The sequence below is a fragment of the Rhopalosiphum maidis genome, chromosome 1 (genome assembly GCF_003676215.2).
Source record: "Rhopalosiphum maidis isolate BTI-1 chromosome 1, ASM367621v3, whole genome shotgun sequence".
Lineage (NCBI taxonomy): Eukaryota > Metazoa > Arthropoda > Insecta > Hemiptera > Aphididae > Rhopalosiphum > Rhopalosiphum maidis.
Genome location: NC_040877.1, coordinates 41,591,005 through 41,712,900, shown reverse-complemented (window position 1 = coordinate 41,712,900; position 121,896 = coordinate 41,591,005). Strand labels below are relative to the sequence as shown.

At 23.7% G+C, this 121,896-nt stretch overlaps 1 protein-coding gene across 1 annotated transcript; it reads right to left on the bottom strand.

Moving 5' to 3' along the window:
• Positions 1-827: 827 nt before the first annotated feature.
• Positions 828-95,581, bottom strand: LOC113560964 (probable G-protein coupled receptor CG31760). Its single transcript, XM_026967108.1, has 13 exons — positions 94,782-95,581; positions 66,350-66,704; positions 51,007-51,190; positions 40,247-40,370; positions 28,503-28,658; positions 26,748-26,948; positions 22,922-22,990; positions 22,656-22,765; positions 13,207-13,421; positions 10,213-10,351; positions 8,273-8,378; positions 6,918-7,103; positions 828-2,106 (listed from the first exon to the last, which is right to left on the bottom strand). The coding sequence occupies exons 1-13, from the start codon at positions 95,283-95,285 to the stop codon at positions 1,825-1,827; spliced, it is 2,631 nt and encodes an 876-aa protein (XP_026822909.1). The 5' UTR covers positions 95,286-95,581; the 3' UTR covers positions 828-1,824.
• Between the last annotated feature and the right edge of the window lie 26,315 nt (positions 95,582-121,896).

Genomic DNA, 121,896 nt, shown 5'->3' with positions numbered 1-121,896 from the left:
AAGGAATATAAATATAATATACATATAATGGACTGTGTCTCGGAATCCGCTCAACCAAACTAAATTGTATGTAGACTAACTGATATTATTTTATACAATTTTTGAAATCTTAAATAAATTGTATATACTATTAAGTACCCACTTGTGAAATTAAATTGGGTATTCACATTTTCTTGTAGTCTAATATGTATATAAATTATGTATAGGCGTACCGGAAAAGCTATTATTTTGCACATATAATATAAACTTTAAAGCAACTTTTGACATTTGAAGGAAACTACGAAAACGTGTATAGTGTTATACAATCTGTAATTAATATACATACGTCTCAATGTACATAGTATCCGGTTTTAAATTTTACACATAACTACAGCAAGTTTGTATAATCGAGTTCCAACAATATGTAGTACAAATAATTATCCAGATAATAAGGAAGCTGAAACAATTCCACCATTTTACTTATGAAGTTATTTGATATAATTTATTTTAACCTAAACAACAATAAATTGGTGTCTTATAAAATTTTTATGAATTATTAGAACAATACATTATTACAAAACGTAAAAATATTCACAAAATGATTAAATATTTTTTTCAGTATAATATATTTACATTGAATCATAATTTAAAGTAAAATCTACAATATTTGCGCCTAAGAATGAATTGAGATTTATTTGTTTATTTATACTTTAGTTATTGAACACCCTTTTTTATTTTATTTATGTAACCTATATCAAAACATTTTTTTTTAATTTAATTTTTCATAAATAAAACAAGACTATAGTTGTTATGCTGTTAAAATATTATTTAAACACATTATTCTATACACTATATACCACAGTACATTTTTCTAAAATACAATTCGAAAAAATTAAATTATGCAGATAGAGACTTAAAAATCGTATTGTTAGGTATACACAATGTCTGTTATAGTGTTATTAGTTAAGTAACTTAACTTAAGTTAGATAACTGACGCCATCGTTGATAATATACTTATAGTCCAATAAGGGTATGCGTCTAGATAAACTTTTTACAGTTTTAAATTCAGTGCATTTCAATATAATTAACTTAAAGAACTAACTTATCTTAATCTAAATTAGATAGACAGAGGTTTTGAAAAAGGGTGTCCGGTATCCATATTTGTTCTATTTATATAACCTAAACTGAAGATTTTATATTTAAATTGAGCCATGTATTTGTTTTATATTAAATAAAATAATAAGATAAATCACCTTTTGTCAACATTTTTAATTTTTAATTAAGTTTTTACAACGAAAAAATAACTAGTTGCATTTTTGATAATGAAGTGATGTGAGCGTTCTACGATTTCATTTTGCGTATAAAAGGTATACTATGTATAACAGTGAACAACTTTATCTATAATTAAAACCGAATTAAATCAAATACAAAAATGTTTATGTATACATAAATGCACATACAAATGGTGAAAATAGTATTTTATTCTGATCAAAGATCGAAAATAATAAATATTGCCATATTGTTTTGACATACTTAAAGATTCATTGATTTGAAAACTATAATTTCTGATAATAATTTTAGGCACACTGACATTAAAAAATACATACAATAACATTATAACATTTTAACAATAAATTAGTATTTTTATACATTGTATTAAAAATAGGCTTTAAATCGACGACAGCTCATGTGCAACGCGAACGGTTATATTTAATTATTTTCTTGAATGCTTAACCATACATATTAAGGTTATCGAAATGTTCTGCTGAAGTCGAAGTCACGAACAACTGATTGGTAGAATAATTATTGCAGATGTAGCCTCTGGACGTAAAATTATAATGCACATCACACCGTCACTTCCTTCATAAACGGTTTCTTGCCATTTTGATTGACGACCAATGATTTTTGGCTACCACTAACTGGGTGACTACAACCAAGGTGGTGGTTGGTGAACGCGTAACCACTGACAACTGCAGCCGATGGTTTTTTTTCAATATTGGTCGACCAGACAACGCGTTTGCTCACCTCTTGCATAGCCGATATCTTTTCGGCCAAATGCCGATTACCAAGCCTCAAGTTTTTGTCCTTGAGCGCATCCAGCTGCCTGAAGAGTTGAGCAAATTCTTCCTGCAACACGAACCAAAAGTGTTAAAAAATAAGTTATTTATAAATTGTTTATTAATATTAATTAACATAAAGTACTTATAATGGCCGTCTAACATGTTGGCGAGTTTGATTTATTTTTCTGACGAAAACAATTATTAATGTAAAATAAGTATAATATACAAGAGTTATATATGATGTACATATTATTTGACAGTATATTATACCAAATTTGGATACCGAGTTTAATATTATGCACAGGTATGGATAAATATTAATAGAAACACTATGGTCACACTTATCATTATTTATTAAATCCAAAATTATGATACAGTTGCTATTTAACACTCATTTATAAAATTATTTATTTATTTTAACACTTAATTTATCAATAATTTTTAATAATTAATTAATAACCATTTTATAATTGTTAATAATTACTAATTATATCTTGTTTTATTCTATTATTATTATTATTATTATTATCATTCATTACAACAATGAAATTGAAATAAACTTTATTATTAATTTTTTCTTTTCATTTTCACCGACAATGGTTATAATCATTTATTTTTGATAGATTTTAAAATGCCTTCATTATGTTTCAATGTAGATGATATATATGAAATCTAGAAATTGTATATTTTAATTTTTAAAACTATTTTTATAATATAATTTATGAGTATATATAAGTTAAGTTATAATAAAACTATATTATGTATAGTTATCCATAAATTGTATTTCAGAAAATAAGTGTATTATTATTGATTTCCCTTGGGATTGCAACATAATTAAAATAAACTGTAGCTAAGCAACTATATCTCTATATTATTATATAATAAATATGAGACATTTAATTTAATCATGATAATTTCCATTAAAGAACGATCATGAGAAATTATGTAATGTCTTAAAATAGACAGAAATATTGCGGCTACTCCAAGAATTAATATTTTTTTTTTAGTATTGTTAAACAGGTATACGTTATTCAAATTTAAGAGATATAATAATACATTAATTTACTTCATAGTACTTAACTAGTCATAATAATAATAATAATAATAATAATAATAATAATAATAATAAAAATTCAAATTCAAAAACGTGCATTTAAAATAACTGAATGCTTACTATAGAGAAAACATTGATGAAGAAATGTTCCTTTTTACATGATATTATAATATACTTTATACATTTTTCAAATATATACACTTTTGGGGCTTTGCATAACATATAGATATCCATTATTTATGGACACAAAATGCATCTAGAGACAACCCGAAAAATAAATCGAAATTGCAAATATATCAAGATTTCCAACTTTTCGATTACATTGTAATACTAAATGATAAATATTTTTCTCGGCGTATCGAAGGCTTATAAATATGAATATCAAAGAAAATACTTCAGAAAAGCGTCTATTTTTCTATATTAGGTGTGTTGTTTAAATAAAATTCAATGTCACGTCACTGAACAAAACACATTGTTTACAACGTAGTTTTTATATTATATTAAACCTTTCTTTTTTTATTTCTTTTTTTTTTTTAAATATTTTGAGTAAGTGCTTATTACATTTTATTTGTTTTGTTATTTAACTGAACTATTAATATAGTTAAAATATAAATTAAAATTATATTTACAGTTATAAATATATTATAAACCTATAAAATGTTTAAAACATAATTATTTTGTTAGTACTTACAAGAAAAAATAATAATACTTTTACATTTATAAACTCTTAGCGCCGTACAGTTGGCGTAGAAATGTGGTAGTATATTGCTATCCAGTTGATTACAATCTGGGGAATTAACTCTTGCCGAACAAAGACTCTGCTCTAAATGATCATTAGAACTGAAAGACGTGTAACTTGGTATTCAAATTGCATAACTTTCATAATATTATAAGAAAATGACACTTCTCAACTTCACACAAACAGAAGGTCGAGTCCAAAACATATATGCAACTGTATCCTGTATCTACTAATAGCCTAATTATACGATTTAACAAAGTGGGATTAATTTCAAAGTTGTCTGAGTTCGATCGTTGGGTGCCCCTATTCTTATAATATTATATGCATCGTATATGTGTGAATGTATTATGTTCGTATAGTATGTTTAAATGTTATTAATTAAAAAATGCATAGACATTCTTCATGACATGCTGGGTACATTTTACATATTATTATAGAGCTTAGGCTTGTTAAACAGTTTATACCATGAGTTTTTTATTAGGAAAGTAGTTCGTAAAATAGAGAAGAGTACTGATTTCGTACATAATGATATATACAATACAAATTATATAATTGTATTATTATTATCATATAACAGAAATAGTCTTCTGAATAAAAATATGCATTGTATAACAAAATTTAGGTAACATAATTTTCTTAATAATAAAAAAGAATAATTTATGACATTCATAAACGATACGAAAGATTAAGTTTTATATAAAATATTTTACTATCGTATTATTTGTACGGTTAGACTTTAATATGTTGGTTACCACTGTATAATTTTAAAAAAGATTCTAACTACTCGACCACTGTAATACAATATTTTTGTAGAAATATAGCAAACGTCAACTTACTAAAACTTTTTAATACTTTAGATAACATCTAACCTGTCATTTGTAAAGATTTGATGTACCTATCGTGTTTTGTTTTACACGTAAAATTGTGTTAGCGTTTTTTGTTGAAAATGACGGCCGCTGTCCACCAATTAATGTCAAAAAAAAAAAATTGTTTGGAATTGACTTGGATTTTAAGAATTATATTTATACGAATGGGTTGTCTCGATTAATATCATACTATATACGATTATTGTATAAAATCTATGTGTGTTTTGATAAAGCACACGAGTTAAAATATCTATGGTATACACTTATTTATACACACACACACATATATATATAAACCAAATTCATCCCCTGAAGGAGTTAAAAAGTATAAGGAATTAAAATGAAAAACATTATTTCTCGGATGGATATATCTTTTTTTTAAACTTACCACACACACTCTGTAATAGTCATTAAAATGATATATAGTTTTAGACCTGTATCTTATATTCGGTCAAATCATTCAAATAACTGTTAAAAATATGTTAAGTTTACATTTAACGGAGGTTAAGACAGAGTAAATCTTCAGGCATTATATAATTTGTCACAGGCAACGGCGTGCGGTATCAGCCAGTCTTTATATATATATTTCTTTTGTCCGTGTTTATTTCACTAGAGTATTACTAAACGGCTAGACTAAATTTAATGAATTTTTTGTATATATTTGAGTGGATCCTCGGTTAGTTAAGATTTAAGATTGGATCCTTAGGATAGCATTGTAGTCGGACCCTAGTAAATTTTGACATGGGTATGTCTTGAATAACATAATTTATATGAATCTTAGATGCCAATGATCTTAGAATATATTTATCTGATCGTCATAAAATTTTTTTAAAATTAAAAAACATATTACAGAGCGGTGTTTAAGCATAGTGTTTTTAACTCAACTCTCGTCCACAGAATATTGAACGATGAAATATTTAAATATCATTGGTGTTATCTGTCCAGGGAAATTAAATTTAAATTTATACAAACAATTTTAAAAATTTATATTAACGAAGTCGGTCTTAGTAGATCTAAAATAATTGTTTATATTTTTAACATTTTTTAGTTAATTTTGAAATAATGATTATAAAAATGTATTAAAAAAATTAACCATTTTCAGTACACTGATAGATACACTAAAACAAATACACTAAGTGGTGTAAAATGTTGCACCCATTATATGCTCATTTCGGATTCTATAAGCTAATTAACAATCAAATTATTAATTTTTAAGATAATGGACAACTACGCACATAAAGGTATAAAAATAACACCGTGTATTCTAAAAAGGATGAGTATAAATAACGAATTAAACACAGTTTAAATCGCACAATATGCGTAATTTTAATGGGCAATGAAGTGCACGAAAAATGTGAATCACAAAACTAAAAACAATTATTTATTATCCATAATAATATGCATTACACTTAATATTAGCATTATAGGCAACTAAATTTAACACAGTTGTATTATTTTATACTGGCAAAATACACGAGAAAGCTAATATATATGTATACATTATGACATTGATTTCCGACCTTTTTAATCCAACGCCCCCTCCCCCCTGTACATTTTCAAAAATATCGCCCATCCCCTTTAAATCAGAGTTTAGGCAATTTTTTTTATTTTGTTAAAAATATACATAATAATTATACAGTTATTAACTTATATTATTTTCATCAATTTAAAAATGTATTATAAATTAACTTACGAAGTTATAATATTAAGTATAAGAAAAAAATATTGAATATAAAAACAAAAATATTAATATTCCCACCTCAGCCAACTGTAAATTCCTCCCAGTTGGGAACCACTACATTATGACAACAATTTAAATAATACATTTTTTAGATTTTGTGGTTGAAATTCTTTTTGTTTTATTATTTTTTTAAATATTAAAATATTTTTATTTTTGTTCTAAAATTTAAATTTCGTTACACGTCGTAATATGATTTAAATGATTTGTAGTAGTTTTAATTGCTAGAATTATTTATGATTTATTAATAAAATATTTTTTTATATTATAAAAATAGGTATTGTTGGGTATATTATATAATATTATATTTTTAAAAAATTAATCATCAAAAAATGTATTGTTTTGGGTACTTTAATAATCCAATTATTTTTGTTTACTTCAGATATGTTCCTTTGTAAGTCATATTTAAACCATTAAAAGTTCACACTATAATACAAATATTGTTGTTTATATTTCTTAGAAATATAGATAGAAAACTCACTTGCGCGTCTGTTTCCGTTAACACAAAGTCGGTACTAGACTCTTCTAAACCACAAAATGTCGAGTTATTAGCTTTGTTTGAATTTCTAGTCTGTTTACTAAACATTCTACTACCACCAGTCACTTTAATGCTCTTTATATGTCCGTCGTCATCATTTGCTTCTTCGCCTCTCATCACTAAGTACGCCTGTAATATAATATATAAATTAATTTCAAATAATTTTACTAACACAAAACATGATAAATTTTATTTATGACACTAATAAGCTTACAAACACATGCAAATATTAATATTACAATTTTAATCAAATTACATTATTTTATATATATATATACTAGAAGAAACAAAATACGAATCAGTTATGTTTATCTGACACAATCAACTAGATATTTTAAACATAACGTTAAATTCTGGTATGAACTAATTCATTGTATAGATATACGTTTTCTTATGTATAAATCAAATACTTCAAATTATTGATAAGCGAATTAAATTTTAAAAATAAAATAAATTATGAATTTTTTGAAAACGAGTTTTTATACAATCATACTAAATAAATGTCCAATTTTATATTCTTAACGTAGCGACGACTTTAATTATTTTACATTTTTTTTGTATACACGATAAAAAGTAAAAAAAATGATATGATTTTCAACATTGAGTTTAGATAAATAGTATATACTCAATCAAAAACAACCTAAACTATATGAAATCTTTTAAAGATTTAAATTATTTTGTAAATATTTTAAGTTCAACTTTGGATGAAATTTATTATTTAAACAAAGAATAACGATTTTTGTAATTTTTGTGTTATCCATAAGTTTTATTCATAGTGATTTCAAACTTTTATGCATATAACTATATATATATATATATATATATATATATATAAATAAGACACAGCATGACATTTTAAAATATTTATTATTATGATATAATCTACTTATAATTTATACCATTTAACTTAATATAGTAAAATAAATTACTATAATAATTAATAGCGATTTTATTTTTCGTATATGATATTAATTGAAATATATCATTTATATTATGTTAATAAGAATACAAACCGTCTCCCCACATAATCAATTTTAGTATTCTATGATTTAATATATGCATTACTGTAACCTATTCAATATTGAGATATACTTGACTCCCACTGATTGTTGTACCTACTTAAGTAGAGTGGTTACTTACTTTACCCCTTTTTTAAATTTTTTTATATTCTGTAGAACTATTCAATTTTAACTAGTTATGGCCTATTATTTCTTTCATTAATTAAAATTTTTTCGTGATGTTTATGCTCTTGGTTTTACCTTCTACAGTATGTTTTGATTTCAGTTGAAATTACTCACCTTACTAGCGAATATAAATCCTAGTAGAGTTGTGACTGTGAGTTGAGTGTGACAGAAGAAAATGATATACTGCAAGTCAGGGTTAGCCGGTGACTGTAGAAAAAACCTATATTAAACAAGAATAAAATTGATAAAATGTACTAAGAGAAAAATTCTTCTCCAGATTAGCAAGTCTCTATATATTGAAATGTTTATAGTATATTGTTTAACATTTTTCTATATTTATTTCAAACATTAACCCTTTTTAAACGCTGAAATTTCTTATTGGTATGATTTTTACTTTATATTCGTATTAAAAAAAAAAAAAATTCAATAATTTAATTACTGATTGGTGTGTTGTAAATATGCTTGTACGTTGATAGACTTCTATCTAAATTATAAAATTGATAAATATTTTATTCAATAGGTAGATATTTAAAGTAAATAAAAAAGGTGAAAAAAAGAAAATGTAAGTAATTTAATTTAAAGACACGTGAAAACTAATATATCTATTTATGATAAAAAAAAAGACGAAAAAGAATTGTTTTTTACAATGGACGCCGGATGTTTTAGTGCAACCCTGCAAATATGGTTTATTCGTCATTCGTGTGAAGTAATATGCTAATATCTGATTATCATGATGTATTCCTGTAACCATGTTAGGTTCATTTGGTATTATATGATGTATAGTACACCATACATTCATTACTCATGTGACATTTAAATTGAGATTTATCAATATGAATGCATCTCTCATATTATAATTCTTAATTCAGACATACAAACCATAATATTTCGTAAAATATTATAGTTGCATTTTTAATAGTTTGTTTAATATAATCTTGTTTTTACTGAAGCTTTAGTAGCTTAACTAATTGGTAATCCAAATCCCCAAAATAACACTGTAGTTGTTACATGTAAATTTCACAAAGGCCGTCACAGATGAGTCGGTATGTCAATAATTATTTATAACGTATCGCAATTTTACAAAATAGTATGTGTAGTCACATAACAAAATTAATATATAATGATTGGAAAATGTATATACTTAATTTATATGTGGAATTAATGGTATCAGTGGTATAATAAATAATTGTTACTTAATTTCTGTTTTCCAAAAAAGTCTGTTTTTTTTCAAAGTACACAGAACTACTCTTTGACCGCTATTTGGACTTCCGATTAAAGAGACCGTTTGCTCTTTTCTAATATTAAACGTTTTATTTCGTTTCATATTGTAATATATAGGTAATATATTGTACTATATCAGCCAAATATTAAAAGAAGCATTATTATATGAACCGTTATCTTCACTTCGTATGTCTGTATTTTATGGTCTATTATAATATCTCATTTAATATTTCTATTACCATATAAGATCCACTTTTCTCTCCGTGTTCTGATTTACTTATAACTATTTTGTATAATATAATATATACCATTACTAAAGCTCAAAATCTTTCTGTCATCTTATATTGAATTATATTTAATATGCTTATTTATTTATCCCATAATAAGATAACACGTCGCACTGCACCATATATATATAAAAAAAAATGAATACTATTCAACATTTATTGTTCACAAATAAATTTTAAGAAATCATATTTTAGAAAATGTTTGACTGTTTAGTTGACGTTAATCCATCAAGAATATTAAAATATTTATGGTTTAACATTATGTTCTTCTTTAGTTTTATTTCAACTTAATTAATAACATTTTATGATAACATTTTAATCACTAAAAATATTTTTACTTTAATTATCATAGTTTACATTTTAAATTAAATTTACGAATATATTTTTTTTCTTAAAAATACATATTGTGATTATACATAAATATATCCCGATTATAATAATTAAACTAAATCTTCATAGATTTATAATAATATATTTTTGATTCTCAACACATCTAAATCCTTGAATAAAATTTGAATTTATATGCAATACAATTATTTAACTTACATTGATACATTAAGGAAGACTGAGAGAATAAATTCATTGTAGATTGCCATTGACATGAATCGACTCTCGTTGAATTCTGATGGTGCTTTTCGTACAACAATACAAAGACGGATACCCCAAACTAGAAATAATACTTCCACTAAAAAAAAAGGGAAAAACATAATTATATTATCAGGTACTTAACTTGTATTTTTCTTTGTGTATTTCATATATTATGATATAGTTTTATAGGTTAGTGAACAATATTCAATTTTCAACATCGAAGAAGGATGATTTCTAGTTGAAAATTGTATCTAAGTGAGAATTTAGTATGTTTAAAAAATGACCAATAAATAATAAAACTCATTTGAAAATAACAGGAATATAAATGTAAAATCAGATTTTGGCAAAATCAATTGTATGTATTTTTGCCGTAATTCTTAAAAAAATTACGTTATAATTGAAATTATTGCCATATATTTAAAAAAAATATTTTCTTCGAACAATACATTTTATTTATTTATAAAACGGATATTTAAAATTCAACTGTTTTTATGTAAAAATTATTTATCATTGAAATTAGTATTAACACTCGATGAAAATATATATATTCATTAGAAACATACAAATTAATAATAATAATAATTCATTCCATCAAACAAAAATACATTATAATGCAATAAATAATAATATTTAACGAAACTTAAATAAGTGATGGATCTTCTCAAAATCCAATGACTGTGCAAGAGGAGTGAGCTCAACAAGATAGTATAATTAGGTACGTAATTTTACTTTACTAAGTTATGAACAAATAATTTGATTTAACAGATCAACTTGAGTAATATAATTATTAATAAACGTATTAAAATAAGGTATTAATATACTTTTTATATGTATATAGAAATAGTTTTGAAGTTATTAGCATTTAAATAATGGCTACAGCAATATTAAATAATAATGTACTTAGGGCATTGTTAGCCAAAAACTTTTCTCATATTAGGAACAATAACACCAGACTTAGATTTAATTCAGGTAGAATATTTATTACTTAGAATTACAGTGTCATCCTTGACATCATACATAAGTATACAAACATTTTTATAATACAAGGATTTTAAATTTAGAATATTTAAATCTTTATACAGTTTAGAATTTTGAAGCAACAAGCATATTAAAAATAAATTTAAGAAGTAAACTTAGAGTTACTTCAAGGTTGATGAGATGGGTTTGGTATATACCATTTATAAATACCATAAAAAATAATTGATTGTACAAATGATATATGTTACTTTTTCAAGCTTAGAATTTAATATATATTTGAGTGATTTGAAAATGTAGAATAATTTTTGAAGTGTATCATTTATATAAATAGTTAATATGAACATCCCATTTTAGGTTTTCATCGATTAAAACACCTAGATATTTCAGTGAAGTGACCTGATTCATTATAAAACAGTTGCATTTAATATTAGGACTGCTCTTACTAAGACAACTATGTGAATGAACCGTTTTGCTTGTGGGATAGTGATATATTTTTTATTCCAAAATCAATATATTTAGTACGATTTAACCATTTACTCAGTTTTTGTTTATCATTTATTAATCTATAAGTATTCATAATAATAATGTTAAATTATAATTTAATAACAGTTGGTTTATTTTAAAAATAACCTAATAATGTATATATATATTAAGTAAATTATTAAAGATAATTACATTTTTATAAAGCTATAATAAATACAGATATTTAGAAGATAGTACATACATTTTTTTTTTATTCTATTATACAATTCCAAAACAGTACATTGTAAATATTACAGATAATACTAATTTTATCATATTTTTTTTATGTTGTAAATAGGTTATATAATACTAAAATATAATTGTCATATTTGGTACCTATTAATTATGATCAAACTTTATATACCTACGTTATTTGTTTACTAGAACAAGGAAAGTTGTGGAAAAAACAAAACCAAAAACTAAGTGAAATTAAAAGAATGGTATACCTAGTCTATAAATATAAAAAATGAAACTTTATCAAATATATTGATCAGTTGATATATAAAACTATCACATGGCTACTTAATAGTCTTGGAAAAATAATCGTCTGCATCAGTGGCGCTAAATCACCCCTCTACCAAAAAAAAAAAAAAAAACCGATATGATATTTTACGTAATTACACTCACTTACCAAAAATTTAAGTATTACTGAATATCGATTGTATTTAATTTAAATCAACCGCAAATTTTCAATAAGTAATACCATGTACTCTAATGATATTCAACCATAACAAAATATTAAAAACCTAAAGTAGGTCATAGGTACCTCCTTTCCATTCTACTAAGCCGTTAAAAAGGTATGACCTGTGTCACACCTATATACTATTTTCAGTGCTTCTACCCTACATAATATTCAATATACATAATAATACAGCATAAATATATAATATATTGAATAAAAGTCGTCAATATGTAATATAAGTACAAAGAAAAAATAATTTAACAGACTATAACTATAGATATCTGGAATCTTAGAACCACAAAATAAAGCTATACACAAAATAATACTTTTGGAACAAAACTTAATTTATATAAATATTAAATTAAATCATTATTATTGACAATAAAAAAAAAAAAAAATGTAAATTTTAATGCGAATTGTCTTCGCATATTCATTGCAATTATTATTAACTACTATAGTTGAAGTTTTTAAAATCAAATAAAAAAATTGAATCTTTGTTTCATTGAAAATATTAAATTATTTTTAAAAACTGACCGTGCGTATGAAATACTAAAATATTGTTCAAAATAAACTATACAACAAAGTTTGTATTAATAATTTACATATAATTTATCTAATAACATTATTTATTTATTTTGCACGGGCAGTTTATATTATGAATTTATTATTAAAATAATTTAGGCGAAAATTGATTTTTTTATCTATGAAACGCATACTAGCTTATTATGTTTAATAAATATAAGATAAAATTATAAAATCTTAATACTTACATATTGAAAAGAATCTGTCCCACCATCCAGTTGGACACAGATCTGTCTTTAAATTATCTGCTGTTCTACCTACTATAACGTATGGTGGGTTGACCAGAGTTCTTATTAGCATTATTAAGCCAACTACCGCCATCATTAGTCCAAGTCTCTTTAGTAAGTCCTTGTCGGTGATTTTCACAACTTTTGCTGATCTCACCCTAAATATAACTGATATCCTGTAAATAGGGTTTAAAAACAAATAAATACAAATTGTTCACATAATATTATGATTTTATACGAATTAAGTGTAATAATTAATATCGAGGAAGTCAAAGAATATAAGTAAAAATATTAACCTTAAATTATAAAATTCTACTGAATAAATGCTCTTGCATTTAAATATATAAATGACAAAGGACACAAGTGTTTTAAAATATTAAGACGACGATCAATCATTGAATTTGGTAAATATTTATAAGTGAAATTATTTCTATTTATAGAAACTTGAGTGACCTATTTACAATGAATCTTATAGTATTATATTTTGAAAAATATAACTACGTTTACTATAGATTTATCACAATTATTGTATATGTACATAATTAAATCAGAGATAAGGGTATTTATGCGATTAATATAGTGTTGAAAAAATTAAAAAAAATACAACAAAATAAATAAAAATACATTTCAAAACATACAATCGAATAAATTATTTTATTGTATACTGTAAAAAAATATAAATGATGTATTAATTTGTTGAAAAATATAGTCAAACAATATATTTGAAATTGTTGTTGTTTTTTTTCTAATTCCCCCTGAGGCTTTATTATTTAAACGACTTAAAGCTCTTTATAAATATATAATGAATTTATAAATTTTGAGTACTAGATTATAAATTATATATACAATACATGTTGAAGAAGACGCACTTGCAATGAAGTGGTTCTTAAACTAAGTCATATGATTTGAAATGCTTAAGACATCTGAATTCCTTATAGTGTCTAATAATTGGGTGGTAAATGAATTGACATGATAATATAGCCTTTGTCTCGTGTTTCCGAGCAGATCTTTGGATTTCATCTGCCATTGCAGCCACTATAATAACATGAAGGATTGCGTTGTTTCTTTTGAAACGGTAGGTAGCAATGATGGTCAGCAGTACAATTTTTTAACAACGTTATATTTTTTTAGACTTGCTAGAAGATAGCTATCGTTGTATTGTCATAATTTGGTTCATCAGCTATATAGAGTATGGGATATATACTAAAACACTACTTTGTAGTGCTACCTCTGATAGGTATATGATTCGAAATTGACAATCAGTCAAGTATGGTTTAAAAAGTCCACGCTAAGTATGTGGAAATTTTTCACGCAGTTTGATGAAGAATCCCTTTTACTAGACTTTGTCAAACGTTTAGGTTACGTCTTGATAATATGTGATATCTTCAGATGATTATTCTGATTTGAGCAACATTATATATTGAGCTCGTTTCGATTGTGAACAAAATAAACTCAAAAATATACTAAATTTAACCAAAGTTGACAAAAATAATTTATGTCAATAAACCAACAAATTATAATCTGGAATTTTATATTAATAAATACAATGTTTATTTTTATTTTCAATAGAAATAATTTAAAAAAAAATTATATACCATTTTTATTAAAAAAAAATTTATGTACAATGTATACATTAAAAAAATTAGAATTTTAAAATGCTGAAAATTAAATTTAATATTTAAATATTAAAACCTACGTTGTACTAGATAATTTTCTTTACTTTAGATTTAATGGTTTCTTTACTTTAGGACAATTCACTCCAATATTAAAAATAATAAAGTAAAGTAGATTCTTCTGAATGTTAAATGTACAATCTTATGCTTTAAAATGATGAAGACTACACATGCTGGTAAAACGTAATTTCAAACTAATAGTTTACCTATACAATTATATACATAAAGTTATAATTTTCAGAACTAAGTAAAACAATTTCAAAGTAAAACCATTGCATAATACAATAAATGGAAAACGCACACAGTTTAAAGAATATTATTACTTATATTTAAATACATTTAATATAATTTATGTTTTAAACCACGACAATTTAAAATATAATTCAATATCACTTTGTAATTCTATAATAATTATAAATATTAAATTTAATCACATCTCTATCGAGGTAAAATTCAAAAAATACAGTGAAATGATATATTTTGAATAAAGTCAATTTTAAAATTTCGACAATACAACAGTTTATATAATATTATAAATTAAATTTATGACAATTATGAATATGAAATTAAATAATAAACTACCTATTTAAAATATTTTATTTTATTTTTCTCCAATCGTTTTAAGCGAAACACGAAAATAGTCCATAATAATAAATCAAAATATATAATATAATAAAGTATAGTTGTATCATTGTGAAATTAAGTCTGGCCAACTTAAATAATATAACAGTTTAGTTAAGTGAAAAATCAATGACATTTTTTGATTAAGTTTCAAGAACATTTTATTATTAGAGCGAAATTATTTGTACATAATATATTGTGTATGCATGTAGGACAATTGAGTAATATTAAAAAAATATATATGTTATAATAATTATGATTGTTACTACCTAAAGCGTATCAATAATCAATGCGGCCCTAATGAAGAAAGTTGTATCTCAAATAAGTACCTATATAATATATGTATTATAGACTTAACGTTGTTAGAATGCGACTGATACAATAATAATTTAGGTATATAGTATAACAAAGGGGGAATGTATAATGATATTTAATCATGCATAATTAGTGAGTACAACGTTTTTCCAAAAGAATAAAGTACATCAAATAAATTCAAAGCATATATTTAATTATTTATGCAACTGAGCTGTATAAAATCTGTTTCATAGGCTAACAATATTTTACAAAAGTTAATTAATTTTTATGTTTTTAATTAAAAATTATGAATACAAAATACATATTGTAATTTTATTGCAAGTGAGATTAATATACAAACTAATTTTAGCTGACCAATTACTATTTGTAATTGCATATAATTAAAGAAAGAAAAAAATATATTCCAATACTATTTGACAGTGCTAGTTGACAGTTGACGTTGTAAAAGAGGAAGTTTTCATAATTATCACAGGATTTAATTCGAAATCAGGTCTATCAGCATATATCAAAGAGTGATATGTTTATTTGATTTACTTATATAATTATAGTAGGATGATATAATTTTATCCGGAAATATTCCTTTTACTTTATTATATTATAAGTATTTAATTATTGAAATAATATAATACCATATTATATTATTTTATGTACCTAAATCAAAATAAAAGAAATATAGAAAGATAGAATCATAGTACTTATAAATAGATAATATTTTAAAATAAACCAAAAATATTATTGTTTATAATAAGAACGATAATAATATAAAATATATAAAAGAGTAAGTTTCCATAGTTAATGTTTTTAAATTAAAATAAAGTAATTAATATATCGTTATTTATTGTTTAAATAAGTAATTTTGTCCAAATTAAAACTTAGAATGTCTATAAAAATAATTTTCTTTATTACATTTTTTAGATTTTATGGTTTCAATTTAATCGACTCATGAAGAATCTTATATTAAATTGTCAAAAAAAGTTTTTATACATTTTTAATTACAAAATAGTTTAAAACTTTTTACGATTTGAAGAAGTTCGTCAATTTCTTAACTATGTATTTTTAATATTTTTATACAGATAATATAATAACTTTTGTGGGATACTGTATTAAATTTTCAAGAATTTTGATCCAGCGAATAATATTTATCGATAATTATAGAAAAAATAAATAATACAATTATCATTACAATAAATAACTGGAAAAATTAAACATTTTTAAAATTTTTATTTAATAATGAAAATAGTAATAAAAACGTTTAGTGAAACATTCAAGTATTTATTAGTATTTAATTTTTGTTTTTAAGTATAATAAAACATAAAAAGTTGTTTGAGAAGATAATTATTTTACAGGTATCTAACAAATGTCGTAAGTATTTGAACTTGAAATGCTCTAAAAAGAATTTTGGGAGTATCACATTTTTAAATACAAGGTGTAAAAACAAAAATTATTATCAATTTTTAACAACAAAATAATATACTAATTTTCTAAAGTTTTATGAATTTTGTCAAAATTCAAAATTTAAATGGTTAAAAAAAGTATTGTGACTATAGATTTTCAATAAAGAGGATCATCGTATTAAATTTCCAAGAACCTAGAAAATAATTTTAAATCAATATTGATAAAAAAAAAAATAAAAATGTTTTATGCTTATAAAAAGCTTAAAATTCGTTGAAATATAACCAAAATCACACCATTTTTCAATAATCAATTTATTTTATCTAAAACTTATTGTGTAATCATACACACACACACACTCACACACACACACACACACACACACACACAAAACAAAATACATCATAGTAAAATCTTTACATCCATTGCTCCGCTCAAAATCTTAAATATATAAAAATTAGTTTCAATATTTTTTAAATTTAATGATAATTTAAGTGATGGTGATTTAAATTTTTATGGTAAGTATTTTTTGAATACCAACAAAATAACATAATTTGTTTGAGATAAATAACATTATTGTTTTAATAATAGTTAAACATTTTATAATGGGTGATTATTTTAATTTAAACACAATTTTGTAAGTAGATATTTGAATAATAAATTAATATAAATTGATATTTTTGCAAATTGCATTAAAGCATATTTTTTTATTTATTTTTCAAATAATAAAAATATCATTTGTGTCGTTTCTAAAATAATATAACAGGTACTAATATAAATTAAATTATATCGCTATGATACTTATATGACTACAAACATTTTAGCGCTCAAGTTTTAAAAAATATTATGAATTAGGTACAAATATAGTTTGAAATTGGTGTATTGTATTAATCTTTATAAATTAAAATGTAATGCGGTTTCATATTAAAAATAGTTAGAGGGCGTATTTTCTTATTAGAACGAATATCCGATATTTTGGCAACGGTCCAGATGGCCAATTTCAATTAACATTGAAGATTTGGCAAGGATGGACATTGGCCATTGAACACAGTTATAGTTATTAATTTATTGACAAAAAAAAACATCTATGTAGATGTATATAATATACATTGTTTTGTTAGTATTATATTAGTATTATGTTCGATTTTATATAGAAATTGTATACAATAAATTTGTTTAGAGGATAAAAATGTAATATTAAGTTTTTATATTTAACCCGTCAGTAGTCGCGTATGAGCGCTGCGCTCACTTGATTTCTATATTCGCCATTATTGGTTTTAATTTAGTTATAATATTGTTGACATCTATTTATACCTTATGTTATCATACCTGGGAATTTATCTATAAATAATATAACCAAATACAAAGTTTTGTGTTGAAATTACAATGGATTAAAATGACCGGTCCCGACAAAAGTGAGTGCCGCGCCGTATGTACTATATGTAAATCCCGTCGATCGGGCTCGGAAGCATATTCAGATTTATAATAAATAACTGTAACGTATATGTGCTATGTACAGGAATTTCCTGACGATAAATAATCATAGTGATCCTAATTAATTATTCATATTAGAACTTTTACTTATACTTCGAATAACCACTTTTAATAGTAAAAATAGGAGAAATGAGCGCCGCGCTAATACGCGCCTAATCGTGTTACAAACACTAACGCGCCTTCTGACGGGTTAATTATATTATAAGTAGATATATGTTACACTATTATTAAAGTTTGATAGGTAGGACCTATTAATTTATTCAATTGAAAAAATTAATAATGACTTTTAATAATCTTTTATAAAATGTGGTTTTGATTATATGACACAAAGCTTAAACAATCTTATGTGATTAAATCAAATCAAATACCCAACACCTTTTTATGGGAATGTGAGACATTTTTTTTAAGTTAGACACTTAATGAAAGCTATTTTATTTAATTGTAAACATATTTATTTACTTTTTAATACACTTTACAATAATTGCCGTCCACTTAATAACCTAAACCTCTATTGTCATTACATTTCAAAAAATTTTTAAATTTTTAATCTGTGGTGTTAGTAATTCTTAATAATTATAAATCATAATATAATATAGTTTATCTACCTAACGTTTATATATATAGTATGAAATTTTTAATGTACTTTGTCATTCAGTAGATGAGTAGGTCAGTATTTTGTATTTAAATTGTTATTGGTAATTTATTTATTTTACTAGTTATAAAGTATGTTAAAAAAATGTTATGAAACTAAATCATATAATAGTAATTATTATTATTTTATTTCATAATATTGTATAATTACCTTCTGTTTTTAATTTATTAATTAATACCTACATAAAATAACTGATAGTAATATGTTTGAGGTAAAAACCATAAAAAATAAATCTAAATAAGACTTTGAAAATTCCTTCTTGTTAAATAGGTACATAATTTTATACATAATAGTGGAAAGTTTCAGTACCTACATTACATTACAACACTTTTATAATACAACAAAACAACTACAATAATTTTTTTCATTGAAATTTGAATTTGAAATGTCTGTAAGGAATGTTTTCTTCAAACTGTTGTGCGAATGTATTTTTAAAATTAAAAAATTGACAAACGAAAAACTTACGTATATAAAATGAAAATTAATGTGATGGTGGATTGTTTCAAGTTTTCATGAATTATGATTAATGTTTTTTGAATAACAACACAATACAAAAAACACGTTTAAAGAGAAAAATGTACTATTCAACGCCAAGGATGTTATTTCTTAAAACTTATATTTACTACTTTATCATACTTAAAAAACATTCATGAATGGTATTCCCCTCTGAACTCAAAATTGATTCTATAACTATTATACTGGGGATAGGTAACTCACAAAACGTCATAAGCGTAATATCATATTAGATTTGAGATTATATCTCACTTGTCTAAAATTGTTGATAACAACAATCGTCTACTTTATATATCTACCCCTCGACCACTTTTTTGACGAAGCACAATGTTTCTTCTATATGAGTCGTTCTACTTCTCAACAAAATCTTGTCCTAATTTTTTATATATACTTACTGTTTTCTCATGTAAAGAGTAATTTTACACAATCTATACGGCGTTTATCAAATAATTTAGTTGTACAGATAATTTTCATTAATAAAAACTATTGACATAACTATTTTTAATAGGTGATCTCTCCCTTTTATGGTTTCGATCTCATGTTTAACAAATTCCTCCCTACATATTTCTATCTATATTTCATAACCAACTATGTTGTCTGACATCGAATATTTCTCAAGATGCTTTACTATTACCTCTCCTGTTTGTCGTTCATAAATTTCACTCTCTCTGTTTTCCATCATACCAAGCACCTACTTTTTGCTGATGTTATAAGACGTAAACTACTTGTAAATTTTCGATAACTATCTTTTAAAAAATGATCCATGACATAAATTTGTTGGTTGCATGGGGTGAATCCTTTAAATTCTTCCCGAATTCTTTATGTTAATTTTCACCTGCCAAGTCACTATATTAATTTCATATTAAATGAAGATCATCCCTATACATTCACCCAGTATTTAACTTTAATCATGTATAGGTAGGATACGTTTATCAAAAAATAAAAAAGATTATTTTAAAATTTCGTATTACAAATATTTTTAAAAATCAGCTATAAAATAGCTGAGAAGTAGCTAGAAATAGAGGATGGAACAAAATTAAACGTTTTCGTTTATTAGCAAAGGATCATTTTGTAAGTAATGTTTCATCATAAATTACAATTTAGTACATTATTAATGACCTACTGACTTATTCAATTTCACTCTCCACTCAACAAAAAATTATAAATTAGGACGATTTACCTGGTTATATATATATATATATATGAAGGTTAAAATAATTATACTTGAATTAATGTACTACATTTGTGATAAAAATACTATTATCTCAATGAATTAGCTATCAATATATTAAACCTACGTTGAAATAATATATCAAAATAATTTATGTTATTATTGTTAATAATAATAATATATAAATTATAACTTAAATAAATAATAACAAATTATTTTAGTATTTTATTTTGAATAATATTTATTTATTGATTTGAGTATGGTAATATATATCTAGTTGTATGTTTTTAAACAACAGAATTATTAATATGAAGTTTAAAAAATTACTTAGTTGTAAGTCTTGGACATTTTATGAGAAACAACTTTTAGGAAAAACTTTACTATTTACAAAGTTCTCAAAAATGTATAAACGAATCCACCTGTGAACTTAAACTTTACATATGCAGATTGTTTCGTATTCGAACTTCGAAAATCAAATGCAATACTAAACTTTAATAAAAGGTCCTATAAAATATTGTAAATTTCTATAAAGTAATAAAATAGGTTTACAAAATTGTTCTCTTAGTGAAGTGGGTATTGTATGTGAAATTGAGCCACTAGAAAATAGGCGCATAATAGCTGATAAAAGATTTATATCATATACGCTTATAAATGAAATTTTTGACACGCTGGTAGCATTAGAAAAATATAAGTGGAAAGTACTGTCCTTTAAATCAAGTATCGCTGCTACTTTCCATCGAGTTTAACACTATAAATTATATACATATTAATAGTCTTATAAATCATAATAGATTGAATTCCTCAATTTATACAATAAAGTTTAAAACTTCAATTTTTGTAATTTATCAGTATGGCCATATTGAGGATTAGTAATAAATTAATATTATTTTAATATTATGAAATATATTAAATATCTAATTTACATAATTTAAATTTGAAATTATGTTATATATCTATTGTGTATAATTTGAAACTATAAGTCTATAATGTACTTGAAATTTTACTCTAAAGGATGTTTTTAATAATAGATAAATACCACATTCTTTCATACTTTTTAATAAAACTGCAAGCATGGAATAAAAAAATTCACAAGTTATATAGATTTATATGATTAAATAAACTGTATACCTAAATATAATATTAAATCAGTATTTAACTGATTTATCAAATAATTTTACCAACATTAGTAATCATATTCTTGAGTTATTAGTTTTGTTCAATCAATGTATATAATATATCATAATATGAACAATACTCTTAACTACTTTTACTATGTTATTTATAATATATATTAAGTAGATTAAAATATTATGATTGAATTTGATCAGTTAACTATAACTAATAAATAAATTTATTTCAATTATCTTAGTTATATGTGCTTTAAATTTTAACTTATAGGTAATCAAGGTATTAATAATAAAAAAGAAAAAACATCTGATGCTGTATTAAATTTATTTTAAGATTTCTATCTGTCACAAATTGAATGTGTTTATAAACTATTCTATTATAGGTATGTAATTACTAACGCTAGCTATCTATAACATTATTTAATTTGTTTCAAAAACACTATTAGACTTACCTCCATGTCTTGAGCATTAAAGCTCCATAGGTGAGTGAGAATCCGATTTCTCGAAGCCAAACACGAGCAATACAAGTAATCACATTTGGTTTTGGATACATTACAATCATCTATAAATGTATTTAGTAATTATCATTATAAAGTTAAAGTCTTAATGAATGATTCATTTAAACTTTAAGTTGATATACTTTATGTATCGTACAATGCAGTTCATTTAAGGTAAATCGATTATTGTGAGCGATATAATTAAACTTGATGTGACTTACCGTGGCATATATGAAGAACGCTCCAAGAGCAATAACTCTTAGCAATGCAGGACTAGCTGCTCGAACCACCTATAATATTAAATTAAAAGTATTATATTATAAGAAATAGTTTACTATCTATAAGTGTATAATAATTAAATCATACGGTTACTATTCCATTACCTAAGTATAGAAGAAAGATTTTAATGTTAATCGTTATTATTTACACAATGATTAATTTTTTTTTATATATACCACAAACGTACCTGAGTATTATTGAATAGTAAAACGCTATACCAGACAAAATGTTTATAAATAAATAATAAATAATTTTTATAATAATAAAACCTATGTGTATTGATTAATGTGGCTATTTTCATTTTACAATGTGATTTTGTTGCACTATATTCTAGTCATAATATAACTTATTATTAAATATTTATAATTGCGTTTTTATCATTCATGTATATTACGGGTGCTATTATTTTATTATTTTTTTTTATAAATAATTGTTCTAATACCAATAAATATACTGGACATTATTTGTATAAAATATTTGAATCATACAACTATTGAGCTATAATTTATTATACTTAAATTATATTATATTACATTTAAAATTATAAATTAGTAATAATATTTTATTTATAATTTATTTTAATAATAAGCCAAAATAATTTGGAATTTTTTACTTCCCGTGTGTAAGAGAATAATGAATTGTTTTAAAAGTTAAATGTAAAATAAACGATAACAAATATTCTGAAAATAAAAATTAAAAAGGCACCTTCCCATAAATGTTTTTTTTTTCATTTTTCTTTAACTAATGTATAATTGGCTGTTTTTTTAATACACAAATTTTTAGAGCTTTAATGTTTTAAATTCTAAACGGAGTGATGAATTTATTGATTTTACAATGATGTATGTTTTTGTGTGGGTATGTGTGTGTGTGTGTGTGTCTATTATCACGTTTTGGGGTAGTAATAATTAATAGTGCTTTGATTTTTGACTTCAGACTCTCTTTAAAAAATAAATTGTATCTAGTTTGTACTAAGAAGGAAATTTCCAGTAGTTTTCAAAAGCGTCTAAAAAAGTAACGGAAAAATGGAAATTTTATGCACAAACAGTTTTCGAAAAAATCGATTTTTTATTTTGCTATAACTCAAAAATGAATCATTATAAATACTTGACATTTTCATTTAAGCTATTTATAGACAATTGAGATTTATACAATTTTTATTATTGTTATTACTATTATATTATTCACAAACACAACTATTACAATGTTTATCAATTATATGTAATAATTATTAACTTAATATATGAAATATATTATATTTGTTTAAATACTTATAATAATTAATTTAAGTATTTTAATGTTATAAACGACATTAATAGTATGTACTATTTATGTAGTATTAATATATGTATAGTAGTGTGTGTGTTTACTACGTTAACTACTGTTAACTACGTATTACTACGTATGGTATTATTTGGTGATACGTACGTTATGTGATAATAAGGAGTATATTACGTTCTATGTATGATATTATGGTCAGATTTTTTAGTTGAAATCTTACAAAACTTACCTATTAGATATGTATAATAATAGTATTATTATGTTATTAACTTAAAAATATTTTATGCTAAAAAAAATTATAATTAATTTAATAAGTAATAAGATTATTTAATTATGGATATTTTATAATTTAAATAACTATAATAATTATTGAAAATACTATTTGATTTAAAGTATTATTTAACGATTTAATGTCAAAAAATGATGTATAATTAATTATTATCATAATGTGATTAGTAATAATAATTGACAGTTGCCCTTAACTTGGTATTGAGTTTTTTTAGATACAACATTTTAAAATAATAATTATACATATGGTAATTTTTGTTATATTATATTATTATGTTTTATATTTGATAGAAAAATCTCAATGTATTTAAATATAACTTTGAGAATATAGTTATTTATCAATAAACAAGAGAAACAACAACAGCAGCATTGTTATCAAAGCACTTATATCGTTGGTCTGTGTATATAATCTTCAGCTTTGATAGATAAAGTTAATTAAAGATAAATAAAATAAATTCAACTTAAAAATTAGGTATTTATAAATTTATATTTCTATTAATAAATTGATTGATGTTTTTCATAAACTAAATCGACAAGTATAATAATAGCAACTATAATAATAATTGTACATCTATTTATTTTTTTGTGAGTTACTCTGTGAGTATTTATTTATATACCGAACAACTAGAATTAATAACGAAAAAAACATAAAAAATGTCAGTTGTTAAATGTTAATTTAACTTCTATTTTATCTATCATCACACATTTCTCACATAGCTTATGAGAGACTAATCCGAGCTATTGATATATTTTCCATGATTACAAATAACATTGTTGTTTAACTTATAAAATAAACATGTTACACATATAATCCAATAAACTAATAATTTCGAGGCCGAGGTATACTCTATTTATGGAAATTTGAGATTAGGTTGAATTTGATTTTAGAATCACTAAATAAACACGAGTTTTACGTTAAGAATTATATTCATTACATCAACATACATCATAATCTCAATCTCAATATTTTATCTCTCGGTGAAATAAACTACAATATGTCACAATTTGAATATCAATGATAAACGAGGCATTCTAATATAATTTATAGTTCATAATGTGCGCTAAGACGAAGCGTTCGTTATCGTGACCTACACTTAATTAATTGTAAGAATCTCTCAAGTCTTTCTCGAAATTAATTTGAACAGTCAACATAAAGTCGTTTATTTGAAAAAAAACCTGTCATTGGAACAGTATCAGTGAATGAAATAGTCTTTATCATCAAACTTGATCCATGAAACATATTATTACTCAAGTTATAAATAATCATCTTAGTAAAAACATTGTTATTAAGTAAATCATTGTTGTGGATATGTTAAGCGTTAATTCAATGATAAATAATTTCATATTAAAATCGATTTTAAGTGGAAACGGTAAATCAGCCATACAACTACTAAAAGTACATTTTATTATATATTTTACTGTTAGTAACACAGTAGATGGAATTATTATTTTCTATTTGTAATATCTCATTTATTTATTAACTGTTATAATAATAGTATAAAATATGTATATTACATTTTATTATTGATATTAAGTCAATACCTACCTATTAATTTTAGAATAGTGTGGTGTGTAAACAGGTTAGTGATATTAATGAGAAATAGCTTAACACTTAACTAAATACTTTGAAAATATTGTGTATAGTAAAATGTAATAATATAAGTTTTACGTCCTCGAAACTCGAGAGTAATATTATTGAAAAAGGTACAACAACATGAGTTGTTTTATAGTTTTCGGATTTCAGTAATAAATACATATTTTAGCTAACCATTATCTTCCTTTAAAGTCTACTTTATTTATAAGTGTAGAGACTATAATAGATTATTATGATCATAGTAACAATAATACATTAAACATAATATGAAATACATTTTAATAGTCTAAATTATAAGTAAGTATTAGAAATAACATTATTATTATTATTATTTCAATTTTCCTTCTGTTTTCATTTTTAGAACCACGTGTATTTAATTTATAAACATTAAAATATATTACATTTATATTAATTTAAATATATTAATATTTTTTTCTATATTAAAGAATTAAGATAAACCAAATTAGTGAAAATATTCCAATAATTACTATAAGGTTTAAGCAGTCATAGTATATAGGCCAATTAATAAATAATAATAATAACAATATTATGTCATAATATTATAATAGATTATATATATTATTAAGTTAATCAATGCACAAGATTACTTTTAGATGTCCGTATTTCCACGTAAAGAACACGACCAGCGGAAGGCATCCTATAATCACCAGAGAGAGCACTAGTATAATTGAACGGAGTACCCAGTTTAAGGACGCTATACAAGGACTGGAGTCAATGCACTCGTCGCATCCTTCGGCACATCGCAAACACTCGAACATGCTATGTTGGCTGTAGTTATTTGGTTTCCCCTGTTGATAAATTAAAATGAAAAAAAAAGTACACTTTTAATCTAAGCACGTTTTGTTTACGAATGTGACTACAACTTCAGAACTATACCGTCGTCAAACAAATAATAATACTGCAAAGGTAGGAAAGTACCAAAAACAAAAACATAAAATATCACTCGTTTGGTATTGCAGTATAAAATTGTAAGAATATAATATTTCATTGAATATTTTGATATATAGTATTATTATCTTCCACCAGCTACAATTCGTATTCATTTTAAATACCTATAATATTATGTTTTAAATGTTGCGGAAATCACACCCAATGGACAATTTTGTTACTGTTTCGAAATACAAAATGTTTTGTTTTAAAATATAGTTTTGATGTCATCAGCCAAGACAAAGCGTTAAGATAAATATTTTTTTGTTAGGATGGTGAAAATATAAACAAAATATTAAAATATTCACGTGTAAATTAATTGCATTTGTAGAATATATTCGACATTTTAATGATCAAAAGCTATGAAAAATGTAAACTTGACGTATTATATTATAACGAATATCATATAACATTTGATGTTGAAGCAAAATATCAATAAAAAAATAAAACATAAAATATAGTTTTGTTTATTACGTCATATAACGTAATTACACAATATACACAACTTTCATGAAACGGACATTTTAGGTTGTAGTATGGAATTTGTTCTGTGATAATTGCCGAATCTATGATACCCAATAAGTAGGAAACCCACCTATTCAATTTTTAAATACAAACACTCGTTTAAAATTTTAATTCGGTTAAAACATTTAAAACTATTTAAATATAATTTTAAAGTATTTATTAAAGTAAATTATAAATTCTAGTAATAATAGGTAAAAATTGAAACATAAAAATAATAAGCGACACCCGAGTTTAGTTAGTTAATTTTTTGATTTTTTTACTTTTGTATATTTTAACTATTGTTTTTAATATGACGCGCACAGATCAAATTCTATGCTTAATGAAATAACATAGCCTATTAACGCCAGAAAATTCTACAGAAGAATATTGCAATTTTCTATTTTTAAATTTTAAATTTGATGAATAGAACTTTTTTTATTTTAATAATTTGCAGTGATCTATTACGTTTTAATGTTTTTTGCAAGAGTTATATTGTTTGTTCTGCATTTCTTATTCATTACATTTTTTTTTTTTTTTTTACTGAATAATAAACGAGCATTTATAATTGCTTTTTATAAATAGTTTTACTTTTTAGTTAATATATTTTATTGAAACTTATATTAAAATTGTTCTATTTTGTATTAAATGATGTGGACTGTGCAGATACATCTCTGTAAACATTATGGAACGAGTTCCGTATTGCTAAATGTCCGAGTCTGTTTCGTGAAATATTATCCATATTATGTAATTACGTGTAAAAGATAAATTCATTAATTTTATGAACAATTTCGGAATGAATTTAAAATTGGGATGACATATACATATTATGTTTTATGCTATATATATTATATAATTTCATTGTGTATTGTTATATATCGTGTATATACACGCAATATATATGGAACACTTACCTGCATCAATTTTTCATACTCCTCTTCAATAATGACTCCATTGAAATACCTGTTTCCGGGATGCCCAACGTATTTGGGAGCGGGGAAGTAATAACCTCGACGGCACATACATTTGTAACTCCCTCTTCGAAACCCCAAACCCGAAACAGGAACACACTAAAAAAAAAAAAAAAAAAAAAAAACAATTTAATTTAATATTATAACAATATACAATATTAGTATAACCGCATTAAGTATGGATGCTGTGAATAACAAATGATAACAAATACCAAAATATTTTTTAAACGTAATAACACAATTATATGCATACATTGATATAATAAACTAATAAGTGTTTATACATAATATAAATATTTTGAATAATAACAATAATTCATTAATAAAATAATATTAACCAATAATTATTGACAGCATGTGTTTTAAACTCCACGCAAAAATAAAACAAAAGAAAAAATGTATAGTAATTTCGTAATAATTTTAAAATCAGTTCTATGGTTTAATTTTTATTAAAATTGTATAAAATGAATTTTGAATAACAAAGTGTGCCCGTAAGTATAATGCATACAATATCAAATATATTTTATCATATGGTATTTAAACTTTTTGGTTCGAGTGAAATGTTCAGCAGGAGTTTAATATATCCTGTATATACTTTGACTCGTTGGTCAGCATTAATACATTTTTACTCTGAAAACTCAAAACTCAATACGTTTTTAAGTATTGAAAATTATTCTTGAAATTAAATATATTCAAATGTTGCATGTATTGTTTGAAGTTTAAAATATTTCATAAAAACTTGAAACATTACATTTTTACAACATATCGATGATACTTATGTCTAACATCATATTCGTTACTAATACCATGTTCGGCATACTACTTTATTAGGGTCTTGTTTTCAACTATTTATAGTTGTTGTATTATGCATTTGATAACTGTACGTATACAGCTAAATTAATAAAACAATTATGTAATTAGTAATAAAGTGACCGAGTATAGCAATAAGTCATAGTTAGTAAATATTTGTAGGCTAATAACAATTAAGTATATTAACATAGGAAACTAGGTTAAACTAGGACAATATTATTATGCATATAATAAATAAAAGAAATAAAAGAAGGAGAAAAGGGGTTCTTCAGTGGTGACCGCTCTATACGATCGATGTATAGATCGCCACGGTTTAATAAAGTTCTTATATTATTTTAAATTGTGTGTGATTAGTTTTTATTTGTGTACCGCGAAGGATCAGCTAAGTGATCGACAAAGTGGCACTCAACGTAGGGCTTAAACGGGGTTAAGAAAAAAAAGCAAAGGAAAAAAAAAAGTATAATGGAAAAGAAAGCGAAAACCAATTATTATAGGTATAAATTATTACAAATAGTTTGTTAAAAAAAAATCAAATCAAACTAATTCATTAATTAAATATATTATGTATATAATATTATAACAAGTCATAAGTGTATTACATTTTATTATTATGGAAAATCTAAACAAAAAAAAAAAGTTAAACATTTTATAGTGCATCGCCTCGTGTATAATAACAAAAATTACTATTATTGATTATAAGTTATAATTTGTTTAGCGCATATTCGGTTGGTTTTTGAAGTATACAAATCCGCGCTCTAATTATAACCTATTCTATAGCATATTATGTACGATGTATCTATAGATCAATGTTCTTGTTATTGCTGCAGCTCGGATAACGGCATACGGCAGCAATGTGTTTCCAAATCACACACCGATTATAGATTATAAAAATTACACAAATATAATATCTCCGACTTCAGTCTGTCCAAAGCTACGAGATTACAGCTCGGCTGCGTTCATTATACTCTCATATAACAATTCAACGTTTTCGCTACTCCAGACACGCATGAAGTTGAAGTCTATAAATGCTTAGCAGGAATAAAACATAAGGCAGCAACTACGTCAAAAAAATCCAATTGAGATTTACTGTGAAGAACTTGGATGTTTGGATAATGAAACTCGAGCTAAGATGGAACTCTTTAAAATCAATGATCAAAAAATAATTTAAAAGAGCCCAGATATTTAGATGACTGTATAATCGAAGGTAAGATGAAAATACTATATTAAAATCGTTATAATAGTTGAATAATATTTAATTGATTGCTACCTATACGATTTTTTAATATTTCTAAATATTAATAATATAATATATTATGTAATTACGACAAAACATTTTTATTAATTATTTTTAAATTTAAATTATATGTGACTGGGCACTCACAAATGATTGACTTAGGTTGTTACTAAAAGATAGTATTGAAGACAGAGTTATCGTATTCGCCACTGATGAAGGGTTAAAACATCTCACTGAGGCGGAAACATGGATGTTCGATGGTAACTTTGCAATGGCACCTTCTATTTTTCAACAATTATATGTAATAAGAGCCAAAATTCATGATTTGTATAAAACTACATTATATTGCTTATTAGAAAAAAAACGCAAACTACTTATGAATATATGTTACAATCATTACTTAATGCACGTCATAATCAAAACTTATATTCAGACCCTATTAATATTCATATTGACTTCGAAATGGCAGCTATAAATGCAGTCACATCTATGTTAGGTGAACATGTAAATATAAAAGGTTGTTTTTTTCATTTAACGCAAACTACCTATAGGAAAATACAATCTCTTGATTTAGTAAATTTATACACGGAGAATGAAAATTTTAGTTTATTTTGTAGAAAAATTGATGCTCTAGCTTTTTTACCTGTTGATGATGTTCTAGCTGGAATGGACTATATTACAAGTATGCAAGATGAAGCTAAAGAACTAGTGAACTATTTTGATCAAACTTATATTTCGGGAATAAATAGACCAATTTGAATTTTACGACCAGATAAAAAAACTACATTTCGAAATATTCCCACAATTTTCCCACCTGTTACGTGGAATGTACACGAAACAACTAAACAATTTAGACCGTACTAATAATAAAATCGAAGGATGTAATTATCGATTTTCTAAATTCATTAGCTATAATCATCTCTCTATAAGGACTCTGATTAATAAAATTAGATTAGAGATAGATTCAGATAACACTAAAATAGCACAATTTAATATAGGTAATTTATAACCAAAAAAAAATATATATGAAAATATGCAAGAAAAGTTATTTTTACTGTGTACAAAATACAATAATAATAATCATTATAATTATATTGAATATTTCTTAAACGCCGTAACCTATCACATACGTTTTAAATAAATACATTTGTTAGATTTTATTTTTTTTAAAACCATTTGTAATAATTATTTGTCAATTTTTAAAATAAAATGTAATACACTTATGACTTATTAAAATATTATATACATAAAATATTTAATTAATTAATTAGTTTGCTTTGATTTTTTTTTTTTTTTACAAACTATTTATGATAATTTATACCTATAATAATAATAATTAATTTTCACTTTCTTTTTCATACGCTTTTTTTTCATATGCTTGTTTTTTCACTTGCTTTTTTTCCTTTGCCCTTTATTCACTTGCTTTTTTTTTCCTAAACTCGGCTCAAACGCATGACCCGAGATTAAGAAACGTTATATTTTTATTTTTTTTTTAAGAAAAGGCTTATTGATGCACAACGCCTACCATTGTTGTTGGAACTCTAAGTCCATCAGTAAGTGATAACTGATAGTTTAGATTCACTGATTTAACTGATGTTTAGGTACCTATACCAATATGCATTGCACATCGGAACGATACAAGACATTAATATTTATGTTAATGTTATGATATTTTAAAATAAATTATTAAATAATAAACATGGTAAATTAATAATAAATATAAATTTATATTACATAAAATACACAAAAAAAAACTCGAATTCCACGAAAGTACATTATTGGATAATTGTGCATAAAATTATGTAAAAACTTTTACAGCATTCATTATTGATAGAAACCACTTAATGAATAAATTTTATCAAATAAACAAATACTACTATGTAAAAGGTCTTTTAAAAAATATATTTAAACATTTTAAATTAAAAATTAAAATAGTTATTTATGAAACATAAAATCCATGCAATTTAAAAAAAGTTTTCATTTCTTAATAATTTTGTAAATACACATAAACGTTATAATAGCTATTAAATATTGTAATATTAATAAATTCTTGTAAATTAAAACAAATGAAAAAGAAAAAACTAAATTAAATTTAAACATTTTATAAAAACTTGGGAATTCTTCCATGGATGTATTAACATTTAATTTATTGAAAAATCATTAAAGACAATGAAAAACAGTGCTGAGCGGAGATAGTAAAAAAATTAAATGTTTATAAATTTTGTCAAATTTTGAAATTCAAACACTCATATGAAAAAGAACACGGTTTTCCATCTTTTTTCCTAATCAATGTAAGGAAAATATATGAAAAAACTTGTATAATATTTTAAAACCTATTACTTATAACAATTAAAAGTAATCGTAACTTTTAATTTAAAACGCGTAACGAGATTTCAAGATATTAATGAATTATATATTTGATATATTTTTAAATTGTTGTTAAAAAAAAGTTAAGATGAACTTATATTACATTTTCAAATGTTTTTAATCATATTAAACATAAATTGTATCATAGTAAAATAAAAAAAAAAAAATGTAGAATATTTAAATGTCTATAAATAGGTATGATACATACTTTTAAAATGTTATTTTCTCTAGAAAATGATAATATAAACATTTTCAAGACTATATTAATTTGTTTTTGAATAAAACAAAAATTACCTAAATTCTCCCGTTTTATTTACATTATTTTTTTCCTTATTTTATCTTAAAAAGTAATAGGAAATTTCTAATTTTACAAAAATTTAATTTAGATTTTAATTTTCTACTACAAACTTCCCTCAAAGTAAAGTTATTTTTTTTGTTTATATAAATTGTATTCTGATATAAAACCGTAATATAAAAACAATCATCAAACTAGTACAGTTTCATTGCTTTGCTTATCTGAGAATATTTTAAAATACTTATTAGTTATTGGAACAAATCGAAATCATTATCTGTTTAAACACATACAATTTCTATAGTTCTAACATTCATCGAAAAATCCATTAATTTTGGAAATAACTAAATAAGGTATTCGACCATATTATCACTATAGTTTATAATACATGCAATGTGTACTTTTACAATCCGTTATATTTTTATTATAAACTGCTACCCAGTAGAGCTTTTTGTTTTATTTCACATCATAAGATTCAGGCAGCTCTATCTATTGATAACCATAAATCACGTTTCTCTTACAGTAGGTATGCGTACAGAGCATTCATTTCGTTTAAATACGTTCTTTCTTACTCGTAATACATAACATCTAATAGCTGCCGGTAACACGTATATAATAGGTATCGTATTGAACTTAATTGCACTCAATTATGTCACAATCCATCGATATATAGCCTATATTTTATCACGAGTCACTAATAATTCGATAAAATAACACATGCAATCCAGAAGTAATTAAAGGTCTAATGAACTAATTTATTTAATTTATGTTAACGGCGTTGACATTTTCGATAGTAAAGAATGGACAGAGGTCAAATCACCTAATCAACTTAAACAAATTAATTCCAATTCAACTTAGAGAAAATCTCCCTTAACTAGAAATGTAAAAACAAATATGTTTCCTCCAATTTTGTTACTAGATACTATTACAGAAAGCTATCTCGCAATGATTAAAAAAATAACTTAGAAACTAAAACAAATATTATAAGTAAAAACCACTATCTAATATAATTATAAAAATTATTATCAAATCAAAAATTCTAAAAAATATTGAATTCAATGTCGTTAAAAATTCATTCTAAATGTTGTAAAATTAAATACATCATAGAAATTATTTCAAACTGTTATAAAATTTCTAAAAGAAAAAAGTATATTTCTATACTTAGAAACTAAAAACAAGGAGAAATATTATAATATATTTTTAATTTATACATGAGTCTGACATTTAAGAAAAAATAAATTTATATTAATATTGTAGTATTGTTATAAAAAATATGTTGCAGTAAAATACCGAATTAATAATAAAACTATTGTAGTATAATATTATGATGTAATTGAGTTCTTATAAACATTATTAATTAATACTACCTAGTTTTACTAGAAATTTATTATATTTACTCAATTTAGGTTTTTTTATTACAGCTCATATTTATATGTATTAATTTGAAATAAGTAATATAATGTTCATAATAATCGCATACGATATTGATATTAATGTAAATAAATTCCAAGAAATTTATTGAAATGTTGTTCTTAATATTTTAATCCTTTTAAAATAATAATAAACATTAATTAACTATACTTATATTTAGTTATATATAATCAGTGTCATTGTCATGGCGATATATTGTGTGATACATTATTAGTAGGGTATATTGCATAAGAACATTTTTGGATTAAACATAAATTGCAAGATGAATAATTGAATACTCATTATTCAGTAATATTTTACTCAAGTACTGAATTTTGAGAGTATTGTTATTTTAACTTGATTAGTGGAGTGCATTACAGTTTATTGTCTACAAAAATATATATTTATCGAGTACATAAAAATCGCTAAATTTAAATTATAAAGTGAAAAAAATCGCCATATCGCTACCTAAACCAAATATATTCCTCTGAAGTATATTTTATTATGGTAAAATACTTTAATACTTCTACACCTAACTAAATATTTGGAAATTGTTTTATACGGTTCAGTACTTCTGTTAAGCTAAAAATTTGAATTTATTGACTTTTTTAAGTACTCCCAAGATAGAAGTTATTGTTTGGAATGTTGAGTATCGCTTTCCTAGTGTGTAAATTATTTCCAAATCACTGATGTTTTTATATAGCTTGTTGTTATATACATATATCATAGTATAATTTAAATCATTCTAGAGAGTTATTTTTGTAAGTATACTAATTTATATTAATGTCTAAAAATATTTATATATTAATGCAATTTCCCCTAAAATATTAGATTAAAAAAAAGTTTGTATGCCAAAATAATATCTGCAAGATTTTGTGTAACATTATTACGTTTTGGTCTATGTAAAATTAAATATATATAATTCCTATAATATATTATATTACAATAATTATTATTAAACTGTTATAAAAAGTAGTGGCTTTGCCCCCAGCTCACTTCAGTAACTGACCCTTTGGGGTCAAAACCTTCCAGAGGCTTATTCTAAACCCTTAGGGGCTTCACACTGACAACTAATGGTCACCACTTATGAATCTTTAATTTTTAATAAATGGAATTTAATATATTCAAAAAATTAAATATACAGAAGATAAAATACACAAAACTTTTTTTTAAATAATAGAGGTATATACAGTTGAATGTTAATAGTGTATATCAACTGAATCGAGTTAAATTAATTATTCTGTATAATATTTTAATGTCACGCATTATACATGTTTTGTATATGTTAGTTTTAAAACTCACGCCTTAGCTTTTTATACTATATTAAGCTATAACCAACTAACTAGTCGGTATTTTATTAGAATTACATCTTCAGTTAAATTTAAAATAAATTTAATAGTATTTGTAGTTCATAAAATGTTTATAATTGTATATAAAAATATTTTGTTAAGTAACTTCAATTTATGAAGAGGCAAATAAAAGATGAATTTAAGAAAAATATTATTTGGCATAAGGGTAAATAAAACATATTTAAAAGGTCTGTAACTAATGTCTTTTAACAACTGTCAAAAGAAATTCGAGAAACTTGACAGTTTTTATCACTATTGAATTCAGAACCTTTTTGGATAATAAAAGAAAAACATTGGCAAACAAATTGTCGGTTATCTATCATTTTTCAGCTAATAAGTGCAAACGCAAATGGTTAAATGATGAAGAACGACTATGAAACTGAGCCAATAAATACGTAGAAAAATAAGAAATTGTATACGTCTAAGAGCACACACACAACACACTTACGGCGAATACAACTATAATTTAGTGCTTCCGCTTTTCATTAAATCCGTGTATAGCGCAATACATAGTCATTCCTAACAATAGTAATATTTTAAGTGTACAATATTTAAGCCATAAACGTACTAAAAATTCACATTGATCAATTAAGTTAGTACACTATATTTTAGTAATAAGTTAATTATAACTTATATTTTAAATTAATTGTATATAATAAAATTAATTTTGTGTTTAATAATTAATAATAAAATATTATTTTAATTGAGTACAAATACTATTAATATTATACTCAATGGTATTAACCATAATGATCAATTGTTTTTAGTGGGTTATGTCGTATAAGTCTTATTATTTTCAAAAGCAGCTTAATATAAAGTAAAATAATATATTAATGATAATAATCTGAAAAGTTCGAAGACGATACAAAATAACAGAAGAACTTATAGGAATTATATAGAAGTTATATGATAGTGATTGTGATATGTGTTATTAAGTTTGAAAGGCACAATATAATATGTAGATTGTAAAAATTATTCTATTAAAAATAATTTTAAGTGTAATCTAATTAAAATGGAGCTTTTTAAAATGTCATCAAAAATATTTGATGATTTTCAGTGAGTGTTTACGCTTATAAAAAATTAATTTTGAAGATAAAATGTTTGACTTTTTTCTACCTGACGAGGTTATATATGTATAGTAAATATATTTTGGTGTCTCCTCGTACACTCAAAACAAAAATGGAATTAAATATTTATCACGGGGTGATGGATATTTATTTGTTGTTTATCTTAAAATCAGCGCAAAATTAAAAAATAACTATTTTTATGGTGTTACTTAAAATGTTAAATGATTTATATTAATCAACTATGATACATTTTACTTATTATTAATCAAAACAATTCTACAAATTATTAATATAAAATAAATAGCATTCATGTTTTTATAAGAAATTTCATCATAAACTTAAATTTAAAAAAAACTTGTATTATGGTTTAATTATGGTTTGTATATATTATAGTACATTAAACAAACAATAATAATTTAAAGTGATTATAAAACTTATAATAATTTATTTAATAAATTTGTTGAATAAAATAGTTTTTAAATATAATTTATGAAACAATAAAATAATATCGGTTTTAGAATAATACAATTGATTATGTTTAAATAGTTTATCTACTTTGTGTAATTATATATTTAAATTTAGTGTATTAATCCAATTGATAATTATTGTTACAAAAAAATATTTTATTCAAAGTAAGTGGAACCAATGGAAGGTACATATTAAATTGTGAGATTAATTGAGATTATATTAAATAAAAATAACAGGTACTTTATTAAGAGGACGTTATACCCACATATTATTACGTTGTCTCTGTCTTACTAACGTACATCATAGCAAATTTGCGTTTAGTAGAACAAATTTTTTAATGTTAGCTTTAATATTAGAGTAAATTTACCTATTATAAAATGTAAAGATAAGATTATTATCAAGACATTGTGATGTGTTTTTATTGATAGTATCGTTTTAAAGTGAGTTATAGCCATGGAAAATATTACAACTTTAAAATAATAACATCAATAAAAGCATAGGACATTGTCTCGATAATATTCTTACCTTTAAATTTGATAATAGATAAGTTTACTCTAATATTAAAGCTAACATTACAAAATTTATTCTACTGAACGCAAATTTGCTATGATGTACGTTAGTAAGACAGAATCAACACATGCGGGTATAACATCTTCTTAATTTTTAATGTTATTTTTAGGTCATTGGGAAACAAACAAGAAAAGACATTTTGTAAAAAAAAACGTACATTAGATAATTTTTTAAAATTAAAGATAAAACAAACAAATAAGTACCAACACAAGTTCCAACTTAAGTTAAAATGACAAGTTCAGAAATACTTTTTTAAGTGAAAAATTCAAAAGTTAAATAAAATTATACTCCGATGTAAGTTTAAAAATAAATTAAAAGTTGCTTAGATGTCATATTTTTATACGTATGTAATATTTGATACAATAACAATTTTAAAAGTTTTTTTTTATAATTTATTTTTATATTTTTCCATTTAAATTAAAAATTGTATATTACGTTAATATGATTGTTTGTTTTCAATTTAAACGGCTGTGGTCTAATCGGATAGCGTAGAATCATATTTACAACTTAATAAATAGATGATATATTAAGTAGATAAAAGAAAACAGGTGATATAAAGTTTTACTTAAAATGATAATTGTATAAATAAAAAAATACAAAGTTACTACTTGACAATTAAAAAAAAAAAAAAAAAATATAAAACTATATGAAAATTCTATGTAAGTATATATAATAATTTTTGTGGGATAACGAAATAAAAATAAACACTTACTCATCTATAACTCAAATGGAAATCTATAAAAGGAATTCTAGTGACATTGTGATAACTGATTAGTATAAGTGAAGTCTAATCAATATGGATATTTAATACGGGTTTTTTCTCAATCAAAAACTTATTTAAAATTTGTTTCTATGTATAGGTTATATAACAAGTAAATTCCATGTATAATATAAAATGCATAAAATTTACTGACATATTTTTTCACAATTAATTCATTTTAATGTGACAAGACCTAAATCGCTTGATTTTAGCCATCTGTAATGATAACCGAGATATTTTTAAACGATAAATATATTTTTTATCATTGTAAATTAGTGATAATTTCTGACAATATTAACTTTGTGGAGTTTAATACATCTTTTATAATTTCAGACGTAATATAGTGAAAAGACAAGTATTGAAGATTTCCTATTGACTATAACTACTTTTATAATATAATTAATCCCTTATATTTTGTAATATTGGAGTATGCAGTTTAGTATTTTTTTTCTTATAAACATTTTACTATTTGTCAATATTATGCATCAATTGAATAGTATGTGACTAATTTTATTCATTCTGGTAAGGTTAAAAATTCATATGATTTATAGATGATTTGACACTTTATTTCAAATATTATAGTAAACAGTGTAATTGAAGTGATAACTGAGTAGAAAAATAATTATATGGTTTGTTATTGAAAAAGTTAGTCTGTGTTTATTTTTTTTTATTCATTTCCATTGGAATAGAGTGTTAAAATATTTGTTTTTAGACAAAATGAGACGGTATATAATAAAGGCTGTTTGAGTTTAAGTATTTTGTTTTATGCGAATTATATGCAAGAGAGATAGTTATTTTAATAACTTGCTTATTTAAACGAGGTATAACACATACAGATTCTTTCCTGAAATAACTTTATGAATATTAGTGTAGGCATCACTAAGAAAATAATAATTTTACATTTACTTTGATAATGAAAAAAAGTGCGATAAAAACATATTTTAATTTAGTTTATTTAAATATTGTATATATAAAAGGTATAAGAAAAAGTATTTTGTATAAGCTAATGAAATAGAAATTATAAGTGTCGATTTAAAAATTAATAATTGATTGTGGTTAGATGCTTTTTTTAATATAAGTACTCTAATAAATTGTTAAAAGTGTAATATTTTAAATATTTCAAAAACAATTTAAACATATTGTATTTTGTCAGTTTTAGAGTTATTATGGTCAAATTAGAAATTCCAAGATCTTAGAACATGGTAAATTTATATATATATATATAAAAAAAAGTCTAATCTAATTAATACAAACTTTAAAAATATATATAGATATAATTAATGTATATATATTATTTAATAAAAAAATAATCTAAAACAAATAAGGTAATAAATGTGTGTTACATAATATAAAAACTTACATAAGTAGTTTGTTTTTTACATTTGTCAGATGAAGCGAATATGTTAAAATGATTACTTCCTGGTGGCAAAGGACACTGATCAATGTCAACCCTTCTCAAATCAATATCAATTCCACTGGTACCTCTAAAAATAAATAAATATAAGTATTATATATAAATAATAAAATATAACTATATTTATAATATTATATATAATGTATTGGTCAAACTGCTGTGAATAGTGAATATTCAACAAATTTGAGTTTATTTTAAGAGCTTAAAGGAATTCCTTAAATATGACACATTTATGTAACGAATTTAAAAATGTAATTAAAATGATTTTAAAATAATATGATCTTATCAAATGATTTTTTTTTTTGGAATATACGCATATATAAATAGATAATTACTGGTATTTAATCAATATCTCAAAATATTTTGAATTTTAATTGATGTTTGATTATATTTTTAAATAAAATATAACTATTTTTGTGGGTAGCCTATTGATTTTTAAGATATTTTTTTTATTGTTTTAATTTGAATTTACATTTTTATTGATATTATTAATGGTTTGATATACAAGTACTATAAAATGGCTGTTGAACATTTTAAGGAAACTTTCTGGGCCATTTATTGTTCTATTGATTTATATATATATATATATGAATATATATATTTGTATAATTTTTACTATTCAAAAATATTGCACGAAAATATAATAAATTAATGTACAGAATATTGTGCTGAAAAATAAACCATTAATAAGTAATCGTATTCTAGTCGAAATCACTATACAGTAGAACCTCGATAAACCATCAGTCTCCGGACCAGAGCTTTGACGGATAATTGAAAAGACAGTTAAGTGAGCAACAACATTTTTTTTAAACATACATACATATTATTTATAATTTTTTTTTAGTAATTATGACATTCATATTGATACACACAAAAAGACTAAAAAAACTCGGACGGTCAAGTGAACGAACACACGTTTAATATATAACTAACTGACTTTTCAAAAACAATATGCGATCACTATCGCAATTAACTGTTTTATCTCACCCATAATATATACATATATTCGTACCTATCGCTTATCTAGTAGATAATGCCGGAAAGTTTCGGATTATATTTATTATTATTTATAACCTACTCATACACAAGGAAATAAGATTTTACTGCAACGCGTAAGTATAGTCTGTGCAAGTGACTGTTAATCGGGGGACGGATAATCGAGCTTCTACTGTATATTATAATATAATGTTTTTTATAGCCATAAACATAAAATATGTAAAATATATTAAATCAAACCAAATTATTGTTCAATGACATATATTTGTAAATTAATATTTTCTAAATCAATTAATATTAAATACCATTGTCTAAACTCTAATACAACTGTAGAGAATAAAGTCGTTTCACGAGAAAGTTCAATGCTAAAGTTCAATGCTTTGTCAATAGGTGTACAGCAAGTTACACCCAGAAGATTTATTACTTTTTAGGCATAGAAATTGACATTATGTGAAATATACAATGACTATTTTAAATAAAAGATATACTGGTGGAAATCAATAGGTGACTAAAAAAATTGAAGTTTGTGGCGATTTTGAAGTTGGACATTTTGATTTGAACTCAAAATTTGAACTTAAGACACTAGTAAAAAATATTTATTGAATTGCACTCAACTTTTTATTTGGTCATTTAATATCATGAGGACATGGTCGTGTTGCTCAAATTTGATCCAAATGAACTATTTTCAGGCCCACCCAACAATAAGCTAGACCGTTTTGGAGTTGAATTAGAAGTCTAGCTTTTTTATTCGTATTTTTTTATGTTACGATTTATACGCGTAAACTAGGTACTGTTACAATCTCATATTTGATTCCGTACATAATATATTTACTATGAGCGTAAATATGTATAACGTTCACTAAGTAAATGTTATAAAAATTCTTGTCGTATTAAAAACTTTAATTAATATTTGTGTCAATAACAGTGTACAATTTGGTTAAAATCTAAACGTGGGATAATTAATAAATGCATTAATTTGTCCAGTTTTAAGAGAAGCGACTTCATATATAATGGTAACAGTATCAGAATTATGATTCACGTGAAAGTTTATTACTGTAGTTAAACTTACTATAGATAATGAAAGTAAATTGAGAAAATCCCATAAGACCTTTTTATACTAAGGGAAAAAGTTTATATCAATTTCGCTAATATGGATTCCAAAATTATTTTCTTATGATTAATGTAAGTAGCTAATTTGAAATATGATAAAAATAAATACATTAATTTCATGAGCATGAAGTTGTTAATGCTTTCAAAATTTAAATTATTTAATGGAATAGTAATTTATTGTTATTGAGACTTGTCATCTTATAAAATATATGTTTTAATAATATGCTAGTCATTGGTTTTATTAAAATACAAAGATCTAAAATTTAAGCATAATTAATGGGAGTTCGAAGTTGTTTTTATGATTATTACCGTCATTGTATTCATTAGAATTTGCACAATGAAGGATATTGTTTTAAAGTTTTTGGTTATTGAGTGGAAATGAAAGCCAAACATTTAAAAAAAAAAAAAAAAAAAAAAAAAAAAAAAATAGAGAAGTTGCTCAGCTGTATACGTATAGCAAGTTTTGGATATATTTCTTTATGAGTAGGATTCAATAACTAAATGATTTATCTAATTTGAATTCAATAATAAAATATTGTAAGTTATTAAAAACGATTTTGAGCGGAAACGGTATGTAAGTCTTTATAATACTTAAACATATTTTATAAATTATTTATATTACTTCTTGTAAGACTGTAGCTTAAACTTAAAAAGATAGTGTATATAATATAATTATAATTATTGTTATAATATATCATATTATAATTCATTATGTAATTGCTTAAAATTAATATTGTCTTAACTTGTCCGATGATACTAATTTATGAGTAATATACACATTGTCTGTTTATCTTTAGACTTAGTAAAAAAAAAATAAATAACTACAACTTGATTAATAATTTCCTATAAACAAGGTAGTACTTTCTTGCATGAACTATGCACTAGTTTTATTGCGTTTATCAACTTGATAAAGCGGTCAAAAAAATGAATATCTAACATTAAATAACCATTTATATATTATCTTAAAATGACTTAACTCATCTAATGCATCACATAACCCGGTCATAGTAGGTACTTTATAGTACATCTTAGGTAAAAATTGTATATTTTTATTGTATACAGTAAAAGAGAAAAGTTAAAAAAACCAAAGACTAAGCAAATGGGTTATAGGACACAGGAGGCTTACTTTTTTCTGTACACTCTAAATATATTCTATTCCAAAAAATTATAATTAACACTTAACTCTGAACTAGTATATTAGTATATAAAATATACAAATTAATTAACCACAATTGCAAGTATTACTAAAACAAATTATTTAAAAAAAAAAATTAAAACAGTTTTTTAGTCCAAAACATACTTAACGTATAATAAGTTGATTATAAAAGTATGATTAACTCTGAAAAGCATGATATTAATAAAAAAGATAAATTATATATTCATAAATGTATTATATATCTATAATAAACCATAATTATTAGTCTCAAACATGTTCCAAAGTTTTTTTTTATAATTATAAGATTAGGTATAAATCTATTTAACAAAGTCAAAAAATAATCTTTTACATAGGCATAATAAGAGTGTTTTTTCAGATTAATTTAATGATTTTATTCGCTGAAATTATTAAACAATTTGATGTTCTTCGAGTTCTTGATAACCTGAAAAATAAAACTGTTGTGTGTTTTGATGGAGTTGCAGTCCAAATTCTAAAACATACAGTGGATAAAATATGTCCTTTAATATAATATTATATTTTATATTTTTTTATATGTATTACGTAACTTATCATTAAAAGTAGTATATATTATTATTTTCAAGTTAATTTAAATTATTAATAATAGAACTTTTATAAAATACAAGAATAAATCATGCATAAAAAACTACAAGCCCGTTTCTATATTGAGTAACATAATATCTGAGATACTTGAAAAACTGTAATAAGTAATACGTTATACATAATGTATAATTAAAAAAATTAAAATTTGTATCTAAAAATAAATTTGTTTGAAATAAAACTTAGGTGCAGATAATACATTATATTATTATAACCAATGATATATAATTGATTAATATGACACCCTTAATTAGTAGTAAACATGATAATGACAAAAAAGTAATAATACTTTCGATTGCTAATGAAGAACATTGTATTACATTTTCAAACACTTTGATTTATAAACAAAAATGTATTATTAATATTTATCGAAAAAAAAAACTAAAAAAGTAGCACATTATAAATATTTATAAATAGCACAAAAAAATATACAAAATATTTCGAAAATGTGTGTAATTTTTAGATAATTTTATTTTTGGTATTTGATAAAAATGAAAAGTATTATACTATTGATCATTCTTCCCAAAATACATTTTAAATATAATTTACTAAAAGAATTTGCCCTCAATACTCTATGTTGAAGTATTTTGCTGTTATTAAAGGCAATATATATAATTTTAATAACTATTCAATGAATTGATTAAAACAATATGCTGGGCTAAATAAAATATATTTTTTCACAGCAACTGTGGATTTAAAAAATAGGTAATATTATTTTAAAGAGAGCTATTCTAATGTGTTTAAGATAATAAAAAAAATACAAAAACGTAAAAACACTTTAGGTGGTACTGCTTTGATGTGCAATAGATTTCAAATGGGAACTGTAACAAATGTATTAAATTTGAATTCAATGATACGTCATATTGTGCATGGAAAATGATTCAGAGCAAAGAAGGTCAGTCAGCCTATAATGCTCAGTACGCATTTCATGGTATTGTTTTTATATTTCTATTAAAGTTATTATTTTTGTTCACTATTAATGTTACGTTAGGTTGATTTAATTGCTGTCGAAAATACTGCACATTCATTATATTATTATTAATATTTAATTATTATAATAATATTATATTCATTCCGTATTAAAAATATACAATTTTTATAAGCTTTGAGTCAATAACACCTTATTGTTAAACATTGTGAATTAGTTCATGGTTTAAAAAGGTTATATCTTAAAATTAATCTACATATTTTAAAAATTTCATTAACTATAGTTAGTTCATAATATACATAAACGTCCCCAAGATAAATATTTTTTACTTAAATCTGATATTTCGTAAGAAAAAAATAAGTATATTTCTTAAAATGATATTAACACATTAATGATATTAATATTACTATAGAGTATGACGGTAGGTACCTATAAAAAATAATTTTAAACATAAAACGTTAAAAAATATATCATTATTTGATTTACAGGTAATAGCATAGTATAGTGTTTATAATCAATGGTATTATGTTTAACCATCTAACAATAAAAGAATACAATTTAAATCAATTTTAACTATACATATTATTGTACTGAGAATACATTGGTTAGCTGAAAATGAACATCAGTATTACACAAAATATATAATTAACAACTAATTTTAATTTTTATGTTAAAATATGTTTTTTTTTTTTGTTTTTTAATAGATTATTTTAAATATAAATATACAAGACGACTCTAAATTGAATCTTTATTGCGTATAGAAAATATCCAAATCCAATAATCCAAATCAGGATTACGCTAATAATTTTATGTGCTAAATTATAAAAGTGCCTGTTTAAAGATCATAATTTAGTTTTAATATTTTATGAAACGTTTTAGTAATTGTTATGTGATGATATTTTAAGCACAATATGCATTAATATTCAACTAAATTTTATAAAATCACCTTATTTAAAAGAGAAATTGATAGTCTACGCTAACGAGACTGCTTTACTTTGTATGGGTAATATTCTCGAAACAGAGCTCTTAAAAATATTGATATAATGGTTAGGTGGTTTTATTTTTAAACTTTGAAGATTCAGCTATTAAACTGAGTTTCTCTGTCTGAGTTTTAATTTCTGTTTATACAGGACATTCAAATTCACGAAAATAACTGCCAAGATATAATATATAGGCTTATGTCATTGTATATAAATCGATATTATTAGAAACTTTAAATATCTACGTAAATAATAGAACCTGGTAGAAATGTTTTATGGTATGAGATAGAAAAATAAAATAACATTATGTTTACAAGAAAAAAAAAATTATATAATAAAACATTATATAATTACATGACATTCTACTTTTTAGAGATATTCGAATACTTTACCTCTAATTTAATTAGCACTTGTGAATCTAGAATTATTTATAGTATAATAGATATGAGATGGGGGTCAGATAATACTATTATTTAATCATAAACTTGTTAAAACACATTTATTACAGTCGCAATTTAAAAATAGCATAAACATTCAATCGGAAATAATTATTTAATATTTTTAACATCAAAACTTTTATTTTAAAATAAGTATAATATATATTAAAAAAAATATAATTTATTGAAAATTGGTGTTAATATTAGTACTCAGTAAACAAATATTCCCATAATTGATGAAATAAAAATAAAATAGCTGTTAAAAGTTTTTCGATTTTTTTTTTTTTTTGATCTCATATTTACAACTGAATGACCCATTATTAGCTAACATGCAATTTCCGCTATTTAAAAAAAAGCACATCTCACGCTGGAATATGTGTGAATATGACGCTGCTGCACGTGAATAAATTATTCCTTATCATATGATTATTATTATATTTTTGTTTTTAACTATGTTATATTTTTATATTTTTTAATTTTATACATTATTACATATTATACATTAATTGAAATTCAGATATCTCTGGACTTCATCGCAGGTTAATAAAATTAATTAATTAATTTTCTTTGTTTATTAAAACATATTTTTTATTTTATTTTAAACTGATCAATAAATATTTTAAATCGTTTTTTAAATTCATATTAAAAATAATTTGTCTGTGTAATTGTGGTTATTATTTCTATATTTATTATATTTACTTAAGAAGAGGTGCTTTTATTAATCTATTAGTAGTAATAGTATGTGCGTGAATGTGGTTTTAAAGAAATTTAATATTTATAATTATAATATTATAATAAAACTAATCATCTATGTTAGATTTAATATGTATAGGTTAACTTTTTAAAGAAATCATACTGCTAAAAATATAGAATACATATATATATATTTACTTGGACAAATAATAAAAAATACATTTAAGGAAATATTATCTTTACACACTTATATTCTAATGAAAATAGAATTAAAATTATGCGATAAATGGTTTAGTGCATAATATTATTGACATTATCTTAATTAAAGATTTGTTTGAATGTTCTCAATTTTCACATAAAAAATATAGTAGTTTTTAAATCATAAAAACTTAAATAAATGCGAATAAAATGATACAACTTTAATGAGTCAATTATATTTTTTATTGCTTTTCTCTACTGAGATTTACAATCGATGATAACGTATCTATTATGCCTACTAACCACATACTACAGTATTATAGAGCTTTATAATGGTTTAAAAATGATTTTAAGAAAACATTTTTGATCATTAAACACAATTTCTTTATTCTTTCAAGTATTATTTTCTGACATATAAATAACATTATATCACAATAATAACAATTATTAAGAATATAAAAAAAAAAAAAAAGTTGGAAACATTATATTTATTGTTTAATTATATAATTTCTCTACTATTATAAAAATATTTCTTTTCATTTTATTACTTATTAATAATAATAATATATTGTCAATCAAATTTAATTTAATTTTAGGTAGGTATGTTTTATTTATAACCAATGAGATATTATATTAAAATCATAGTACGCTTCAAACAATACTCTTTGCATTTTGTTTTCTTTAAATTACATATAAAAATAAATTTTATAAATAATTAAAAATTTTAATTGAATAGTGCACGCTAGAAGTCTAATATCAAATTAGTTCTTAAAAAGTACTGATGTGTTAAAAAAAAAATGTTTTTAATAATTTAGAAAAATATCAATGTGCAAAACGAATAAATTACATTTTATATACTTTCAAACATTTTAACTCAATAAGTATCTGATATATTTTGCACTCTGAAAGATATGAATCATACCAACAAATACGAACAATTACAGACAATATCAATATATATATATATATATATGCTCTTGAATAATATAATCTAAAACTTATGTGATTAATGGTTTAATATGTTATTTTAATAAAAATACATTTTTACTATACAATTTAAGTTTGGTTACTTTATCATGTAATCATTATTTGATTAATAAATTATAACAACTACATTACCCTCGTTAAAAAAAATAAGCTTTTTGATCTGAAATCTTAATACTCTTTTTAGAAGATATTAAAACATGCTAAAAAGCTAAAAAATTATTTAAAATTTAAATTTTATATCATCATATTTTATTATTTATATCGCATAAAAAGTTCTTTAGTGTATAATATTATGTAATTTAAAAATGGACTAAAATATTTTTACATTTATGGAAAATGTTTTTACTTGTCATACACTTTTACATAAAAGGGTTATTATACTTCAGTAAGATAATCACTTATCATATTTTAACTTTAATTATGATTGAACATAATAACTTTTTTAATGTATTTCAGCATTTCTGATAATATTACATTAGATATATAATGTATTATATACTTCTTGTAAGAAAAATAAAGCATATTAGGATTATAAGCTTAATTTTATAAACCACAAATTTAGATTTTGTACACTGTATAAATGCATTTATCAACAACACTATACAAGTTTTATTAATAGAAAAAAACCGTTGAATATTTAATTTTTATTTCCTAGTTATTATTTTTGATAATTTTATAAATTTGTATTAAAATAAAAAAAAGTAACACAGAATTTATAAAATTAAGAATATTTTTTCATTAGAAAAAATATCAGAAAAACAATTTATAAATATATTTAGATAGTATTATAAATGTATTAAATACATTTTCTTATTTACTCTTAATACTCTTTCACGTCCCGATAAAATGAATAACACTCATTAATAAAAAGCTCAGTAAAAAAAACATTGAAAATAAGTATGATGGTCAAAAGCATATTAAACAATAGGGAATTAATTTTAATACAAAATTGATAAAAATTGGACAGTGATAGAGATTTACATTAAATATATATTATATATATTCAACTCTTCAAATTTATACAATCATTTTTTTAGTATATTTCTTAAAAAATTAACTCAAGAAGGTATCTATGTATTTTATTCTGGTTTATATAATTCGCTTTATCTTAACTTTTCAATTTTTAACGGAACAGAAATAAGAAATAAAATCATGAATATATCTCCAGTAAGTTAATTTAATATATAATTATCTAAAAAAAACTTAATTTAACTAAATATAACTATTAAAAATTTTGTAAGAGGGAATATATGTCTCATTATTATAAAAAATAATATGTTGGATGACCAGAACTTAAATAAGAAATGGCAGTCCAAGACGCATTTACTCAGTATTTATGTGGTTTTATTTAAGTTTGAATATTATAACATACTCGTAAATATTTATAATTATAATGAAAATTTAAGTTTTAGGTTCTAGAGTTTAGCGCTAGGTTTATGGGTAGTAACTTAAAATTTTCAACAAATGTGTTTTAATATTTTCTAAAGATGAATTAATTTTGAAAATATATTTTCTCTTGTTTTGCTATTTATTGATATTTTAAATATTCTACATTTTAGTTTTTTTTTCGATTTTTTTCTCTTTATAAGCTTTCAAATTTAATATTGTTACTATGTTTGATGAAAAATATGTAAATAATTTTGTAGTTAAAATTTTGTTTAATTATTAAATATTTAAGATTTTGAAACTTAAAACATGATTTAGAAAAAAATTAAATAAAAACTAGAAGTTTTAATATATTAAATATACATGATGTAGTTGTAGTTATACGTAATTTTTTAATACACATTTTAAGTTTATAATTTAACCATAAATTGCAGATTACAATAAAAATTACGATCTTTTCTTTAATTATTTTAGTTCTTTTGTGATTTTTTAATATATTACGTAATAATGGTTATAGAATAATATGAAACAAATTAATATTGAGTATTAGTAATGTACTTCTAGTTGTATACATTTAATAATTTTTTTCTATACCTTTTGATATTTTCAATATTTTCCAAACTGTTATTTAGTTGCATGTATGAACCATTGATACTTATGATTTTTACAAAAAACAAGCATGGGGCTTGTTAACGAGGCTAATATCTATGTACTCAGAATTGTTTTTTGTAATTAATGATTATTGAATTACATTATAACTCATCGTGACCTACTTCAGATAAGGTACACTTAAATCCTTCTTTCTAGCAAAGCTATTTCTCTGATTTTTTTATTTTGTTCTTTGTGTTTTTTAAATACGTATAAAATAATAATTGTATAATAGACTTGTTATATATTTTTACGTCTCAGAATCTTATAAGCAGTCAATTGTAGAAAAAATATTAATTTTTTTATTAATAATTATTCTAAAACTTAGTTTGATTGATAATTGTTAATTATTTTAAATTGAAAAAAAAATAATATAAAAATCTATGGTTTCAATTTTTACCATCTTAAAAAGCTGAAGTTTCTATGCTACAACCTATTTGTATAACTCATTTAAATTCATATTATAAGACCAATAACATTTTTATGTTAACTAGAATTGTATACATTTTTTAAACTTAATAAAAATTACAGATTGTATGTTTTAAAAATAAAGTTAAAAAAAAACTTACTTGAAAAAGTATTTTCCATCTTTGTAGCCAAAAAATGGTACAGTGTACGTGAGCATCCAAATATTTCCACCACCACAATCGTAGTAGGGTTTACTCCATTTACCATCTTCGTACGTCACTGTTAACACGTCATCAGGTATCCAATCTGTATGAGCTGTATCATTCCAAGTATAAGAGTTAAATGCTATAATTCAAAAAATATATAAGAAAAATCATTAAAATATTTGAATGAAAAGATTTGCTGTAATTTATTAAACTATGAAATTTATAAATAGTATTTTGGTAAATAATCAGTATAATAATTCAAAACGATATGACAATTGTTTTTTTTTTTTTTTTATTTTATACTCCTACTATAATTTCTTTGTTTTTAAACGGTATGGGAGGACTAACTAGTCAACAAAATTTAAAGTCTCGAAAATTGTTTTATTTTTAATTACAAATAAAAAAAAAAACCGTTTTCGTTGAAAACTGGTGTTGCGTAAGTATTTCCGATTTTTACAGTTCCAACTTTTCCGAGTATCAACTAAATCCGATTTTCTACCAGAAAACATCCTCAAAGATAATTAAGATTAAACCATTCGTATTGATCTTAATGGAGATGTTACACACACATAAAACAACATACGCACACATACATTATTATAAAACATTCATCGCTCACTCTAGAATCAAAATTAGTATGAGCGTGTGACACCTTAATTCCAGTTTTTTTCTCATCTATGAAATAACCACCATCAGTGAACCCATGTACATGGTGAATTTTTTCTTCTATATATAATAATATCCAATGACCAACTAGGACGTGTCTCAGTTTGTTTTTATTTTTAACAATTATTTTCATCACGAAAATGGAATACACCGCTAGAATGAAATATTAATTTCACTTTGTCTCTAGAGACATTTTTTTGTTCGATGTATAAGGCATACATTTTGTAGTTACACACCATTCCTTATAGTATACTTTTACCATGGTAGTCTTACTACTCGTAGGTTAGGTTTTTCTATTTTTAGTAATTAAAAATTCCTTTTATTTTTTTTTTGATTTTTTAAACTCTTGTATATTTTAATTTGTCTTAACTAGCGGAACTTAAACTTAAACAGAACTTTGTTTTTTACATATTTTATAATTATTAATAAATAAGCAAAAGTGGTCAATACATTCCATAAAGTTTAATTTTATTAATTTAATATAAATAAAGCATACCCACTCCCATTTTTTTAATTTATTCGTGTTATTATTCAAATTCGAATTTTTAAGAACCCTATTTTAAAATTCTTGTAATCTTTTGTACTACGTTGTACGTATATTTAATGAGTGTCCTGCGATGATATCATTTTCTAATTTTAAAAATTAGAATCTTCCTTTTTACTATTAATTATTTAATAATAATTTATATATTGTTGAATATTTTTGATTAAATTTCCACAAGACGAATAATTATTACGAATGTTATTAGTATCATAATGTCGTTTAAACTATGTATGTGTCTCTGTGTAATATTATTACATACTAGATACCTTCGTCATTTAAAAATACTGACGTTTTGGAAATTAAAAAAAATAATTATATATTATTTATAAATTATTGATGAGTTCATAGGCAATTGTTTATAATTCTGCGAGTTTTTAACTTTGAACTGTTCTTTCTCTTAATCTCGTTTATGATTGTGCTGATTATTTTTTTGATAATGAAATACACAAAGCATTTTTACAAGTCTTTACAATCGATTTAGTTAATAGTTTTAATGGGCTTGTTTTGTATTGAAGATTTTAATGTGTATATTTAACTTGCTTATAAATATATAAATTTAATTTGTATTATTATTATAAATATTAAAGGTATACTACGTGTCCTCGGAAATAGGGTACACTTTATCAGTCATTACCCTGTAAATATTTTCCAGTTTTGTCTAAGAGACGTTAAACTAGACTAATGAATCAAAAATTCCTATGACTTACAATTATTGTTTTAACTAATATATTTTGCGTATGTTCAACACAACATCATTATTTTTGGCAACCTTGTATTTTGAATATTATTTTTAAATCAATCAATTTTTTCTACCAATTTAGATTTATCAACTTGTATTTTAATCCTGAAATTGACAAAGTTAGAGCTATAGGTATATTTTTTTTTCTTTAAATGTATAAAATTAGATTTTTTTCTTTTTTAGTTGTACGTATTTTTTTTTGTTTTAAAAACCATAATATGATACATTATACTTTTATTATTACATAATTTATTATAAAAAACATTTATTTTCAAAAAATACATTAATAATAATACAATGCAAATACAATTTTGAATATTGAATTTTTTTTTTTTTAATGCTATACGTATTTATTTATAATAAAATACACATAATTATAAATAAAATAAACGTTCTAATGTTTTTTGAATTTTACTTAGATTTGAGGCATGTTTTACTCAATTCTACACGTTGTGGGACTTAAGACCAATTTAACAAATAATTTCTGTAAATTAAATTACAAATAAAATATATAGTATAGTTAAAAAAAAAATTAGAATAGAACAGTATATAATTAAAAATATGGAATAAGGATTAAATAGACACTTAAAAGAAACTAATTATTAAAAACGTATAACTAATGGCCGTTAAAAAGATTTAATAACACTATGTTTTAGTGTGTTAAATGTTAAATTATGAATGAATAACAAATAAATTAGTTACATGTAACAATATTTATTATACAAATATTAAAAGGAATTAAAAGAGTACATAATTGTCGATTAATATAGTGTGTCTATCAATTTACATTAATAAATAATAGTATGAAATATATTCGATATATTTACATGAAAAAAAATGTCAATGCATTTTTAAGAATGGTGGATAAACAAATACAAGGATTATACACTTGGTAAAGAAACCGGCAAAAAAATCTATGTAAATAAAGATCTTAACCTTGATTCAATTTTAGTAATTGTATAAGCTATATAATTACTATAATTACAAGTATAAAATTTAAAGTTAACAATTAAATTAAATAAATACAAAAACATATTGAAATTGATACAATTGTTGTATACATTTGTACCTACTTTTAATAGTGTTAAATCAATTATTTTAAGTATAAATAAACATCACAAATCAATAACTTATGAATGATTCCAATACAAGTTTTTATATATTATTTAAATTTGACTTTCATAGTGGTAATATTATTGAGTATCAAACTATGAAGTTTATTTTAGCTTATTGTACAAATTATAATATAACTTAATAGATATGTATGACTTTGTCATTTACCTTTTCCAGAACTTGTTAATAATTCTTTTTGAGTTTTCAAGGGAATAGTTTTAATATAAATGTCATATTGTACAATAACTACATAATGTAGTAGAATATTTTTATACATAAATGTTTTGAACCTGTTTATGTATGTGTATATTGTATGAAAAAAGCGGACAGTATTCAAATACATGTTGTCGGAACTCATACCGTAAGATGAAAAATGTCAGTGTTATATATTATTATTAGATTGCAAACAGAAATCAATATAAATTGAAATAAAAATAAATAATGACCTCAGCTTTCTCATTTTTTGCTTTGGCTAAATTTGACGTTTGTGGTAATAATAAAGTCACCACTTGCTCGAACTCGGGATAATAAATATTCAACAATTTATACGAACTACTATTTAATTGCAATTTTCCCACGCAAAAGCATATAATCGAATTTTACCATGATAAAAATACCTACTAAATATAACAAAATTTGACCTATTATATTCATATTCTTTATAAATAGCCATGCTAAAATAAACTGTATTTCTATCATCTCATATTATTATTACAATCTTAACTAGATAGTAGGTATGTTGTAAAATATGCATTATAACATTATATATATAAGTATTCTGTATTATATTATTTATAATATTATAAGTAATAAATATTGTGATATACATTTAAACGTATATATTATATGGAACATTTTTTAAGCGTTTATCATAATATTAAAGAAAACAATCTCTATTGGCAATAATAATCACTGATGTTTGAAAAAAAACTTAATTCAAATATTGCAATTTTTAAACAATCGAATATATAACACACTTCAATATTTCTTATTATAAATTATATTCAAAATTAAATAATTTTACTTAAATAGTTTAATTAAATGCAAATAATATTATGTAAACGGTGTCTCGTAAGGATTTACTAATTTGTAGGAGTTGGGCAGGTAATGAATTATCATACGATCACCACTTTAACATACTATCCATGATACACACGAATAATACATATTTAGGGAATGTACTACTAAAATGTATATCATTATAAGTTATATATACAATATATAGTCTATATTACGTAAGTAAAACTTATATTATGTAAGATTTTTAGAAAACTATAGTTGTTATCAATATTAGGTAGTTACTTCTGTGGTAAACAACTTCATAGAAATATAAAAATACTTAAGAAAATTCAACGTTACCATTGTTAACTAAAAATTATTTTGAAAATTTGATCTTTCACTTATTTTATTGTTAAAACATTATTAGGTTTAAAAGTAATAAATACAATATTTCTCTTACCAATATAATATAATACCGTAACTTACAATCTATTATACCATAATAGTTAGTATTTGTATAATGAAATACATAGCTAGTCCTACTCAAAAGAATGTATGTAGCAACTAAATTACTTAATCCTGTTTTTAACAAATAAAAATAAAAATAAATCTGATAAAGTAGCTGGAAACGCAGTAAATAGCCCCATGACATAGCTCCCATTTCTTATTTATTGAAATTCATAGGAATTTTAACATTCATTGTCTCAACTTATAAAAATCCGAATGGTCGTGTACACCTAATAACAAACTTAGTGAAATAAAAAGTACTAATAAATATTAGCCTTAACCACATTTATTCAATCGCAAACATAAATAATAAGTTATCGTTAACAAATTAGGAATAGGGCACTCAATGTTTTTTCACAGCCATCTTCTTTGGAGAGAAGAACTAATACAATACCTAACCCGTATTGACATTCTTAAAGTCAATAAACTCACTGTAAACTGTTAAGATCACTTAAAAATCGGACGGAGCCAGAAATTAAGACAACTTTTTTGAAATTCTGAGTTCAATTGAAGACAACAATAATAAAATCATATTATTTCTCAATAAAATACATTTATAATATGTATAAAAAAATTTAGAAAAACCTATGTATTTATTAATGATATGTAACATGTATATTATTAAATAGCTAATATTTCGTGTTTTTGAAGCTGTACCAATAATGAAAATAATAAAATAAATATATATGAACAATATTTATTCAACAATATATTTTTCAATATAAGTATATTATACACGTGGTTATTGTAATTTATAAAATATGCAATATAATAGATATAACATTAAAGTATATTATAGTATAAATAATAAATATATATATATATATTTTTGGTTTATATGTTTAATTGATAACATTTTATATTATGGCCTAGTTCTTAGATGAATTAAAATTCACGTTTAAATCAGAAAAATATACGTTTAGTACAGTGGCGGATTCAGAAGGGGGCAATTGGGTCGATCGCCCCCCTCTCCCCGTTTTCTCAAAAAATAGTTTAAGTCCCTGATTTTAGTTTTTGACGTAATTATACTTTAAGGGTAACAAAATTATAGTGATATATTTTTTTAATACTATTATCTACTATAAAAAATATTTTTTCTTGTTCTGTACGAGACTGTGGAAAGTAACATATGTATGTACCTAAATAAATACTTTATCAAAATTAATGTGTGCCCTTTAAAAATCGCCCCTTCCCCTGTTATCTTGGTCTGGATCCGCCTCTGGTTTAGTATGTATTCGTATATTATGTGCTTGTTAAGCCATACATGATGTATACTCGTACTACTTTACATATTACATTAAACAAATAAAATATATAAATAAGATATAAAACGTTCAGACATCCAATTTTTTACAGCATCTTACAGCATCTTAATGTATATGTATTATCATAAAAAAAACAAAACAAAATAAATAAAGGGAATATAGCACAAACGTATACAATTTGAATCACGAATAAAAACCAATTATTTTATGCAATATTTTGTATACTAATATATTTTATTAAACTAATAATTATATGACATTAATGGAAAAAACAAAAATTAATCATAAATTATATATATACATTATAATTTATTATTACTCATTTATTGTACTCTGATTTTTTTTTTTCATTATCCACAATTAATTTTATTACATTTTATTATATTAAAAATATTTGAAAGAATATAATAATAATAATAATAAAATGTAATATTTATGACACAACGCTGTACAAAATTATTACCATTGTTTAAAAATATTTAAAATTTAATAAATTATAATTAATAATGCGTGTTATTTATTTTCTATCGATATTGTATAATTATTAATAATAATAAATTTAATACAAAATATCATACAAAAATAATTTGTTCGTATTTACACTTTAAATTTCCTCATCAATGTGTACACTGTCCATTTTTTCATACTAACCGTAACATATACATAACAAACAGTCTTCATACATGATACTTCCATCATTCTACAACGGTTTGATGTTTGCTATATGTTTTTTACCTTTAGATTTTAATGCCTTATCAAACTGATTACCGTCTTTCCTTGAACTGATGGTTTGCTATTATGATAGCTCGTCATACATAGTTGATTCAGTAATCTATACTGGTAGATATCCAGTTGATTCATACATTTTTCTGTAGCTTTATTGGCAATATCTACCATTCATTATTCAAATACTCCAGTCTTCAACGTGTATAATTGTTGGATTCAATAGATTTTTTTGTTTTTTTTTTTCGATTAGATTAACCGGAAGTTGCATTGTCTCATTACAACATGTTCTGCAGTTAAACGCGTTATTTTTGTTATTGAAATGAAATTAAGATAATGGTTTTTTAATTTTCAATAATAATAATTAAAAAAAAAAAAAAAAATTGATGTTTATAAATAAGTAATTAAACTAAAATATTCTACAAGACTTACCGTTATGTTAATACATTAATTCATGATGGAATTATTGTTTTAAATTAATATATATTGATTAATAATAATATATACATAGGTTTAAATAAGAGGATTATTTTTTGTATCTTCTTAACATTCTATAATATTCATACATATATAGTATATTGCAAGTTATACTACTCATTTTAATGTGGATTATTGAAATATTACATTATGCATATTATCAATAGACCTGTTTATTTGAAAACGGTATATTTATAAAATGTAATACCTAATAAACGATATATCACTGATTATAACTCAAATATCTGTACCTATTTCTAATATTAAGCTTTCTAAACGATAATTTGTCTTGTTTTACAACATTTTTAAACTATATTACTTGATGTTCTAACACTTAAAAAATTATTCTTAAAATAGGTAATTAAAATGTAGGTACTTAACTCTTAATAATTATTACTATAAATAATTTAAAGAAAAAAAATAACAAAAGTATAATTATTTAAACACATAGTATTATACCTTGCTACAGATTTTAAATATTAATAGTTTACTAAAACTTAGATTCATTTTGATAGTACTATTTGGTTTTAATGGTCATAAAGATGGTTGTTGTTATTCAACTTTTTAAAAACAAAAGCGATTTACATAATAAATTAAAAGATATAAAATTTCAATTATTTAATTTCTATATAACCATAAAAATAAAATGTTTAGAAAAAAGGTATTTAATACATTTATAGCTAAACACTTACCTATATAAAATGTATATTCTGTGTATGATATCTAAATAAGTAGTATAAGTACCAATTCGAATACTAAAAAACAAAGCATTATTTGAATAATTATAATATTCTTAAGAACGATAAAAAATATGGAATTTCTTCAAATAAAATACTGTTTCCTGATCGATTATAACAAAATTAAATATTTATAATTATAATTTACTATAGGTTGGCACTTAAATGTATTATAAAAATGTGTTTTAATTAATAATTGTTACCCAAATTGCTTAATTAAATTTTATATCCAATAAAATACAATTAAAATTATTTAAAGAATTTAAATATTAGGTATAGTATACTTCTAATTTTTATATTTTTATATTTTTATTATTTTTTATTTTTTTATATCTGTCTGATATTTGATAAAATAATTATGATACTAATGAATAAAAGAAATAATAAGATTAAATATCAAACCTTATTGGGTACCTATTTGTTTCCATAAAAAGTCAGTTCATTGTTCTATATTTATTCTGCAATTCGTTTAGTATTATAATTTACAATAGATTAAACAATATAAACTAACATTAAAATATCTTAACAACCTGATAATATTTATAGTATGACCTATTAATAATTTATCGTCAACAGTTATTACCAATATCAATTTATTGTATTATTTTATGTTATGTATATTTTATATAAAGTTAGTTTAGTTTAAACATCTTCTTTAAGTGTAAATCTAAACATTTTAAGATAATTAAAGCTAGACAATTTGTTCAGATAAAATGTAACAAATGTATTGGTATAATTTCTTTACGGATGTGGATATATACTAAAGAAAATACTATAAATTACTATAGGAGAAAATAATTGAACCCATGGGGCTACTGGAGTAAATGTATTTTGTGTTTTTCATTTGAATTGTATACATTTGTTATGTTAAATAATACACATTTTATAAATATACAGTATGTATTATGCTATAACATATTATGTACTATAAGGTAACCGACAAATAACTCGTTATCAGAAAAATGGAAATGTATCTTAGACCAATTTGAAATAATATTATATATAAGTACAACCTTAAAATGTGACAACGGAATCTCATAATGTATGTAAATACTATATTTATCATTCCCCGAAACCATAGATGTTTAACTATGACTGTTAAACCATATACTAATCTAATAATATTGTATGAAATAATATTATAATAACTATTTTTTTTTTATAATATGTGGTTTATTTTTATTAGTGATATGAATAAATTATAAAATAGCATTAGAAAAAAATACTGGAAAATGTATACAATAAATATTTCTAAAATTATTGTAATCTGATCCTAACTATCTCTGCTCAAAGTATTTTTTAGTAGACACGATAAATATACTCAATAAACAGGTTCATTTTCGATACGTACAGTGCAGATAGTCAGTTACCTGCATTTAATTTTTTGTGTTTTCCACAAGTATTTTCAATTTAATTATTTAGGAATTTTAAAATTAATCTTAAGGTATATAAAACCTTTTGATTTAATTTAACTTTTATAGAAGAACCACATTTTAAGTTAGAAACTTTCCAATATTTTAAACATAATTATATTAATATCAGTTGTCTAAGCACATAATATAGACTACTAACATTATGAAATACACAGCTAAAAAAATATAATCGTGTAATGTGTGGTATGATCATATTATCATAGACTATAATAATATTCCGAAATTCCGTAGTGAATGGAATATTTGGCCCCGAAATAATACAAAGTATAAACATTTATTTTCTCTAAAGGAAAAAACATTTATTTGCATAAATACATTAAATAAACACAGTTTTTCGTATAATTTATCGGAAATAATAATTGTTTAGATTCATTGGTAAACTATATATTATAGATATATATGTATAATATATATTCCAGAACATCCATCATCTATAATATATTATAGACGTAGTTCACTTAGTTCTTAGTAGTTCAGTTAGGATTAACTTATTTTAATAATTATGTTATTTAATTTTGTTAATAAAATTATTTAGTACAATTAGTGAAATATATAATAGTTTAATTAACTATAAACCTTTTACTATTTGAAAATTTTGAATTACATATTTATATTTTAAGTATGTTTTTTCTTATGATACAACACAATTATATTTCATAGAAATCGTTTTCCTCTATATCTCCTATGAAAATGACATATGGACTTACTTAAGTGGTCTAAATTAGTAATTTGCTAATTATTAGCCATCATCCAAACACGTCATGTAACTATAATGTATCAGAAGATATAATGAGTACGCAAGAAGCTACATTATAAACAATATCATTATATTTTAAGTTATTTGTTATTATTATCCTAATTATTTACAGTATATTTTATATTAAAAAAGACCAAACATTCATGACATTTTGCAATTTTACCTAATTAAAAGGATGCGGTTTTCTTATTACAAACTTAACTATTGTAATCTTTTACACATCAGTAAAATGTCAACGCATTAGTACTAGAAGCTTGGAATGCACATGTATAAGAATGCTAAAAATCACGCCATTCACTTTATTTGTCTTCTTAAATAAAAAAAAAATAAGACTACTGTAAATAATAAGAAGAAGGGTTTTTAAAAATAGCAATCAAATAAAAAAAAATCGACATTATCAAAATATATCATGTACATTTAATGAATATTTACAAACAGTGCAATTTTAATCAATTATTCAATGCTCATCAATGATTTTGGTGTATAACGGTATTCATCGGTGACTGTCGGCATTCATCAATTGCAAACATTCATATAGTAACATCATAAGCATACTATTTATTTATATAATATTTTAATATTATTGGTGTGATAAAAATAAAAATAAGTATTTAATTTTAATTTATTTAAATACAAATGGTTCGAATTGAAGCTATTATTATAATATGTATAATAAATACATTTACAGTAAAAAAATGTATAACTGAATTGGATAGATTTTTATTATATTGGTGCTTGAACTAGTAAATTACAATGATAATTTTGTATTTGGATATATTTTAGGTTTTTCATAATATAACTGATCAAAAATAAAAAAATAAATAATTTATTTTTTGGAAGTAGAATAATATTATAATAATTATGGATTAACAACATGTTTTATATTGGACCCCTAGCTTATTGTTTTTACAAAAATTATCATCTAACAATTTCAGCAACACGGTATAACTTGATCCATAAAACAGTATTGTGTATTTTATTAATAATAATCTAGACAAAATAGAACTAAAAATGTTATGAAATTAAAAAGAAAAGAATTATTAATTAGTAAATACTTTTATACTTTTATTGCTTTAGTAACTTTTATAAATTACTAGCCGTATTACCTCACTTCACCCAAGTTAAAATAAATCTATATTTCTATTAATTGTTTTCCGTTTTGCTTCAGTTGAAATATGTAATACATATAAATACAATTAAAATGATTAATTTTAAAATTGTTTACTTTCTAATTCTAAAATAATTTTTATATTTTTTTACTTTTGATGTCAATAAAAAAAAAAAATTGGAGACAAATTCAATATTTGCTTAAAAACCGACATAAATAGTCTTATTTATAATAAATTTCGTTAAGATTGATATTCGTTCTTATGTTTTTTTATTAAAAATAAGTTCAGAGTTAAAGAAGAAAATTATTGGAATTATTATTGTATTTGATTTTAAGATTTGTTTTATGTACACATACACGTATATGTATATATTATTAATATTTATTTTTTATATTTCTACTGATATAATTGCTATATAATCAGTAACCAAAGCAACCATTTCAATAAACAAAAATTTTATTTTCATGAATCAAATTAAAATTCATCCCCAATCCACTCTATATCACCCTATAGCAATCTATAAAGGTTGAACAATTAAGTTGTAAGCCCCTTCGAGACTCAAAAAAATCTATATTTGTTAAAACTTTTATTAAAATCCATCTATTAGTTACAAGTATTTAATGGACAAACAAACAAAGAAACTTTAATTTATATACACATAAATATTAAATTTTGTAAGTGAACATATAATGTAAAATTAACAAGTGAAGACATATGAATATACTCTCTTTTTATTTGGATTTATTATTCATAATAATTATTTAATTGAATTAACAAACATTTAAATATCCCACAATTTCTGTAATAGTACCTATACTTTATTAACTAAATGTAATAAGCAGTTATATTTGTGTTACTATAGTACATAATGCTATGTAATATATGTTTTACAAGGTCGTCCAAATTTTTTATACATTCCCCAAAAATACTAAATGTATTATTCATGGCCTCTTCGCGACTTAAATGAGAAAAACAAATTATACGACTTTACATCTGTAATGTTACTATTATTACAATAATACATAATATTATATTTGAAATATTATTTTTTTACGTGAGTTTGTTAGAATAATATACCATGAATTCATTAATATATGTTTATAAATGTTAAAAAAATAGGTAAACGTGTTTTTTTTTTACGGGAATAAATCTAATTACAGTTTATAGAATTTAATGATATACTATGACATGGGTACCTACTTAATGTTTACTCACTTATAATCCTATATTGTAATATTTATTTGTATTTTATACGTTGACAAATAACTTACAAGGCTTCCAGTGATTAACCCCAGTTTATAGTCATTAGTTCTATTTTTATGGTTATAGCTATATAAATATTATGTTAAGCTATAAAAAAAGGTCATATTTTTAAAAGTCTTTATTTCCTTTCTGACCAATTGAAGTTAAATGGATAAATATCAGAATCGAATATCAATGGTAATGTAACTTTTTCATATTTAAATATTTACTGTAAAAATAATATTATTTTTTATTTCACTATTAATTTCTAATAACCATTGACCTGCAGTTATCATTAGAAATAAAAATAAAATATTTTTTTATGCTCATTGAAAGTAGGTATTCTGATTACATTTACATTTTAGTTACATATTATTGTAAAACTAAAATATATTATCATAATTAATTACCAATTGAGGATTGATGAGATGTATAATAGTAAATTGTATATCATCATACTAGCTTTAAATTAATATTATTAGAACAGAATTTTCAAACCAGGTTTTTTAGGTTTTTATTGTTTATATTAATAGCTAATAGTAATATATCTACAACTTAGAAGTAAGGTACAGCGTCTTATCTTATTTACAGGTAAAATAAATACGAACATTTTAAGTATAATACCTAGGTATAATACATTTAAATAGGTAAATTTTATATTTTATATGTTTCCTACTTAAATATGATTTATCGATATTTTTAAACATTGACAACTTTCAACCAAGGATAACAAAGCAAATATGGTTCTACAAACATTTCTTAAAAAAAATTACAATATATAGCTAGAGATGCATTTATTATACATACTAGCTATTATATTATATCATTAAAATTTTTTTTTAAATTTAAATATATACACAGTATTAAAATTTAACATTTTTTAAAAATCTAAATTAATAAGTTAATTTCATTATTGCACCTAATATGAATTTAACCAAACTATAAACTCTTGTGTGATAATTTTTTTTTTATCTAATAATCTGTGTACAATTAGAATTATATTTATTTCAATTAAATTATATTACAATTACAGTTGCGTGTATAAAATTTTAAAATACTGTTAATGTGTATATTATTTTTAATTTAATTAATAATAATATATTTTTTTGAGTTCAGCTATTATATAACCACTGACTAATTCAATCATAACATATTTATTTAATTTAGCTTAAATTCTATACATTCACTTACATTTGTAAAAATATAAACAAAATAAACTAAATGAATTGGTATACTGCATTGCACACCTAATCCCACATGCAAAACAATTTCATCGAAACAAAAAAAATTCTCTCAGTAAACTTCAAAGTCAATTAAAATGGACCTTTATTTGACATTAAATAGTTGATCCAGTCTAATAATTAACCACCATGGATTATGTGAAACCTAGTGTTATGAACTAATGAGCTATGTTGACTATCGTTGTGTTTTTAATTAATTTTCAATTTTTTTTTTTTAATTACCTAATTCTTTATGCTAGACCTATTTATATGAGAAAAATCATAGTATTAATATTAATTTATTTTCAATAAAATTATAGAATTATTCTATGGTTTAATTTATTTATTAAATTAATTTAATTAGGTGTATACATTGAAGTTTATATCACAAGAATAATAATTGTAATGATTATATTTTTATCGTGGAAAACTATCATTTAACTGTCAACAGAAATGTTGAATTTATTATGATGATATTTCCCGGATACAATTGTATAATTTCGATATAATAGATGTATAATACCCACTGGGCTGTCAAAATAATGATAACAAAATATTATTGTTGATAAAATTTAAAAACTATAGTTTTAATATTTTTTTAGATTCTGAGCAGATTGACGAATGTATTGGTTTTATACTGATTTTTTTCTGTAAATCAAACAAACAAAAAAAAAAAAAAACTATTCATGCAAATACTGAAATAATTTATGAATATTTAATAAATAAATTATCTATGTCTGTCACGGATATATTAATTATCATTGTAATCTGTTTATTTTGTTATTAATCTTTACTTTTTGTTAAATAAAATATTATTTTAAATACAGATTTTAAATTCATATTTAAAAATTATTAATGTTTCTTTTTTTTTCAAAAACAAAAAAAAAATTACTAATGGATTGATTTGTTCAGTAGTAAACTGTCTAATAACTTTAATATTTATGGTTTTGTATTTTTTTAATAATAAATTTAAAAAATTTGAAGTTGTTTTTTGCATTATAGATTTGCTGTTTAGTGTTTACTGAATTTGAACCACTAAAGATACTTGTCACATTCACTTGCCTCACATCTGTATTCTTATGGTTAATTTATGCAAATTTTACAACATTTTTAATTCCAGAATAATTGTGTTGATAGCATTTTAAGTCTAGCATAATATGCTAAATACAAAAAAAATATAAAATTTCTGAAAACAGGTTCATAATATTGACATGACGTAAATATTTGTTATTTTGTATAGTAATATTTTAATATTTCAACATCAATATTGATTACCAAAGATTATACGAATATCTTCTTTGAATAATAATAAAAAATAATATTAATTGTATAGAAACAATATTGTCATGTTATTCAACGGCGGAATAAAAAATAATAATAATAAAAAAATGTTTCAATATTTCTGAGTTAAAGATACTACTCGCATAATATATTTTTGGTTGTTGAGTATCTTCAACACCCACAAGATCGTTTATAAAAACATATTATAATAACACAAAATAAAAGCTTAAAAAAAAAAAATTATATGAAGATACTACGATTATATTAAACGAATTCCTCAATATAATTTGGAGTTGTTTTTTAAGTCTCTCAGAATCCATTACAGTGGTTTCATAAAATGTTGTTCACAATTTATTGTATTCACCTATTACTTGTTATTGCAATAATTGTATACTATGATGGTCGTACAGCAGTATAGCACAAACATTTGGTTTTATAACTTAAGCATTGTACGTTTAAAAAATATTCACATATTATTTAGCTTACCGTGGCTGTATTGATTATTCTTAGCGATCACGCCTTGTGCTTTATGTCGAGCTATGTAAAACCATTCGCTGGTGTTCGATAAATAGTTATACTCAACAGCCAAATCTTTAGCCAATATTCCTTCGCCGTCCGGAAGTCTGTATGCGTATGGACAAAACAGCCAATATTTTTTGTATTGTTCTTGGTCATAGCAGTTCCCGGCGGCAAATATATCGTTGTCGAACTCTACCATAGATATAACTCCGGCGTGAAGTAAATATTCAGAAGCTGTTACTTCGGGGTCTCCATACTTCCAGATTCTCGTCAACATGTTAGCTCGATTCACGGCTACATTAGCCATTACCCTGAACCGTTCCTAATTAAAAAAAAAATAAAGTTATTATTTTTAAAATGCTTTTTAAATCATTATTTAATTTATAATTTCTACTTTCGAGCATTTTAACATAATACATATATTATTTGGACAAACTATTAATATAATATATTAGGAACCTAAAATTTTAATCACAGATATTATGAGGGTCTACGTATATTTAAATGGTAATTACTATAACCAATAACATATTATAACATATATTATATGCTTTATATTATATACATGTAGGCTAAAATTACAACACTTTTTGCCCCCTCCTCCAGAAAAAAATGATTGATACGGGTTTGATGATATGATTGTTTTATATTACAGTAAAATATATAATATTATTAATTTCAAATTTATATTCAAAATCGAATAACCATTATATTACTTAAGCATATAGGCAAACGCTAAAATAAGATACATAATAATCTGAGAATCATATTAGCTGAAACTAAAATATAATAAGCACTGTCTTAGGGTATTTCCATGAAGATACTTTATAGGTACTCCTATCAGAATAATCAATGATTACCTAAAGTGGAATTACGTACACTATATTCAACAATGTCATACTGCCTTAAAAATAAAACTAATTGAATTAAAAAAAAATTTTAACAAATTTCTTATAATTTCCAATAATGACTTATTACAACATATTAAATTAATGATTAAATGTTTATTTTTAAAATTATTATAGGAAAATAAACGATTTTTAGCAAAAACTGTCGCCAAATAAATATTCCCGTTTTTTGTATTATTTTTTCGTCCTTGTCGATTATTTTTAAAAGTAGCAACTCTATTTTAGTATTGATCCACTAGTTAATTATATTTTTAATTTTTTTAAACATAAAATATCAACATATCTAACATTATTAAAGTTTTGTTTAAATAGGTATTGATTTATAATTAATTAATTTTTATTGGACTTTAGATACCGATTAATGTGTTGATTTTTCAATTATATGTATTTTTTCATGTCTGTCATCACGTTTTTAAGTAATACATATTATCAAATTTTTAACTTCAATGGTAGGAAAGTAAATCTTGTTGGTACTTTTGTAATTGTAAAGTACACAGTTCCTAGTAAATTTTATAATAATTTAAAAGAACAGGAATGTTTATGCAAAAGTCTTCGTAAAAATCAATTTTCTTATTTTTAATTTCAATTAAAAAAAAAAAAAAAAAATCGTAGATACACGAATATCTTATCAAATTTTTATATTATTATTTCCTAAAATTATATAATTTTTTGACTCTATTTTATATTTTCGATTTGTTTTCTTTATCTAATTATCAATAGATATGTCGAAAAACCTGAAAATGAAATATAAAGTTTATCATGGTCTATTGTCAGAGCTATTTCAAAATATTAAATATACAATATACATAGGTATAATTCTTCATTATAATAATTAAGAATTCAATTTTGACAAAATACGTTAAAATATGATTGTTGTAATTATTTTATGGATAATAAATTGTTTAAAATATATAATGTTCAATTGTTAAAGTTAAACTTGAAAATTGAATTAAAGGTAGTTCATAAGTAGTTTATACTAAATAAAACAATTTTAAATTTAAAAATATACGAATACAATTTTTTATAGTCATTTATAGTTCAAATATGGACAAACAATAACAATTTCAATAATTCTGTTGCAATTCAAAAATATTATAGAGATACACTTGACATCTAAAACTTGACCTATACAGTGAATCCTAGAGCTTCTACTTATTTTCCTCTTTCTTTTTTTTTTTTAATAATGAATACTCATTATTTTTAGTATACGTTTTCAGAAAACACTTTTTTTATACCTTTTTATCTTTAATTAAATCAATTAAACTTAATATGTTTATTAAATTGTATAGTTGAATTATTAAAGCCCAAGTGTGCACATTAAAAGTTTCACTGTTTGACATTTCAAATTTTAGCTGCAGGAATTCGTAATATCTATATTTTCATTTTATTTAACAGCGGACATTTAAATATGGCTCCGCACTTTTAATATATGTCTATCCCATTGTGGTTAGAATATCATACAAATTGCAACTGTCGAGAATAATTTTTTCAATGCTACTTTTGAGTGCTTCAGAAATAATTATTATTTTCAACAAAGATCATTAAATAAGTATGAAAAGTCATAATAATTTACTTACGCTGAGAATTTCAATTTGATTGGATTTCAATTCATGCTTACAATACTATTGCTATAAAAATAATATATATAACAAAACCACCGTGAAAAATGCCATTCATGCTATATTTCTACACGAACAAAACGTTCTATTCATAATATTTTGCAACTAACAAAGCAAATGTATAAAACACCTTCGTTGAAGGAATTAAACATGAATAAAGTGCGTGAAACAAATTTATCACACTTTTATGGTTTATATCTGAAACTTGCTGTTTATTCCTTAAAATAAAGAAAAAATATTATAATAATATTATGCATTATAGTATATTTATTGAGTTCTTATTTTCTTCCCTTTGTCGTATTTAAAAACACCAAAATCACTCCAACCAGACGTCGAGTAGTCTATGTTTTGAAATCATAACATATTTTACTAATTACTTGAGTAACTGCGCAGTTTGACTTTGATTTGCTGTGAGTGTTAAAAATTATTGAAAATTGTAACTATTGTGTACAATTATCAAATTGTCAAATCAAATAATTAAAAAAATTGGTATTAATGTTTCAAAAAAAAATAATAATCAATATATCATTATACTGTCAACGTGGAACCTGAAGGTCGATGAACCATCTTTATAAAAAGTTGTATTAAAAAAAAAAAAAAAAAACAACGACTCATCCCTTTACCTTAGACGAACTTTAAATATAACATAACTGACCGAGCGTCATCGTCAGACATAACGAGTTGAAATATCGACTCTTCTCGAAAACTGTTTCGATGCATTGCGTGGACGGAGGATACCAATCACCACGACTGGTCGCAGTGGGAACGCCGATATATTACCACCGTGAGGTAGCACGCAACGAAAGTAAAAACAAATGTATGTTGGCGAAGTAATTGCTAATTGTATTTTTAGAGTACGAAAAACAAACTGACTTGCAAATGCATGTTGTACATGGAGTTTACCGGGAAGAAAACGAACGGCAGTACCATGCGAGACTATTCTATCTAACGATCACGGAAATTCGTGAGTGCAGTGTGCATGTGGCAAGTATCCGAATTCTAATGGCCACTTGCCGGAGAAAAAAATCATTGAAAGTGCCGCATTGTCATTTACTTCATCATGGAGTCCAGAAGTTAGAGATCAACTGATATCCTATATGTCCGGCTGCTAATGAGCACAATCTTTTTTTGTTTAAGTAGTTAGTACCTACCTACATTTGTAATCATATTATTATTTATTTGAGTACAATTTAAAAATATTGTAGAATAGTTAGGAAGGTATTTGGTAATTCATAATCGTGTTTTTTATTATCTGTGTACACAATAATATGTTTAATCATGTTAATTGGGGCTCATTATCTCCTTGAAAAATCAATAAAAATACTATTAATAAATTATCTGAAAACTGAGCGTTTGACAAAATTTAAAATTATGTCACAATAATATATTATAATTTGTTAAATGCCTATTTTTTAAAATTACTTATAGATTTTTTATCAAACTATGCATAGCTTTTATAATTAAAATATATAAACATTAAATATATTTTTATTGAAATTTACTGACTCACTTTTGTGATGAAGACTATAATACATATCGTAAATTTATAATTTAAAAAAAAATTGTTCATTTTCTAAGGGCTTATTTAATAGATAAATATTATTACATATTTCATATGAACATATACATTATTTAAATATGTATTATTTAGCCTAAATTGTTGTAATTAAGTAATTTTTTTTAATTTTAAGCTTAATTTGAAAATAACAACAAAATAAAGTATATTATTATACTACATTAACTTTAAGATAATATATAATATAAATAAATAAATTGTATTATACTTAAATTAATATTATCAGATCTTATTGTTTTTTTCTTGTTATCTTTCTTACTTTATTAAAAAAAAAGTATTTTAAGTTTCAGTTACACGTGAAATTAATTAAAAGTATTATAAAATTAAAAAAGCTATATTCCAACAAAAATTAAAGCAGATTACTAAAATAGATTAATTTGTTAACTTTTGTCATAATATAAAATAAGTTTCTAGTGTTCTTGTTATAATATTTGTATAAATACATTTTCCAAATATTTAATTTTCTTAATAATATAACCTTTAAGGCTATAACATAAAATATATCAAACAATTGTATGAATTAATTTATTATATGTAATATCTTTAATTAATACTGAAAATGAACGAAATTTGAAATTAATTATTTATGTTAAGAATTTTTAAGAAAGGCGTTAAATGTTGTTTTAAAACTCGACAATTTTAATGACAATTGTTTTTTATTCAATTTGGTTATACTTTTTTATTATTAATATTATTGTTATTATTCTGCTTAATCTATATTATCTAAGTATATTTTGAACTTTTATTGTTCTCAGATTTATATTATATTATTTTAAATAAAATTCCTGTTAACTTAATGGTTTTTCAACACTTAAAGTTTATGTATAAATTATAAGTTTGTATGTTAACAAAACGAGTGTTTGTCGAATAATTTGTGGCAGAAATTATAACTAACACTAACTTTTGAATGTTTTTACATTAGGACTGAAGAATAAATTTACACAGATGAGGTCTATTACTCTATCGTTTAGAGAAATAATAAAAAAAAAAAATCTCATAATTTCAATGCTGGTTTGCAGACGATTGCTATTAGTTTTGAATTCGATCGTTATAATATTAGAATTCCGTATCGCTCAGCTGATGAGTGTTTATCGGAAATGCGATAGGGTTATGCGCGCATATCCGTATTTAACAGAATATTACACAGATTAATGACCAACAACTGTCGCAGATTTAGCAAATATTATATTATGAGTCCGAAAAATGTGCGGTGACATTACTATTCCGGTACGGCGAAGACGCACGTGACGTGGTCAAGTTACACATAGATTAAATCAATTTACATGATGATGTCGAATGAACCTTCTTCACGGCCCACAGGTAATATAATTGAAATTCAATTGTTTTTCTATAACTTGGTAAACATGTGTCTTGTTGTCATTATTTATTATCTATTTTTTATTATTTCCCCCTATCCACTAATGTGCGAAATTCATAGTATTTAATCAATGATCATTATTGATATAAAATCGCCTATTTAAAGTAAGTAGGTACTGACTAAATTTTCTGTAAATACAAAATTAATTGCTTGGAATGTTCGGATGTGAATTTTTTAAAACAGCTATAATACATAGTTTTATGAAGTATACCTATTACAGTCGGAACGATATAACTTTAAAGATATCTACCGTAATATAAATCGTGCGGAGTAAGCGTGATTATCATTTTGGAAAAGTCTTACGCACGAAGGATTCTAGAAAATATGGTTCAAACAGAAAATATAATGTACTTAGATATTCAATTTAAATGCGTCCCATCTACTAACATTCTAACATTTTCAATATATAACGTGAAGTAAGTATACGGGCCACGGGGTGCGTTCTATACCATTTTTTTTTTTCAATAGCTGTGCCGAAAGTCAAAATTATACAGGATATTTAATATTATAATATTATTACATTTAAGATGCGCTCAATGAAAACAGCAATTGAAGTTGCGCAGATCTTTTAAGCATGACGCGAGTTTCGTAAGTATTTGTGTAGTAGACAAAATAATGAAATTATTGCGGTCAATTATAGGTATTATTAGATAGTACTTTCCCAATTCGCCGACACCCGATATATGAGAACATACAAAATGTATCGAATAAAAAAATACCATTTCATATACATTTAAATAATAATATAAAAATTATAACACTCCTGTCGGCTAAAAACCTGTGTTTTTGAAGCCTTTTTCAGAAATTAAGAAACAAATATATAAGCGGATATAGTATTTTATTGTATCAACATACTCGATCAAAACGATTTTGTTTTTTTAACCTGAAAATTATGTAAATATACTTGTTTCCTTCGCTTTTTTAGCCTATTATTTGTATATAATTATTCACTACAAGTAAGTACTGATATTTTTTCAGCTTAATATTTAACCATTCTATAACAGCGAAAAAAATTAAATAAAAAATGTTTATGCATGTCGTATGCTATATTATATACGGCTATATGTTCTACTATAGATATGAAATTCGCGCACTAAAATATTATTAGAAATTAAAATCATAATTTGTATGGTCAGTAGACGTTATAGTTCTATATAAAATGTATATTGATTGATGTCAATAATCGTGTCTTAGACATAATATAACTACGGATAAGAAAACTAAATGGTAAACGGTACCTTATAGTTGTTTAAATTATTGTATCAAGAAGTATGCAACTAATATAATTTATCACCGTTGTCAATGAATTGGACTATTTTTATAAACTATTAAAAACTGGTTTATTGGTCAAAAAACCAGGTGTTGGCGAACTGGGAACAAACTTTATTTATAAGTGCATGTGAGCACCAACTAACCCACGTACCTATATTATTAGTTAGTCACATCTATTAATTATTTATTTTGACGTATTGATATAACGATAGTGTATTATGATATATTTATAAATAATCAATTGGTCTTACACAGTTAAGTATTGTAAAAAAAAAAAAAAACACCTTATTTCCAATGAGCCGTGTTTACGTAGTGTATGCAATATATTATATTATTATATCACGTACGACTCGAACAGATTTCATCGTCTTACCGTGATTTCCGTTTTACATACATAAAAGTTAACAAGCAAAAATAACTAAAATTTCACGGGAAACCAATCACGTTTTGGTAATAATATTGTATACTAACAGAAAATAATTAACCAACAGCGACATCCCATATATAACTATAAAATAATAAACCATGCAGTTTAATGTTTATGTATAAAACAATGTATCTTATCAATTAAATGAGAAAAACACAAGAAAAAAATATTTTTTATATTATATAATAAAAAAATATCATTAAGATAATTTTAAAATCAACTAAACCTCTAGATATAATAAGTACCTACTTGCTATTTATAGTTTGTTTTTTTTTATTATTATTATTCAAATATAATTACAATCTATACATATAGGTATAATACAGTGACAAGATTGGGAGAGCACTTAGTAGTACCATCTGACAGATTAAGTTAGTAAATCAGTCCAGTTTCGTTTAATACAGAGGTCGGCAAACTTTTGAGACAGTAGAGCCAAAAATTACAATTTACATAATTCCCCAGCTGTTAAAGAGCAACAAAAAATGTTTGTTTCAATATTTTAGTATTTCCTTATGTACAATATTGAGTTACGATTTAAAATAAACGAATTTTTACACGAAAATAATATTTATTCATGTAAAAACACACCAATATTTTTTAGCACAAAACATGTTCAAGTATTTTAGCAATAATAATAAATAATACAGTTATCGGATAATAGATTGTTATATGGTTACATTGATGGAGCATAGGTTTTGAATTCTTTTGGAAAGATTGGTACACACTTTTAATTTTAGTTGAATAAAATAGCCTGTACAGGTATTTCATATTCTTAAAAACAACAAAAATATATTGTAAGATAATATATTTTTTTTATTATATAATAAATATATTTATTTATTTATTATTTTTTTTTGATACCTAATAAAATAATTAGTTTTGCGTTTGGGCCTAGAGAGCTGCAATTTAAGATCGAAAGAGCCACATGCGGCTAGCGAGCCGCAGGTTGCCAAATCTTGGTTTAAGAAGTCTCTGGGGGATATTGGGAAATTTAAAAGAGAATAGACGTTTTATAAGTGGATTTTTGTGATATAACTTAGAGTGAAAAAAGATATTTAGTGAGATTTGGTTAGTTGCGTGAGCGTTGGAATACTTAGGTCTTTGTGGAGATCGTTTATTTACAGTTAAATAAATTAATCGATTTAATTTTTAAACTTAATTATTGAAGACTGTCTCCCTTCCTTAAATAATTGTCCTAGACCATAACCGCGGTCCACTAGACAATACATACTATTTTATACTCTTCTATATTCAACTACATCATACTAGAACTTGAAGTATGTACTATAAATGAACGTTGGTAAATTAGTAGTTATTTCAATAACTAATGGAAATAAGTTGTTAATTTGTGATTGTTTAAATGTTTATATACATTTAGTCTATGCATTTTCTGCTCCTATAAACAAAATACGTGACCAAACGCGATGAGCTGATAAACTACCCAATGCAGTATATTACAATAATTTCTTCTTATTATGATATTAAAATAATATTATGTGTAGTGTATTTAATATTGGTAAGCATTCCATTTGTGTCAATATTATTTAAATACCGATTACATTTCTATTACATATGTTTTCCATAATGGTATGATCTATAATATTTGTATTAAATTGATCTATCGGCAGTAAATCAAACGGAAGATATTTTATCGTTTTGTCCTCTATCGACACTTAAAATTCTCGCACGAATATTGTTAATCGGATGGCACGGTACACGTTCCACGATGACCGTTATTTATTATTAATGACCGCCATTTCACAGATATGCTGAAAGATCAGTCTATTCACTAATGATCAAATGCAAGTTTCGTAAATTGTGGTATCTCAGTTAAACAACTTCTAACGTATGCATCATTTATCCTCATAAACTCCTAAACGTCTGTAACAAAATTCTTTCTCCTCGTAATTATTTTCCATAACGCAGTTTACAACTCTTGCTAAACAAATTTAAAGCCACCTTTTCCATAGCACTTATAGCTTAGGTTAGTTTATTTACTAACTTAACAACCACTATTTTATTATCATAAGTATTATGTGGAATTTAATATTATTTACTGTATACATGTTTTGTTTTTTCTTAGCAATGATTTATGTAGAAATAAGTATTTTTTTTTTTTACGAGCACCACCGTTAAACGGGCATTATGCTGTTTTACCAAGAGATTTAGTATAAAAAAAGTTACTTTGATTAACTTATTGCACTGTTAATTCAAGTAATTTTGATATTAGTAATTACTTTTGTTAAAAGTGAAAATGTATGAAAAGTATTAATTAAATTGAAATTTTTTTTTATAACTATTGTTAAAACGATCTTAGTTGTAATTTTAAAAATAGCTATTAATTTCTAAATCTACAATTTAATTTAATAATACAATACTCATTAAATGATGGAATAAAAGCAAATTCTCGTAAAAACTATAAGACCGGCCTACACACACCCGCAGTACCTTATTCGCATTATAATACTTAACAATACACAAAATAATTTCAATTAACGAATGCTAAATGTGTTAATTTAATGTATGTTGAAAGACAAACCATTAATACGTTTGTTAGCTTATATTTTCATAGTTCCAAATATTATATTTAGACTATAAACATTACATACATAACTATATTATCATAGAACTATAATTATAAATACTTAGTCACGAAAATAATTTACTGAACATATAAAATTATCGGCATACCCGATCTATTATTAAAAATATGTAAAATATAATGAGGTTAAAGTTAAAATAAATTTGATTTTTTCTTCGATAATAATATATACTTTATATTGCAAAGTAATAATACTTAATAATTGTACCTTCAATTTATGTTATTTTACTCAATAAATGTAAAATTTAATAAAAATATATTCTACAAATTACACAAGAATAATATACAATAATAATAATAATAACAATAATATAATTATAAATATTATAATATATTAATTTTGTTTAAATTTTAGTATTTAATATTGTTAAAATTATAAATTTAAATAACCTTAGTTTGATTATCTAAGGTTCAAATGTATTTCAATAATTATACAAGAAAAACATTTTTTTTTTTTCATAAAAAATATTTTCTTCATTAATATTTATGGAAAATAAATGAACTGTTAAAATATTTCATGTTATACATAATAAATATATTAAAAACATTTATCAAAAAAAAATTATTATTTATAACGTTTATGCAGGCATTAATGTTTGGTAAATTATAATTAGAAACCTCACAATTCACAGCTCATGGATCTTAAAATCTAAATTAACGGTTTCCAGTTAACAGAATGTAATAATGTTATAACTAAAGCCAAGTCTTAAGAGTTAAATTGACCATAGAATACATTTTAATTAAGTGTTGCGTAAAATATGATAATAAATTAATATTATCATACGTATCATTATAGTCACTCTAAGAAAATGTTTTTTTTTTATAAATAATAAGTATTTGTATATTAACTTTGATTTCAACTTTTGAAGTGTATGGCTTAACATAGATTTCAATTACTATATTTTTGATTATCGACAAATATAATACATAATATATATTGTACGTTAGAATTTAATACATATAAACAAAACGTAACTATTATATTTGTATTAAAAATTAAGCTGTTGCCTGCTTTACATAAAATAAAAAATGGAATATTTTTCCATACATAAATATAACTGCAAATAATAATGAATCCAATAAAGGGTAATAAATATTGTAAATAATTAAGGATCTATTTTATATAGTAATTCCATACTCCTATAGATCATATTTTAATGTCTGGTATTTTGGCATCGTGTTAATATGTAAAACACGATCCAACCATCATAGATATTTCGGGTTCACTACTACTACAGTAAAAAGTGTTTAAATCAAAGTTAGTAGTAAACGTTGTATATGTCATGTACAGTGGTCAGTGAGGAATCCTTTGTTCAGTTTAAAATGCACACATTTTTTATATTGTATGGGTGACATACTTTTTAAAACATTTATATTTTTACGGAGAAAAGTAAGATAAGCCAACATTACGATAATACGGTGTTTACAATGAAAATGTTTTCATAAAATTTTTAATCTTTGAAAATTAAAATGTTTTTTTTTTCTACACATTACAATGTAGTATAATACTATATAAGTGCTTTTACAATATAAAATAATATGAATCAATATAATAATTGCTGAAATATTTAAACTTAATAATTAAAAACTTATAAAAAAAAATTTTAAAAAATTATACAAAACATTATTTTAGAGAAATATATTAATTTTAATCAGATCACTAAAATTCTGTAATTATAAAAATTTAAAATTTGTTTAAATTGTTAATTTTCAATCTTATTTCGAGAAAAAATTAACTAGAAAGTCACTCGGTTGTATTATAGTAGTTTCAAGTGTATCTCATGTCGCTGAAATGAATGCATTACATTTTTATTCAATAATAAACCATTATAAATTAAGTGATGTTTATTTCTATGAATATTTTATAATTTATTTATATTGATAAATTTTTTTTTTTGTTTAAATCTTAGGTTGAAATAGTCTTCGCCGAAAACTTGTCATATATTAGGTACATAATATAAAATCATTGTTATGAACTAATAACATATTATTATTTTATTAATCAACAATATATACGGTAGAACGACATATTAAATACGTCCATAATGACATGATATATTATTTACTTTTAATGTTTTTCAATATCACAAAGATATACAAAATATTCTTGAAATAACATTGTGTTTAGAAAACTATATTATTAAATATTTGGTGAAATTTTCAAGTATCTACGGTTATTTATTTTCTGATTATTTTTCGAAGTACTGTGAATATTTTTTGAAGTAGTTTGAATATTTTGACCATCAAAACTACGTCTAAATTAAATTTCCTTCCAAAACCTCCTAAAGCTTAAAATTGAGGCCATGCCGTTAGATACACATATTATCTAACACACATCATTATAAAACCAATATAATTTAATCTTGACTTCTGTCAGTGTCTAACAATTTTAGAAAGTTTATTTTTTTTTAATCTTATTAGCATAATATTTAGTTGAAACTAGGTATTATATTTGTTCATTTGTTTTTAGTAGTCGTATAATAGTCGTCTTGTAGTATCCATGAAGTATTGTCTTTTAAATATTTCGCATGCGGCATTGCGACATGTCAACAATAATAGTACTTTCTACAGTTACTAGAATAATTCTTTTAAATATTTTAACATTATAAAGTTGTTAATTTTAACATAGAAATATATATAGCTATGAAATGAGAAAGTCTCATATCTACAGCCAAACAACCAACAATTTTTTTATCACATTCTTGATATATCATGAAAAAATTTAAGTCGAAATTACTTATTAATTATCTTAGTGTTACTCCTGTATTCACGAAGATACACCGAAAGATATTTGGTTTAAATTCTATATAGAATACTGCTTGTAAGGGCAACTTGCTTCCACATAACGTCAACATTTCATATTAATTATAACTAATGGATATGCCATGTATTTTTCTATTTCTACATATTTATTAGAATAATAGTCAATATGTTACCTTTACCCAAACAACGCATTAAGTCTAAACCATTAGAATTGCCGATAACAATAATCAACAAAAACTCTTTTTTATTGAATACAATGACAAAACAAAAACAATAACGATTCTAATATAATCAAAAAATATATTCTAATATAATCTGGATCAAATACATTAAATGTTAAACGTATAATTCGTATAAAACTAAACAGCTCAACTCAAATAATTCAACTAATTTAATAAAAGAACAGTAAAATTGTTATTCTGTCCAGTTTCTAATTACCATATTTTACACACCAATATTAAACAAAACCTAAATGAAAGTATCAAATCTTCTACGAACCAATTAAGTCGTTAATATTACCAGAATGATTGTGACATTTTCTAAAATTAACCACATAAAAAAATAGTTAATCCAAAAATACTTTTCCTATTTTTTGTCAAAATTCAACCTGCACAAACTAAATTAATTTATACTAGACACACTCCACCATATAAAAATTACAATTTATGAAATCCGCCCTTGATTTTCCATTGTCTAATGTAAAATTTGTAGGTTATGAAGCCACGCCCAATAGTATTGTTATCATTAACCTATACTTGTAACATGTAGTAAAAATCACATTTCGAGAAAATGTATAACAAATAAGGTTTTTCTGATGAATTGTGCGTTTAAAGTAATCATTTACTTCTAGTTAACTATACAATACCTTCAACAATTCTACCAACATTTTTTATCTAAATCACTTGTTCTTGGTAGAAAATATTTTAACTTGATTACTTCGTAACACATCTTCAAATAACTTATAAGGATCCAAATATTTTATTGAGCGATATGTCACATATTATCCATTTAATAATAATGTAATTCAAACATATATGTATGAGTATCAAAGGAAATCAAAAGGTTATCTAAATTAAAATTTATATACCTACTTAAAAACCAATAAAATCGAAATCTCAAAATCTTACTTCTTTATCCTTTAATAGTATAATATTCTAGTTGTTTTCAGCCACAGTTAAATATTTATTTTTATTATTATTAAATATATTTGTTGAACAAGAACGGATCTGTGTTGTGAAATTGATTTATCTAATCGGTGTAAACAATAATATTATACTTTTGAGCTTTGCGATATATCAATAATTTATTATATAGTATTAAGAGAAATATACCCGTATATTGGATAAATATATATATATATACCTATTAGTATAACAAGTATAGTAATATATCTGGTACAAACAATATAAATTATGATAACTGAAAATTTAAATATTATACTATTTGTACTACACGCGCACTCGCACTATCACAATACATAACTTATAACACCTATCCAGTATCTAGTATCTATATAATCAAAACAATTGCCTGTGCATACAATAACGTCATTTTAAATGTTTGTTAAACAAAAATGCCAACATTGAGGTTATTTCCTAATCATAATTTTAAATGCATTAATAAAATACTTGATTTTTACAAAATTGCCTACATTGTTTATTAATTATTAAGCATTGACAATATCTTATAACTAATATTAATCACTAATAATATGCCTAAATTAAATATTAATTACATAATATTGACGATAACACATCTATAATTTGTGAGAGTGAGATTAATTAATTTTTAAGGCTAAACTTGTTTATTATTATGTTATGTAAAATTTAATAATTGCTATAGGTAAAGGCAAAGAGGTTGACAGTTGACCGGTAACGTACCACATTTGGGAGTAATTATATATTATTGGAACTAAAACCACGAAGATTTACTGTATGTCTTAGGAAGTTAAGTCCATATCCACATACCCTCCCTTCTATGATTGGTTATATAAATATTTAAAAATACATTTAAATCCAGAAACTATTTTATTTAATTTTTTGAAGATTCTTGTACTCGAGAGATTAAATCTTAAGGAAAGAGTAATAATTATTATTATTTAATAGTTGACACATATCCGTTTTTGACTTTTCTTTCTCAGGTAGTTAATTATAAAGTATTTAAAAGTAAATACGCCATAAAACATATGACCTAGAACAATTTTTTTCAATTTTTTTTTTTTTTTTTTTGTAAAACACTAAAAAATTATATCGGTGAAGACTCACTGGTTAAATCTTATTTCGGACGCATAAACGTATTAATATTATTTAATTAAGTTGTCACGAATGAGAATATCACTTATTAAAAATATCATTTAATAGAATAAGCACAAGTTTATTTCTTATATCAATGGAATTTGACCATAAAGCGAGCTATACTGACTAGCCCGTAAACTGAAGAATAGGTACTCAAACAAAACCTCTAACCGAACTTTGCATTTTACATTTGTTTATTTTTTTCACCAGTCGAATTCAGGTAATACAGTTCTTAAATATGTGAATAGAACAAATTTAATATTCATGAAAGAAGGAAAAGATTCATCGGTTCACTCCTTGTGATGAATATTTTTTCAATCATGTGATTGGTAAGAAATTATTTTAAAAGGTTTCTCAACCATTGTAATTTTAGACATAAATTAGAAATGTTTTAAGAAAATAGAGCCAAAACTATGTTTTAAGTGAAAAATAGCTTTTTTTCGTGGTGCATTAACTATTTTTAGTAGTTTATATAGGGGATTTAATTTTAAGAACTATTTGTAACATTTCATTAAGGATGTAAAATAGTTGCGAAAATTGTAGTGCATTATTATAATATAATATTATTATTATTATTAGTATTATAATGGATAATTTAAATTAAATATTATAATAAGAGTTCACTTTTATTGCATTCCGTAGGACTGTAAGTCTAGACTAAGTTAGTTTGTGATATTACATAGATATTTATTTTATTACTAGTATTAAGTTTTTAATTTTTTGAGATTTAAACAAGATTTAAATAAGATTCTTGTTTGTATAAACAAAAATTTATGTTAAAACACACAATAGAAGCCTATTTTGAATAATATATATAAAGTAGTATCGAATATTCTATTATTATATTTTATAAAAAAATAATAATAAATATGTATAATAAAATCTATAGTCAATTTAAAAAACGTATGAATATCCTATGAATACTATTAAGATAAATAAGTAATAAATAATAATATCAATATTAGGTTTTTTAATAAAAATGTTAATGTGACTTTCCTGGTTTATCCATTTTTTTACAACTCGTTCAACTAAATACTTGGATATAATTTGGATTAACTATGTCAGAGCTTCACACTTAATATTTAAGTGCAATTTTTAATTATTATGTTTTTTATTCTTTATATTATGTGTTATACAGGGATGTGCGGCTTTCTAATAATGTTTGTTTAAAGGATACTTAAAAAATAATGAAATTACATTTCTAAGTAATTATTCCTTTTCATTAAATCTAATATTCATAAATCCCCTCATACCACCTATTATTTTAGTAGCTTATGCGGTATTGAGACGATATCAGAAGAAGATAATAATTTGTTAATATAAATATTCTTTTTTTATGTAAAAGTAATATAATATTATATATTAAGACCAGTAGACCTGAGCTAACGTTCAGTTTATCTTCACATCATAGAAGAATATATTTATTACATGTACAAGATTTCAAATATTAAAAACGGCAAACAAAATTATTGTATTATGATATGTAATTGTTATTAACTTTAAAGTTAATAAGTACTAATGTTACACAAAAGAGTATAAAAAGGTTCGTAATATTATAAACAGCTTATATTATTTTGGAAAAAAACTTTTATGTAATTTAAATAATATTATTTTTACTTATTGATATTATAATTTCAAGCGTGATTAATACATTTATATTTATTTATTTTAAATATAATGAAATAACTAAAACCGTCGGAGTAAAAAACCATTATTCTACATTACATTATTTAATTTTTTCAAAATGTAATCTTCAATCAGATATAATCAAAATTGTATATATTATCATTGATATTTTTTATTGAAATAAGAATAACTATATTTTTAACTTTATCGTACAATTTGAATACACAGTTAATAAGAGTACAGTAAGTAAATAAATTATTGTTTGTACAAGTCTGAAAAACACGAACAAAGGGAGCACTCATCAACACCACTTCCATTTTATAAACTTATAGGCAGTAAGTTGTTATAAATTTCTTAATAAATTACGCGGAAATTTACATTTAAAATTATGATGATGGTTACCAGGTATTGCATGAGAGGAGAGTTTGGATATGAGGATGTTTTGCGTGGTTGAAGGAGTTTTTATGAAATGTATTATAGTGGTAGAAAACAAATTTAGATATTTTTGGGATGTTGAAGGTTGTAGAGTACAATTGCTTACATACCAGAAAATATCAGACAAGACCCTACGAGTTCAGTTAGGTTTGAATTTGTTAAGGCCCACGGAGTTGGATGCCGTATGCCATTGTAGGACGTAATATTTATTAGTACATTTTTGTTTTATTCTTTAGAAGGGTTTTGGAAGGAGGTAGTAATCTTAGCTTGTAGAGTCTGAGGTTAAGCGATGTTCTTTTTGATTAAATATCAAATATAGTTAGATCAGTTTAGTATTTTGTCAAGTAAGAGATCTTGGTTCTTAATATAATTATCCACGGAGATTATTTTTTCATTTAAATGAACAGAAGGAATATTTTTTAGGGCTGAGGGTAAAAGTAATGTGGGTGGATTTGCGTTTGTTTATTTTTTTATAAAATTAAAAATTTTTGTTGTTGAGTTTAGTGGTTTTGGAGGTTATTTGAAGCACTGGTTATATCAGAGTTTGATGAAGTTATGGCAGTATCGTCGGTAAAAGTTGCTAGAATAGTGTTGTTGGATTGTGGTAGTACTATAGTATATATAATGTAGATAATTGGGGAAAGGATACTGCCTCGAGAGACGCTTGATTTTAGATTTAGGGTTAGAAATTTCTTCTTCAGATTCTACGACAAATTTTTAATAGAATAGAAATAAGTATAATTTATTAGAAACCTCATGATATATAAATTGTTTTAATTACTGTTCTAGAAACATTTTTGTTTATTAATTTGCTCGAAAAAAAAAAAAACTAACAATTTTAATTGCCTACAAATAGCTTACTTGATTCAGTTTACTACATTCTACTAAAAACTATATTGGACTCTGATAAAATAATTTTGTTTATACGTGTTCAATATTACAATTATTTATTACCTTCAAATATGTAGAGATAAATTCTGTCAAGACTATAGAAAAAAATAAAGTTAAATTTCAAGATATTATTTTATGATAAGTTTCCTTTACAAATTTATGTTACATAACGATTTTAAATTTAAATACATGATCACAATTAACTCATTATAATTGATAAAAATAAGTGATACACACTAAATTTAGATTTTATTTTTTTTAATAACTACACAAAAAATTATAAAACTGTATGTTTTCTTTAAATATTAACGTTTATGTTCATTATACTTACATAATTCTTATAATGAATTAATGACTGGAATTTTGGATAATTGAGAATATGCTATATATTTGACATTTATATAAAAACATCTTTTATATTAGTAGTAATTATTATGTCTTCGCAATATCCGTTATATCATAAAGTTAAAAAAACAAATGTATCAATCAATCGTTATACTTAATGACTTGATATAGAATTGTATACTGTAGGTATTTTTGAAAAAATAACGACGTCGTACTTTTTTTTATCGTTAACTAGAAAACAATTAAATCAACCTATTTAAAAAAAAAATCCTTCAAGTAAATAACTCTTCTGTTTTTACAAACAGTTTAAATATCTTTGACATTGAGTAGGTTACTACTGCAGTGATGATTTATGAATGCAACATATCCACTGCGGATATATAACATTCATAAATCATTAAATACAATAAAAAATGACTTTGAGTGAAAATCGTTTAAATTTTTGGTAACTATAGTTACCAAATAATTATTTTAATAATAATATTCATATTTTAAAATATATTCATATTTTTTTTAAATTATTTTAAAAATATTGGGAGATTTCTAGTTTTAGCTTCCAAAGTACAAACTAAATCTAATTTTCTACCTTGATTTTATCAATTGTAACATTTTTACTACAAAACATTTTTGAAGACACAAAAAAAAAATCACAACATTGTAAAACCATTATATTTCTCGCTCCACTCAGAATATAAAATATAATCACATTTCCAACATAATGATTATATGAATGAAATATAAGTAATCACTCTTATATTTTGTGATAATATATATTAAATATAGTTTAATTAATAATTAGATCAATGTATTTATTCAAAACATATCATGCTATTTTATATTCATTGAAAATCATTAAATTTAGTTGAAATTTGAATTAAACCTACGTGGGCTACTTCAATAAACTTCTTAATCAAAAATATTCACTCTATGATGAGCTTATTCAAAAACGCATTTGAGCAGATACAATGATTTTTATTTCATAGTTAAATAAAGCGTAGAATACTACGTTTTAAATTTATGGACATTTGATTATGTATTATGAATATATACTGCTTGATAAATAAACTCAACCAACCACTGAATCCTCTAATCGTATTTCCTGTCTACCAATTTATCTAAATGTAGTGAAAAATAAACACTATATTGTAGTATATATATATTTGGGAGCTTAAAAACAATCTGCCAACTTCAAATAAATTAAAAATGCATTTAATTTTGAATATTCATGATGCTAAATACTTTTAAGTGATTTACATTTAAATGTTGATATGCCAAAGTATATAGGTATATATATTATATTTTCATGTATAAGAGAGTGGAAGAAACTAATAAAATATGGTTTTATACCATAGACAATATAATATGGTTTTCGTTTATATAATGCTTTAAAACGTTATTTTTGTTAGAAAATATTCAAAAATTGATTCAAATGATTAATAAAAACAAATGAAAACAATATTAATACTTGTAATTACCTACTCATATTCAATAATCGTAATTTGGTTTTTTATTTCATTATTTTCTACGTTGAAAAACTTGAACAAATTTAACATTATAGTTTTTAATTTTATAGTATTAAAATTAAACAATATATTTATAACTAAGTTGTATTTTTATATGTCCACATTATACCTTACTTATATAATATTGTTATACTATTTTATGTTTTGCATAATATTATAAGTAGTCGTAAGTATAAAACCTACTTGTTTGTAATTGTATGTGTCATTGATTAATGTAACTAGATTTAATGGTGACTAGCAGTTGTTAGTTGTTACACTGCTGAAGATTAATTATTATGGACCCACCACAAAATTTAAATTTAAATTTTTGAGTATAACTAAATGAAAATAAAAAACACTGCTACACTAAAATATTCTTAATTTTAATAAAAATATTATTTTTTTTTCCTTAGTAAACATTGAACAAATTATTATTATAAATTACATTTATTTAAAAATAAATAGTATAAAATTGTTTAAAAAAAATAATGAAGTGACCATTGTGAGGGTAGTAATTTTTTTTTTTATTCATTTTAATATAAGTTTATATGGAAGAAAAATTATATAACACCAATAATTATTTTAGAAATATATATAAATATAATGTGTATTAATTTAATTTAAAAGGTTTATGGATGCACCTGATGATAAGCGCATATAAATTCTAAAGTAGTATACCTAATGGCTATAAATTGTAGAAAATATGTTATACAAATATATTTCTCAAAATTTGCTTATATGCGACACAACACATTTGCCAATTTTTTTTTTTTTTATATGGGATGTTATCCAATTTATCCATTTTACACTCAATTTACATTTTAATTCTTAAATATTTATTGAATTATGTATTTTAATAATATGTTGAGTCAATCGAAAATGGATTTTCATACTCAAAGATTAAATAGTTTTAAAATAAAAAAATTACAAGTTATTGACTTATACAATATTTTTCGTGATCCAGAACTGTGTCTCACCTAAAGTATTAAAAAATAGGTAGAGCATTAATACAATTATTGATTCAAATTCAACCATTTCGTTCAAATATTATGTACTAACTTTAATTTAAATATTTTTTTCTAATTTGATAATTACATCGCGTACTATGTTTATTCATTTATAACCACGATATATTGCATTAATTTTGTTTTTATTGTATTAGACACAAATAATTCATGAATAAAAGAATATGATATTGTTTTGGTATGTCATAAAAATTCATAAAAGTTTTAAATGCACTTAAGTGATTATTAAATATTTAGTTTTACTCCCAATTTTAAATTATAGGTAAATTACAAGACCAATTTAAAAACAATACATTTTTTAAAAATTCGAAATTCCAACGTTTATATATATATATATATATATATGTATATAAAAAACAAAACCGGGAAATTAATATAACATTATAAATATTAGTTATAATTCATCAAAACTAAATAAAATTCCCTACTAGTTATTTTTTTTGAAGTTGATCTTGATTATTTTTTCTTTTATAAAAAGTGCCTTCGAACACAAAAAGTAAAAATACACGTTGTACAACGAATATATTCATCGCTCCATTCAGAACTTAAAATTAAAAACCTTATATTTACAAAATGATGAGATTTGAAATAAAATTTACATCAAATAAATTAAACTAAACAAAATAATTTTAAAAATGTTAATAAGACATCAATATTTTATATAAACTATAAAACTTATTACAGTTATTTTTTACAGATGCATAGTAAAAAATTATTCCTAATACAAAATTAAAAATAATTACACAAATTTAAATGATATTATAATTTAAATAAATTATGTTAATTTTTTTTTTGTTATATTAATTTCATATTTTGACGACGAATATACTTTGCATGTATTTAATCACAAGACAATTTTTTTTAATTTATCAACAATATGAGTAGCAATATTTGCGAAACATTGTTATTTTAACCAATACTCAAATACATGCTGTTAATTATTTATGGTTCACATTTTAATAACATTTGTTTATAATAATTTTTATATTTTATCCTACTTTTTCATAATTTATTAGATACCCTCTAGTATTAAACAAAGTATTTAATAAAGCCTGTCGTCTGATTTCAGCTCTTGCCTTATAATTTGTATAAAAATTGTAGATGAGTCATTAAGAAAAACTACTTTCTCATTTTCTCAGTTGGTGCAGTACCATTCCCTAACTATTCCATTCTCACCCTTACCCTGGTTTTACAACTTTAATTTTCTTAGAGAATGTATAATCTCCTTATCTCGTGTTTTATTTTATCACACCTTAATTATTCCCTTTCATATTTCAAACTTTTATTGAATGATTTTTCATGCTCTCATTTTCAAACTGTACAAAAACTTGACAATTGACATTTATCTCGTATTCAAGTGTCCCTGATGTCACCACAGATGTTCCCTCTTCTTTTCGTTTTATAATTCATTAAATCAATACAATATTCAAAATATTTTCCTCTCTCCCTAAAAAAATAATAATGTATAAATAAATAATAAATTTACAAATGCATCATGTCTACTAAACACACTATATAACTTAATTTTATTTATTTATATTTGAAAAACTACATAAAAATATGATCGAAATAAATTTTACGGCGACAATTAATGTGTTTATGAGTAGCAATACTAAGAAATGTATGGATTAACTAGAATTAAAACAAAATAATACAAAGTCCCAGGTTATGCTCATAAATGAGGATAACTATATTTGCATTCAATAATCATAATTATAAATTATCTACAGTGGTTTGTTTATTAATATAAATTCCCTTATCATTTTCTGTACATACAAAAATAATAGTTGCTGACCTAATTTATAATAATACTAATTATTAAGGATCCATAGAAGCAAAAACACAATTACTAACAAATTGATAAAATATATGTATATAACAACATTGTAAATTATTTCACCTCCAGGTAACTATAATGACATAATCAAAACTTTTTTTTTAAACAAATCTAAATTTGTTACAATAGTTATTTTAAATAAAAATTTCAACCAATCTTTCACTGTTCTACCAGATATTATTATTATTATTTGTATTATCTATTGTACTACATAATAACTGCTGTTTTATAATTTAGTTATTCATTTTTTTTTTTTTTTTAATATTTTTCAAATTATATTTTTTTTCTATAACCATAAATGGCTAATGCATTTATTTCAGTGCAAGATAAGACATTTAAAATAATTATTTTATTTTATTTAATAAAAAAAACACAAATTTAACATTTATACTCCCAACCATTTTTACATTATGTACACAATATTTTTAACTTAAATTAAATAATGAATATTTTCTTAGCAAATAATCATTATAATTGAAAGAATTTCAGTCCATTTAATACTTAATACTGTTTTTTTGTTTTAAAATAAATATAGATTTTAATTATTAAATACCGTAATACTATATTAGATTTTCACTTTATCAAAGAAATTAAATTAAATTTATTGGTTAAATTAATTATAGTTCTTTTATTTACTTTTAACCGTGATTTTATAAAAGTCTTAAATTATTATTAAATATTATTAATTGAATTTTTAATACTGGAATCGAGTCCATTTAACATAAGTATTTCTCCTTTGTGTCACATAATCATGTCTTGTAATTTTTTTCTTAACCTGTTTTTTTATATATATTAAAAGTGTTCTTCACTACATTTAATAAAAATAAGCTAATAGTAAAAACAATCTGTTTTATATTATATATGTGTACTTTTTTTTAACATTTAATCTATTTATTAATACATAAAATACAATTTTTTATAGTATTGCAATAAAATGTTTACCGACTTATTTAAGTATCCCATACTATTATAATTTTAGCCTGTGTGTAGATAAAATAATATCAATGGTTAGCAATCTCAAATATAAAGTTTTCCGTTGTAAACAAGGAAAACTAGAACATAATACAATAACACTGAGCATAGTTATCGTAATAAAGAATAAAACATTAAAGAACTAACACCGATTGAAAAAGTATCCTATAACATACTAGATGACCGTATAAGATAACTAACCGTATGAGACTAATCCAATATATTTTGTAGTCTGAGTGTACGTATATTATAATACTATCGGTGGTTTATAATTTTAACTATAAATAGTTATGTGGGCACTGAACAGGGAAAATAGATGCTATTACACACATATTTAATCGTATATTGTTCAGGTAAGTATATTTCTTGATTTTTTTCTTGCAAATTTAAAGTAAAATTCAATAAATACTAATTTAAGCCATAAGTGAAATATTTAAATTTGAATTTATAAAAATGTTTGCTAATACTTGAAAAAAAATATTTAATCTTTCGCCAGTGTGGCAGTGTGTCAGGGTTTATAAGACTCCACGTGATTAGATTTCGTGTGATACTATTAGTAATCGAACTTCATAAAATTGTCTCTTCCGTAAAACCCTGCTTTATCTAGTACTTTATAATTGAAGTACATTTTTATTAAAAAAAACTTCCTATTTATTGTGTTTCATTATCATAATAATTATGTTATGTACATCAGTAATATCGATTTACGATTATTTTAAACCCTTACACATTATCTATGTATATTTATTAATTATTCTATATATTTTTTTTTTTTATTGTTTTATATATTGTATGTTAAATTATTTATAATATTATGTTCAATATTTTTTTTTGGTTATTATTACATTATTCATATGTAAAGAAGTTACTGTACAACTAAAAGATTTTATTATGTTAATTACAATTTTGGGGTGCTATAAACTAAAACACATAAAAAACGGAAAATATCACGAACACGTAAAGAAGGGTTAAATAATATGCGAAATATTAAAAAAAAATATTATTGACTTCTAGTCTAGTATTATAAAACAAATGTGCACATCACTCGGCTATATTTTGAAATATTAATACAAAACATGTTAACATCTATAAGTTTTTGCTATATTAATAGAACCAAGTGTTATTATACCAAATCGTGCTTTACATATTTAAATATTTACTTGGAAATATTTATTTAGTAGGTATTTGACTTTTTATTACCTTTATTTTAGATTTTTGGTTAAAAGACCTCTACGATAATAGTGATTTTTAGCCAAAAAGTTTTTAATGGATCTTATTGTGTTATCTTAAAAGTCATGCATTATTTTAAATAGATAATCACAAAGTCATAAATGCCGGCAGTAACCTATAATAATATAGTTTCAAGCAAATACGATAAACACACGAATGTTCATCTGTCTGTGCAAACATTTTAACCGGATGAATTAAAAGTTTTCGTTCTATACCTTATAAAACAAATACCAGTGACGACCATGTCTATGGTCTATATGATATATGATTAAAACGTAAAACTATATTAGTAGGAAGTTTGATGCTAGTGACTACATACGTATATAATTACTTGGATAACTGCATTGCAGATAAAGAAAGTAAATACAATATTTTAGTTTTCGTTTAAATAGTTATTCGTGACTTACTATTATTATATGTCTTTGCTGCTAAACAAACTGTGAACAACAGCGATATTCCATTACATATTATAACTGATCAAATCATACATATAGATTATGAAAGAAACGACATCCGTAAACGTTATCATTAAGACTAGGTGGCTTATTAATTCTTACATACTACTTTGATAATTTGTGTGTAACCGCAGGAATAGTTCTCTTCGGACTGTTATTCGTTTCAACGATAAACTAGAATAGTAAAATTATGTGAACACTGATAGTAATATTTTTTTATGTTTATGTATATACATACATTTAAGTTAAACAAAAGATATTTTTTTGATAAAATAATAATTAATTACTGAAGTTTAAAGCTGTAACCGCCACCGTTAAATTTTAACTTAAAGTGTAATATATGGAAAGTAATTAATAAGTCGCAACTTCTTTTTCAATATTTTTGGAGGATTAGTTTGGATAATTTTTTCACAAGAATATTAATTGGTGAATCAGAAAAAAGATTGATGGTATCCAGCTTCTCATTTTAAACGTAAATAATAGTATTTATGATTAAACGTAATACGTATGTTATTTTGATTTCATTAAAATATTATGCTTCAGCACATCCTCCAAGTTTGATACGTCCAAATTGATTGTAACAATTAGTAATGTTTACTTATTCTTCAAAGTATTATTTTAATTTTTACCATGGTAATTATAAAATACATAACTGGGGCTATGTTCTACTCGATGATCATTATATGCAATGTACACATTAGAGGAAAATGACATGGCTTTTAATCAATAATTTGTCAATCACACAAAAATATTTACCGAACTAAAAAAAAAACTCGTACCAAATACTATACGTATAATATATACTATTTTTGAACTAATTTGTAATGTTTAATGTAGGTAGAACATATATGATATATCTGGCATACAATGAATTAATACAAAAATAAAAAATAGTTATGGATGGATAAAATGTTTTTAATTTAATAAAGTCGTGTTATTTTATAACTTACAAATAGTATTCCATTTTATGTATAAAGGTTTAAAAAAATTAAATGTATGAAGTGATAAATGTTTTATGTTGACGGATGAATTATCATATAAATGTGTAATAATGTATATATGGTAAATATTTTGGCGAGAGTGATAAAGTACCAGTCAAATATTATGCGATTTCCCAATAATATGTACATGGTAAAACAAAGGTTATTCAATATTAACTAATTTAATAACTATTATTTTAATTTATTACCATAATAACTTCTGCTACTGTCTTATTCATAAAAAATATGATTGTATTATTAAATGTCTTATTGTTGAATTGTATAATAGATTTATTGAACAATGATTTAAAAAATATATTATTGCTATAAGACTAATATTATTGAGATTATAGAGTTATCGCACACCCAGAATATGGAGATTATGGAGACAGTGGTGGGAGGTAAGTTTACCCATAGTTTTTTCTCTATTTCATTGCTAAGTTTCCAACATAACTACACATTGAGATATATAGACTCACCGGTTTTATTTAAAATAATAATATTATTGTTTATAATAAGCATATGTACACAGACCTAAAATTCTGTGTAATAGACAAATGGTATTTTTATTCTCTATCAAAAGCTGTTTATAAATATTTAAAAACAAAACTTTTATAAACCGCTATAAATTTATATTATAACATAAGTAGGTTTGATATTTCATTTCACTGGATGACAATAAAAAAGCTATTTTTGTATAATATCTATTGTTATTAGGGTACCTATTGGGTAAAATAACTTTGGACGTATTGATATAATATAGTATAATGTATACTATGCTATTTGTACGTGTTTTAAATAGTGTATTTATTATAATCTGTATGTATCACCTGTATGATAAGTTAAAAATGTATTTTATAGAAATATTTTTTTTTATTCTATTTATTTTCATATTTTAATTTACTTAAATAATAGTGCAACATCGGTTTTATTAGTGTAGGTTTTATTTTAAAAAAAATGCTTGAAAGCCAATATATAACGAATTGAAATTAATATAAAAAAAAATAAAAATAAATTATACTTCGATCATAAAACATGTTAAAGGTTTTTATGTAAATTTGTTGGATTTACATTTATTTGCATGACAAATTAGTCATGTCGGTGTCAACATATTAAGTAAATCAATTGACCCCATAGGTTTTGTAATATGTACACAGTTAATTGGTGTTACTCATAGTAATGTCACGCGAGTACAAGGTTGACACACACCCGTGGCTTAAGTCCTGGGCATTGGCGTAACTAGGTCTAAAATATTAGGGAAGCTGCAAGTCCACAAATAAATACCTAATTTAATTTACTTACTTTCATGCTTTCCAAGAAATTTGGAGGGTTGTCTGAATTATTTTATTATCAATAGTAACAACTGTACAAATAATACGGATAATTTTTTTGGTATATTAAAAATACTAAATAAGTTGTTTTGTCCATTTTTAATCACCAAAATAAAACTAAAATATTGGACTATAACCGCCGCAATGCTGCTAGTCGATGCCGCATACCCACATATAATATTTATTAGATAAAAATATTTGTATTAAATTATATGTGTATTGCAAATAAACTTTAGTATTTTATATTTATACAATTTTCTTTTGAATAATTCTGTTATAATAATTTTCTACATAATATTGCATAGGACGTATCTCACATTTTCACTATTTTATGCTTAAATTATCATTTAATCTAAATTAATCAAAAAAATTTGGGAGGAGGGGGACTAAAATATATTTTAAGGGGGCTTAGCTCCCCTCCCCTCCTAAGTCCCCTCTAGTTACGCCAATAGTCCTGGGTACTACCAGTGGCCGCTTGAGTCTTTAAAACTCAAGAAGCAAGTTTCAAAACAACCCACCCGCCACACACTATCTAAATTTACTAGGACCAATGTATTATTTGTAGGTTCTTCTTAAGTTAAATTTTTTTATTAACTTTTACAATTTATGATGATATTATCATAACAGCGACACTTATTTTTTACTCGAACGATCAATCTTCTGTTATGAATCGTTATTAAACCTGCTCAACTTAAAACAATTTTTTTTTTCCTATTTTCGGGGCAGGATCAGTCGCTCCTAGTATTCCTACTGCAACAAGCCGCTCCCGTGTGTGCGTCACTTAAAATTCGAGAGCAAGACGTGTCGTCGATCGTACATCAAACAGTCGTAAATCTTAACAACAGTACCGAACGTCGTTTGTTTAAACGAACGTGTCGCCGACGAGCGAGGTGCCAGCGAACTCTTTTAGTACCCGGTAAATCGGTCTAACCTGAGCGTATCTGTCCACGACCCCTTCGCCCATGTTCAGGTCGGTGCCGGCGGTGCAGTTGTCGCCCAACTGCTGTTGCGACTCGACGATGCGGAGCAGCGAGTTGGCCTTGTGCCGGTGCTGTTGCTGCTGTCCGAACTCGTTCGACGCCAGCGACGGCGGCAGCGGCAGCGGCCCGGACGTCCCGCCGCCCGGGTCGTGCAAAAGTCCGTCGACGGCGGCCATGGCTGCGGTCGTCGTGGCCACCGTCGCCGACGACGCGGACGCGCTGTTGGCCACCACCGGCAGTTGCAGGTCGTTGTGCTGTTGTTGTGCCCACCTGGCCATCCTAGACCGGCCGTGCCGGACGGTGACGGCCATGGCGCTCAGCACCCACATGGACACCACGGTGGCCACTAACATGGCTGCGGCTGTTTCCGAGACGGCAATGGCGGCGGCGGCGGCGGCAACGGCGGCCATACCGAACCGGTCGCGGTGGTCGCCGGCGGCGGTGACGTGTTCCATCGGTGGGCCCGCCGGCCGCAGCAGGCCATCGTCGCTGCACGGGCGGACGGACGGACGGACGCGTCCAATATCCGGCGGCGAGTTCGTACACCTGTTTTCGGGTCTCCTGTGTTCTCGGATACGACCGCGAGCTGGCGGTAAACACCGGCGGTGACCACGCCGGAACGCCGCCGGGGCGCCCGGGACACGGAGCGGACGACGACGGTCGTGTTCGGCGCGTGTGAAAACTCGTCAGTGTCTCCGCCGATCGTATTGCGTTCGCGTACCGCCCAGGGCGACGACGTTGGTGACGTGCGAACCCGGTTGGCGCCGTCGAGCGACTAACGGACCGTCTCAACGTTGGCGCGCGCGGATTGCGTGGGCGACAAGGGCGCCACGCGTTACACGGCCGTGCACCGCGCTCCGACCGCCGCCGTCGCACGATCGCTCGGTTCCTCGCTGCCGCGGTTTTCAGAGGTATCGTACGCGCGCACGACGAAAGCGTCTTCACCGGTGCTCGCACGACCGGTGTCGATGTGCACCGGAGGTGTCCGTTCAGATCAAACGGATTTTAGAAATCACAGAATTTTTATGCTGTTTTAATACTATTACGATGCATACCTATTAAATAATGTTTATTGTAAAGCTCGCGCTACGGTCAGCTTATATTTTCGACTCGTAGCCAATGCGATTGCAACGGATTGTGTTTCTTTAAAACACACTATATCATATAAGCGCATTGATAGCCGATATGGAAAATTAAGCGTAAAACAGAACTTGCATATTTTATAACAGAGATTTCAATATTATTGGGTTTCTATGTTTTCGATGACGAATAAAAAATAATAATAAAATAAGCAGTTCAAAATAACAAAACAACATTTTTTTTTTTTTTTAATTTGTTAAAAGCTTTTTTGACAGTTAACAGATTTGAGAAGTGTATACTTTATTGTCAGTTGGTACCCGACAAAATATTTTTATCTAATCGAGAACACAAAATTACTTAACAAGTTCATAATAATGTGTGCATTTATAGATTTAAATGTAGGATTACAGTGACGGGTGGCATATATTTGTTGGGTGTATTCGATCGAGTGTGGCGAAATCACGGGAGACGCTGACCAAAGCAGACCACGCCCAGTTTCATTCAGCGTGTGTCACGCGAAAACTACAAGACGTATTTTTGAAAATAATTGAGGTATTCAAAATTTAAACGGGTATATACATTATTATGTAGTATAATATTTATTGCAGAGATTTATACATTTAAAACCATACTTATTCGATTGCGTGCAAATACACATACTTGATAAAAAATAAAATAATACGAATTATAAAAATAAGTGTGTTTTATAACTTAAAAATAGTTAAAATATTATTTTTTATATATTATTAAAACAATATACTTTTTTTTCGACTTAAAATACAAAATATTCGTATTGTTTTGCAGCCCGCTGATTTCATACAGTCGACAACCTTGACTAAACGAATTTATTTTCGGAATAATATGAAACGTCAAATGTATTATTAAAATTTATACCGTAACATTTTTTGCTTTTAATAATAATATGTGATATCTTATATACTTGATATTCTGATATTTTGTCAACTTATACCAAGTGCACTCATCCGTCTCAAAATATAAAATAAAATATTTTGTACATACTATATTGTTATGATAAATATTTACATGAACTATACCAAAATGTATGATATAATATAATTAAGAGAGAATACGAAATTCGTTTTGAATTAATAAAAGTGTATTTTGTCGTTTTGATATTAACAATAAATGATACAATGAACGATACAAAATAAAAATAAATATATTTATTATAACGAACTCTGTAGTTTTCATTTCTGCAACAATACATCTTCAGATATATTATATAATATTATTTATACATCACATTATTCATAATGTGAAAAAATATATATATATATATAATTAATTATAAGACTATATTATATTATTTTATTAATACGTAGGTACATTATTCAATTTATACTAAAAACACTGTGATAAAAAAAAAAAATGGACAATGTGGCAATGATGTACCTAAAATGCCTATACGGAGCGCCGTATGACCGTAAATATTAATATTATTCTATATTATGTTTTAATTCTATTGAATATTATTATTATTTCTAAATTAATATTTCATAAATAACGACTAAAAAGTGTAACCTTTATAAAATTTAAATATCTTAATCAGCTGAATAATAATTTTAAACAGACATTTTAATTTTAGATTTCAATCTCAATTAATTACATAAACCACAAGGACAGATAATTTAGGAATTATAAATAAAATAAAAACTTATGAAATTTTTTACCATAAACGTTGTTTTATTCTGAATAACTTCGATTATATAGTATGTATAGTTGAAATAATTATACCAGTTACGGATTTTCATTAAAAATCACAAAACATTAGTTATTTTTACATTACAATATGTAGTACCGTGTTCCATTAATTTTGTACGGAGAAACAACATTTTGGTAGCACATTAAATACAAGTGTAATAATATATTGAACTCTACATAGTGTAGCGTAAATCTGGCTTGAGGACATCATATTTGCATATGTTGTTTCTGTGTTACAAAATACAAAACATAAGGATGTTTAAAAATAATAATAACCGTAATTCATTTTGGTCAAGTACACTGGATTTGTGTTGAATAATTTTATTATCTTCATTGTTATGCATAATCACCTGCAGTTCAAGAAATCATAGTTTATAATGAATATAATTTATTGTTTAAAGTTTAGATTTTATTGAAAACACGCTAGTACATATTGTTGCAGCAATGTATGAATAAAATGCTAACCCTTTTTGTATGGTGTTATTCGTGTTTTAAAAACTATATAACCTAAATAATTTTTAAGATGATTTGTGTCATTGATATTTTTATAGAAAAGGCTATGTTCTGCTAATCACAACATTGGAGGATAAGTTCCGAGAATATCTTTAAAAATATTTGTAATTAATTTTATCTTATTTAAATAATAATAACACCTATTTAATAATCATACTTTCTTCCCTTTGACAAATTTTTGATTATATTAATTTTATTTTTTTAAAAAACCTAACAGTTAACTATGTTAGACTACTTTTCATTTTTAGTTTAATTTATCATAATTCAGTACTTTATTTACTTCGTTTTGAATATTGATTATGTAACTACTGTCCATGATTCGATATAATCAATTATTCAAATAACATACATTAAATTGTATAAGTATATTTTTTCTTTTAAACTTGACATACTTTTGTAAAAATATTTTATACAAAAACATAATACTATAATGTCACCCACCTTTATAGTTTATAAGGGACTGTTTGCTGTCTATGTGTGGATATAAAATGTAACCTCTATTCTTTTTTTTATCAAATAGAGTTTTTACAATATATGCAAGTAGTAATAGTTACTCCTGAGTAAATTTTACATTAATAACTGAAATGTATAAATATTATGATGAAAATATTTGTAAACTTATTTTTTTTTTTCTAAAAAATATGTATTATTTTATATTCTTCTGTCATAAAGTAGATAGCGAGGTATTTTACTGATGCTAATAAATTTAATTTAATCACAATAAGTAACAAAAATAAAAAAGGAAGGCAAGAGGTACCACTCTACTCTACATTACTTTTCTATTGGACCATTATTGTGGGTGTGTAAAATTTGAATTCAATGATATAATATGATGATGCGAAAAAGGATTCTGAGTGTATATGGTCTGTCGGCCTATATCACTAAGTATATTTTATATGTTTTATTAATACAGCTATTAAAGTCATTTATTTCACTTTTATTAGTGTTACAGTAGATTGATATAATTATTTCTGAAAATATTGTATTTATTAATTTATAAGAATTTAATAAACGTTAAAATTTTAAGTATCCACAAATAATGTTTTTTTTAAATTATAACAAATAAATAACATCGCTATTTATTATTTAAATAAGTAATTATATCCTCATTTTTTATTAAATTGTCTATAAAAAACAATTATTGTTTTATATATTTTTCAGATTTTATAGTATTAAATCTTTAAAATGTAGTATATAAGAAGAAAAATGTTAATACATTTCTAACTACAAAATATTTTGCAATTTTTTGAGATTTTGCCTAATTTTATCAAAATAAAAACATATTTAAACATCAATAAAAAAATGTTCACCATAGATATTGGATATTTTTTTAAGAAACTGACAACTTATGATGAGCATTTTATTAAATTTTAAAATTTCTAAGGAATAATTTTTAATCGACATTTGTAGAAAAAAAAAGAATGTAATATTAAATAGCTTAAAAATACCGAAAATATTTTTAAAATATAGTATTAAATAAAAAATTATAATATAAACATTTAGTGAACATTTCAGATATATTTTATTTGTATTTGAATCATAAAAAAAAAATCAATTTCATCAAAAATCGAAGTTGCATAAAAATGCTCGTTTTTCCTTAATGTATTGTTTGTTTTTCTCAATTATTTTGAATAATTCTGGGAATTCTTACCTCTCTTAAGTACAAACAAAATCCAATTTTCTATTCAAAACTATACTCAAAGTTGAATATCAAAGCCTTTGATCGACTATTTATCGTTTACATACACAAATACATTATATAAATAATATTATATACAATCAAGTTTTTATAAAAATTTATAGAACACTTTGTTATTCAGGTATACAATTCTATTGGTTATTTTTACAACTGAGAATGTATTCAAATAAGTACATTAAAAATGAAAATATTTACTTTTTAATGTGTTTAAATTTATATTTATTATGTATTTTTTCCTTACTTCATCTAGTAGAATCAGGCAGTGTTATGACGTATGTATCATATTGATAATTACATCAAATAGGTAACATAATATTATATTAAAATTTAAGCCTAAAATTATTAATACAAATAAATACTCAAACATTTTTAAAAATAATTAAATATTTATATAATATTATTGTTTGAATATTGAACTAATTTTTATTGAATAAGTTAAATTAAATAATTATTTTAAATACAATTATTTATTGTACTTAATATACAATTTATTATAATACCTATTACACTATGCCGAGTATGATTATCGGGTATTGTATCCATATTAGTATGTATAAAATAATGTGTAAAAATTGTACTATATTAGAAATGTTAAATTAGTTTATATAGTATGTGTCTGACCTATTTAGTCATCTAGATATATAGTTGCATAGCAAATACCCATCGACGGTTGTTTTTTTTATATTTGAACAAACATTTTGGCATTGTTTCTGTTATAATTATAAGGATAATCTCAATGTAATGATAAATAGCAATAAAATCACGTAAATTTACGTGAATAAAATCCAATGCCATTGATTCTATTAATCAGTCTATACATATAATTAATCTAATCGGGGATCAAATATTTAGAATTTATTATCCTAATTGTGTATCTAAAATTTGTACTACGCAGGCTTAAATAAAATATAATCCATAGCTGTTTACAATTTAGGCTCGAGTAATTTAGATTCCAAATGAACTTACCATTTATATTAAAATATACTTTTCATATCCAAAAAGTAAGGAGAAGAGACCTATAAATGTAGTCATTTTGTATGTAAGTAAAATCATTGCATTAAATGGAACCCATCAAATTTAAGGTATATCTAATTTATATAAATGTGTCTCTAGTGGTGTTTTAATAAAATTCACCAACGTTAAGAAATTGTTAATTTCAAACACGAGTACACATAGTAATATTATATATTATGGGTAAAAGATAAAATTGTAATTAATGACGTTTTGATATTTTTCTATTACAAACAACTGTCAGATATTAGAAATGTAAAATTTATCCAATTGCAATAAAAAAATTAATTTTTTATTATTAGTTGATATTAAGTTTTTAAAAGTCATATGAACTTATTTTGTTTTACCTATGGTAACAGTAATATGAATTACTTTTGTAATTATAATAACTAAGTAATAAGTCCTTTTAATAAATTTAATTACATTTGTCCAATGGCTTCAGATGCCGTGGATAGTTTATTTAATAAATAAAAATAAGTAGTAAGTGTTCTTATAATAAAATTTAATTGCTTTCATTAAGTATTTGTAACAACTTAAATTTGAATAATAATAAATCTCAAATAATGTAATATTTACAAAATATAAAAACATCATTAACAATTATTCACAGATAAGTTCATGATAAGTGCATGATAAATTGTCGAAATTACATAAAAAAAGATTTGTATAATATACCTACATATACCTACTTATTTATTGTAAAATCTTAGTGTTATCTGTAATGGACTTAAAAAATACTTTTAATTTACATGCGAAAGCAAAACTATTATACTTTAAAATATTTGGATATAATTTTATTATTTTTGACATAATATGTCTTGTGGCTATAAATAAATTCGGACTTTTACATTGCTCATCTCTTGATTATAATTAGAATCTTATATATTATGTTAGACTTTTAATATGTAATATTACAAAAGTTAATTTATAAACTAATTTAGACTACGTTTATACTATAATTTTATATTCATAACAATAATATGATAAACATCGCGATTAGGGTATACAACTTAGACAAGAATTGAGTTTAAAAATCGATGACCTAACATTTTTTTTTTTTTTTTGTTAAGTTATTTTATCTTTTTAAGCCGATTTAAATTTTTTTTTTTTAAATAACCGTTGATGATTTTAGCTTTTTTTTCAAGTTAAAATAATAAAAATAAAAATAATAATTTTAGGGGCCAAAACTTTTTTTTTACGTATGTTATATTATTTTATATGCAATATTCATTTTTGAAAATATTTAGACTAATATTATGAACACCACGGACGTATTTAAAATTATACGGTATGCGACATTGATTTTTTATAAGTTAATAACGATTAATAATAATAATATATGATATTTTTAATTGACAAATAAATGACTTAGATAAATCAATTATTGAAGAAATACACACTTCTGTTTCTGCTAAAAACTGATACAACGTTTATCTAAATTTTCACAAATTTATTCTAGTGATTTACTCAATAACAAGATACACATAAAATATTCTACACAGCAGAGGAATTTCACTGAATTTTTTTTCGATTTTTTCTTGGGTTTCATTCATTTTTGAATTTAATAATTGTTAAAAAGAAATATAATAATCACATTTTTTTATTCTATGAATTTACCACTCAAGAATAAAAATCTTTACAGAAACAAATTTTTATTTTTATAGAAAAAGTAATACAATAATTATAGTTTTTTTTTTTTTTTTTTATAATTCAGAATTCTTATTGAGATTATATGAATTATACTTGTCAGAGTAAATTGAGTAAGTACTATGGATGTTTTTCACAAATTATTATTTTACGTTATATAATTTTAATTGGTTCTCTATCACTCAATCGGTGAACAACATTATTTTTTTTCACTTCTGCTTCTCCTATATCACACTTAGATTTAGTTTTTCGATTTAACTGGCTATAGTTTTTCCCTAACACGTCAAATAAGGTAAATATGTATAAGCCTGGCCTTTGAGTAAACGAATTTAACCGGGAGTTTTTCATTTTATCGAAATAACATGCTGGAATAAATTTTAAACAAAGGGATTATTTGTATATTAATTGAAACCTCCATTTTATAGGGAGACCGAATATATAATATATAATAGTGTTCACAACTCATTACCGCGGAGAACAGATTAGCTACGAGGGATGGTGTAACGAAAACTGGACGGACGGCGGACTAAAAACATAAATAGATATAATAATAATCGCTATAATTAATTTCTGTCCAGTACAGTGGATTTGTGTTTTAGTTTATATTACACAATACCTATACCTTCAATACCACATGTACCCATATGAGTATTTCAAGAATGCGGATTTCACAAGAAAATTACTGCTTAAATTGCAAGTTTGATGGGAAAGGTGTTTAATCGACTGCAAACATGAGCATATTATTATTTATTGTTACGACGTTGTTATGTTGACAAATAAAATACTGGTTTAATACAATTAAAAATCAAACTCCTCAAAATAAAAAAAAAAATATGCTCGCCTAAGCCCATTTCGCTAAACCAAAAAATATAACATTAGAATATAATAGTATCAGTGTATTTTTTTTAATTACCTTAGTCCCGGCAACTATGGTCAAGAGGTTTGGTAATTTTCGTTACTATAGGGTACGGTACAGTACGATACATTTTGGAACAAGTGCTCTCATATGTGTGACATTGATTATCGTCACTAAAAATCTAGATGGTCATCCATCCGAAAGCTAGCAACGCCGGGTGGTGTTTAAGCGCAGCACCATTCAGTGACTGCGTCTAAACACCACGCCACACTACCATGCCCAATCAGCTATTTGTAACGTGTATAATCCGTCATTGTATTTTTTTTTTATTAAATCCTTTTAAAAATTAAGTATTGAATGAATTATAAATTACATATGATTTTTGCAGTTTTGTTTGAATTAAATAAATCACACATCTATATTATAGTAATGTATTATTGCATTCTTATAGACTGATTCAACTAATAAAACAATAACATAATAATATGTGTTATTCATTCTTATGATTCTGATTCAGATATACCACGTGTAGTAAAAAAACATCAAACCTTAAGGTTATTATTTAGCAATTTTATATTAAAAATTATAAATAAATATTCCCAGTACTATACTGTTTGGCAACCTACTAGATATAATATTTATGACATCGATGTCTGCAGCACTAGTGATTAGCTTCATATTAGGTATATAATATGATTTTTTGTTTATGGTGTTCCGGATATATTATTATTATTATTATTATTATTATTATAAATAGACAAAGAACTCTATTATTATCATCAATTTAAATATAAATTGATTATTTTATAAACAATTAAAATTATAATTATGTTCAAGACAATACAGGGTGTCTCGCGAGGATTTACCCATTGCGATATTTCCTGAAATAATGGAGAAATCATAATTCTGGTTTTTTAATAAGATTCACAGGGACAAGAACGACAATGTTTTTATTTATTTTTATGTTTTGGTAAAAAAGTTAAAAAATGTATTTTTTGATTTAATTATTTAAAAAAAAATTGAAGTTAGCCATTTTGTAGAGTTTTTTTTTTTCTGTAAATATTGACGTTTTAACATTTTCATCAATTTCCTGATTTTTAATATTGTTTCTAGTTTCAAAAAAAACTGCAAAATTATTATTATTTTTATGTCTTACCAAAAAATGGGACAAGATAATAATATCGAAACATTAAATTAAGTATTTAAATTACGGACTATGTCATACTCAAATTATCAACAAGCCATAAAATATTAACTATTACGTATTTATACGTTGGCACGTTGGCACGTTGGCGGACAAAACACCTTTTTTTACTAAATTCAAAGTAAACAAAATACATTTGTTTTATCTATTTATTATAATTATTATAATATAATCGTATTTAATACTAGGTATAACAAAAATGTACACATTCATATTTTGTACAATAGTTATTAACTCTATTTAAAAATTTAACAATGTTGAAGAAATAAAATATGACGTTTATTGTGAACCACACTGAAACCCGTTCGCCAGCCGTACGAGCACGCAGGCCACATGTTTGATACAATGATACCACTATGGCATTATCGTATTAGATAATTAAATAAAAAAATACATTTTTTAACTTTTTTACTAAAACATAAAAATAAATTAAAACATGAAATATTTGTAGTTCTTGTCTCTGTGAATCTTATTACAAAACCAGAATTATGATATCTCCATTATTTCAGGAGATATTGTAATGGGTAAATCCTCGCGGGACATTCTGTATAGACAAAATATATATAAAATATAATATGAGTGTAAAATTCAAGATTTTTTAATGTATCTTTTTAGTATAAATGTAGAATAATTTAAATGTTAGGTGTTAGTAAATTTTCAGACATGTTACTATAAATCAAACAGTTTTCATTATAATTTTATCGTTACTGAATGAATTGTTGTTGAATTAGTGAATTATAATCAAATTTGAATAGGAGTGTTGTATGTTTTCATAATATTTTAATTGTTTAATATTGTTCATTATATGTTTGAAGTTCCTTATTATTCATGTATATACTCGTAATATTAAACCTCATATGATATGTGAATTGATCATTTTATACCAATTTCTAATGTCACAAATTGTTTGCTCCCAAACCATAGTCTAATTAAAATTAAGCTTGAATTTAGTTTTAGGCCAATCTATAAATTAAACAAAAGTAAATTTGATTTAAAACTTTTAATCCCATGTTTTGAAACAGGATATTTATATTAAAATCGAATTTAAATCATAAATTATTAAATATATACAATAAACTATAATTTGTTCACCTAGTTGAAAATTAAATACTTTTTATAAATTTATTGTAATATAATAACTTATAAGTTATAATAATTTGAACCCTTGTAACAGATTACGACTACTCAAAAAATTATAGTTTTGATAAAATTAAATTTTAAAATTGCATATGCACCCAAGCCGTTAGTTTTAAAGATTTTATTTTAAAACCTTACAATTATTTATGTTACCTACAGCTTATTGTTCATATTTTAATCATCCAAAATAAATTTCTACTTGACACTAAAAAATTTGGTTATGGAATTTTAGCAATAGGTATTGAAATAACAAGACTGCCACAAATGCCTCACATCGGAATATGTTAGTTTTAATTCCTTATGTTTAATTATAAAAAAAAAAACACGCAACTACGCAACAAAGCCATGTATAAAAATGAAATGATATTTTATTTTTACCGTGTATTATATTATTTTTAATATGTTATGAATGAGAACTATAGGAATATTTTAAATTCAAATTACAACAAAATCGTTACGAGATAGTAATTACAAAATTTAATAAATATCAGATATATATGTAAATTGCGCAGTTATATAAACACAATTGAGTGTATTGTATGGTAAACTCGGTGACTACACTTTACGTTAGAATAATAAATGTAATATCAAAACATTTATAGAAATTTGTTTCACTTTGTCTACCATTTTAAACTTTAGATTGGGCACCTACAATTTTAAAGCTTACAAATATAATGGTCCCGTATTGCGAGTGCATAGAGAGAAAATATATAGATAGTATCTAAATGAAAATTATTTATGGAGTTTCAAGTATGAAAATATAAAATATGTTTTACTTTTACTAAAATTTTAGTTGAATTATAAATCTAAACTAATTTTAGTTTAATACAATTTTCTGAAATTCTAATCATTTTTTCATTGATTCTATCTCCATTATTTCTAACATAATTTTAAAAGTATCAAACCACATTCATAACACTCATATTTGATAATAATTTAAGAAACGATGTTGTAAATCATACAATGATACTCAGTAAAGAAAATCTCTTATTTAATTTAGTTTGAATCAATTCTGTCACTTTAATAATATATTAACTTTAATGTCAATTAAATCGTATTTTATGCTTTAACTGAGATATAAGCCTTTATTTCATTAATAAATAATGAATAAAATATAACTAAATAACTTACTGTAGCTCACAATTCAAATGATCAGTTTTTCATATAATTTTTATTTATTTAGTTCATAATATTAAATTCCTATTTGCAAATACACAAATTTATCAAGTAAATCAAATTCCTAAAACGTAAAGCATTACTTTCTTATATAGGAATGGCACGGCTTACATTGTATAATGTAAGAGTTAACATAAACATATTGTATGATTTATTTGAAGATAAAAATTTGATTATAGAATTTTAACTACTTATAGATGATGGTTCAATGGTCTAGAAGACCGTATGCATATTATATAGTTGATTAAAAATGTATGTGTCTACATAATATTTATAGTTTTTTTAATGATATATACGTTTAGTGTAGTCAACCAAAATGACAGCTGTCAAAATGTGTTTTAAATATCGATTTATGAAAATCAAATGTAGCGTTATTAAATTTTGAGAGACGCAGAAAAGTTATTTTCATAATATAAGTATTACAAAACACTGCTATAAATATTATAAATCAAAAATATAAATAATTATAATTTCGCTAAGATCGAATTTAATTAATAATATTAATCACATATAGGTATAATAGTATAAAAAAGTATATAAACATAAAATAAAATATTGCATTGCATTTTATTGACACAAATGTGAAATATTTTACAAAAATATGCAATTCTAAAGACTTAGATATTGAGTTATATTTATTCCATAAAAAATAGAAAAGAGTAAGATAATTAATAAGAATACTTACTTAATATAATGTATTTATCTATTCAATATGTATGATCTAATAGTTTAAATCAAATACTTTTGATATTAGTTATGTAAATATCATGTACAAAAACCTAGTCCTAATATTACATTACTATATTTAACTATAGACCATTTATTAGGATCACCCAAGAACAATGAATATAATGTTGATACTTATATATAATAAAGGATTACAATAAATCATTGAGTTTTATATTTATTTCAATATGTTGATTAATAAATTTAAGTTTTAAGTTTTTATTTCAAATTCATTATAATAAAATTATACATAATATTATTAGAATGATAAAAAAAGATAATAATTTTAATATTCCAGTGGTATACACGTATATCATAAAAAAAATATGAATAACAAAGATTATGTTAATCAAATGTAGTACATTTAAATTATATTTATACTTGTTTTAAAATTAAATTAGTGAATAATATGTGTCCTAATTCATTTTTTAAATAAATGACTAAAGTGAAAAATATACTGATGAAATTATTTTGAAATATCAACGCATTACCATTAAATACGCATGTTCAACAATTGTCTCCCTATTTCACTTTGCACACACAAATAATGGACCAATATAATATTTTTTTCACAGGCTATATGTTGTCAACCCTATGTTTAAATAACATTTTGTTCATACACAATTATTGTTTTGACGAGGCTTTAGACTGATGGGTTTTTAATTACCGTCGATATTTCATCCATTTAGTATTATGTCAATGTGGAAGGTAACTGATTTTATCTAAATTCTGATCATAATTCTTTCCCAATTTATAATTCTGCGGTATATTATTATTTTGTTATCAGTTATAATCGCATGTATTGTAATTCAATATTGAAGGATAATTTATAATTATTTTATAAAAGCCATTAAACAATAATTAGTTTATTAAAAATAATTTTAAACTTGAATTAATAAATAACGTTGTCTGTATATTGGTTAAAAAATGTTCTTTCTATATTCGTGAAAAATCGAATTAAAATATTTTAAACGTCTATATGATATGATACATAACTAAGATGGCCAAACAGACATATTGTATTAAATATAAATTTTGAAGTAAATATAAAGTTATTATTAAATTTTAACAACTTATACTACATAGATCTTAACTTATCAACAGATGTCAAGATATTTTTGTGAATAAATAATTGATATTACACAGTTTTAGTCGCACTGTACTTTTTTACAATCATCTTTTAAGTTATGAAGTATATTTTAACATAATCATTTATTTATTATTATTATTATTTTTTTTTTTTTTAATAAACAAGAATACCAAATAATATTTACAATCTGTATAGTGTATACTGAAATAACAGTAAAAAGATTCACGTACATTGTACAAGGCATGGTTGATAATGTTGATTGAAGTGTCCATTATTGAATTCAAGTTTTTTAGATTTTTATTTTATTTATTTAAGAAGACGATTTAACTATTAAGAAGGTCTCTGGGGCGTTTACACATAAGCCGAAGTGTTGGATTATTCTAGAGAGTGATAGAAAAATGTTTGAGTGTAAGTGGGTTAGGGTGTTTATATGTGAAGCACAAATTTTTATTTAATAAAAAGGTCAAAATACGTAAATATTTATGTTGTTATTTTTTCAAAATAATAATAAAACATGAAATGCTTAACAAATAAATTTGTATTTTACATTGAGTTTTAATTTTTAATCATTCAAATAAAAGATTGTGGATATAGGTTTATTATAGGAATTATTGAAAGAATACCACTATATACTAGAGTACTATATAATCTTACAGCGATATTATAATAAAATGAAATATTGTAATCTATCTTACTTTTATTAATTATAACATCAACATTTAACAATTATATAACAAAAAATGTCCAATAGAAAAATGGTTATTGTCAATATTTCTGTAAACTTAATAAGTGGATATTTAATACTTACACACGAACACTATTATAAACACATATAAAATAACAAATACTGATACTTATAATATTTACATGGTAAAATATTTAAAAATATATATTTTCAACAACATATTATATAAAATAAAAAGTATATGAAATTGAACTCAACAAAAATATGTATTTATATAAAAATGTACACATTTATTATAAGTATTTATATGAATTAATTTTTAATAGATAAAACTAATAATATTTAGCTAAAATGAGAGTAAAATATTTTGAAATTGTATGGTTCATGTGTATTGCGAGGTTGAGTACCAAGGAACGTATTAATAATACGAAGGGATATTAATGAAAATGACTGAAATATTCTAACTATGATATATTTTAGCTGCAACCTATATGATGCAATTAATTATAATATGAGTATTGACTATTTATCCAATTATTGCTTATATAATAATGCCAAAGCATAATTTTGAATTATTATATTAAGCTTAGTATTATTTCAAGTGTTCAATATCACAAAAACAGATACCTACCTAATGCCAAAACTTGTAAATTCCTGTAATTAGTTTATTCGGCAATAACAAGTCGATGTATTACGTCTATAGAGTCAATAAATGAATAAAAGTTGAAATAATAATAATTTTCTAATCAAAATTAATTAAATATTAATTTTAAACTATGCAACTATAAAACTGTAATATAAATTAATTCAATTTAATAAAGTATTTAAAAAATCCACTCAGACAATAACAAAATTTAAGTTTAATAATTGAAAAATATAAGTCAAATAATATTATCTGTAAATACTTATATACTTATTACGTAACTACGTTATATTAAAATTATATGTAATTAAATATTTGTTTTAAAGTAAAAATTAATATGTAGATACCTAATTTACCATAATATTTAACTATACTTTATAATTATAATTTATAAAATAATACATCGAATTGCAAATTGATATAAAATACAGGATTTAAATATTAGCAAAATGAATAACCTACAGCAAAAGTAATAGTATTAATAAAAATAAAAAAAAATACAATTATTATGCTGTTACTATAAAATTACATACAATTTGATAAAATTTTATATTGTTTTTATCCTAAAAGATGTATTTATTAAGTCAAGAATTCGTGTAATGGCCAACTTTTTTAAACTAATTATTTGATGTGTTTCAAAAAATATACACGTATGTTTATGTTTATATGTTTTATTTATATATTTATATAAACTATATACTTGTATATATATACACAATTAATTTTTTTCTAAACACATTTCTATTTTGTCGAAATTTCCGTTTTAGTATAATATAATAATCCCATATTATTGGGATATTTTGTCAACTATTCCATGGTCATGTTTAAAAATGTATTTCTGGTTCCGAAGAAACAAAGCAAAAAATTACTAAACTCTAACAAATCTGTGAATTATAAGTAGTATAACTAAAATTCACACAGTATAATATTATCGATACTTATGATGTGGCATAAGAAGTTTTTAAAATTCCAATGGAATGCTATGCGGTTAATATATTATTTTATAATATAAGTTATTATATTAGCCATAATCAGATTGTGTAATCACGTACTCTATCAGCAAAAATATTGAACATTTTATTTAAATGTAACTATTGTGAAGTTTATCGATTGTTCAAAAAATAAATTATATCCATTATTTGTTAAAACCTTTTTGAAAGTGTTACAAAATAAACTTTTATAACATATTTATTTTGTTAAGCAATATACCTATTTTACTAGAGATCGGTAAAAACAAATTTGATGTATATGTTATTTTCCATTTTCTATTTTCAAGAGTAAGTTGGTTAAGGTATAATTTAAGGTCGTTTGTAATTAATATGTAATAAATACTATAAATGTACATTGTACATACTATCTTTATAATTTAATATTACTACTTATAATTTATAAGTAGTAGAAATTTTATTATTTATATTCTAAGCATTTTATAATGTATATTTAATATTTAGATCACTCTTATAACCAATCAACGCATATATAAATATTTTTTTTTATTTACTAAATATAATTGAATGTTTTTGTTAATTCATAAAAATAAATTTAATTCTACTAAACACCATAGTAAACTAATCAAAACCACGATTTTTCCTTGATAAATGTGGGTAGCGGTCAATGTACAATTAAATAAATAATTTATTTTTTACAAATAGTGTTTCAATGTCTAATAAAAGTCTCAACTATTAATTAAAATACGAAAATTATATGTTTATAAAAAAGGCTTATTTTTTGTCATTTGAAAATATAAATTTAGAATTCAGAATAATAATAAAAATATTATTTCAATAATTTATTCATAGACAAAATAACAGGTTCCAAAGACACGTAAACACAAACTACCAACCAAGTGATTGTGTTTCTACAAACGTTTAATATATTTTTGTATAATTTATAATATGTTATAGCTCATAGTTTTTGTTTTTTTATAATTTTAGTAAACTCTAGCAAAAAAATAATAAATATTATTATAATATTATAGACTTAACGTATTATTTCACCACGGTTTATTAGAAAATATTTTTTTCTTCTAACACCTTTAACACATTTAAATTTCCTTTTTTTATTATTGTTCAACACCGACATTTATTGATCATACATTTTTTTTTTTTTTTTGTAAGGTTATAATAATATTTCTTTGTACTTAATATTTAAAGAGTACCTAGAAATGTTAAAAAAACGCTTTTCCCTGTTAATTTTTGTTAATTGTTTAATAAAATATATTAAGTATTTATTATTAAACAAGACTAATTATTTAATTCATTGAAAAATATTAATATTTATTATAATTTATTTTTGTTACTGTTGCAAAAAATGTACCCACCAATATTATACAATTTTAGAAAACATTAGAATTTAAATTCCGAAGTATACTTTACACTTTATAATCCTTCAGAGAGAAAATGACTACTATGCAAGCTCATGAAAGTACGTACAAATATTGTCCTTAAAAAAGTCAAAAACACGCACATGGTATTAGTAGAAGAATAATATCACGAAAATATTTTTATTTTTTTTTGGCCAGAGATCCAAAATTGTTTGCCAAATCTTTCAAGAATATAAAATCGAGAGCCATTCCCTATTTATTGTTACGGGTAAAATCATGGCGTCACTTATTCTGAAGTCTCTACAAAGACCTCCATATGTTTATCCCACGGTGTTGTTTATGCATTTAATTTTTTGTTAAGAGGTTTTAATCGAAAAAATAAATAAATATTAAAACATCATTGCCTTAAACGAACAGTGAAAGTTAAAATAAAAATACAAAAATCCAAAAATCCAAACCCTTGAACTGGGTACACAAGAAAAAAAAGTGATCGTTAAAAAGGTTGAAATTTGGGTCTTTAAACCAAAAATGTATCCTATATGAATTTAAGCTTTATTTTTTTTTTAACTACAACATTATTATCACAATTAATTTTCTGCTTATGAAATGTGCTCATCAATGACACCAAGGATGTAAATAGATAAAATTAACAAGTGTATGAATAGTGACCTCATTATTTTTAAAAATAATGAAAAGTACAGTTTTATAAATGTAAAACTCTGTAGGGGAAGTTAAAAAAAAGGACTCGTTAAAGTTAAAGGGTAAAAATATATCAAATTATCTTATTAGTGCCACTGATATTAAAAAAACACCCTTTAAATTAATTAATTTACCATTGTATACAATTTAATTCATATTATATTACTTATGTTTTATAAAATTATAAAATAAAACGCAAAAAGAAGTGAATAAAAACATGATGTGAATAATGAACGCTGGAAAAAATATTAGACTAAGAGATAACCTGGAAAAAACAAAGTACATTCATGATGACAAGGTAAATAGAACTGATACGAGAGTTTAAAAATCTAGGAATGACATTAGATACATAAAATAACATTCACAATGAAATAAATATAAGTCCACAGCAAACAAATGCTACTTTCGCTCTTACAAACCTCTTTAAATCAAAACTAATACGAAAAAACACAAAAGAGTAACTTTTTATTATCTACACTGTGATCATTCTTCAAAAATTATGTCTATGTCACATGGGTCATTACAAAGGATGAAACGGATAAGCTACTAAGAAAAATACATTGCCAAATATAGAAGCCTAAAGAGCAGAAATGGGAAATGAGATCAAATAATCAATTAAGTGAGCTTTATAAAAGGGAAAATATAGCCCAGTTTTTAAGGAGCACAACGTTTGTATTGGTAGGTAATAATGTTTGGCAATCGGATGGAATACTGATAAAGAGAATTATAAACGAAGAAATTGAAGGTATGAGACCACAGGGAAAACCACGCTGAAAATGGATAGACAGTGTACAAAGATATCATAATGGAACTCATGCAGTTACTAGAAGTAGATTGGAATATATCACAAAATCGAGAAAGCCAAAAAGATTTAGTTTTAGAAGCTGAAAGATTAATATTATATGTCTTGTGAATTTAAAAAAAATATATATACGAATACATATTATAAAATATTTTATATTTATATTGTTGTATATTATTATAATGTGTTTTATTTATTATTATTTCATAATACAGTATTTAAGTGTGAATTGATGTAAATTATATTTTTATTTAATTCAAAAAAATACAATTAGAATCTTTTAATACATACATTTCAAAAGATAGTAAAAAAATTCAATAATTTATCTATTGTTAACGAATATCTCAAGTACAAAGTATTTACATAATTATTATGGTGTTTCATGTATCGTCAGTATAATATAATTATGGTTGACGATCAAAGGAAAAACAACCTTTGTTTCAAAATACTTAATTTTATGATAATAATAATATTTTTTTATAGAATGTATTTACTTAAAACATTGTATAAAAATATGTTTTTATTGTATATAATATATTCTGTAAAATGTAGTATATATATTTATTTAATTTTTTTTTATTTACTAATGTTTCAAAAAATGTACAATTTCCTATTTCCTTTTGTAAACAAATAATTCATTCGTTAGAAAGTATTGTAATATATGAATGTATTATAACTACCTAGACATATTAATATTTGTTATAATTATCATGATTTTAATGCTTATTGATTTTTAATATTTTTATAACTGATTAGTGGAATTTTCTATATTTTAATACAAAAATAAATCATTTACATATAAACGTATGTTGTAACGTTCAAAATGACTCGAACACGATAACACCACGGACATAACCCATACGCCTCTCCTCATCTCAACCATGACGATTGCGGTGACCGATACGCCGATTATGTCATATTGTATCAAATACGAACTAATATTATTATTATTATTTGTTTATTTTTTTCTATCCGACCCGTCCGCCGATTCAACGTGTCCAATGATCGATTTTCTCTTTCGTTCCGGCCGTACACTCGCGTGGGTGTATGGGCCCAACTCCATGTGCCATTTTTTTTATATTTTATTTTGGTTCCTGAACCAGTTCAGGATTACCGGATATGATTCTATCGAGAATGTAAGTACGTCACTAATGTCAATAAAATATATTCAACACCTTGGCTACCATTCGTTCATATTCTTTTTTTTTCAAAACCCGATAATTACTAAATTAATATAATAATAATAATATGTATTATATATATATATATTATTGTTAATGCGATTATAATTTGCGTTAAAATGTCATGTATTTTATAATTATATCATATTATTATGTTTTGGTCGACGAGGCTACATGATTCTTCATCGTTTCCAACCATTTAAAACAAATAAATAATATTTTGAATGAAATTATTATAAATTGGACTAATAGTGAAGTGGAATAATAATAATATTATTATTGACTTTGTTTAAAATTAATAAATATATAGTTATTTTACTTACTCGCCAAATATTTGTTTTTAATTTTAAGAATTTTTCTTTTTTTGGCTTTACGATCCATTTAGACACTGTCTCCAAAATTACTTCCTTCCACGATTCTCTAACATATGTCTGTTCCCAGTCTACTCTAATTTCTTCTAATAATTCCTCGATTTTCTTAATTTTAAGAAATAGTATTTTTATTTTTATTTTTTTCATTTATTATATTTAAATGTGTCAATAATAATAATATAATATAATATATAATATATTATATGTTATTACAAGTTTTAAGAAATAATATAATAAATGTTTATTTTTCGAAACTGTTTGGCATGATTTAACTGATACTACTTTTACTTATTAGTTTCATTCTAATCAATGACACTATACGCCAAAAATTTGTGTTATTCTACGTAAAGATGGTTAAACAACAAAATCGTGTTTACTTTACTAGTATATTTAGTTCCAACAAATTGATTACAATGCAATAATCTACAAATCAAACACATGGAAGTAAGATGAATTGTATCACTAATTATGTTTATGTATATATTAAAATACGTTGTATAATATAATAATCTAATATTGTTTCAACATTATTAATAAAACAAATTAATATATTCATTAAATAGTTAAACTTGTAACTTTGTAAGGTAAAACCATTTGCATGATGAAAATAAAACTAGTAAAAATTATATTTAAGATTTTGAAATATTGAATACAGATGTGTTTCTGGTAGAATATATTTTATTTGAGAAAATATACATATTTATTATCCTCCTCTAGTAATATTATTACTATAATAAATTCGTTCATTGGAAATAAATCATCTGAAATATACTTACGTGTTAATATAACGAAATTGCCTATGCATTATATCCAACTAATATAAATAAGAAAATTATACATTAAAAAAAAATTCGAGTAGGCGATAAACCCTAAGATAACTAAATTACGCATTTAAAACTCTGAACCAGTTCTTGATTTTTGTTTCCTTTATATCATAAATTCTCGTGCTCTTGTTTCATTATATTTTATTATTAATTCCAATATAGACTAACAAAAACTACAGAAAAGTTTATACAATGATTAATGACTCATTTTAAAATTGTATAGTTTACATATATTATATTTTACTGTACATTTTAATATTCTTTCATAATGCAGGTGCACTGTAATTTAATATTTTCTATGTGCATAAATATACCATTAAATGTTACTCTATTTTTAAAATTGTTTTATTTTTAATCCAAAAGCGTTTAACAAATATAGTGATCGCCGTTTATTGCACGGTTACGATTAATTGACTTATTCGCCTATCAGATTTAAAACAGCTGGTCCCAATTTGGACGTATACTAAAACACAGCAAACAATTCGTCTATTAGACTCACTGCAATGATTTGGAACGATTTCTATTACATAGAACACGAGTACCATTAATACCAGTAACGGAACCGTAGAAAGGTAAATCAAATAAATCATGTATGGATTTCTAACATAAATTAATTAGGTACCTAGGTAGTTACAATATACAAATAAATACACATTTAAATAATATTTTTTCTATTAAATATACATACTATATTTTATTACACATTGTTATGTTTTTAAATATGTCTATCTATACAGTAAATTTATTACACATACACATACGGGTACATACATATCTTTAGACCTATGTATTTCTAAGCTGAAATATCAACAAATATTTAAAAAATTTGAAAAAATAATACGTGTATTTTTTAGATCTTTAGTCTTATTGACTCATTCAGTTAATAGACTTAAAATACCTGGCTCCAAAGTTAGTTCAATAAGCGAACACTTCTGTAATTAAAAATCAAATTGTCCATAAAGTTATATAAAAAAAAAAAAAAAAAATTATAAATTAAGATAAATATAGTATTGTTGTTACGGTCAAGTGGATCAGTAGTTAGCAATGACATGCGAGTATATTTTCGTTTTATTTGCTTGTTATAACCATAACCGAATAAAAATAAGAAAAAGAGGAATATTAATGATTGTTATTAGAATATTCGAATAAAAAAAAAAATTGTATTCAAATGCGTCGTTTTATAATTGAGAGGACAATTTCATGTTGTTTTATATTAAAAAAAAATCTGATCAATTAATTTGAAGTACCTAAAGAACATATTATTCAATTTCGGTACTTTGTTACGTGTTCATAATTTTTGACACAAACATTACAAACATTTTTTAATATATTTCTAGAATACATTATGTCACACCATCTACAAATAAGCATAATATTAAAATTAATATTCAGTGGTACGGATTTAAGTACGACGTTTCAGTCGTTTAATAATAAATCACCCTTGTCATTATGGTCGTCAAATTCCAATAATGATGAGGCTAAGAAAAAAACAATTGAATAACATCGATGATACCATACAGAACAATTTTCTTGAAAACTATGACCCCTACTAAAAACAATAAATAAAAAAAATTCTTGTTTCTAACAGATTTCAATAAATAAGTAATAATTAATAAGTTCGCAATAGGTTTCTGATAAAAATATCATAATTTAAATTAAATATTCAAAAGATTATTAAAAATTCTTGTAAATCTAAAATTTTGTTCGCTATTTTACCCGCGCGTCATTTCTAACTAATAGAAGTTGATCATTTTATATTCACATTTATCTATAAATTACTCTCTTGTTGTTAATATTTTCAATAACTACATGCAATATTAATAAAATTTTGAATAAAAACTTATTTGTAGAAAATCCTGGCCTATAATCGTTATTTTAGGTTCTAAACGGAGTGATGAATGTATTGATTTTACAATTATGTTTTTTTTTGCCTGTCATCACGTTTTTGGAGTAGTAATAGTGCTTTAATTTTTAAATTCAGCCCTTCTTTGAAAAAAAAATGAATCTAGTTGGTACTTTAGGGGATCAAAAGTAAACAATTTCCAATAGTTTTCAAACGCGTCAGAAAAAACCTTAAAAAAGTAACGGAAAATACATAAACAGTTTTTGACAATATCTATTTTTTTATTTTGTTGTAACTCAAAAACGAATCATTATAAATACTTGAAATTTTTACCAAATGTTTATATTAGCGTTATCTATTTATAATTAAATTTTCAAAATATTTTGACTTTTTTTTTATGCTATTTGCAGACAATTGATATTTTTAATTTTTCTAAATTTTTTTTTGAAATGCCGATAAAAAAAAAATTGGCTTTCAAAAAACACTTTAAAATGTAACCTTATATTATACAAGGTATATTCTAAGTTTTACTTATCCTAATAAAAATAAATAAATAAAAATTGTTTATCAGGTACTTATATAATATACCTATCCTAGACTTACAAATCATCTCTGTTCAGAATCATTTTTTATATACAATGATAACAGTAATTGCATTCAAATTTAAGACATCCATTATAGTGATCTTACTCATCATCTCTACTATACAACAGAGCGATATCCACTTGCCCACCTTTTTTATTATATAATGTATATAAATATTTGTAAATACAATGATTTCCTTATACATTTGAATAACATATATTATCGAATAAAGTAATAATTAATAATAATCGAGATTTATTTAAAAATAATGATTTTCCATAATATATATTGACAAACGTAGATAATAATAATAATAATTTGTTTGTAACGTATGGGTACTGTTTTTATGAAATGAGTTGATATGAAATTTTTATTGGTTTTATCGACGACCTTCAAACAGAAGAATATTATTAATAAAGTTTATTTGAGTGCTGTAATTTGTGGTTGTGTAGCACTTTCCATCGTTAGAAATGTTGTATTTATATATATATATATATATACATATGTATTCGTATAAACCGTATATTATACATATAGATAGATAATATGTACAGTTTACCTATATAATACTAAGGATAACAAGATTAATGTGAAGACGCCTATTTGTCTACCAACATTGCTCAGCAGAGGCAAAGCATCAGTGAAAATAGGAATATATACTATGCACAAACCACTTCTTTTCGTAGTGGAAAGGGGTGAGTCTGCAAGGGGCAGAAGAGATACCGTAGAAAAACAGCCTCACGTGTATGCCATCAATGGTGCGGTCGGAAAGGACCGAGCTGAGCTATGTAGTGTATATGTGTCGTGTTTGCGCACACAATGAAATCGCGAGACGTCTCGCCCATTTCCGCCTCATAAGTCAACGTAAAAAACTACCCACCGAATTGATTCCCATGCCCCACATAACCACCAAAACAGTTCTGTATCCTCTTAAAACAATGATAGAGTATTTTTTTGCCGTTTTATTTTTCCTTTTTTTTGTTTTTTATTAAGTGCGTGGATTTTGACCAAATTTATGTTTTTTATGTTGTCGTCAATTGTCATACACATGGATGAGTGTTTATCTTATTTTTTTATGAACTTTATAGTTTTAAAATAACATAACTAAGAAATACCTTCACGATCACCAGAAGTAAGTATAATATTATATAATAAATAATAATATATATTGTTGTACATTTTTTTACTAAATTAAGAATAAATAATACAATATTGTATCATAATTACTGAATTTTATCTCATGAGCCGTCACTATTGTAAAATAAAAATATAAATTTGTCAATAATTTATTATAATTATTTATCTATTTTATTACACGTATTTTAAACTAACTCGTTAAATTATATATTAATAAACTTTTCTTGAGTATTGGAAATAATTATTTTTATTTCAAAATTAATATAATTGTTTTATTATATATATTTTAATTCATTTCTCAGTATACATTAATCTAAAAACACTTACTATATAAAATCTTCTATATAATCATCGTGAAGTTAATTTTAGTAAGTCAAGAATTTATAAATAAAATACCTAAGCACCTTTATAATACGGAATGTACACATAAGTTAATAAATTATCAATTTTGTACCTTTTGGTACTTAACTATAGGTGCTATAGAGCATAACCATAATTGTATTCAACAACATGACAGTAGTTTTTGATATGTTGTTAGTTAAAAGTTAATAATTCATCATAATTTAACATTTTAATTTTATTAACTTTAATTAAAGTGTCAAATAGTTGAAATAATATTAATGCATTATTTTAAATATAATATACGTATTAACTATATATTCAAACATATATGTAAAAACAAAAAAAAAACTTTTTATTTTATTCAGACGAATAATATGATATTGTTTGACAGATAAAATGTAAGTGGTTTTTGAGACAAACCTTTTAGAATGTATAATACGAATCCTTATAAATATTTTCCTTGATGTTCAAGTAAATCGCAAAACATTTTGAATGGTTAATAAAAACAGATTTTCTAAACTTAGTGAATATGATGTCAAACTGAGTTGGAAAATAGTTTGCAAAGGAGTAATATTTTATCATATATGACCTATACGGTTGGGTATACTCTAACTCTACCTTCCATTAACTGTCATCATACACGAATGTATGAGACCGTGATACGAAATTAAATACTGTATTTTTTTTTTGTTTTTTATTTTTATATACGCTCAAATAGTAAACTATACTAAAATCACAATATCTGTAAAATTAACTAGAATTTATTGTTTTTATATTCAGAGTTTTTAACTAGCCTCAAAGTACCTAGAGTTAAAAAAAATAATTATATTTATTATTTCTAAATTTCGATGGTCAAAGTTATCATAATTTACACAGTATCGAACAAAATTTAATTTACATTAAATGATGGCTTATCATGTTTTCAGCCCTATGAACACACAAAAATATAATGATATATACCTACCCTCATCTATTTTTCGATATCATAAGTAGTACAAAATCTGATATATTATCAATGTTAATACAGTTCACAAGTTTGCTTATCAATTGTCGGTGCTCGTGTATTCGAGATAGAAAACGTCCGCTTGCTAGTGATGAAATGTACTATAATATATAATTCGATTAAAAGTCAAGTATTCTACTATTTATATTAATTTAGATATACCAATATTTATTTTTGCCTGCAGGTTTCACACGTAAAAAATGTCATAAAATCTTTATGTATTTAATAATTTTAATTTATTGTTACTATAATTAATTTTAGATTCTGAGCAGAGCGATGAATGTATTGGTTTTAAAAAATGTTTTTTTTTTTTTTTTATAGTAAAGAAAATTTTTTTAATTTTAACTTTGAAAGTAATTTTTGGTAAAAAGTCGAAACTAGTACCTATAATAACAGTTAAGAGGAAAATTAATCAACTGAGAAAACAAAAAAAAATATGCAAGACATTTTGGATTACACCGTTTTCTAGAAAAAACCCGATTTTGTTTTAATTAAAAAAAAAAAACCTTAAATATCTACTTGAAATTCACATAAATATTAATTATATTAGAATTTTCCAAACATGGCAATCCATTTTAGTTGTTTTTGAGCTATACATTTATAAACTCGAAATATTCGACTTACTTTAATTATTTTTCATATATTTTGTTTAAAATGTATATGTTCAGTTAAAATTAGTTTGTCAAAAGTTATAATAAAAATATATAAAATATAGATAAACACAATTTTTTTTATGTATTTTTTTAGATTTTATGATTTTAATATGA

Coding starts and splice junctions, on each gene's coding strand:
- LOC113560964 (XM_026967108.1), bottom strand. CDS start 95,285: ATGGAACACGTCACCGCCGCCGGCGACCACCGCGACCGGTTCGGTATG. Junction 51,191..66,349: donor GAATAATCAATACAGCCACG/GTAAGCTAAATA, acceptor TTTGAATTATAG/CATTTAACTCTTATACTTGG. Junction 26,949..28,502: donor AGTATGAAAAATTGATGCAG/GTAAGTGTTCCA, acceptor ATTTATCAACAG/GGGAAACCAAATAACTACAG.